Consider the following 144,179-nt stretch of genomic DNA (forward strand, 5'->3'; position numbering starts at 1 on the left):
AGGAATGTAGAAGTGCATGAGAAACACTACAAATAAATAAATATTCCAAAAATACCACCCAAATGGTCCTAATGTTGTTGGACAAAATAAATCACTGTGGGTATTTTCAGTGGGATGAACCAACACTTGGGAACATATTCCTAATAGGAGCTAATTCAGCATTGGCTGTGACCAACTTCGTTATTTGAAGTCAATGAAAATACATTTGCAAGTAAGGATTACTCATAGACGAATGATGTTCAGTGCTGGAACTTGAACTGGCAGCCCACAGAATGAGACAAAAACTCGGCATAGTTGTGTTAAAGGTTGAGGTTTTTATTTGCTTGGGGAAAGATGGAAACTTATTTATGTCTAACAATGTTGACCTAAAAGTGCAGGTTTTGGTAAGGAGAAGTTCTTTAAAGAAATTTTGTAAAATCTCTAGTTTTAGTATGGTTTGCATTTTTTTAAATAGTTTCTTCTCCTATTGCTATGTTTGAGTTCAAGGCTTCAAAATTTTGTAAGAAGCACTCATTCTTCACATGATTAACAGACAAAAGGAAAAGACAGGCAAAATGACATCCTCTTTTCCTTTAGTATTTTTAAACATTTAGTCCATTTAATCTTTATATAAAATAGACTTTCTTAATTTTATTGTAAGAACATGATATATTCATGAAAGTGCCCTAAGTACAGCTTTTTTCCTTAAATCAAACCACCTATTTTTTTTTTTTCTCTTATTTATTGGAGTGTTTCTTTACCCTATACTAATGAGCAAGAATTATGCTGAAAGCTACATTTCGCTACATTAACCCTTTATTTTCCATCAATTACAGGGGCAGATCCTCAGCTGCTGTGAGATGATCATCAAAGAGGTTAGTAGACTTGTCTCTAAGTAGAATCCTGAAGATCAAGTCCTGCTTTTTCAAGGCTGTATAACTGAGGTTTTTCATGATATAATTCATGGATTGTCTATCAATTTGTTGCTAATTCTGCCACTTAACTGTTGCTGTCTTCTCTCCTGTAGATACCAATTTTCTAAATTGCTGGTTTACTTTTTTTTTTCCAAGGTTTGTTTATTTGTGTGTGTGTGTGTGTGTTTGTTTGTTTGTTTTCTGGGTTGATCTCACTTCTTATTGTATGCCAAAATCATGGACACACTGTGATACTTGCTTCTCAAATAGGTCCTGTAAATCTTGTGGCCACAAATCCATATTTCCTAGCAGTGAAGGCTTTGCCTCATTTCCATAAACAGTTTTTTGCATACAGATTGGGTAATTGGGAAACATTGGTACCACCTAACTAAAGAAATTCCTAAGATACCAAAGCTGCTTTTTAGTAAGCCATTATCATGGTTTCACTTACAGGTAGGAGTAGGATTCAGTCACCCCAAATCCAGTGTCACTGTAAAATCAATGCAGACAGTTTCAGTCAAAAGCCAGTAATATGTTGCACGTACTGATCCTGCTGTGTTTATATGAAGCATAACTGTGATTTTCCATGTTGGTATGAGATATAGCAATCAGTCTGTGCAATAGGCTGGGAAACCAAGACAGGAAGCCAAAATACAAAGCCAGCATGTGGTGCCAAGAGAGCATGCACTCCAAGGCTCTACTGACAGACACAGATATGCAAGTGGATCTATTTCCTTATGAAATGGGCTAGAATCTGTAGCCTGTCAGCTGGATACAGAGGAGTAAAGAGCAATCTGTTAAATTTATCCTCAGTGCAAACAGATTAAATGCAGCTTGCTCTTATTTCTGTTGTCTATGTCTATGTAACCTATATGTTTGCAGTTGTTTTTTTTTTATTATTTTGTAAGTGTAAGTAATCTGCTTTTAACTCTCACTTCAATTAAGAATTATTACAAGGTCACTATCTAGCAAAAAAAGTTCTGTGGCTGCAGCTGTCCTTGCAGCCAGAGCTCTGTACCACCCCTACAAGTGTCTAGCAGTTCCCTACTTTTCTCTGTAGTTCTCAAAGGCAAGAGGATATATGCCCATGTTAGATGCGATAGTCTGTGTTGATAGTTGATAACACAGTGATCTAAGGAGAAAAAAAAAAGAGTTTGTCTGTGACCAGGAAAACTTTGACATGTAACAATTAATGGAGAGCATGACTGAACCTGCAGAATCCCAGCAGATTTGGTAGCCATGACTCAGGATGTGTTAATAATACAGCAGCAGTTCACATTGATCAGGGAGCAAATCACTAGCAGAAGAAGGAAAGTCTGCATGCTCGCTATTATCAGCTCAGTCTGGAAATAAGTAAATGTGGAGAAACAGTAAAATTATTTTTCATCATATTAGTTGTATTTTATAAACATAAGACTTGGAAACAAAACCAGCCTATAGAATCCTTTATCATTATTATTTCCTTCCCATTTCCATTCCAGCCCTGCTAGTGCATTTGGAGGCAGGTGAGGTCTTTGAAATGATCCTCCCACATGAGACGCTATGGGAGCTATGAAATATTACTGCAGTCCAGTTATCTCTGAAATGCTGATCTGCTTGGCTAACATGGAGACGAAATGCAGTTATTCCCTTTGACATGAAGTCAGTTCTGAATTTACCAGATGAACTTCCTTGACAAATGGCTCCCACCCACTCAATCCATCACTTCAGGGAAGCTGGGCTGCCTCATGCTTTTTCTTTCCTGTGCTTTTATCTTTTGTTCTGCTTCTCAAAAAGATCAAGGGGTAAAATCCAACCCAATATTCAAGTATGTGATTTAGAGCACTAAACAAGGAACAAAGGTCTTTTGAAATTGCATATTATACAATAATCATGTACTTTAGAATTTCCTCCTTTTTAATATAGAAAAATCAGCTAGAATTCTTCATTAATATTTTAATTGGTGTGAGTGTTGAGTTCCCAACTATCCACATGGTAATTCACACTTACACTGTAGCTGGTGGGAGTTGGTTTATTTTTCTTTGTGCTAATCCAAGGATCTCACTTCCTGTGACAAGAAAGTTGCACTACAGGGGTGAAAGGCAGAAAAGGAAAGGTAAAATAAATATGGAATAATTTTCTTAAAAATTAGAAGTCTATGTATTAATCTGTTACCTATTGTATCAGACAAATTAAAATAAGCATTTTGTGTTGATGAACAACTCTCAGCTGTGTCTTATCTTAGCAGCTGATGGAGGAAAGATGCATTTTTAGAGGATTAATATGTAAAAACCAATTTTTCTGTCCAGAACCTAGTCAGAGAGGAAGAAGGGAATGCTCAGCAGATATGCATTGTCTTGGATAATCAGGTGGCAGAGCAACCTATAGATTTCCTAACTCTTTGCATGTGCTACTTTCACATATGCTCTGGGGATACCCGTGACAGCCACCCACCCCAGTGTCTTCTCCTGCAGGGCACTGATACAGCACAGAGCTGTGGATGAAGGAGAACTACAAAGGAGCTGTGGAGGGAGAACCTAGCCCAGCAGAAAACCTCTCCTTGCAGGCCTGGGTGTGTGGGGAGAGTGGGGTGCCCTTGGTAAGGCTCAGTGGATGGCAGGGCCAGGACTCTGAGGGAGAGAGAGCCCAGACCTACAGCTGGCGTGAGCCTGGAAAGGAGCTGCCAGAGGAGAGGGCAAGCTTCCAAGATTGCTCTCCTTGTCTGAAGCAGGGTGTTCTCCAAAGCCCAGAGCTGCCAGGACTGCTGTCACATGTCTCCCCTCCTCTGCATTTCTCAGACTGAGCACCTTGTTACCTTGTACCTGAGGTTTTCATTGCCAGCAGTTCCTGCTGATGGGATGGGTAGGAGGCATCACTCCTCACGCAGCTTCCCCACTGTTTCTTCAAGAATCCTGTGGAATGCTTTAGAAAGTGTGTGATCTTTGTCATTGCATAGCTTTGTTGTTGTTGTTGTTGGTTTTTGATTTGTTTCTTAAGGGAATAAGGCTTATAGGGGCATGGGGTTTGCCTGGGTGTCTGTCTCTTTTCTCTCTTTCTTTTTATTTATTTATTTATTATTTTTTTTTTTTTTAGCCCAGCGGCAGATTTCAGCCAAATGTGGCAGAGGGCTAAAGCTATCCCAGATAATTAAGTAACAAATGTCAGGAAAATTGACAAATGGGTAGAGGAGACACATGCTATAAGTGCCCTTACTGTGGGAAAAGCTGCAGAGTGGTATCTCACATCATTAGGCACTAGAACAGCCACATGGGAAAAAGGCCTCTGTAAATGCCCCAAACAGAGTTAGCTTCAGCTGGGTTTGTGTTTCATGCATGCCAGAACCCACCACTTAGAAGACAAAGCTCCACAGAAAGTAGGATTAATTCCTTCTGTGCCCGAACAGCTATTGGTTTTCTTATTGGACCCCCCTCAAAATGTTCCTTGGATTCAACCATTTACATTTTTATGAAATATATTATCTACCTGTAGACAGGTACACTGAGGTGTGTATGATTTAAACAGAAAAAACCACCAGTTCCCTTATTCTGCTCACAACCACTTTACCTGTGCTAAGATCTGCCCTTCAGAAACTTAGAAAAATGGGCACAGCTAAGGCTACATTGTATTACACCAAGAAAACTGTACTTGCCAGGACCATGGTATAGCAATGCCCTAGCTGTGATGGAGATGTAACCATTCCCCCAGCCCAAATGGCTGAAGCTAGCAAGACCAAGAGCTTCTTACATTTCAAGTTAACCACATTGTTAAATGTTGAACTGTTGTGGCATCCTGGAATAACACTGAATGTGAGATATGTGGGGACAAACAAGGCAAGCAAGTACTACCAAATATTCCAGCTGTGTGTGGCTGCAGCAAGTCTCACTTGGTTCTGGTCAGTTTTAGGAACACAGTGAAGTCCAGCTTTGGACAAGTTACCTGAAAATTCAGAAGATGCCAGGAAGGTCATTTGCAAACTTATTCCTAGGATTCTGGAGCTGATCACCCTTGCTCCTAGCTTTCTCCTACATTGAAAACTCATGATGGGTTTCGTGGGACTTTAGCCACAATCCAGAAGAGTAGAGGTTAGAAAATAGACACCTCTTGGCTTTATAGCCTGTAATTTGGGGAGTTGTTTAGATCTGTGGCTCAGCCCAAAGTTCAAGGGAGGGAGTAGGGTCAAACTTCTTTCTGTAGTCCAGCTCTATTTAAAGATAGATTTTAAGATAAAAGCCTTTTCTTGATAGCCTGTGCAGAATTTATTACTAAGCAGATGCTCAGTTATCTTTATAGTATCAACCACTTCTTTAATATTCCTTGCTATTTCTTATATTTCTGCTACCATTGAAAGAGAAAGAAAGAGAACAGTCTTCTCCTTTAAGTCTATTTTAACTTGATGCTGCTTGTGAACTCCTTTGGGTGATTTCAGGTTACCTGCCATCTGTGGCATGACATGGAGACTGACTATGGGTAAAGCACCATAGTATTTTAGCACATGTTCAGTACCAACAAGACACCATAAGCGAGTGGAGAAAACAGAAGCCTAATCATTACTCCATGTTCCTGGTGCATGAAGAGAGATACTGTCCACCCACACAGTCTGTGATCAATGCCAAGTCTTTTGCAAACTTAGGGCTTTAGTTCAGCCTCTCTTATTTACACTTGTGCGTTCTGCCTGGCTCCCACATTTGCAGGGACTTAATGAACTGACTGCCCAGAAGCTATTCTGCCACGATGCACAAAAAAAGGATGCTGGGGACATAAAGCTGAGTTATAAATGCTGAGGAAAGTCCTCTCATTCAGAGGCCAAGAATAAAGCCTCTTTGTATCTTCGGGGGATTTGTGAGATAACAGGGTGGCTTAGGCATGATAGGATTTCACCAGTGTACAGAGTCACACACAGCTACTCACCTGAGACCTCCTTCCTCCTGTTCGCCTGACTTACCCACTCCTGCTAATGTTTTAAGAGCTGCTGAATGTCTGTCCTCTCTCTGTGGGTGCTCTGTAATCTCCTGAGCAGGGAATGAGTCCCTTTTGAATGAGCTCTGAAATACGACTGTGATGACATCATTTCAGTAAAAAGGTGGCAGTAGGAGATGCTCAGGAAATTCAAGAACATTTATCTACTGCCCTTGTTAAAAATAGATCACTTAAAATATTGTATTGGGTTCTAATCAAGAGTAGACATGTCTCAGCCATGGGCAGATAGTGGAGAAGTTTCATAGGAAGATAATTTAACCATCGCAGACACATCAATTAAGAAAATGTTTTTCACATTACAAAAACAGACGAAACATAAAACACTGGGAGGTGGGCATCTTGACATGAAAATAATGAATCTTACATGAAAGTTACTTAATGACATATAGCGTGGTTAGGAACTGTTTATTTCAAGGGTCACATCCCCTAGTAATATGAATAAAGGAATATTGTCAAGGAAATCTCTGTAAAACAGTGTGTATGAGCTAAAACTGTTTGAATGCTATCCTTGCTTTCCTCTTGGACAATTCTTGTAAGTCTGGTTAAATTATAAATTAGAACATCATAGATTCTTCCAAAAGCTCAAAATGAGTTCAGAATTTGTGTTGCAATGAGAACTTACTTAGGAGTCATAGACTCTAATTCAGACTCACCTTTTGGTGCAACAACTATAGAATCTGTAGTGTTTAAACAAATGTAGATAGTCTTTAAAAGAACCAGTTATTAGTAAGGCTTTGCCTGTTCATCCTATTTTGTCTATGGAAAAAAAATGAAGATGGGCTTTTTACACTGGAAGTTATCATCAGGAAACAAAAAAAGTTATAATCAGAAAAGAAAATGTTGAATTAAAACAGCCTTACTGAAGGCTACCTTCTGGTGTGTTAGGGGACTAAAGAACCTAATCTACTTGTTTATGAATATACAACAGCAATAATGGTTATCAGCAAGAGCAAAGGAGAGGGATTTTTAAATGGAAATAGCTATTATTCACAGCTTGGCTGCCTTCTGCAGGCTTGTGTGTATGTGCACTTGTGTGCATTTGCTTTAATTTAGAAATCTCACTGATGTTTTACACGTGAGAGTAAAGTAGTTTCCTAGTAAGAAGATGGGGTCAGCCATGCAGGATTTTTCTTTAATGTTTTCCTACTTTCTCCCTCCCTAGTTTCCTATGGGAAGAATACTTTCGTTCCTCTGTGGCTTCTCCTAATCTCAGTCATATTTGTCCCTAGACATTATGGGCCCATATCAATACCAGGGTAAATTTTGCCATTAATGTACTGATGACAGGATTAGGCCTTCATATATATTAGATATCTAGAAAGATAAAACCAGAAAAACAACATAAAAAATCAAAATACCTGTATTATTTTATAAATACTTATAATAACAATACATCTAGTTATTTTTTAAAAATTCCTAAATTTGGGGGGAAAAGTGCCAAGACACTGGTTAAGGAATATGCATAATTATTTCATACACAGTGATAGAGATTATGAAGTCAAATAAAAATTAAGAGGCTTTGAGTTTACAGGGTTGGGTTGATGACAAAGCAACAGTCCAATATACTATTAATTGGCTTTAATGAGTACTCAGAGAGTTTGCTTTACCACAGGGCCTGATCCTCCTATGCACTACAACATATGGAGTCTTTTATATGCAAACTAAGTAGGTGTACATTGTGACAGAAGCAGGAAAATTATAACTCTACTTATTGCTTAGCATCGTAGTGAAGACTACACTAATGACTGTACATTGCACAAGACTGTAAAGAATTGTTTTGATGAAATATTAAAATTTAAATTTCTTGTAAATATAGTCATAAGCATCCTTTTAAAACTGTCTGCTTTGTTATATTCAATTAACTCCAGTGTACAAGATTCTTGACACAGATTTTCTTTAAATTATATTAATATTATGTATTTTGCCTTTTCAGATCTATTATGAATAGAGTACTTTTGACTATTATAAATTCATTAGCATGATGCAGTTTGTATTTAGAGTGTACAAATTATTTTTGGCCTCTGCAGAGCTGAATGAGAACAGCACCATGTCCCTCTCAAGGCTATGCTGGAAAGCAATATTTTTCTGCAACTAAGATTCCAATTCAAGTAGGAGACAGGGCTTCTCTCCACAAGGAGCTGTATACAAATGAAAGTAATTGTCTAGTTATATTTTCTTTCTCAGGATGTTACATTTCTCATCATTGAAGGTTAAACTCAAACCTAACAAGGAGTCTGATCTGTGGACACTCATTGCAGCAGGGCTGTCTTCATGCATGGGGAAAATGTGCTGGAGAAAGCAGTATGGAGGGAGATGCTGAATTTGCGATGAATAGTGAATATAAAGGTGCTAATTTACAAACTGTTGCCTTCTGTAATTAATGCTACCTGGAGACTGATTGTACTCCACATTGAATGGGTGCTACCCTGAAAAACCTGGAGACACTCAGGTGCTGTGTGCTTCACTTTGGGACCTGTGTGCTGCAGGGACAGTGCAAAGCCGAGTGGACCTTCAGGGCAGCCAAGAGTCCCAGTCCGAAGAAACGCCACAAAAGGGTGGTGTGAAGCCCGGCTAGCTCACCCTGCCCTTGCCCTGAGGGGTACCTGGAGGGACCCCAAGTGCTCCAAGGCTGGTGCCTGGGGTGCGGCTGGCCAGCAGTGCTGAGTAGGGCCCTCACAGCCCCTTGGCTCCACCACCAGCTACACAAGTTACATCCTGAAGTATTTTAAGACAACTCTGAACTATGCCAGAGCCTGTTCTGGCCTGTGGCCAGGCAAAAGCTGGAGTAGTCAGAGTGGGAAAATGGCTCACAGTGACATTTCCCTCAGCTGCTCCAGGCAAGACCATGGTGCAGACCCAGGCAGAAGACTGGAAAGGTGGCGGTCATTGCAAAAAAAAGTGCTGGGCTGCTCTGGGACTGCAACTTCAGGATTGGAAGAAAAAAAAAAAAAAAAGGATTAGCAAATATTTGATTCAAGGCTGCTCAGCTGGGATTGATCATGAAGGTTTAGTTGTCTGTCTTGCCCATGAGTTTACTTCCATGAGTGGAAAATTGTTTTTAATCTTGTATGGTTGTTTTTGCCCTGATGATTGGGTGTGAAACATGAGCACTTCCATAAGCCTGATCTGACAGTACTTCGTACCAGCCGTGCTCAGGGTAGGCGGCCACGCAGGAGACAAGAAAGAGGAAAATTGAGCCACTGATAGCTGTTCTTTTTTTTTAAAATGAAAGCTCAAGCAACTTTATAACTGATCAGTGCTCCAGTCAGAAGTGCTCTTTCCTGACAGCAGAAGTTAACAGGGAAATCAAAATGTTATTTAGATCCTGCCTTCTGGAGCCTGAGATGCAATTGCCTCATGTTAGTATTCATAACTAGAAAAACTACTCATTATCATAGTGTTGGTTCATCTGAACAGGGCTTGGTTGGTTTTGTTTTTTTTTGCTTAAAGGAAAGCTTGGTAATGTTTGGGCAGGACAATTTGATCAGTGGGTACCTCATGCAACATAAAACATCAGTGGTGATGCTAGTTAGGATAGAATTTGAGGTCAGAAATGGGCCAGGTTTGGCCACATTATGTAATATAAAAAGAGGACCTACCGAGGGAAGTTTAGCTTGCACTGTCCAGGCTAGTACACCTTGTTTATTTAAAGGCAAGTGATCTCCAGGGATGACTTCAAAGCACTATAGAAAACACTATCCTTCAGCATTACTAGTTCCTTCACTGTTTGCTGTCTGTGAAGACACCCACTGATACTCACTAAGATGTACTATAGATAAGGGAAGACAATGAGAAGGAGAAAGAAAAAGAAGATAACTTTCACTCTGGCTTTCCTGCATCAAGGAAGGGTATCTAACAGAGAGTGCAAATGTGTGCTGCAGCCTGAACCCAAGCAATCATTATGGTCTGATACATGAAATGGCCGCTCAAGGAAGATGAACTTGGTAAGTATCCCACATGCTTCTAGAAATAGACTCTATGAAATATAACTTTTGCTGTGGGATGAGTTTGGGTTTTTTGGTTGTGGTTTTTTGTTTGTTTGTTTGTTTTCTACTTGACAGGAGAGAGTAGACTTAAACATAAAACACTAGTTAATAAAATATACTTTTTACCAAAGGAATGAGATGAAGCAGGAGGATCTTGGGCTGAATTCTTCATCTTTTGGAGTATTAGAAGTAAGTGTTTATTCATTATGATGAACAGCTTCTCTTACTGCTCCAAGGAGCATGAGTCCATTCTGTTCTTTCTTGTTCTTTGATCAGTGTGGAGCCAATGTTGAATCTATGCTAATATTTAAGTACAATTAAGAGGTAGGTTTTAAGATCACAGAACAGGTCTAAGCCATATTCGAGAGCAGAGGTCCGTTCAGAGCCCACTTAAACCTCTAAGTTGTGCAACCAAGGAACCAACAAAACAGTTGTGGTTGACAGGGCTGCCAAGAGAGAGTTCTTGAAAGGAAGGGAGGCAAAGAGGACACTGATCTTCTCACCCAAAGAGTTGCTGCAAAATGTGTTGAGTGGATGTAAAAGATGAAAACCCTAGCAGGAGACATTCCTTTTGAACTTTTTTGGCTAAGCTGCTAACAGTGAAACCTGAAGTTGTCATTCAGCCCTTGTCAGCTGTAACATGCAAGGCAGCTCTGTACAGTTGAATGGAGTACTGCTAGATAGCAGGGTTGAATTTTGTAGCCTACTGTCAGGACAGCCAAACATGCATTGCTGAGATGTGAATTATGAAAGTTAGTTTCCAAATGACCAAGGGGCAATAAACATTAATATAAACTAGACATGGGCCCACGACAAATAAGCCCAACTCTCAGGGTGTTTGGATTGCAAACATTTGATCAGGATCCAAGCTTTGCAGCTGGCCTTATCTCTACAGTGGCCAAGCCAAAACTCCAGGGTTTGTGGCCACCTGGCACATTCTGTGGTCCAAGGATGCAGTGCCTGATTACCTGCTCTTTTGCCACCTCCAGCTAACAGTCCTTTTTATCAAAATTCCATGTTTCCTGTCTTGCTCTGGTGTTCTTTCTCTGGCTTCATGGTTTTTTTTCTCTCTCTTATTTATATTGGAAGTTCTCTGAGTAACAGACACACTTTAAATGTTTTGTGAGCAACTCTGGGTAGAATTTTGCAATATTGTGGAAAATCAGCAATGGAAAGTGTGGAATCTGAGCAGGAACTTTGTACCTTCCATGTAAGGCTGACAAAGGACACAAGGCTGCTGTGCTTGTGAAAGAGAGTTGGGTAAGAAATACATTTATTAAACATACCCAATTCAACTCAGAAGACCTTCTTATGTTTTAAAATACATAGTAGGGCTGTTTAGCAGTAGGTGTCTGTGGGATCTGAGCCAGAAATCTCCAACCATTCCTGGGGTCGAAGACTGGACTCTGTAACCCTCTGTGTTTATTCTTTCCACCTCAAATCCCACTGACTAAGTTTCAGATGGAGACTGGCAGTCTAATTGTCTGTGTTTTTATTGACCAGGATGTAATGCACAGAGAACCGCTTGAACTTGCCAAAATACACACTTGATCCCCTTGTTTCACCTCCAGCAGCAACAGCCACAAAGGGAGTTGTATGATCGCCCCGTTTCTCTGTGGACTCTCCTTTTCTCCCTGGACCTTTGTAAGGTGCAGGAAGAAAACACTGTGCTGTGCCCTAAATCTTAGAACCAGACCAGCACTGTGATGCTACAGTTTCTGGGATTTTCCCCATCTTCTGTAAAAGAAATAGTCAGACATTATGTAAATATCAAAGAATGCTGACTTCTGTTGAATTCTAAGAGGTTAATTGGCATGTTAATTGTCAGTAATTAATATATGCATATACAGACAGGACAAGTAGAGATTTTATTGGTATGAAATTAGTCCATTTGCTACACTTCACACTCATCAAATCCACTGTTTATGAAGCAGTAAGATATTGATCTACATTATGTATTCTGGTCAGGTAACTGTGATGTGTATTTAAGACTCTCATCTTAAAACAGAACAAGGGAATGCTGAGCTTGCATCTTGAGTTGCCTCGATTTCCTCTTCTCACTCAGAGGCTGAAAAACACATGGAATTTTATGGTCATTTCATCCCTGGTTATAACTGTCTCTGTTTTTAGCTGAACAAGTTTTCTGAGTCTACATTTCTGGCTATAGTAATTATATTGTTGATGCACGGTTGTGTGAGGAAAACTTTGTAGATTCCAAACTGATAAAATATATCTAGGTATCTTATCTGAAATTCTGCAAAACCAAAGGTTAATAATGTTGTCTGTGATAGTCAAGTAAAATCTTCAGTTTCCAACTTTTTGAGAAATAGCTCTAGTCACTGATATTCGAGCCTTGTTCTGAGGCAAGTGTTGATGGATTTATATATCTAAACAGTTTATATATTCTTCCTCTGTTTTTCATCATTATGGGAACATACTAGACCAAGTTTTCTATACAGACCTCCTGGATCAGAAGTATAGCTTTCTTTAGAATTGAAGATCTTTTGAAACAGTCTGGATCTAGGACATACCTGGGTCTCTAGACTTCCTGGGTATAGTCTGGAAAGAAGACCCAGCTCTGCTCTGTTCAAGCCCTACAAGCATCAAGGGCCTGCCAACATCATCAAAACAGAGTTCCTTAAAGCGTGGGTGTAGGTATGAAAATTAGTCTATGAATACCACCCAGCTTTGTGTCCCGACTCACGTGGGAGTGCAGAGTATGTCTGACAATGTCTTCAGCTGTTCAGGGATGAGCACTAAGGCGCTTGTGTTTTCTGCTTGGCTGGGGGGTTGGAGGGGGTGGCAAGGGTTCTGTTTCTTTTTCAGCTCACATCTAACAGATCTGCCAATATGTTGTCATCATCTTCTCCACCCAGACTGCTGCAGGAACTGCAGTTTCATTGCCTGTTCTCATTGCTGACTTTTTTCTTTTTTTTTTTTTTAATTAACTATTTTTTGCAGGTGCAATATTCAGAGGGGATGGGCTTCACAAGGGCTGTCCTGGCACACATGGCTCTTGACAGTCTCACTGAGACTATGGGACAATCCATAATACTTATGGGTAATAGCAAGTAGGGAAAGTACAGCACAAATCTACTGTAATGCAGTTCCAGCCAGAAACAGAGAGCTCTAGGTTTTGCAGTATCACCTACTGAGACCTCAGGAAAGGTTGGAAGGTCAAATTGTGAGATGTTTCCCTTTCATCTATTTGTGAAGGCCGTGAAACTCTTTGTAGACATTTTAACAAATAATGCTTCAGAAATATATTTTTTCCTAACACCCTGCTCCTTTTTACTTCCCAAGTACAAAAGCCAACAACAACTCAGCACGCATGTTTTAAGTTGAATAAAAGGAGCTGTTAAGAACGCATGTATCACCCTTCCAGAGGGGTCATTATAAAAGAAGTAAGGTTAAAAATAATGTTAACATGATCTGCAAAAAATGAACTCTTCATTTTTCTGCATCTTTTAAGACATTCTGAAATGTCTCTGCATGAACTCTCATCTTCCTTCTTTTCCCTTTTACCTCACACCCAGTCTCTCCATCTCAGAAAAGGAAAGTTTTTGGTACCTCTGGCTATAACTAAATCAGAGGACCCTTAGTGCTCTACCAGCTCCATCTTAGGATGAAGTCAACATGAATATTTTCCCTCCTTAATTTTCCCTTTGCCTCTGGCACTATGTCACCATGGGAAGAAAATCAGGCACCCAATTGCAATGGTAGGAGGGATGTTGAAGGATGCACCTCTCTGCTGCTCTGGTCTCCATTAACCTATATCAATACAGCTCTTCAGTGAATCCCAGAGAATTTACAGGAAATGTGAAATGATACTGCTAGTGCTTTAGCCTTAAAGAAAAAGAACCAAACATAAAACCAAATGTTACTGAGTGTTTAACAACATACATTTTTCCTTTTCTTTTGTCTTTTTATTTCATTTTCTTTTTTTTTTTTTTTACCAAACTGTTAACAGATTGAAGGCTATCTTTGTCAAAAATGTATAACACATCCCGAAATATTTGAAAACATGTCCGTCTTGAGCTGCTGCTGTTGTTGGCCTCCATGGACTGTGGAGCTCATGATAGGCTGCTGCCACAGGGAGCTGCCTGCTGAAGAGCCTTCTTTTAGGAGGGTGTTCAACATCATCTTAGAACTAAGTTCCCTTCAGGTATCTCAGACAGCAAGAACCACGATTCTGCCCATTCAGGCACTTTTGTAAGTATTCTGCAAGCCTAAAGTTCTTTTAGCATCTTATTTTTAAATGCTGGACCCTAAATATCAGGACAACTTGAAATTAAAAAATCCCTACCCTGAAATTTCAGTGTGTGGTACAAATCAGTTTAGCAGCAGAGTTGTGTTTTCTAGATTCACCACACAGGCTTAATCTCGGTGATAAATTTGTACTTGCTGGCCCTGCAGGGAAGCAGAGACACACTGGTGGTTTAGTGGTTATCTCCTGCACAGTACAAGAACGTCAGAGCTCAGGACTCTAGAGCATCTGTAATACTAATAGACTTGTTAACATAATTATTAGCAGTATGTCAATAATTATCTTATCACAATAATTATGATAATAATTATTAATATAATAATGAAGATAATTAACAGTGATAATTATTAACAACACAGTTATGACCTGTTTGTATATTCTGTGAGGAGGTATGCTCTGGTATACACAGCAAATTCTTATTTTGTCCTCCTAGATTTTCTCAGTCATCTTCTGCTTTTTCCCTGCCTTGTAGCTTTCTTTCCTGTCTCATATTTAATCCTTCCTCTGTGTTGTCTCAAACATCACTCTTGTCCCTGACTCTTCCACTACTCCAGAGAATCATCAGTCTCCAATTCTACAAGATCTGTTCCCAGAGTGTCATGAATGTTGGAGTTGTGTAACCAGGGCTGGATGCACAGCGCATGTGGGACATTCACCTTCACCCCCAGAATCAGGGTAGGATACCCCAGCTTGTGGTGACATAAGATTGATGTTTACTCGTGATCTCTTTCTCTAGAAGTCTCCTGTGCAGAAGAATATAAAACACTACAGAATAAAGCAGAGTAGTACTACTGAATATAATTAAAATATTAGTATAAGAAACATCACCTTATAATAATATTAAGAAAACAACTCTTATGAAATCTAAGCATCTTCCTGAAGTGAAAAGTCAAGTTCAATGTGATTACTACCTTGGCTGCTTAACATTTTTGGCCATTCTGTTCTGTGCACTAGCTGGACTTTGAAACTACTAATGGTATATTACAGCAGCTTATAAAGCTCAGTGTGAGAGGGGCAATGTTTCTGCTGTTTTAGTGTTTACAGTTTCTGTTCTGGGATGGACTTCATATAAAATGTGGGAGGAGTACAGCATCTTCAAACAGACTGAGGCATATCCCTTCTTTTTTAACCCCCAGACTTGATAGCAAGAAGCCTGTACCTGCAGAAATACCAGCCTGGAGCTTCTGAGATGGAGGCATACAAATATATTTATGTATGGAGAGAGAGAGAGACACACACACACAATAATATATATATATAAGTACACAAACATTGCCTAATAAAATAAGTCCCTGACGGTGCCACTAGATGTTAGCAACTATGAAATTAGCCAAAGATAATAATATATAAACATTTATTTTCCAGGTAGGGTTGTTTGTTCTTATGCATGGTCCAAAAAAAAAGAAAACAATGAATCCTAAAATTTATTTACAACAGCACCATCAGCAGCATCTTTGTTGCACTTCCTAGGGGGTTAGAGTTCAGAGGCCCTGTCAAACCTGGTTGGTGTCTGGATAATCCCAAAAGGGGAAGGCACGAAACTCCACTTTTCCCAGTGGAAGTTTTGCAGGGGCTGTTGTGGCTGAGTCCTACCATAGTCAAAAATGACAGGGAAGAAACAAGGCATGTAACGGCAGTGGATGGCTGCAGCAACTGTGGAAACGTGCCATGTATTCTGTGTACCGTTTTCATAGCCCTGATTATGACATATGATAGACACCAGAGAATAGTCTCTTATCATCATTCTTTCAGTATGTGCCCTGGGTATGATTGTGCTTGTTTCACTGGCACAGATATGGAAGGAAGTATTTGCTCTTTTCTGTAACCTATTTACAGGGATTTCTTCTGAACTTCCAGAGTTCCCCTGGAGTAGGACAACCCCATGCTGTTCTCAGTTAGTGTTATGAACATTTTCCAACAACAACAAAAAAATGCTGCTGTGCTCAGCCCAAAAGATTCCTGTCACAAAACAGTTGCTAAATCCAGAACAGGATTTAAGCTGTAATTTTGACTTTTTGGGCAGACTGCTCCTACACTGTAGACTTTGAAAGTCCAAGGTCATCAGCCCAGCATAAGTGAGTTCTTCCGTGCTTGGCACAGGGAGCAGAAAATCCCAGGAAGCCTTGGTTATAAAGCAGACAACAAACCTTGGAGTTTCAGGCAACTGTTTGGCAGAACTGACTTGCCTTGTATCAATGAAAACGAGGAAAATGACAATTTTATTGAGCAGATGTAGGTTCTGGGGAAAATATTTGATCTGGGAAGTATCGTATGTCTCAGATTTGGTAAAAAACAGTTTTTGGAATTTCTAGTTCATAGGAAATTGTGAAATATTTTAGGTTTTGGTTGAATATTGATTTAAGTAAAATTTGGAAAAGGTTGTTTTTCACACACCAAAAAAGCCACTTTGCTACCAGTTCTCCTCCTGCTGCAAGCTAGAGGTGGCCAAATAAAACAAATAGCTGTGCTACTGATCTCTCTCACATCCGTGAATCTCGAGGAAAGTTCACAGAATCATTGATGTTGTTGTAAATAGGGTTTGAATGTAGGATAGGAAATAAATGTCATAGCCTTTTCAAAGAGATGTTAGACTTACACAAGCTCTCCAGACAGTAGGAAAGTACTGGAAGGAAGGATGGAAAAAATAGAAGCACTTGAAAAATATAATGGAAATATAATGGAAAAGTAAGGCAAATAACCAAAAATTTATCGTAGTTCTAGCTAAAAAATTTGATTTGTTTTTACCCTACTGAGTCTTGAAATACCAGGGTAAACTTTGCAGGGGTGTTTAGGAAGACATCTCAGGAACCTCACTATCTCTCAGCTCCATAGCTCTCAGATAAAGAGAACAAGGCAGTGTCATGTAATGTCCTCTTCGTGCTGCAAATGCACTTCAGGATCACAAGTGGGCAGAAGACACCAGCAAGGCTGATGCTGACCAGGGAGGTACAGGAAATGATGCCATAGCCCGAGATGTTCAGATTTTGCCACTGAAGGGTTTCTGAGCATTAGAAAGCTGTAGCACCTGGTTTGGGGCTTCCTCTCTGTGCAAGTTTAGATTACCAGAATCTCTGTCTTGTACAAGGAAAATAGGTTTACCTAGCCACAAAAAATGAAATAAGTGACCCATCTGCCAGTGGATTGGCAGATTCTAAATACGCAGACCCTTGTGTGCTCACTTATAGCAGTTTGGTGCAGTCCTCTTGCCTGCACAAAATGGGTAATAATGCCCTTACAAGCCAAAGGAAAACAAAGTGTCTTGAGGGAAGCTTTTTGTTCTAAATAAAATGAACCTGATCAGCAGGTGCTTTTAAATAAGTTCCTTCTATATGGAAATGGAACGCAAGTGGGAAATGAAGACACAATACTTTATGCAAAATTAATTTTAAAAAGAGGCAGTTAACAAGGGGATATGGGACCTAGTGTTTTCCTTTGCATAATGTAATTGCAAAATGTAATTCCGTTTTTGCTTTGTGGAATGAGGACCAGCAGGTCAGTTTCACAAGATGTTTGCTGCTCCCATTTTTCCATTGCTCATACCTTTGGCTTGGATAAATTCCTCTGAAAACCAGCTTTACAGAGCATCAAGTCAGGCAAGCTTGCCAGTGACACTCTATAGCCCGGCTAGTCAACGGGCTGCAGCAGTTGGCCCACGATGGTGAACCACCTCCCCTTAAAATGAATGTCTTGAATTACTAAATAAATTCATTGGTTTCTAAAGATAGATGTCACAGGGTAACAGCTCTCAGGCTGGGCAGGCCAATTACTCCATTTTATAAGGAACTCGCCTTCTGTGCAATGTCAAAATTTGCCTGCAATATGTTTGGCCAAAGATCAACACTAAAGTGAAACTGTGATTGCCTCACTTTGGCCTCCTCATGGTTTTCCCTAGTATGTGCCAGTCTAATCTGGTCGAGAGCTTCATTTTACTTGCATTTTAGATTTTATCATAATTTTAAAATTAGTGTCCCTGCAAGAAGGCTGATATAATTTCAGAAAGAGGACCAATCAAAGAGGAAGGAGAAAGGTACCAAAATCTGTAGCCTGAAATCATTGTTTTAAATGAAACTCCTTGTGCAAATATTGATCTTCCCTGGTGAAGAAGACAGAAGAGAGCTGTGAAAACACATCCCACCTGCCTCGCTCAGAACTGCAACTGGTAAGATGAGCATTAGCTGTGGTTGCACACGTGCCATGTGAGAGCAATCAGGCCCATGAGGCTTTCGAGTTGTAAGTACAAAGATCTGAATTCCAGCCAAGAGGGGAGATCTTTATAAAGAGATCAACAAGAACCGTGCTGCTGAGATCTCTCTGCTGCTCCATACTTGCATTCTGGCACATGGGCTTCTCAGAACAATGACCAATTTAGCACTTAGCCTGAAGACTTCATCAGTTTAAAAACTCATGGTTTTCTCCGAACGCTTTGTACATTACATTACATTACTAAAGAAGTACTAATGAAATGGTTAAAGAAATGCTTCTATTTTTTTCCTCTGTAAATCTGATGGCATTTTACAGGTAGTTTTGCTTATAGATTTTGGAGCTCTGGGCTCTGATTTACATGTTTTCGATACAGGAACAGAGAAAAACATTTTTTAATCTAAACAAAAAAATTTATCTTTTTGTCCCCCAAAATGGTCTGGGTGACCTAGTACACAATCTACTGCTATCTAAAGCTCACTTCTTAGAAGTAGGTTACAGAAGTCTTCCTGTATCTTTAAAAAATAGAATGGCAAAATATTTATTAACAGCAATCCTTTCACACTTCATCCAGAGATCATGAAAATGGTCTTCTTCCATTATGCTTTTAATAACAAAAAAAATAAACACATTTACCTTTGAACTGTGACATACAACTATGGAGAAATCCAGCTGCTTCAAGTTTAGAAGTCACAAACAAAACTCTTCGAAATCAAAAAGCAAAACCCATCTTCAAACAAAATCACAGTGCAATGACCTTGGTCTGACTCCAACTTTAGTTCTGGATATATTTGGAACCAAATCCCAGGCTAACAAAGAATGAACTTGTTACCTTGTAAATGGTCAGCAGAAAGCCTTTTCCTCAGTTCTGTCTTGCTGAAATCTTTCAAGTGAGCAGAGCAGCCTTTGTGAATCAGCCTTGTGCCTGACTTATGCACAGAAGTCCATGCTATCCTGAAATAGGGGAGGAAAAAAAAAAGTGATTCAGACTGAGTCTTGCAAGAAGTAAATAACAGTTTTAAATTTTCAGAAGTCAGCCCACAGCTGATTAAATCTGCAGCTGTCTAGGTGAAAGCAAGTGACTGGTGGATCTCTGAAGATTTGGGTCCAGATTCACCCATATTGTTTGAGTCATTCTGAGAAAAGAAAACAGCTGTAGAACTGTTTCCCTGGCCAGAAAAATTTGGGTTTATGGTTGCTGTGCAACTTCTCAAAACATCTGATGAATATGGTCCTTTGTCTCAAGAAGCATCTGAAAACCCAGATGCTTATCTGCATTTCTCAGCTAAATAAATTGTGATAGTAATTTTGTGCTGATAGCCCTTCATGAGATTTTTCAGTAATTTTTGGTATTGAGTAATTGGTAAAAGAATATTTGAATACAAATTCTCTCTGTGCCAAGAAGAGGTTTTATCTTTCATGGACTCCATTTATTAAAAGGAAGACCCTGCTCTGGGAAACTCAGTCTAGGTATAAAACTGTAGAAAGACAATTATCAATCAATCTACATAGGCAGAATGAGACAAACAGTGTGGGAAGAAAGCTTAAAAAGGAAGAGTAACTTTAGCACTTGCATTCAGCTCATTTTCATGTCTTAGTAGGGCTGCAGGGGGCTGTTTGTTTTTTATTTCGGTTTCTTTGATGGGCTCGATGGGAGGACTGGGGCTTAGAGGTTTTATGAGACAAGAGTATTTTGAGAAGAGACTTTAAAGAATAAAGGGTGGAGGCACAGTGGATTGGGTCAGGAAGGGAATTTCAGACAGGGGGGCTCCATTGAAGAAGACACCAGAGAAAGAGCTGGCGACACAGATGTGTGCGACTGGAGCCAAGCAAATGAGACAGGGGTGAAAGGATGAGAGCAGAGCTCTTCCAACAGACTTTCCATACTTCTACTCCCACTCCCACTTCAAGCCTGAGATGTGTAGAAATAAGAGTGGCGAGATGTTGATGGAGAAAGGATAGCAGTGGCAAAAACTAACTCAACATCCTCAACCTTCAAAAAAACCACTCTTACTGTTCTTAATTGAGAGTTTAGATCAGAAATTTTGTCTGTTTCCACTTCCTAGCATTGGCAGGTAACAACATTTTCTAATTCTTTTTATAGATTCATTTGCAAGAAGTCTGCTGTGTTTTCCTGTTCACTTGAGACCACTTGCACATTTGGATTGTCCGAATGCAGAGACTCTAGAGACTGAGGTGCTTTATTGTTTGCTCTCTTGCTCTGTCTCTCTCTTTCTTCCCCTCACACAAGTGCTCTTTCTCTTTTTTCTCTCTCCTCTATATCTGAAGGAATTATTTCTAAATGTGCACTTTCTCAGTCTTGTCTGAATGCTCTTTAGATTGAAGGTCAAAAATACAATTCTTGTCATTGTGAAGATACCAAAGAAAACAGTAAAGATGGAACACTATGAGTTCTGTGGACTACATTAAAAATGACCAAAAGCAACATCTTTAGGACTGATTTTAAAAGTCAAGCAAATGTGTAAAATCTAGTAGTCTTAGGACATAGTTTAACACTTTGGAATATATTGCATATTTTCATAAAGATCCTTTAAAATTTGGCGGGAGATAAATCACCTCTTCCAATTATTTTGAAATTATGCAAGATAGGCAATACTACAACTTTTGATCACAAGTACTTACTGAACTGCATATTCTGCAAGTACCCCCTCTCAAGGTCACACTCAGGTCTAGACCATAATGGCTTTCAGTCTAGTGCTGGTTTGAGGGCTCTCTGCCCTTCCACAGGCAGCAGTGGGAGTTAAACAAGTACAACAACATGGGAAACCGTGATCACTTTGGTGCCAGTAAGACTCTGCGCCCATTCTAAATAACTTTGCATCAGTAAAATGGCGATGCAGTGATAAAAGAGGCAAAATCAGTGTTTGACGGGTCTTGAATTCAGGTATGCCTATTTCTCTATTCCTTGTGAGTACAGGATCACTATAAAATTTCATCAATTTAACTAAAGCTATAGCTATTGAATGGAATGGAGAAGGTAAAAAAATAAAATCACAGGATCACAAGAAAAGCCCATGTAATAAATATCAATTGCAGGATATTGTTCAGATGTTCCTATTGACACTATGAGCAGTATTAAGTGCTTTGCAAGTATGGGATACATATTTATTGACCATGGGAGCAAAAATCAGCCATTTAGTTTAAGAAATTCAACAGACAATGACATGCTAGCAGTAAAGGGAAAAACTTCAGTGTCCTTTTAGAAACAAGCATTGCATTTACCTACACAGAGAGTAATTTATACTCCCGCTGCTGAGAGTTAGTGTAAAATCAACATTCTCTGACTGATAGGGATACTTGTGAAAGGGTTATTCAGTGATTAAGAGACTATTTGTAATTTGCGTAATTTTAATAGAATTAGCAGACAGTTTGATGGGATTACTTCTTCTCATGATAATCCATTTTCTTTGTAATACTGGGAACTTTTGGTGACAAATGTGACTACTGGCTTAAATAGATTTTTTTTAATCTCATTTTTAAAAGTCATTGAGCTTTGTTATTATTATATACGGACACTTGCCAAAACCCAGAGCTGAGCGGTCCCAAATCATGAGAAATCTGAAAGTGCACAACTTTCCATTTGAAACTACCCCTCATTAATTATAATTCATTATTACGATTTCTTTTTTATTGTTAAATGCAGGTTCAAGCAAGAAGTATAGACAATAAAAACATCCTGAAATGTTTATAAATAGAGATGACATTGGAAGTAGAGATTAAAGGATGGGCAAGGAGAAAGCAGGTTAACTTCACAGTAAAGAAAAGCTGGGATAATAGGGGAAAGTATGTTGTGAACAACTTTTACCTGGCAGTGCAATAAAACGTTTGACCAAGCTGAGTACTTTGGAAGATTCCTGCCTTCCCAGGAGTCTTACGAGTAAGGGCTGAAGAAAGCATTTGGTAGGGAATAGGAAAAAAAAGCCTAGATTGTTTTCTAGGATCTATCTGAGGCTTAATTTGTAAGATTCCGTGCAACCAGATGGTGAGGAAATGCCTTCTTTGCTAACCATGGAAAAAGACCACCATGGTACAAAATTAGAACCAGTGCAACTTCTCCTACAACATGTCTTCTGCTGCTGATTTAGAGTCGGTATCTGAAGTAGAGAGGGGAAGGAAAAGACCTGTTTCTGCCTCCCTCTTTTCCATCTGCTATTTCGGCTCATGGAAGTTTTTGTGAGCAGGATTAGAGTCACCTCCAGTGTTCATGATGCACAGCTGAGCCAGGACAGAGAAGGATGAAAGTGACTCTCATGCTGGGCAGTTGTGATTGAGACTCTGACAAATCATTTGTAGGGATGCAGTGTAACAACTGGTACAGAAGTAGGAGTCCTAGAGGGGCATGAAATTATAAGACAAAGGGTGAAATGGACCCCAGTCATGTCAATGAGGAGATAACAGAGCTTTGTGTTACTCGGGAGTAATGTTTCCATTGCTACCTCCCTATGGGAATACGGCATGCTCCAGATCTAATATCACTGCTAAACTGGAGAGTTTAAAGTAGTAAAGTTCCTTTTGAGGACTTCCCCATTGCTAACTTATTTGGCAGTCCTCGTCCTTATGTCGTTTGAGGTTTAGATATAATCTTCCCTCTCAGCTGAGATTGTTAAGACCTTTCAGGGATCTCATTTCATCTGAAATAAAAAAGGAATATCAACCTGGGATTTCAGGGCTGAGCTGAGTCAGAGGCAGTACCTAACAACAAACAAAGAGACCATTTAAAACTGTCTCAAAATATGAACATAAGAATCTTTCCAGAGTATCTTTTCTGATTAATTGGAAATAGTTGTAATAACACACCTGAAATTTCAGATGTAAAAACTCTGACATTGGTGAAAATCATATTTATTATGGAATGTTACATTAATTTGTACCTGATTTCTGCGTGAGCTTGTATGTGTACACACAGAAATGAGATTGTTCCTAGATCTGGGGCAAATATATGTAGTCTAAGAAAGGGTAAGTAAGAAAAATGGTGTGAAAATACATAAGTAGTATAGTACCTCCAGGGCATAGAAAAAAGTCTCAATTTTTGCAGCACTCTTTAAATGTGCTGTCCCAAGAAAGCAGAAAAATGTCCCTCATCACAGAGATAGAATACGTCTTACACTTATTAGATATTCCTTAATATGATCTCCTTTTCTACAGAAGCAGTCAAAATGTGCAAAGAGAAAAATATATATATCCTGGATGCTGAAGACTGTGACAGGTGAGATTCTGCTGAAAGTGTAGTGAAAAATGAAGAGATCAAGGATGTTGAAGGATTTCAGTTTTTATTATCTTGCTTGGACTAACGTGCATTTCAGTTGCATGTAGTGCATAGCATATAAATGAGGTGTGTTTGCAACAGAGCAAAATGTAAGAAAAGCAGTAGTACTCTTCTAACAGAGGAAATATGGGGCAGGCTGATCTGTACAGCATCCTCACTGCAATGTTTCTAAAGGAAGGAATCCATGCAATTAGAAATCAACTTTGGTGAAACGAAACACAAATTCCCCAGGAGACCTGATGGAAATCTGGGCAGTTTGAAGGTCTGTAGAGCACTTGGGGCATTTTTATATGGGGTTTTTCTCTGGATGCTCTGGAGTGTGACATCCTGGATCCCTAGGAGAATCCAGGCTGGCAGACCCAGGGGGCTAAGGCAGACTTAGTAGAGAGTGAGCTCCTGGTGCCATCAGGATCACAGAAAGCTCCTCTCCATGTGGCTCTACTCACAAGCCTCTGGACGAGGTGCTGTGAGACTCTGGGTGTAGCAGTACGAAAAATTTGAAAACCAAACAAAACAGGAATTTAAAAAATTAAGAAAGGAGCAATAAATTGGCAAGTGATCCCATGCGATACAGAGTAGGAGCAAATGATTCAATGAATGGGAGTGGGACAGGGCTGGTTTGACAAGTTCCTATCACAGAAAATACAAACAATGCTTATGGTTTATGTCTCTTTGTAGCTCTCATTGTTTCTGAATCTCTACAGATCACCAGTAGGCAATTTTATGGATTGTGTATAGGGAAAAGGCAGCCTGAAATGAGAGTTCAGCAGCTGCAGAAATTCACGCCAATGATCTTCCTAAGAGCATCAGCTGTTTGGCATCTTGACCCTGTAGACAGGAGGAGTGCTTCTGAGTGACTTATCTGCAAGATGAAGGGCATTTGTATCTTAAAAGTTGATGTTTCAAACTGGGAAGAAGTTATATCATTTAAATTCAATAACTTTGATTTTCTGTTTGTCCATAAGTATTTGAGTCAAAGAAGGGCCCTGTGGATGGGGGTCAGCACGTTCTCCCCTCTGCTTACCAGTTAATAGAATTTAATTTATTTGCAATCCTGTTTTCAATTAGTTTGGGAAAGAACACAAACCATATGGGTTTTTTAGTATGTTTAAGTTCTTGCTGAGTTTGGTTCACAATGTAGTATTTTTGTTGCATTGTTGGAGCACAATCTTCTTCAGGGCTTGACTCCTCTTTCCAAAGTCTGCGGTGTGAAAGAGTCTGCAAGGTTAACTCACAGATTCTAAGACATTCTACTTTGTCCTTCAGCTACTTTTGAAACTTTATTTTACATATGAATGACTTGATTTTTGAATATATTCTCTCTGCAATAGTTGTGTGTTGTTGTAACTGCAACAACAAACATCAGTGAACACTGTAGCTGTCCTTCAACAGGGGATGAAGTCTTTGAAGCAGAGCATTGTTCATGTTTGTTCCTAAAACTTTTAAAATGGTATTTTATTTGAATTTGCATTTGTTTGAACTTGATTTGATATTGAAAAGATCCAGATATTTAACTATAATTAAATATTTATCCAAGATATTTAGCTGTTGCTTATTTTACTATTAGGTTATAGATAACTGGAGATGAACATTTCTTTTCTAGTTTACAGTATTTAGTACATGAGTAATTATTCCAACATACATGCATAAGAGAGTAAATTAATATAGGAACAATCTTTCCTGTGGTTAAATTTTTGTGTGGTAAATGTATCCTCATGTTAAGGACTTGATAAAATACATACGACACAGAACATGGTATGTATTACTTGATCTTGGGTGGTCTAGCAGATCAATTCTACAGCTCAAAGCCCCTTGCCATTAAGTGAGGATACAATACAGTATTCTTCCATGACTATTTACATTCTCTTTTTGCAGCAACTTCAAATGCATACATCAGGCTTTCTTCCCTCTTCTCTTGTTTGATCTCCTTGAAAACAAATTTTACTGTGGTGTCAAAATATAATACAGTCCACTCATTCATTAGACACAGATCTTATTTACAGAAGTCTTATTTATTGTAGTGAGAAAGAGAGCATATTCCTGAAGACTGGTCATGGAAGAAAAATAAAAAGCACAAATAGCAAGCTTTAAAAATATATAATTGGCTCTTTTACCTCACCACATCTTTAAACAGCTGTAGAAATTATTAAGGAGATACTGTAGATCAGAAAGTCTGAGAAGTCCTGCAAAATTCAATTTTATTATGTTAGAGCTTTCTGAGCAGGCAAGTTCTGCAGTCCTTTTGAAACTCAATTATAATTCAGCAGCAAGAGGCAAAGGAGAAAGATTTTAAATCCTCATTGGAAATGGGAGCTACAGAGGGACTGGATGTAGAGTGAAGATAATGAGACCTTTTTGCCACTGATCTGGCCAGGGAAGATGCTGCATGCAATTCTTAAATTCAACCATATTTTGGATAAAGTGCCCCCTCCCGAGTTTCTAATTTGTAAAACCAGTCTGGATTTTCATAGGAGAAAAAAAAAAAAACAGTTATTAAAATGAAATTAAAATAATCTAAGAAACTGTAGCACTCCCTGCACTGATGCCTATATACTTCCACTTGCAAAGTGACTGTCCTTTGAGGATCTCAGAGCGCTGTAGCCACAAATCAAACTTCACAAAGACTATGCAAAATACTTTATTTATAGCACAATCAGAATGTTTTGCAGTCAAAAAACATTGATTTGTCAAAATAAGGACAGGCTTTGTAAAGATTTGTCTTGATAAGGTTGAGTGTGTTGCGTTGATAAGGTTGAAGAGCATGTTTTGACTTTTGCAGCTGTCAGATCATATTATATGCCCGTATGGGAAGGATGGAAGTCCAGCTGAAGGTCTTGAAATTATTTTGACCCCAATGAAAGCGGATGCTTTTTTTTTTTTTAAAGTTTGTTTTAGGGTTTTAATAATGAAAATCCTCAGAAATTTAGTTTTGCAGGAACATAGAGCTATCAAACTTCTTGTGACATTTCAAGATGAATAGGAAGTGCATTTATTTTTTAACTTTCAGGTACTGAAAGATATGAAGTTTTAGTGAAGGCAATTATGACATCTGTTTTTCAGAACTTTGACCCTGATTCTGTACATGCTATTTCATATGTTAAAATTCAAATACATATGTATCCAATATACAATAGATATAGTAATGATCTTAATTATATACTTGTTAGCAGAAATGGGGTTTTACAGAAATTTAACCTATCAATCTGAAACCAAATCAGTATTTTCTGCCATGATTTTGCAGTTGTGTATAAACCATACATGCACCATGTCAACCATTGCCCATAGGCATAGGGACACAGAAACCTGAACACAGACACTGTGATTTAAGCAGATACACATTCACTATTCCCTTTGAAAGTAGCTATTTTAGATATGTTGAACAGATTTTAAATATTCAGGAAAATATTTTGTATAATTACTGAAAACTGGACAGTATGAATATTAGTGTATTTAATACCAAGCAGTGCTGAACTGTAAAAAAAAAGGGGAGAGAAAATATTTGTAAATAGTAAATACCATTTAAAAACTATCTGGGAACTAGCAATACTAGCAATATACTTTTTAAAATATATATTTAAAAGCAGCAAGATATGGTCCTTTACTTCAAAAAGAGCCCTTGCATATTTAAAATTAAACAAAGATTTGTAGCTGGATCAAGGTTTAAGAACAGAGTGAGCAGTAACTAAAGGGCACTTACAGTAGTAAAGATGGTTCCATATAAAGCAGGAATCAGCTCTGATCAGACACTTGAGAACGTATTAAAAAGGGATGTTAGTGGAAGAGGTATGCATAAGGGGAGAAGAAATGGCAGGTAAAGTCAAAAAGAGAGAGGAAGCCATCATCACAATTTACATGGACAGCTTGATAGACAAGGTAGCTTGATAGACAGCATGAAGTGGAAAAAATGCTAATTTACAAGGTCAGCAAGTATGGGTGAAAAGGGTAAGGTATTTTCACAGATACAAAATAGGCTTAAACATGGAAGACAGAGGGTAATTTTGAACTTCAGAAAGAAGAATGCAACTAATGGACCTCTACAAGGATAATCATTAAGGATGGGCCTGTTCGGTTTTTATGTCAGTGACCTGGAAGTGGTAATGCAACTCACTCACAGAGTAGGAGCCCCAGTGAAAGACCAGTTATCAAGTGAAAATTGACTTGGATGAGAAACTATATGGTTTAGGGTAGAGCTGAGACTATTAGTGACAGAAATTAAATCCACGCATCAAGCAGATGTGCAATAGAAAACACTAATAAAGAGGAAGATCTCAATGAAGTAATTTAGAATAGAAATCTTGTTTATTAGATTCTGAAGTTAAACAACTGAGAAAATTACCATAAATATAAGTTAGAATAATATTTGCCAGAAGACAAATATTACTGAATATTCAAACAAATCTTGAATGCATGTTACAAATATATTTATGTAAATATATCCACACTAGAGAAGCACTCCAACTGTAAAGGTAACTATCAGCCAGCCCAAAACTTAAAGGAGAGAGAAGCTGCTTTCATTTCCTTATTAATAGGGTAGAGATGGGATGTGGTACTGTGTACATTCAAGGCAGATGCAAGGACTCAGAAAAAGGAAATGCCAGACTTTTTTCCTATGCAAATGCACTGGGTTATCATTATAACGTGTGAATTAATAAATTAGATGAATGCATAGTTGCTGTGCTTTTTTTTTTTTTTTGCTAGTTCTTGTCAATGTTTTCTTGTTCTACATTTTGTGAAACAGTTTTCATGCAAAATTTTTAACAAATTTTCAAAAACTGAAGGTGCAATTCTACTATCCATGCTTTATCTTTTAGATAATTTGTTACACCAGAATATTTTGATGTTGATAATACATCTTAAATAATTAATACTGTCTCTTATTAATCTGAATTTATACACACCAATGTAGCATATATAATCAATATTATATAATTACTGCATAAGATATTATAAATTTTCTTATCCTGGAAGCTTCTAAACCGTGATAAAATTTTCTGTACTGCAAAACACTCTTAGCTAAAATCTTTTCTTTTCAAATACATAAGCTGAATTTTTTTTCACTCTTTGATCTGTGAGTCAAGTTCACCAAAGCCTGACGCAAATTAAAATGACTGCGTTATAACTATCTCTGCAAGTCAGTTTATAATGGAAATACAACCAAATCCTTCACTACAGCAGTACTCATGGGGGCTGTTAAGGCAGTTTATAGAGCTATCAGCACCAAACTGTAAGTTAATGAGGAGAAGAAATTGCCTGTAATAAAGCACCCCTAAACAAGAGGAGAGCATTAAAAAATGTAGGTGCTGAAAAATTCTGTTGGTTTTTCCATTAGCTACGTCCCTGTCTACAGCTTCTTTGTTCCTCATTCTGCTTCAGGAAAACATTGCCTTAGCTTCTTAGATTTTCATGTGCTGAATTCAGTAAGTGGACATTCACAGGGCTGAGGAAGGGATGTGTCTGAAACCTAAAATTAGAAGCCAGTTGTCAAAAAACAATTTAGTATTCGCATCTAATCTCAGACTTCCCTCTATTCTTATTATTACATGACTGGGAATGCACCATATGATGACAGCAAGATAAAATTAGAAATGGCTCCATTTGACTTGTGTGCCTTTTCACATCATTCTACTCCTGCAAGTTTTATTGTTAACGTTTGAACATGACACAGGATTCAGGTGTCTGTGGCAGACAATCAGTGCTTGAGAAAAGAATGCATAAACATATGGCTTAGTTAAGGATAGAGTAGATGGGCAGTGTGGACAAGGGAGACAATTGCCGTTATTCTGGTCATACAAATGTATCACTAAGTAAATTTAATGCATGCGATGACTGTTGTTATAAAGCCGGCATTCACTGTAGAAGAGATAACAGACATGTTCTTCTCAGTTGAGAGGTGATTTGGGAGAGCTCAGAATGATCAGGTGGTTTTTTTTTCTTTTCTAACCAGAAGTCCTTGCACTCCATTTTGGAAAAGATATTTGAAAGATTGATATTGAGTGAAACTCATTGGTAAATAATGGTGCTGAAGGTAGATGTGTGCACATTTGAACTCACCTTGATTATTTTACACTGGGACGTATGTGCTGCAGGAAGTGTTGAATACATCCTATGTCTTGGCTTGAGACACATTTATCAAGAACAAAGCAAATGATGAAGTAATCCTCCTGATATATTTTTTTCCCCTCCTTGGTGACTATGTGCATTTTTTTTTCTGAACTGCATATATATATATACATACTTAGAGTAATAAAGAGAGAATTTGGACAAGATGCATGCTTCATAAAAAGATGCATATAGTTTCTGTGTGTCTGGCTTAAATTAGTGAGTGGTTTAAGAATGTAAAATAATTCATTGTTTATAATGAACCCTCTTAAAATCAAACCTCCCTTTGGGATCCCTAAGCCTGTGCTTTCTACCTGTCACCTTCACTTGCAGAATTGCTGCCACCTTGGTTTTCTGTCTCTGCTTGGCCTTCTATGATGGAAAACTGTGACACGCAAAGGGTAAAGCCAATATGAGGGTGGCTATGCTACTTCACAGTTTTGTTCTAGACTGCAGCAAAATCACAAACCTTCAGAGTGCAGGAACTGAAATCCCCTTTGACAAAATGGGGTGTGCTGAAATCTGTTTTCTACTGTCTGGGCCGCAAAAAGGTAAGTTACAGCCTCCTTTCCTCTGTGCATGGAATGAAAAGGGATAATTAAGAAATTAAGCAGTTTGCATTTCTCTTTTTTTTTTTTATCACATTCCACTCTGGTCCTCAGCTAAGAATGCAACAACAGTTTTTAACCATAAAAATACAGACAACAGGTTAGCATTAGCAGTGCTTCCAAGTTCCGTACCTGCTATATGCCTGCACAGCGCAGCATTTATTACACTAGCAACAAAAGTGCTTAAATGCCACTGATACATAAAGTGCTGTATGGGATACAGCACGCAGACCTCTTCAAGATAAGTAATCTGACTTAATTCAAGCATCGTTTTTATCCTGCTGTGGCTATAGGAAGTCTAACAGATCAAGACGCAAGACCCTTAGATGTCATTACAGATTCTTTTGATTTTTAATCCTACAATTATTTGTATATGGTAAGGAGAGAGAAAAATAATCCTTCAGCATGTCTGCTGGGCTCTTCAGACACAGCCTGTTCATAGACTTACTATATATACTTCATATGCTGCATAATTGCAGTGGAGGAATAAAAGAAAAAATCGCACATTTAAACTAAATTGAATTCAGAACCTCTAATATGTTGGGTCATAGAAGGCATGTACACATTTAAATTGGATTGCTGCTTTGGAAACTGCGTAGCTCTGAAGTATATCTACATGTTGGCTTTCGACTCCATGCAGCGCCATTAGGTAATGTTTTAAATATAAAGTCACTTCATGATGAACATCCATAAATGAACAATGCACATTCCACATAAAATGCTTGTCAAACAGCACTACCCACCTATTATTAGAACACCAGAAAAAAAAATCACATTAATCTATATTGTTGTGAAACTCTTGATCTGCCCTTGAGAGTCATTTCAAGGATTTTAAATAATCAGTCTTACAAGGCAGCCTTCTTATTTTATGAGTTCCTCATTTTTTACGGATAGCTAACAAAGTAGAGGAGCAACAAACGCAGAACGGCTTCAGTTTGAGGTGTTTAATACCAGCACAAAGTTTCTTCATCTGGACTTGCATGACTAACTGCTAAGAATTCTTAATTCCCTTAAGAAAACTGTAGTGTTGAATTGACAAAGATATGCTGATTACAGAGCCAAAATTTCTACAGTGACAGACCAGGCAGACGGTATTCTCAGTAAGGGACCACTGTTATTAAATACACTGTCATAGAAAATTAGGCCAAAAGCAGATCACACGTAAGGAGACTGCACAGCAAGACACACCCTTTTAAATTAGACTGTCCTCCTGCACTCCACAGAGTTTGTTCTTTGCTGGAGTTTAATTAAATTCAACATAACTCTTGCTGTAGTCAACCTTTTGGCTTCCACCATCTTTTCTCCCATGTTTTGCATCTTATGGAGACTATTTTTAAAGATAATTAGCTTATCCAAATAAAGCCGAGAAAGAAGCAAATCCCAAACTAACATTTAAAAGCACTATAGTACGAAATCAACTATACAGTAGTAGCTGTTAATTTTCTTCTGTAGTAACCGCTTTTTCCAGAAAAATGAAAAAATTTGCAAGGAAATTATTTTGAAGTCTTTATTTATATAAGTCCCTTAAATCAACTTTTTTTCTCTTTAAAATGAAGTAGTAAGTATGGAAATAAAACATTAGAGAATGGGAAAGGAAGCAACTAGAAGGTAGTGGAAACATGAATGCAAAGCAGAATGATTTTACAAAGACCAAATCTTGACCAACAATCGAGTATCCACTGTCAGGCTTTTGCTTGGCCCCGATTCTGTAAGCTGCCTGCTCCACAGGAACAAACTTTGTGCTCATTAAATATAAAGGAAATCTTCTATATGAGGAGACCTGGTTACTTAAGAAACATCTTAAGGAAAGCTATGGATAGCATGATATGTGATGCACTTAGTAAGATCTGGTGAAACATTAGAAAACACACAGTATGCTTGATTATTATCAATTAATTATTTGAGGAGTACTTCCTCACCTTAGCCAGGACTGGTGACTGGCGTGGTAGGTACCACACAACAGCCCTGAAGCAGCCAGTTCTTGTTGCCAGAGATTTCTAATCCCAACTAATAAAATAGGGCTAGAACAAGAGAAAAAAGGAAAAAACAAACAAACAACCCCATTAACCACAGACGAAGACCTAACTAACGGCAGCTCAAAAGGAAAATGAAACATCTCAAACCCCATCAAAAGACATTAGTTACACCCTCTTCGGAATTGTGTTTCTGTGTATCTACCTTTCCTGTGGGTATAACGCAAACAAACCCTTTGCAAAATGCAGACTTCCTGCCATTTCCATGCCAAACACGAAAGCCGTAGAGTTAGTTCAGATATCGTGTATGTAAGCAGAAGAGAAACCTAGTAGGAGAATCTGCAGGGTCAAGGGGAGCCACACAGAAAATGATTCCAGAATACCATAATGATCATTTATTTCTGGTGTTAGAATCTCTGCCCCATCAGGTTGCCTCCTATAGCCACTGTAACTTACCTGTCAATAGAGGAAACATATGGCAATGTTCTTCTTAAGAAAGGTGGAAATAAATGATCTAGTTGAAATTGCTGTGAAATAAAAGCAACAATTTGAAAATTTAGTCAATGAGAAGTTGTCTGTGGTTTGTCATGAAACATGTATCAAGTCAGTTTCTATATAGACCTGTCCTGCACCTGATACTGAAGAATATCTTCATTTTCTGCTCATATAACAAAATACATTATTAAACTTTCAGATAAAACAAAAGGGAGCAAAAACATCAGAGTATAGGATTAGGAAACAAAGTTTTGTTAAATTATGTAAGTAGTCTGAAATACAGTAAGAAGCATTTCAGTAAAGATGAGCGATAAGTATTCCACTTAAATAGGCATGACCAACTGCAGGCAACTGCAGGGGGAATACTGAAGTGGTAGGCAGTAACACTGCAAAAAAAGAACCTGATGGATTGCAAACTCAATGTAAGTAAAATAACCAATAGTTACAGTTGGAATAAAAACAAGTTTCATGCTGAAGTGTGTCAGTAGGAGTACCACATATATGAAGCAATCCTTCCACTTTACTCTTCACTGATAAAATTCATGTCCAGTTCGGGACATTGTTTCCTATATTGAACTAATACAGAGAGCATAGAAGAAATCATCAGGGACCTAGAAACATGGTCTATATGGAAATATGGGCTTGGCTTTTCTTAGAGAGGACTGAGAGACACCTGATGGTTGTCTTCAAGTATACATAAGGCTACTGCAGGAATGTAGAAAATAATGTCTTTTTCATGCCCTTGATCAACAGAACAAAAAATAACAAGATTACACTGGGTAAAGGATTGTAAGGTCAGACAACAGGAAAAAGCTTCCTTACACTAGAGACTGCACCATTTATTTTACAACCAAGTAGATGTTACAAGCCTGAATTTAGGGCTGGCTCTAGTTTGTTTGAGCACAGGGAAGATGCTGACGCTTTGCAGCACAGGTTGCTTCTACTGCCCAGGGATACATCCCCAGCACCAGCCTTGCACCCGCTGCCCACCAGCAAAAGCAAAGCAAAATGTGGTGCTGCATGTAGGCAGGGAAGTGCCTTGAAAGCCTCCCATCTCCTGCAGGGTTGGGTAAAATTATCCTCCATTTCATCTGTGACCTTGGTAACTGTAGGTGACATTCTTTATTGCTCCTTAATGTGCAGTGTTTATAGTCTTCCGTGTCACTGAACAGGCTTAATATTGGCCTTTGCAAGTCAGACCAGGTAAAATCCCCATCGGTTGCATTGCTCTGTGCAACTTCTGTGCCTGAGACTTGTTGTACTGCAATGTGCCTTCACCTTTGTCTATGCTGTATACTGCGGGGCTGCTTCAGATCAACATTTGTTTTTTTTAATAACTCAAGACTGGATTTGGGAGGCTGAAAATGTCCAGGGAATACAGTTTACTTGCATTCACAGGCAGTCTGTTTGTATATGTTTATTAGACAGTTTAAATAACACAAAACCAACAACAACAAAACACTTCTGTATCTTGTCAGCTTCACCTGGCATTTAGAGAAAACCCTAGATGTGCTAAGAAATATCTGGCCAAGTGGCAAACTTGTATATCTTATTAAGCAACAAATATGCAAGTTTCTTCAAATGCTTATGGTTTTTTTCATTGATTTTCTGGCAAATATCTGTACTATTCTCATTTCAAAACACCAAATGTCTCACACCAGGAAAAGTATAGATTAGCTAAAAATGTCTTCAATCTTTGAAAAATATATCCTTTTAGATCAACTATTTGATTAAAAAAGAAACCAAATATGAAGGTGTAACCTTTTTTTGTGCTTTATGTAAATCTAACCCAAGAAATATAATTTAAGTTTGTTTGGGTTTAGTGTGTTTTGTTGCTGTTGTTTGTTTTGGGTTTTGTTGTTGTCTGGTTTTGTTTGTTTGTGGTTTGTTTTTGTTCTTAAATAGAAAATGAAGAACAATTTCACAGTCAGCAGTTGACTTCGGGACACTGAGGACCTGAATTCTAAAAAGGATCTTTCAAATATTTTTTCATATTTGTATAAATTAAGAGAGCAAGTAACTTCTGCCTATGCTTGGAGAAAAAGAAATAGGCACTCCAAAAAAAGAAAATGGAGTTCTGATCTTTAGCACACACAAATCCAAATTCAGTGTAGCACACCTGGAATAGTTGCTCTGTATACAGTAAAGACATGATTCACCTCCCTTAAATTTGTACATTTGCAAGCTTCATGTCTGCATCTAAGGTGGTCTTTTTCCAGACTCTAGTCATTAGAAGGAATAGACACATCTGGAGAGAAATTAATCTGTCCTATGTTAGCCACCTACCTTCAAAATGAACACTTTTTTTTTCATTGTGTTTGCTGGCTGTGGAAAGAAATAACATCTGTTTCTTCCACTGACTGTAAAAGGAGTCTAGACAACAACATGGGTATCTGCACTGCAGAAATTCCAAGTGTGGAAGATGAAACGCAGCCAGAACAACAGAAGTGATCAAATCCATAGGAATGCTGATGGCACAAGATAAGAGCTTTATTCTACTCTAGGTAGATGATCTGACAAATTATACATTTCTCCCCACCAGCAGGTTAGTTACGCAATTAAATGATGGTGACTACATCCAAGTGATGAGAGCTGAATTTTATTTATACCCACAGCTGCGAAGTTGAAACAGCCCACTGGAAAAGAAACTTGTGCTGGACTCACTCTGAGCCGCACGCTATAAAATGAACACTTAGTATCAGATAGCACTTGATGAGCCCCCTGTGCAATAGAAACTCCTCAGGACAAGCAGTTTCAGAATTTAGAGTCAACCAGGTAAATATTCCTCTTACTCGGTGTCTGCTAACATAGAGATAATTGCCAGTAGTTGCAATTAGTTGGGAAGTTACAGTAGATAATTCAATGTGCTATACAAATATATGTGTTCTTCTATTATTCATGCCATGACATTTCTTGGTTGTCTCTGGAGTAACAAGTGAGGCTCCTATGGTTCATGAATTACTTAAATTATGCATGGTTATGGGTAGGCATTCACCATGTACAAACTGAGTTTGAATCATGCATTTCCTGGGGGCAATATTTCTCATGGTTAACTAGCAAACTTTTTAGGTCTTTCCGAGCCTGCTGCGTATTAGTAATTACTCCTGTGGCTGTGATCCTGGCATGCGTGCTTGCTGGTAAATGTGGGAAATAATGACTGTGTACATGTTGATAGATGGGAATCAGCATTTGTATTTATTCACATACAAATAGCTATCTACCTCACTTGGAATATAAATTATGACATCAAACTGCTAAACAGCTCTCTGCTGTCCAATTGTCACTATAAATAGAAGTCCACAAGAGGGAGGTGGCAGTAGATCATATTTTTTACGTTTGGAACTGTACAATCATTTCCTAGCTAACAACCCTGCTTTGTGAAGATAACCTATATTCTCAGCTTTAGGCTTTTGTTTCTAGGTGCCTCTTTAATATGTTTTTAGTTGTTCATTTTTATGAACAATACTGCCCATCTGTCAGGGAAATGTACATGAAAACCCATTAATACACTATTTGCTGCATAAATACAGCAAAATGGTTTTACCAAAGGACAAGTCTTTCCTAAAAACACTAACAAAGCCTTTTTTTTCTTTATTAACACCCTCCCTCCCACTTTTTTTCCCTCAGAATCTATTTTTATAAAAGTAAAAGCAGAAAGAAAACTCAAATGTTGCATAGTCTGTTGTTCATGGAACATTTAACATCACTGAGCTGTCTAATTGTAAGTTTTCTTTAATGTTTTTAGTAAAAATGTTCACAGAATCCTGACGCAGGCAGGCTGCAGTAAATGGAGTTTCTGCTTTACCCTGGCTTGGACAGGGGAGTAGCCACACCAGGAGCCTCAGCAAGTCTGGTCATGGAGCAGGCTGGTAGGTACTTGATGATCTTAAACATCTTTTCCAGACTAAATGATTCTGTGATTCTAAACATGCTACTGAAGAAGCTGGGGGTTGGTAAAATGCATTAAGTCTGTTTATTTTTCTTCCTGTGAAGACAGAGTTGCTTATTACATTCTATTTTCAAGTGTTTTGTCTAAGTGCAGCCTGAAATTTTGAAATATTTTGCCTTCTGCTTTGGAAAATAAACTGAATAAACCTTGTAGTCAGGATATGTCTCCTGAAGTTCAGCTTGAATTTATCCTGTTTTCAGTTTCACACCTTATTACCACACAAAATAATGTATAGCGCTCTCATGAACTAATTTAGCCTTTGCTTGCCCAACTCACAATGGATATGGTGAGAGAATAGTAGTCCTGGAAGGAAGAAGGCATTGTTAGGATTTTTCTGTCGTGTTGGGTCTTAAGACACAGAACTGTTTTAAAAATCCTTTGTTATTTTTTCTTAGGGTAGATATTTAAAGCACATATTGATAAAAGAACATACCACAACTTGTTGGCAATAAGTACAGAAACTTGCTTTATTTGATAGTCATTGTGATAGGAGGGAAATTAATATCTGCTGTAAGACACTTCTCTAATCTGTGTAAAAGCAAATAAATACTGAAGCCATCTCAGGAAAAAAAAAAAAAGTCATTCAAGCTCAGTTTGTAGACTTTCTGCATGTTTCATTTGCAGGCTCTCGATTTTATGACCATAAACTGAAAGCACTTTGAACACACTGCATTTGTATTTCCTGTTCCTAGTCTCAACAGTTGCACTCTGCAAGTCTTTCCTTACTGATGTTCTGACAACATACCAACAACAAAGGGCTCATACTGCTCAATGGGCCAAACATGTCTCCAGAGTGGTGATCTTCATCAATTCCAGTGCCCTACTGTCGTCCTGTTAGTGACTACCTATTTTTCTCATTTTGATTGTAGACTCTACATGCCTAATTGTACCTTGCTGATCACAAAATCACAGAATGGTTGAGGGTGGACTGAACCTCAGAAAATCATTTGGCCCAGGCCCCTGCTCAAGCAGGGCCACCTAGAGCCGGTTGCCCAGGACTGTGTACAGATGGCTTTCAAATATCTCTAAGGATGGAGATTGCAAAATCTTTTTGGGCAACTTGTGCCTATGCTCGGCCACCCTCACAGTAAAAAATACACTTCCTGATGTTCAGGCAGCGCCTACTGTGTTCAGTGTGTGCCCACTGCCTCTCGTCCTGGTGCTGGGCTCTGCTGAGAAGAGCCTGTCTCTGCCTGCTTTATACCCCCCTGCAGCTCAGGGCAGCAGAGCTGCACCCCAAGCATGTGGCTTGTAAAAGGAAAGGGAACCAGGCCAGCTGGACACTTCTGCAGGAGGTGAACCCACACATCCATCCCTTCTACACACAGCAGAATGCTGCTCCAATATGACCATCCTCTGCTGTAGCTTGCTTTAAATCTGTGCAAAGGTCTTTTAATTAGATACAAAACTAGGTAGTAGGTGCACTAAGTAAGGCCTGAAGTGATAAGCAGGAGGCTGTTTGTCATCATGTTACATTTCTAAGACCTGTGAAAAAATCCAGCTCATTTTTATAGCTTAATTTAATGGCTCTGTGTTACAGCAGACAAATGGGAGAGTTCCTGTTTGATGCTATTTTGAAAGTATGGGCGCACATGACTGACACATACCTAAGTAGTCAACGTGGTCTTCTTCAGTAGTGAAGACATTTGTAGTGAGCAAGTTACACTTATAAACCCTGTATTTGGTGGTATTCCTATCAAATTCACTGTTGAATGGCACTTATCCCTGAAACAATTCAGCAGTCACTACTCCTAAGAAGGTGGGGTTTAGTGAGATTAAGCATGGTCAATAATATCCTCAAGATCAACATTTTAGGATGTTTTAAGTCTGTGTTTGTGTAATTCCCAAGAGACAGGAGTAGCTGCTCACTCTGCTGTGATTGTGATGGGTGGTGATGGAGCTTCAGACTGTGCCAACACCAACCCATTCACCCTTCAAAAGCAAAGAGGAATGCACTGGTAGTATTCTGCAAAATTGTAACGTAGTAAACTAAAAGAAATGAGAAACATGGAACTGTTAGCATCTTCTACAATCTTCACCCCTTGCACGTTTTCATTGTTTATGTGTATCTGGAAGGAAGAAAAGTATCTCAGAGCCAGTATCTTTGTACACTGAAGTTGTATAATCTTGTTTTCTTTATCTAAAATTTTGCTAGCTTGGTGATATAATAAGAGAAGCTGTTTGTCCATGAAAAGGCATTTTAAGCAGTAAATTTATTTAAATTTCCTTGTGTTTGCATTCCTTTCTCTTGAATATTGTGGGGCTCATCTATTTAGTTTTCAAAGGTATCTCTCTAAGTTTATGTTACCTAGTCAAACTGAGCTCTGTAGATACTATGGGAACAAAAATGTTCAGTAACAAATAATTGTGTATTTCAGTGGGATGTATTTCTGTTGGTTGGTTACCAGGGATTTTTTAAAACTGTTTGTCATTATTTATTACTTCAGAATTGTATCTCCTTTTATTTTTCTTTATTTTTTTTTATTTTTCTTTACTTTTGATAACCTTTTAAGAACAAGGAAAGAAGTTATTGTCACTGCTTTTAAGTGTATTGGAGAAGTTTTTTTTCAAATTCACTATAAGCAAATGCAAACTTGATTGCAAAATGTATTTCAAATTACAGGAAAAAAAAATGTAGATGCAAGACATGCATGCATTTAGAACAGGGCTTTAAAAAAGCAATGCCTAATAACAAGTGAAAATCAGACAGCTCTACTCCTGAAGGACCTTACTCAGCTGAATGTCACTTCCACAGTTTCTACCTGCAAGTTGGAAAGACTTTTTGCAGGAAAATAAGGAAAATGTCTTCCAAAAGTGAAATTTAAATGCTTCTCTGTTATAGTTAGCAGCAAATCATATTAATCCCTCTACTATTTGTTGCAATAATGGTATTAATCAAGCTGCTTCGTGGGTACTTTTGTGATGTAATATGTAATATGGATACTCCATTGTAATTCAGCATGAATTAATGTTCATTTACTGCAAAGTATTACAGGAAAGAATTATTTGTGGACTTTATGTAGGATCATATTCTTCTACCGTGAAAGAGGCTGTGTAGATAAAGCTTGTGCCGGAATAGAATTCAGGTGTAATCATTATATGCAGTTGTATGTAGAGTGCACTTGACAGTCTCATGGTGTAAAAACTTAAGGCACTCAGAGCTGTTAGATTTTCAATGGCATAATCAAGAAAGTGTTGAGAGACACTGATACTGCTGTTAGCATTAATGGAATCCCTCAGCATCCCCATTAAATTTAGTATACCTGTTTAAAAGAAATAATAATAACACTTCACATGCATATTGCATTACTCCTTTTATCAAAGATCTCCAAGCCTGTTAGGTGCGTTCATGAATGGAGCATCACTGTCCACCTCTCTGGGCTGAGTTTCTTCCTGCTGCAGACGGTACCTTCACCTGGGAAACCCTTGGGAGAGGGTCCTGCAGGAGCACACATGGCTCTAGGCAGATGCTTGTGTGTTCCTGCTGCCTGCAGCTCTGCTGGAAGTTGTAGTAGGCTTTACTTATTTGCTCTTATTTCTTGAGACATTTTATGCAGTAATTTCCTAAGGTCTTAGTGCTATGGATTAGTCCTCTTTTTTACCATTCCATTTTTATTTTTAAAAAATTATCACAATATCTGTCTACACCTTGTAAGTCTGCACTCCTCTAGGTTTTAGCAGTACCTTTATCCTGATTTTTATTCCGTATTTTAAACTGTATTACAGTCAGATTTGTGCTGTTCAAGCTCTGCTTTGCTTCATTGGGACAGTTTGTTGAAGACGCTATGCAGCCTACAGTCCTGGAATGCTCATTTCAGAAAAAGATTGCTATCCTTATTTTTGCTGGATTTTCAGCAACACAGAGACTTTGTTGACCTGTGACCTGTCCCGTAAGATCAACTGATTAACAGCTCCTCAGAGTTTTTGAAAGTTTCTTCAGTTTTTCTGCAGCAATAGCATTGCTACTCTTGCATAAAACCTGAACCATCCAGAGCTATAGGATTTTACTTTATCTGGTGAAAAATGACCACTAATTTTTCACACAAATTTCAGTTTCTCAACTATTGTGCTACTTTAAAAGTCCCTCCTCATTTATTAAGAGTCCAGCTCTCTTCTGCTGTATTCACTTTTGCCTAAAATGTGGAAGGTGTTAAGCTGTTCCCTTCTATGCTCAGGAGAATGACTGGGCACTTCTTTTCAACAGAAGGCTTTGCACGGTCAGGGAACTGCAGATCTGCTGGGAGCTAATTAATCCATCATTTTGCTCTCTGCACACTGTGTATGGTCCTTTGCTTGATGCTGAAAAAGTTGTAGAAAATGAATAGTAGGGAGAGGACTTAAGGATTTTCACTTTTCTTCCCAGAGCTGTAGATTTTGTACTTTGCATTGTCTGCTGGGGACTAGTTAGAGTTACGTCCAAACTCTTATTTAGAAGAAAGAAAGACAAACCATGTTTACTATTATATTAAAGAGGAAAGGATTTTTTCTGAGGTGCTGTGGACAAAGAATGTTACAAAATCCACTTTGACGTGCAACACTCTTCTCAGCATCTTTTCAAGGCTGCCACATTTCCCCTTAGTTCTTTTATGAACATAAACCTGTTCTGCTCCTTTTCTGCCTCTAGCTTTCATTCTTGCTGACCTGATTCTTTATTCTTGCTTGACACCTTCTGTCTTTCAGACTACCACTCAAATGCACATTCCTGCTCTTTTTACCTCACACAAACAAGTTTTTACTATTAATTAACTTTGTCTCTAAGCTCTGCTATTCGCAATTCAGTAAACAGAGATGCATCTAACAAAGACAACAGGAAGGGGAAGGAAGCTGGAAGGTCCCTCTCCAGGTTTTGCTCCTAGGTCAAATATCTTCCCTTATTTAATTATGCTCTGTAAAATTCTTTGAAATCATTGGATTAAAGAAGCTGTGCAAGTATATGGTGCAGTTAATTATATTGCATTTGTAATCAGGCCATAAAAGAGAAACCCTTGAACCACAGCTATATTGTTCCAGGCACTGCAGTCTGTGGACGTTTTCCTTTGAATTTTGTTCCATGCCAGCCAGTGGTAATAGGTTCTCACTGTATCCAAAACTCCTGCAGTCTTTTTCAGCCTGCCCTGGCCAGCAGCCCATCAGCCATTCCACAAACAAACATATATTTCTCTCTCTATTTCTTTCTTCCTTCTTTTCATTCCACTGTGCAAGCAATTAGCTATTGAATCCTTAATAAGCCCATCTAGTCCAGCCCACATGACTATTTTGCTCCTAATCAATTTATTCAGCTCACATAGAGGGATTTATCATATTTACAATATCACAGCTATTTGTGTAGGAGTTCTAAAAGGTAAGGAGTAATTTTAGGGAAAGGAAATCCAGTTGTAGATTTTTGCTGCTTTTGTTGAGCCCCAGTATGTGGGGATTCATTTCATCACTTGGAAGGGGAAATTTTGGATTTCAGTGGGCAGAATTGAGATCCATCAAGGGAGGACAGAACAGAAATTAAACAAAAAGCAAATAATTTGGAAAAAATGTGGCCAGACTTTTGCAAACTATCTTTTTCCAGAAGTATTTTCTTTTGTTTTACCACTCTTTGCTAAACCTTGTAGATGGACTTCACCCTGCTCTGTTATCACTTCAAAGTTAGTTTATTATCACAAGGGAGAAAAACATGAAAGACTCAGTGACTCAGGTCAGACAGGTACCTGTGCAGACTGAGTATTTGTGGAAGGTGACTTTTAAACATCTCCTCTGCTATAGCCTGATATCCCCACTGGGTAAGCACACAATTGGGTCTCAACATTTCCTGCGCCCCATGTCCCTTGCTGTATGTGCTTGGCGAATGCTTTTGAGTCCAGGCAACCATCCAGCTCTACTCGAGATTTAACTGCAAATCAAACTAATAACTTCCTTGGCCTGCAGTGAAAAAGAATAAAAATGCTTTCCCAAGTGGTTGATTTTTGCTATTATTAGGATTTATTGACGTAACAGTAGTATTAAGAGGCCCAGCTAGGACTCCTGGATTGAATCCCTCTCCCAGCTTCCCCAAAACCCTCACCATTGTCCCTGATATTTCTGTTTCATAAATTATATGGCTCAGTTGGGCACATTGTACATGGTATTATCCCAATACATGACTGTCATATTCTCACCTTGCCATAGAAATAATACATAGACTATGCAGAAACAGCACAGGGGTCACAGAAGCAAATAATGCATATGATTCTGTTCCATAAGACATTATGAACTATCTTTTTTGTATGAAAGGGTTAATTTGAGATTGGCTCATGAGAAAGGTATGAGCTTCTAAGACTTGTACATTAAGAAGCCTGATTTCTGCCATAGCTGCCACATGCAAGCTGCAGCACATGCTTTCTTTAATTTCTGAGAGAAAAACTCTCCTCTTAGAGATTCAAGAGCAAAATGCTTTCCTCACAGATACTTTCCCTCTAATTCAAGTCTTCTTCTCCAGAGATACAAGCATATTTCAAGTTTCCATAAAGACAGTCTTCACTAGTGCCAGCGTTAATGCACACATACCTGGAAGTTTTCAGTTCTTATACTGATTTCAGTGTTTTTTATTCTTCATCAAAATACTAGGCTCTCCAGAGTGGTAGAATGGATCAGTTCCAGCAAAACAACACAGATGAAAGCTGTTATCCAGTATTTGCAAGGGTTGAAATAAAATATGAATACAGTAATAATACGCTAAATCCAATCTTGCAAATGCAAAAATGACTGAATTTGTGTCTTTCAGAGTGAATACTGAAAAACTGCATGGCCTGTCATTACAAAGTTCTTCATTGTCACATTATGTATTTATGTCACGGTAGTTGCATTGGACAATGCTTATTGTTAGTTCCTCTCTTAGGAATAAAGCTCATTCAATCAAGTTTAGTGCCTTCTGGTACTGTGAGTGAAACCCTGTTGGTGTTGCCATATTTGATGATTCCTTTTCATCTGGAGATGCAGACTAATGCCTACAGTGCCCAGACTGAGCTTCTGAGTAGTGGCTGAGGTTGCACTTCTTCTTCTGCTGGGGGAAATGGGCAGAAGTTCCAGGGCACTGGCCATCTATCTCCGCTCGTATTTCCCAACTGTTTCAGTATGCAACATTACAGTTTCTCAGTGCTGTCACTCATAAGACATGTTCTTCTGTAATTTAGTAGTTCACAATCACAGCAGATTTCTGAGCTTTATTTTTAAAGAAGTCAGGTTCAAAGGGAGATCCATGTTGTATGAAGAGATACCCATAAATGGCATCTGTTTCTCTGTGTCTGTATGTATCCCCTGTATCAATTTAGAAAAAACATTCTGTATTATAAAGTTTTCTTTCAACCTTTTTTCCACACTTGTCCTCATACAGCTTGAGGCCACAGCCCTACTTAATACAGAGAGCTTTGGGAAGATAGGACAAAATCTGAGAATAAAAGAGGTGAGCATGAAACTAAGGAAGAGAGACTTGCAAACAAACAAACAAACAAACCAACAAAAAAACAAACAAACAAACAAAACACCAAAAAAAACCAAAAAAACCCAACAAACAGAAGAGAGAGAGAAGCATAGTGTTAATGTGAGGGAGAAAGAAAGGAGGGTTGGGAAGGACACGGCTTCCAATAAGCCAAGTTTTCTTGGCTGAGGAGGTGCTCTTCTTCACCTTAAACTATGCTCAGCTTGTATTTAACGACCTAATTCTTCTTGCTTAACAGTTACAGTGCTCTTGCCCAGCCCTGAGCGCGTGCTGACTGCAGTTCCCTGCTCGCTCTCCAGGTTTCTTTGCTGCAGCCCTGGGCTTTCCATTTTGTTGATGTGCCAATGAGCCCCTTGACCTTCCTGGCCCCATCACAGATGCTCAGACAAGGGCTGTTCCGTGCAAAAGAGGGCTGGGAGACGTGAAGAGGTGAGAGGTATACATGCTGGGGAGTCTCCAAAAAGGTCTAGGTAAATTGAGCCCTGCAGGGTGCAGGTACCTACCACCGTGAGGCTGAGTCACCAACGGAGGCTTCTGAAATCCATAGTTTTAGCTTGAAGAGCCGAGTATATTGAAAAGAAATTATAAGTCTTAATGAATGGCTTCTTTGAGTATGGATTATACATTGCTAGCAATATGCCACTGTTTATAGCACATCATTAGCCTGTAAGAGCTGTAGTGATTGAACTTTTGTGTTGGTTTCAAAAGTGCCACAGTACAACATTTTAGTTTTTCTGCTGCAGTAACCACTGGTTGTTACAAACCCCTTCATGAATGCATTATGGAAAACTGGGGCAGAGTTCTTCACTAGCTAGCCAAAGTGCATGCCTGCTGGGGCTTTGTGCTAGGAAACAGTGAATAACGTTTTTAAAGTCAAAGTACAGTAGAAACCCATTTTACACACATAAGCATGTTGCACAAGACTAATATTCATTGAAGTTCCTTGCTGGTATATGAAATTTATATCAGTTTGTAATGTAGAATTTATTTTCCAGTTGCTTCTTGAAGTGAGTTCATTCTTGTATCATTTCACTTGCTGGTATCCTCAAAATAACTTAAACATTGGTAAGTCTATTATTTTATTGAGTATTCATGTAAAAAGGCCTGTTGTACTTCCCTCTGTGGTCTGGTGCATAGAAAACGTAGTCTCTAAGGAGATACAGCATGTGTTTAGTCCTGCTCTGCTTTACTTAGTGATGTTATTGCAGGCAGAAAATCATCTTGTTTGACACACTGTGACACCCTCCATGGCAATTAGTTGCACCACCTTCCACAACATTGTGACCTCTCTAAAGGGGTTATGATCTATGCATGTAAAGCAAAAATAGTGAAACCTAATAGGTTTGGGGTGCATTCCTGTAAGTGGGACCAAATATATCCACTGACTCCAGACACTTCTGCAGAGACACAATGGATATGCTTGTGCCTCTACCTTTTGCTTCATTAAGGAGACAGCAGGTATTAATGATAGCAATTACATATTCCCAGTTAATTTAACATATGACAATAAGACACCGTAAGTAATTCTCAGAGAAGTTTGCTGATTTTACTCAGTACTTACGAATGTAAGGTACAGTTTAGAAAACTGATCATATAATGAGTAGCAGAATGTTCTGTTATTGAAGCAGTAGCTTAGTCAAAACCCTTAGAAAATTAGTTGACAAAGTTGTATGTTTGGTCATTTAAGAACAAGGATAAAACAGCAATATTTTAACACTATTTGCTATAAAACACATAGGTAGCTGCATAATAGAAAAGTGAGGAATTTGGCGCTTTCTGACTTCTTCTCATTCTTGGACCAGCCTAAAATTGAGTTGAATGAGGATTCCTTGCTAGCAACTTCCTCAAGGGATGTTGTTGCCCTCCTCTTTCACCACTCCATGTGCCTTTTCTCCTGCTGTCTATCTAAAAAGAAAAGGACAATGGCAAAATAAATTATTTTTTTTAAGAGGGAAAGGAATAAATAAATAAAGGTAAGGCATTATCTTTCAGAAGAGTAAGGGCAGCAAAGCAAAGGGAATGAAAAAGCAGGAAAAAGATTAAAGAAAAAGGATACATATTTAACAAAGAAAAGGGGAGTAAAACCAAGAAGACTGAAATCAAATAACCCCATAATCTAGCTATTAGTATTTAAATAAATAACCTAATTCTTTTACCATTGCAGTGTATGAATCTTACAAAGAGCTACCCATCTACATTACATATACTTATCCTCTTCCTTTTATAGGAAACTATGATTTAAGCCCTGATGACTGATGTAAGTTTCATATTTTAAGCCTATGTTCTTGGCCACTAAATAAATTAAAAAAAAAAAAATAAAATTAAGAGGATGAGTACAGAAAAGCAACTATGGGGGCTACAGGTGAGGGAGGAGCTAAGTATCACTCCATTATCTTTTAAATCATAACACAGAATTTAGCTATTTCCTCCTTTTTTTTATTTATAAACCACCCCTCCATACCCACAATAAGAAGCAAAATGCGTAACACAAAATTTAAAAACTTTGCCACCCACCTAGGATAGACAGTTAGGATAAGTAATGTGTAATATTAATGGAAATTATTTTCTAGGTAAAGGCGTGAGTTGGAGAAACACTATTTAAGGCAATGCACCCCAAAAGAAATGTAGTCTAAAAAGCAGCGTAAGTTTTCCAGCCACTGGAGCAGCAATCCTGTGCCAGATTCTAGAGCATCACCCCAACAGCTGCAGTTAGGGCAGGAAGCCGTTCCACCTTTGAGATGGAGCCGATATTTTAGAGCATGGTTGCCCAAGACAGTAGGCTGGACTTGACGACCAGGAGATGCCTCTGAGATCTAATCCATTTAAGCACCTTAAACATTTATCTGTTTTGCATCAAGCTGAAATCATCTCACTGTGCAGCTAGCTGAGGTCACCATGACAGCAATTACAGTGCAGCAAAGAACTATATGCTTTATTTGTTTAGACAAAAGCAACTGGGTATAAAAAAAATTATATTGCCATCAGTAATTAGGCCTGGAGCTGCAAACTTCATTTCAACAACAACAAAAAATCATATATACCAAGTCAGTAAGTGATTTAGCATAACCAAACAAACTTCCTGATCGTAAAGAAGGCAGTTATAAATGAGAGAATGAAATGCGTATACACTACTCTCTAGTAATCTTTTACATTTCTGTAGATAGTTTGTAAGATAGGTTTAGCTATACTTATTGGTTTGGGGTTGGTTGGTTGTTTTTATAAAAAGATATTTTAAGTTAGTTGCTTTTGGAAGGTGCCACTTTTTACATTTTCTTAACAAGCTCTGGATTAGTTGAAATAACTTTTTTAAGCCAAACCACTGAGGTAGCAAAATTCTCATTATTTTTTCAATACAGGTATCATGGATATATGAATATAATATTTTACACTTTAAAATGTGGATCTTTACTTTTTTCATTACAATATTTGCTTTACAATTATTATGATTGGAGGAAATTAGGAGGAATTGGAAAACTACATTTTTCGCTGGGAAAGAGGGGAGATAGAGAAATTGAGACATTGCCTTGAGGACAGGCAAGGACAACTTGGTTTTGACTGAAAACTCTGGATCCTAAAAGATGCTGTAACACAGTGTTTGGCTTGAGTCATTTCAAACTTCTGTCTGAGCTGAAAAGCCAGATGTGTTCATTCAGGAGCACACAGTGCAGTTCTCTGCTGTGTAAAATCTATGTTCTCCAGGTGCAATAAGATGCATTAGTAGCAAAGCAGGGGTAGATGCCTATAACTTTTGCAATTTCCCAAAATTCCCCCATCTTTGCCACTGACCAGAAGCGGGCATTTGGGACTCTTCTTCTATCACTCCTGCTAAAGGCAGATTTGAGTCAGGATTGCAAAGAAAACTGGTTGCTGATTAACCTATTTGACCTGTCACATAAGAGACTTGTGATATAAATATAAAATATAAATATAAATATATATAGATATAAATATAAAATATTACATGAATTTTTAAACAAATAACTGTAATTTCCATTTAATTGATTTTTCACCTTGCACTGCAATTGTTCAATGGTAATTTATCTCAAAATACAAGGACAGCAACTGCATATAAACTGGTAAGAAAGATGCTGTAAAAAACTATGTGCACAGGAGAAAGACTGCATTTATTATGACAGCTTACATTTGCACAGTAGCCAGATAAAATACTGCTTCCTTTTCCTGCAATGTAATTACCAAAGGCAGCTAAATTCACAAGGAATACTTTGAGAAACTCATGGAAGTCAGTGCTATGCAAAGCACAACAATCTTTGTTTGAAAGCAGTTCTCTTGCTCTGGTTTTAGGACTGGTTTTTATTATCTGTTACAGGACCCAGAAGCATGCTTGGGATTTTACAGAGCAAAGAGAAATAGCAGGTCCCTTCCCTGAGCAGTACACAGCCAGGAGAATGAAGAAAAAAATAATGTACAGGAGGTCAAATTTTGTTCTTTGCCTAAAACAACAACAGTTTAAGAACAAGGTAGTTCAAAGTCTGTCCTGGATATTCAATCCATGATTTTGGAATTGAGAACCGCTTCCTATTGATCATTTATCACCATTATCATTATCATTGAGATTGTCTCATTGATCTGAATATGTCTCTATTATGTTTATGTATATTAATCACAACTACCACAACAGTTACTTTTATCCAGGGTATGACAATCTATATTGCAGTGTTGCACAGGGACTCACATAGGAGAAATATTTTTTTTTACCATTGAAGCCAAACTATTGTAAAATGTAGGGAACAACCATTTTCTTAATTAAGGTGCAGAGCTTGGTTTCTGCAGACTAAACAGGAAAAGAAAGAGAAGATGAGCAGTGAAAGTCTTGCGTTTTTGCTCCTCCAAGTGCAGATGAGCAGTCAGTGCTACTTAAGAAAAATATTATTTACCTATTGGATAAATTGTAAATCACCCCTCCAGAGTTTGAACTGTCCTGACTTTATTATTACATGAAATGTCATAATTCAGGACTATCCTTTTTTTTTTTTTTTGAGAATTTCTTCTTTAGGATCTTAAAAAAGCAAATAGAAGCTTCGTTGCAAAAGGGTGAAACCTAAATTTGACTATATAAAATGTGGCTCTGACTTGAAATAACCTTTTAAATTAACTGATAAAGGATTCAGTGCTACCCTTGAAATCAACTGTCTGTCACAACTTCATAATCTCTTTGCAGAGGGATAGAATTTGGAGAATGAGAATTACAGGAGCAGTTGAGAATTGATCTTGATATTCAGGCACTGCCAATGTCCTGGTTTTAGATTTACTATCATGACGACAACTACTGTGATGTGTGTACTGGTGAGTAGAAGGGCTGTATGCAAGGTTCTTTATTCATCTTGCCCTTTCAACTCTCCTCAGGGGACTGGCAACATGGAAGGTGCCCATATCTTATATTGCCACTGACTGTGGTAGCAGAATACAGCAAAAGTCCTCGCAATTTGCCTCCAATATTTAATCAAGAGGCCAGGGTCAGTTTTACCCACATTGGCCAATAATACACTGTTTCACTGCACCTTTTCTGCCTGTATACGGATGCGATTCCCTGAATTAATGATCAAGACATCACATTTGAGGTATCTTGGTTTAGTTTAGGAAGTTCCTGGCACCATACGAAGCATGAATTGCCAGAGTAAAGGCAGCAAATAAAGGCAGGAGCATTCTAGTAGTGTAAGGAGAAACATGAGCTTGTGAGAAATATTATTGCTACCTACATTGTCTACAGCCTGCCTGAATGAAGTTTCCCATTAGGGGTTCATAAGCATGACAATGGTCAAGCACTTGACATTTACAGCTCCTGCTACATTTATATCCAAGGAGAAAATGATGGGAGGTTCATGTTTGTGGTAAGGGAACTGCTGCAAGGAAATCAAAGTCCGAGCTTGAAGCAAACATGGAGAATATAGGTACATTCATTGGAAATTCTGGGTTCTGTAGAATAAGAAACTTCAGCAAAACCAGAAGTAAGTGTAATACAGGTGTTCAGAGCACAAGTCCTGTGAAAAGGGGAATCAGAGAACAAGGCTGGGTTGTAGCATCTCATAAATTTTGTAACTTTCTGAAGAATTGGCTCATTTATCTCTTCAAGTATTTAAAAAATGCATTCTGCTAACAATGATGTGTAGTGCAGAAATAAAAAGTCTTTACAGAATGTGGTTTTTTTAGCACAGAGAAGTATTTAAGTTGTTGAATATTTCAGGGCAAGTCAGTAAGATCAATGAATGAGTTTATAACAAACATCCATCTAGGAAATTATTAATCAGTGATACATGGAGATGTAATTGCAACTAAGAAGGGCAGCTAGCTCAAAAACACGACATGCAGTGGACAAAATTAAGTCACAGAATAGCAGTTGTGTATGTGGAAGAGAAATGAAGGTTGCCAAGAGATGGCAAATGGATGTGATCACAGCATTTATGCGGACGAGACAGATGAGCAAAGTACAAGGCAGAGAAAAATGGCATTAGCTCTCTTACTCTCAGTCACCTTGTATCAGCAGCTGCTACTGCTAATAAGATGCTATCTGTGTTATCCATAATCAAAGGTTTGTATTTTCAGTTGATTTGCAATATCAGATAGAGCTCCTGTGTAAAAGAGGAATGTGCACTCATTAGTACTGCTGAGATTAGGTTGTGGCAGAGCTTTGCAAAGAGAATTGCTGCTGGGATTCTAGTGTAGCTGCTACTAATGAATTAATTCCTGTTTTGAAATATTCTCCATGGGATCACTCATAAAACACAGACCTTGTTTGCACAAGGAAAAGAAATAGGTAACAGTTGTCTGCTCTTAATCTCTACATACTTCACAAAACTGCATATATACAGTTCTTTCTGTGCCATTGTTCACTAGATGAATAATTATATTTGGCTGGTATAAACACAGGTATGATTCCTGAGAAATTTACAGAGAAAAGCACAGGAAGAAGTGTCAACTTGAGGAAATATTGAATGAGCTTCAGTGACTCAAGAAGTGTCAGTTTTCTGACTATATCAGCTGATCAAATAAGGTGTATTATCCTCCTGGACAAAACTTGGTCAACTTGTCTATCTATGAGGAATAAAGGAAAAGAATGACAGTTCTTATTCAGACACAATTATGTAGATGTACATATGCATGTGCATATGCGCATACAATCATAGTATATTCCATCCCCAGAGTCTCAATCAGTCTGGTCCCAGGTGTGCTGGCTAGGAAGCTAATGCAGATTTAGACGCAGCCACTAAAAGAGAAATCCTCTGGTCACATTAATATGCTCAAATTACGAGCACAGGAGGCATTCACAAAACATGACCCTTTTGTTAGTTTCCTTCAAAGAGATAAAAATAAAGCAACTTGTAGTTTATGAATATCAGAGAAATATAACTGCAAAAGAGAGTTTAGGGGAGTAATTCTATATGAATCGAATTTCTCTTGAGATAATGCTGCTGCTGCTGCTTAAGGTTAGCAGTAACGAACGAGTGCAAGTGAACAGGTCAGGAAATATGACTGGAAGTAAGTGTGGAAGTAAATATGCCTGGCTACCCACCTAGATGTGATGTGAGGTGACTGAGTGACTGATTCAATATGGCTGAGCATGAGGAAAAGAGTATACTGATTAAATATGACTGCAAGGAGAAAAGATCATGTGTGTAAATTATTATCTCACTGGCTGTAGAAGATGAGGTGAAATGACAGGAATAAATGAAGGAAAATTGGAGCATCTGAAATGGTGAAAAAGCAGTGACAATGAAAAGTCCCAGATGGTCCATTTCTGATAATCAATGGAAAATCCATGTTAACAACTAACAGGTAGGATGGAAGTGCACTACTGAGTGCATGAATTTAACAACCCCTGCAGCTGACTTATCCTCAAAATCTAACATGTTAAATTGTGACTTGAAGAGTAATTGCAAAGAGTTCTTACTATTAATTTAATTTTGAGAGGACTTTCTTAAGTGGAGACTCTTCTGACTTCTCTAGAGTGACTTTATAAACAGTCGTGCAGGACATATGCAAAGGGACAACTCTGCCAGGCATCTTTGCAATATGTCTTGTTAGTATAATAGGAACACTTTTTGAAGGGGAGTGGGGATAGGACACCTCTTTCTGGTAGAGAATTGCTTAATTTACAAGATCATTGATTCATTCATATATATTTAGTTTGAAATTATCTAGCTCATGTAAATGACCTTATTAATTTTTGCTCGCTCTTGAACAGCTTCCTGTGCATGTGGGTGGAGGGCATTAAATATGGTTATAAAAAAGCACTTATTCATTTTCATCAACCATTTTGTTCTCTGTTGTGAAAAAGAGAATTACGACACAAGACATAGCAGTGGCAGATAAAATCCTCCAGCACAGATGTCTACCTGATGAAAAGTGCAAAGTATGGTTCACAAGATGACTTGTCTACCTGACAGATTTAACGAAACCAGAATAGCTGAAATACCACAATTCTTAGCATGCAGTTAGTCCAAATAAAAGTAGAATCATGCTCCATATGTGAATATAATTGCCTTCAGACTGATCTACCATTCCTCCATAGGTATTTTAACACTAAAACTGCAATAAAATAAACACACGTATGCTTGTGTGTCTGTCCATCTTTCCACCTCAATATAACAACAGAATTAGTAAACAAATAACTGAGATATTCCTGCTCTTTGCATTTTGTAACACTCTCATAGAGACTTTATCCTCTGCAATTTCTTTAACATGGAAGTTGATGGTAACTCTTATCTTCCAAGTTTAAATCCGGTTTATTTTAATCTAGTTTTGTCTGACAGCAGCAATTTTCAATATTTTGTAAAATATTAACTCTTTCGGGATGTTAAAAATGCAATACTCCTATCTCAGTCCTGAAAGACTAAAAATTAACTTCTTATGCGATTGCATTTAGATGACATTAAGATGGTCAGAAATTACAGAGATTCACACGTATTTGGGAAACCATCTAGTTCTCTTCCACTGTCAGCTGAAAGGGTGGATGGAGGAGGCTGCACACATAATTTGGGTGCTACGTCAGATGGTTGCTTTGCTGAGGAACTGAACTGAAAGAAGAAAATCCTGCCTAACATGGCATGATCTCAAAATAAAAAATAGCAAGAGCGGTAGAAGTTATGCACAACAGACCTTCTGCTACTGTCAGAAATTGACAATCGTCATTTGAGATTGAAATATTATCCCTGTCTCTGGTGTATGAACTGTATGATGATGTGATTATGAAATTTGAAAAAGATAAGCAATAATATATTTAAAATTCTAATACTGTTTGTGAAATTAAGCAAGAGGCAGGTACTCTCTGAGTAGCTTTGCAGACCTGATAAGATGTTAGAAATAGCAACAGTAACAATGACCCAGGAATAAATTTCAGAATCACTTTATATAACTTTTTTTCCCTTGGACTAACTTCCATGCAACATACCAGCATAAAATAATAATACAAAAGGACCTACTTCTCTTGCCTTGAGACTGTAGGAAAAATATAAATGAGTATTTCCAGCATTTTTGCAAGATCATTGGCTGAGCTTTTGGTGGATATATTGCATCATAATATGTACCTGTTTCTATATTCTTTTTTCTTTTCAGGTAAAAAAAGTTTTAGTGGATAATAGTAATTTTTGCCTTTGTCAAAATCGCGGCAGGAGAGTTTTCTCCCCCCTCTGCCAGGCAGGGGAGTTTCCCACCTGTCTGAGGGAAGCATACAATGGCACGTTTGTTGCAGCCCAAGCATCTGAGAAACCTTGGGCATAGCCCTGGATTGCTGTGTAATTAAATCCATGTGAAGAAGCAGTTTGAAAGCAGTTGGGCTGCAAGGCTCTGAGTTAAACTTGCACCGTTTCCATCCCAAAGATGCAGGTGCAGTAGCCAGAAGCGCCCGCCACAATGAACAATCAAAAAGTAATAATTCATAATTAGGTCATCGGGTCTAGTTTGAAAACTTACATCAACTCCATTATCAATGAGGACTGCTTTAGGAATGAAAATTATCCAGTTGGATCAGTGAAGGAGACAGAAACACAGGAACAATAAAATATAAGGGGTCTTGTGATTTCATGATTAGGTTTTATATTATGATTGTGGCAAGTTACTGTTGAATGACCAGGTTTTCCTTCCACTTAAGTCAATGGGTCTTTTTTGCTGATTTCAGTGTTATAGATTCTCGACTTGTTCTTGTTGATTATTTTGGATTTTATATAATGTCTGTCAATTGGTGTTTCAGCAAGTTCTTGGTGATCCATCAAAAAGGCCAATAGGCTTTTACCATCTTGTCAGCTATTTTATTCGCTTCCGTTATTTTAGAATATTGAAGTTCACGAATAATATTTTTTCCTCTCCCATTGTTGACAGTGGGGACTCTTGTAACAAATTTTAAATAATATCTGTGACTGCAACTCTATTAGAGCTTGGTCTGCAGAGAAAGCAATTATGTCACCTTATCTGGGAGTTTTCTCTCTGTCTCTTACTGTCTCTGATGATCTTACAGGGAAAATAATTTATGAAGCATTAAGAATCAAAACAGATCCTCAGAGGTGCAAAGGAGGACTGGGACCAGCAATTAGACACTACATTATGTGAGTATAACTAATCACAGAGGTAGCTTTCCTTCACTGGCAGCAAAACATGACCAGAATTGTTGAGACTGTGGGTCTATTTTATTAAATCCTGACAAGATCAGTTCTGACTACCAGTACTAGCCTTATGGATAGTCAGTGGCCTCTCCAATAGTTGCTAATTTAAGAGCAAGCAGACTTTTATTCTATGACTACAGTGTGTGTGATGTCTCGTCTTTGGATGCTAGCAACATCTGTAAAGAGGCTGTGAAACCAGCTGTTGGACATCCAGATATACGAGGACAGCAAGAGAAAAATCCAGAAAGCATTCCAACATTTTGAATTATGCTTTGTAGAAGTAGTTGAGTGCAAATGATGTTGAAATGCCATTCAGCTCCCTCTCTGCTGTGACTTACCGTTGCTTTGACAAAATGAGACTTTTTGAAGGCTTCTTATTATTTGTGGAAGTCCTGTGACCGAGATGACACTTAGTGGTGTTTTTCCGAAAAAGCATAGTGAGGGCTAATGCTGTGCTTGTTTTGTTGTTAATAGCTATTTCTGGACTGTGAAGCTAGAAGGAGAGATAGAGTGAGGAATGTGTCCAGGCTGAAATCTACCTTAGTGATCAGGAGACTTATTAGAGTGCAGAACTGGATAACTCAGTATGACCTATTTTTCTAATAATTTAATGAATTATGTAAAATAACTTAATGAAACTTTTTGCTCTTTTCCATACTGGGATAAGAAAACAAATATTAAATTGGGCTGTATCTTTAGCCAATCTCTCTATACATCTATTTATCTTCATATATCTATAGCCGATACTTAAGCAAATCATAGTGGAGATTGAAGAATCCATGCATATGAAATTGCACACTAGACAACTAGACAGACTAGACTTTCAGCTGAAAAAAGCTGCAGCAAAGGACTACACTTCCCAGGTGACCACAGACTTCCTGGAGGCTTTGCTGGAAGGTGCTGTGGGATGAACCCTTCACAGACTTCCCTCAGTAAAGCCAGTCTGTTTTTCTCTGCTTTGTTTTCACTCTTCATAATAGTCTGTAGGTTAGTGAGGGGCTTCTCAAATTCTTTGAACCTTAAAAGAATGTATTGAGCTGAAACATGCAATTTGAATATTAATAAATTCTTGTTAGTGTCATTTCTGAAGTAGGTTATTGGAACTTTTCTCCAAGCCTTCTGAGTCTTGTGGAGTAGTCACTTAGAAATAGAGAAGATAAATGGTACGGGTAGCTGTCCTTCACTGCGGGAATAATTAGTAATGTTTAGATTCAAAAAATGGAACTTGCTGCTTCCACCCCTGCCAAGAGCCAGAGACTGGACAAGGAGTCTGAAGAAAATGCCTCCCAGTGAAAATATGAAAATATTGCTTGTGAGCAGGACACTTCATGAAAGGGGAAGACCTCTCTTGGGAATATCTGCATTCTGCAGTTATTGGTGTTTCTCAGGGTGATATTCAAACATTCGTATGACGCAGGGAAATCCCACTGGTGATGAAAGATTTATTCAATCATTTTTCCAGATGGTACGAGACTCTTCCTCAGTGAAGAGGAAGAGCCCTGTCATTCACTGTGGCAGCTGGTGCCAAAGCACTTTGGTAAATCTGGCAAAGCACAAACCAACCTGTGCAGCGAACAAGGCAGCTCCTGAGCTTTAGCACTCCTATAATATAACACCCATTTTGTCTTTTGGAGGTACAGCTATAGCAGGACCTTCCCCAGTGCTGCTGCAGCCTGAGACAGGTGCAGCCGCAGTGCTGCTGCCCCTAGCATCACCTGGCTTGGGAACTGCCACTTTCCACAGGAGAAAAATCCCCAAATTGGTCAGGAGGGTAGACAGCACCTTACATAACAGGCACTGCGGGGATGGGCCAGGTGACTCCCTCTGTCACATCATCACTGTGATACAGCCTAATGCCAACTGACACTGCTCTACCAAGGTTAAAATGGTTCATGGGTCTCCATCAGGATTCCTCTCAAATGTCTTTCCAAACTGTAACTTTTTTTTTTTTAAAAAAACCCCACACCTAACATTTCATCTACTGCCAATGTATATGGTGTTCCCTATCACAGGTGCCCTATTGGGTATGTAAATTTATCTTCTGTGTGCTTATCTCAACTGTAATATTTTTACCTTAAATAGGAGAGTCACAAAAATTATTTTGAAATGTAACAAATGAGACTGGGATGCATTTTGCAAAGAAGATACTATTTATCTCAGTTGTGTATGTATAGGATACCCTCTAGTCAGAGGCAGTGATGAGCCACCCCAGGATGGGATCCTGCCCTGATGGTGCTCCACTCTGCTTAGCGGCATTTCCCCACTGTTCTGAGGCTGGAAGAAGCTTCCCAATCTATGTTGAGCGAATTTAACTGTAAAACTAGAAGTAAATCACATGTAGCATCTCTCCCTCGGGATGTGTGCTACATACATATAACAATACTTCCAGCTGAGAAAGCCATTCCCAGTGTGCCTCTTTAATGGGAGGAAACTAGTGCTTTATACAAATACTTTAGTAGCGTGCACATCCCCATTCTGCTTAATCTTAGTAAAGTTTGTTTTTCCTGTTTTAAATTCAAAGCTTCGGTTCCCTTGATCCAAGAGGTTAAATACTTCAAATCACATCAGTGCCCTAAGATTGTGAAGGGCCAGCTCAATGATGGTGACTGCAAGTTGAAACATTAAGAATGCAAATTATCAGCCAAGTGACAACTGTTAAGCTGTATTAAAAAGTTCAAAAAAGCGCATGTTGCTTCTTCTTAGCAAACAGATAGAATGATGCTACTGTGAAATTTTTTGGGAGTAACAGAGTTCAAAGTACAGGGAAAGCATTTGTTCTCTTGTCTGTTCCACTTGCTGTTTTGAAAACAAGCGACAGTATCACCTCAAGAAATCTGCAGCTGAGATCTGTCACCAGGCAATGTCCTCACTAATAAATACAGGATGTTGATGAATAAAGAAAAATATTAAAAGAACCTTTTGGTTCAACAGTCAATTAATTGCATAATATCCTATTAGACCAGTTTAATTAATTCTGTGAGTCATAGGTGGCATAAAACAGTATTTAAAGGCAAAAGCCTCTGGCTCCTGACTGCTTGCTAATGCCATATAAATTCCAAAAGCTGGTAGAGCTTGTCCAAATAGGTCTGTATATCACATTGATTTCATCTTTTCCTTCCATCAGGATACAATCCTAAACTGTATAGCAATTCATTTGCTTTAAATTTGCAAAAGAGATTTCTTTAAAAAGTCAACAGCCAGCATGCAAGGAACAGTACTTTGCACATGTCCTTTTACTTGTTTCTAAATGGATGCACATTCTGGTTTTAAGTCTTCTGCCACAAATATGGAAACAGGATGATGACCTCAGATTGAAATGTACCAATTAAAATATGTCCATTTTCTCCTACCTCTGCAATCTATCACTGCTGGAGGTCAGAGAGTTAAATTCTATCCCTAGATTTGAAAAAAAAAAAAATAGCTGGATGATTTTATGACACTGCTGACATCCCACTCTGGCATCGTGCAGTTCACAGGGTGAATTAGAGTTTAGCTGTCACATGGCTTTTCACCTTTGAGTCCAATAAAAGCCGAATCCAACCTCATCTTCTTCAAATCATGAGGGTGATATTGTGTCTCCACCAGAGTGCTCACCATGCATTTGGTGAATCACTGAGTGTTAAGGAAGTTTATTTTACCTAACACTGAGCTGGTCTGCTGTGGCAAATCCCACATTCCTACTGCATTGGTATGTTTTTTGTATCAGTCTAAAAGCTGATGGAGGAGTTAGTGCCAGCCAGCATGACTGTATCATCTTACTGAAACCAGTGATGTTACTTTCATCATACAATTTCTGACACTTTAGTGGCCTTTATATTACTTACTGATGGACATTGTAACTGCACACAGTCTTCATACAGAAACCTAAATGAAGGTAAATAGAACTGTAAATATAGATGTAACTGAGTTTATAGAAAAATTATTGGTTTGAAAGGTGCAGATCTAAGTACCCACCTTACAGTAAGGAAATGAGACACAGCACACAGAAAGGTTTTGTTAATGCCCAGGACTTTTAAATTATTGTTTCTGAACATCATGAGAGGATACTTTGCACATTGGTATGGAAATATAGTGATATATAACTACTGCTTATACTGCATTACTATGCATACGGCAACTTATGTTCATTCCTGGTGTAACATCTGCATTCCTAAAAAGAAGATTCTTTGGTCAATTATCTTCCAATGCACAAATGACCTTGCAACATTGAACATTTTTTATCTGGTTATCATTGCTGCTTCTAATGACTACTCTTCCAGACAAAAATGGCTTGGCGGTCTGGTGCAGCCCATTACTTTTCGAGGAACTTCCTTTGAAATTGGTCTGTGTAGACTCCCAGTAGCCAACAAATACCTTTATCTGCTTGGCCCTTGGTGCTTGGAAGACATTTTTCTGTGGCACCAGGTTCTGTGAGATAAAGCACAATGTAGCTCTTTTGGAGAAGCGTCTGGAATTTGTTTGTGTAGAGTGAGCATAGACTTGTAGAAGATAGTGTTTGTAAAATGGTTACCTGCCTTCTTGATTTAATAAAGTTTTGTAGAACTCCAGATTCGAGTTAATGTAGCTCTGAAACAACCTGTTGTGTTTATAACTTAAAGTAACGACTAATCACAGTCTCTTGTATTTGCTGCTTTTCATTTGCTGCACCTCAAAGTACTTTACAAAGGAGGTAAATATAATTATCCCTAATTTATGAATGGCACAACTGGCAGACAGAGAAGACCAACGACCTTCCAACTTTTTCATGAACCTTTTGTAGACTTTCCAAAATAGAGATGCCAAATACCAACTAAGAACTAACATCAAACACAGCCCAATGAGAGGATGACAGATATCTGTAATATGCAACCATCTCAGATTTCTAAAGCAGTTAATAAAGTACCATATGTGACATGGGTTTTCTGTACTGCATTACCCACGGGAGAAGTCACCAGAAAGAGAGAGACCTCTGATACTGTGGAAAATATTTCCCTGTTCTGATCTGGAGCAGGATGCTGAGGTGGGCCGGCTATTCTGCCATGAAAAATACATCTGAAGAGGACTACATCTGCTGAAGGCTGTAAAAGTGCAGAATAGCTTTTCTTAAAGAGGCTGAAGTGACCGTGACCCTTTTGGAGTTGTAAATAGTTTGTTCAGGTAATAATCAGCATATAATTGGCAGTTCCTCTAAGGAGCGATCATCTTTGTGAATTGAAGCTCCACCTAACAGCTCAGGTGTTTATAGGAATGTGTTGTTATGCAATTCCTGACATTCAGGTAATGTGACCTCAACAGTATCGAACACAACCATAATTTGGAGGAAGTCTGATAGGATTAAGGAAGTGTCTTTGCTATCACCAGCCCATGACTTAGCACAAAAACAATGCAATAACTGCATTTCCTGAAATAAAATAATATAGAAATCGGAATTATAACACCACTGTTTCCTACTGCAAAACCATTATGATGAGCTAGTCTTACATTTATTATACAGAAAGCCTAATATTAAATATGCTTTTAAATTTCAGTTGGCTAATACAGAAGTCTTTAACATTGCTGTGCAACAATTTCAATTTATGAGTATGAACAACTATTTTTATCACATCCTCTGGGTATATGTGTGTGATAAGCTGTTTAAACTGCCTGAAGCTCTTTTGCCGATGCACCTTCACCCTGATTTGGAGTTTCCTTAGTATTCCTGTCTTAGGCTTTTCTTGATGAGAAACGACAAGTTGTACCAAATTTGCATAGCAGTCTCTGCATCAGTAAGAGCACTGTAAGAAAAAAAGCATCAGTAAGAGCACCTTAAAAGTTCGGTTGCAGCAAATAATATAATTAAAAAAAAAAAAAAAAAAAATTGAGGCTGCATTTCATTTCCAGAATGAGTTTGGGCACGGTCACAACACAGCACCACTGTCTGGTGCAAGAAAGCTGCCAGGTTGAGTCAACATTTGAACCTACATTCCTTCAACATGGTTATGAATAGAAGTGCAGCCCTGGACTGGAAAAGAAGGCCCTGAAAAACACACATGTGAAAGAGTAATTGTTGTTATTGCTGTGAAGAACACAGGCCTGGAAAAGGCATCCTGCGTCATTGTGTCCAGTCCCCCGCTGTCTTAGGCAACCACAACATATAATCCTTTTCATAAATTTATCAAGTTCCATCTTAAACCCAAATAGGTTTCCTGCCCCCAATGGGAAGGCTGTTCCCAAGCTTCACTGTGCTGAGGGTTGGAAATATTCTTCTAATTTCCAGCTTACATTTATTCATGGCCAATTCAGACCCATTTGTTCTTGTGCCAACATTGTTCTGTAGCGTAAATAGCTTCTCTCCCTCTCTTCTCTTGTGTTTACCACCCCAATGAACTTATAGAGAGCAGGCTGTCCCTTTGGCCTCTTACTGTCATGTCATCTTGTTTGTACATGAGCTGCAATCCCCCCAAACAATGCACGGGCTTTTGGTTTAGGAAGGATAGCTGCAAATAAAAGCAGCACTCTGCCTTGCTGCCTGGGATGGGCAAAATCTGTCACTGGGTGTCAGGCGATCAGCAGAGCCCTCTGGAGCAAAAACTCACAGCTAAGAGCGCCCCAGAGAAAACAGAAGCATGAAGACCAGTCATAATAGTTCAACACATTTCTCCAATTATCCCTTACTATTTCTGAGTATGAAAGAACAACTGTTAATTACAAAACAGATATAGAGGTCCACAGTGACTAGGCAGGGAAAATTTATCATAAGCAACTGGGCTAAACAAATATTTTCAGCAATGTCAGTGTGCCTGTGGAGGAAGAAAATGTGGCCGCACTTTTAGGTATAATGGGAGTAACTGGCTGGAGAGCCTATCTGAGCCAAACATTTCTCTGGCTAAGGCTCATCTGTGCATTTACCTTAGCTGCTTTGCAGCTGTTGACTTCCAGAAGGCAGGTTCTAAGTTTTTGGGGTTTTTTTTTGACAGACCCTGGTTTCAATATTGAAAGACTAACCATATTCCTTAACATGTGCCAGAGCAACTGAAAAAGGTTCTGGACCTCTTGTGTTTCTAGTTTGTGTGTTTTTTCACATGCTTCCGTGAGTAGGGTAGGAAGTCTCAGACTATCATAAATGTAATTTTCTCAAGGAGCAAAATTCAAATGGTGGTGTGCCTTTTAAAGGATGCAGTTTTATCCAAATTTATATTATGTTATGTTATGTTATGTTATGTTATGTTATGTTATGTTATGTTATGTTATGTTATGTTATGTTATGTTATGTTATGTTATGTTATGTTATGTTATGTTATATTATATTATATATTAGTGGTAGAATAGTTAGGAATGGTAGAATCTTCTGGAAGGGCTTCATAGCTTGAAGACTGATGACCTTATAATTTAATTCTTGCTAGTATGACTACAGTTGCTGTTATATTAATAGGTGTTTAGCTCTCTTTCAGCTTCAGTAAAATATCAGTTTGTTAAGAGGGCTTTCTGCTTTCCAATATACTCATAAAGGTCAGAAAATTCATCCATGTGTTTTTTTAAAAGCTATCTTTGAGCTAGACACAGATACTTACATGCTGCTTGGGGTGGGGAGTGTGGAAAAGGAAAGAAAGAAAATGAAAGAAGAAGAAAAAAAGGAAAGGAGGAGAGGAGAGGAGAGGAGAGGAGAGGAGAGGAGAGGAGAGGAGAGGAGAGGAGAGGAGAGGAGAGGAGAGGAGAGGAGAGGAGAGGAGAGGAGAGGAGAGGAGAGGAGAGGAGAGGAGAGGAGAGGAGAGGAGAGGAGAGGAGAGGAGAGGAGAGGAGAGGAGAGGAGAGGAGAGGAGAGGGAAAAGGAGAGGGAAAAGGAAAGGGAAAAGAAAAGGGAAAGGGAAAAGAAAAGGAATAGAAAAGAGGCTTAGTTTCCCAAAATCCTAAAGACTGAGACCCAAATGCAAGATAAAAGGACAGGTTCAAACACAATCTTCATTAAAATGAAGAGAATTACAGCACAAAGCAGTTCCTGCCCTACTACCTAAAAGTACCATTTTGTCCTGTTGCAAAAAGCTTGGTTTCATACACAAAAGAGAAGGGCTTCTAGCATGTCATTTCCTGGAAATCCCTAATTTGTAAATCTGCGTAGCAATGCTAGGGCCAAAATGGAGAAGTGGATTCCTTGGGTAACATCTATCCATAATGTTGTCTTTCCGTGTGTAACACTGCCACATGTGTTTGAAGAGCTGATGGGCTGCACAGTTGTGCAGCATCCATCTCAGTGATGTCATGGAGATCCTACACCCACACCAGGCACCCTCACCCATCGCCAGGGCACCCAGCACCAGCGCAGTCCCTGCAGACAGAGCTGGAAGAATAGAAGATTTGGTTATCTTCTCCCAAGTTGTAGCCATCACCTGCTCATGTTTTGGAGGCAAATGGATCTACAGAGTTTCTCTTTCCCAAGGTAACGTTTGGCATAGGTATCATACCTGCCACAAAGGCTGAAATGAAGGGACCTATCTTGGTGTGAGTGCAGAGGGAGAAGGAAGATGGACCTAACTCCACCCCCAGCAAACTCCTGATGTTTCATGGTTTTAGCTGAAAAAGATCTGCTATTGTCCTTGACACGTGATAAGACTAGACTTCAGCTCATGTGTATCTCAACAAGACAGATTTGGCAGTGAGAGCTAGTATTGGGCTTCTTAACAAAATTAAGCAGTCCGGGTGCAGCGGATGAGACTGCTCCCTTGAATCATCTCACTGTGACTCTGACTTCCTCTCACAGCAGGCTGGAGGGAGGCCAGTGGTTCATCAAGGTGCCTTGGGACAGGAAGAACATTAGGAGAGACAGAGGGGATTTATCCACCCTGTTGGAAATTAGTCCCTCAGTGATCAATGCTGATTTGCTTCTTCTCTGGATAGTCTTTCCCGGCTTCATGGATAGATGCTGGTAGTGTGGGGAATAACAAAAGCATTCACTAGCTGCATCTGGTGCAGGGAAAGCTTTCCAGAGATGATTAGTTTAAACATCCTAGAGAGACATAATAAAAGGGGAATCATTATTACAGTGTGTGTGGTTTAGGAGATCCATTACTGTAGTGTCTTGGCATTATTACATAATTTAAAATAATAGAAACAATTATCTTTCAAGATAAAGGAGTCTTTGAAGATGCTGAGTTATATGTCACTGCCTATGTATTTGTTAGGCCAGAAGCACCCTGGCACGGCCATTAGAAGCTGAGTAAAATACAAGTTCAAGAGGTAAATCTTGTGCAGCAATAGGAAAGCTGCAAGATTCAGGTTCCACATTATCCACAGCAGAAGTGACTCCTACATCTCAGAGATCACAACCAGTGTCACCATGCTGCTATACAGTTCAGACTTAGCCTGTTCTTCCTCAGCTTTGCATTTCTGTGTAGAGCAGGGAAGTTAAGAATAGCAGGGGTGGGTTTTGTCCACAACAGATGTCGTTTTCTTGCACAGCCACCCCATTAAGGATGTATCTGTGGATGCACTGGGACACAAAGAACAAATGGAGATTCTCAAAGTTGTTACTATGTCCCAAAAATCTGAAGCTGGAAAATTTCTTCCACAAACTACTTGAATGGTTTAGAACTCATTTTTTGTGACCCTTGTAGCAGATCTCAGATGGCAGCAGGGAAGTCTGAAAGGAAACCGGTGGGTTCTGTGAGGTATCTTGAATTGTAATTATTGTGGCACAAGATAATTGACTGATGGATATTTATGTGAGTGACTTGGATCTGAGTACGGGGACTTTTTCCACTCCCACCTTTCTTTTTTCCTATATCATTGAGTTGCTGTATGACTAGCATAATACTGTAGGTATTGGAGGCTGCAGGATTTCTGAATACAGAATGCTCTTTCTGAGGCTTCGATACAGATTTAGTCGTCTAACTTCAACCCTCTGACTTTGTAAATGTCAGCTTTCACTTACTTGTCTCAAAAAATACTTGGGAAACCCAGACAATTTAAGTCTGTAATATGCCTACCAGACACTGCGTAAAAAGTGTTGCTTACATGCAAATTATTAGTGATTATGCACTATTTTGTCTATATTAAGCTGTAACAACACTGAAAATATTGTCATAGCTACGGGAGGATGTGAGAAGGCTACAAAGGCAAGTTGCCTTTATAAAATCCCATGTGTTTGGTGTAACAGTTAGTGAGGCAAATGTCCTGTTTCAGTAGAGTCACAGCACCACCAGCGTATGGAAACGACCCTCTCCCACACTCACGCAGCCTTGAAGGACAAGCATTATGGAAAGCATCCCAGTTTCAAAATGCTGGACCACTTGCATCTCTCTTGCACGCTGCAAATGCTCCTGAAGTCAATTAGTGGTTTGGTCTAAAATAAATGCTGGGTAGAGCTGTGTTTTTCATAGATAAAAGTTACACAGAGGTCTTGCTCCCTCTGTCTCTTTCTCTGTTTTCCCCAAGTATCAACATCAGCAACTATTTGTATTTGCCACACCATTATTTTAAACAGAAGTGGCCGACTTGCTCACAACCCACACACAATCAAAATCAGCACGTAGCATAAAGCTGATGTCACCTCTTACTGCTACTCATATAATGGATTTTGCACTCAGTTTGTGCACCAGTACAATTTTTGCTAGGCTAAGTTGTTCCAAAGGAAAGAAATTATTGAATCAAGGCAGTCTGAAAGATTACCAAAATTCAAAATTAAATGAAAAATACAAAGATGTCACATGAATGTTCTTATTAAAAATCTGTATCAGCTTGATTTTCAAAATCCATTTTTCTTTTCAATCTGTGGAACATCCCCCTCCAAGAGTTAAATGTTGACAAGTTCCAGGCTTCTTTTCATTTTTTCCCAAAACAATCACTTTGTCACCAAGATACATATGAGAAATTTATGCCTGTCTCTGCTTGGCATCACTGCCACCTCATGGATTAATGAATTCTGTGTCCTCTAATTCCCCCACATTATGCACCTCTGTTTTATATGAGTAGCCAAATGTATCAAGATTCATTTTAATGAATGTGAGTCATTCCCCTTATTCAGAAGGCAGGGCTGTTATGTTGTAAGTAAGCACACCATTAGCTGTGCTAAAAATAAACAGGCAATACCTGCAGGAAACCTATATAGTAAAAGTACACACTGCTAAATAACAAAAAAACAAGTGGGGAAAGAAAAAAGAGAAAAGACAAAAAAAGAAAGGGCATGGCTTGGAATGGTGTTTTTGCTGTAAGCAAAGGAAACAGGATGGATTGCACAGGGTTATCTACTGTACATTTTCTCCAGTGGACCTGAAGGTTACCATGAAATTTAAATTCCAAACATTCAATGTCAGCGAAGGTTTTGTCAATGCTGTACTATGATTAAGTTAATTTAATTGTTAGTGCTGAAAGAAAAATGAATGGATGGTTCTTTTTAACACCGGTTTTCTTCTGTGTCTTGGTTGGTGTAGAGCAACTATTTCCTGTGTGGTCTGCCGGAGGTTTCAGTGTTTGGAGATTTGAACATTTCAAGGTCAGCCTGACATTGCTTAAACAGAAAGCATGCATGGCTTAGCCATGTGGTATTTCTGTTCCATTATTTCCATGACTCTTAGTGCAATGGGAAAGGCTCTGGTTGAGTCTCAGAAACCAAGCTCATAAATCAGTAAGTCAATCAACAAGTCTGGGGAACAATATGTTCTTCTATTTTAATTTCTTTGTGGGAAATGTGTAAATAGATACTGGCAATGAAGCTGGAATATAATGGGTACTTATAAATTAAGGCATCCAATGATTTATCTTCTCTACGTGTGATGTAAAAAGAGGTTACACTTTCTGATCTGTTAAAAGACTATTTTTAAAATAATAAAACATTTTTAGTTTTCAAGGATGAGAATTACTGTCTTCTGACCCATTTAAAAAAAAAAAAACAAAACCATGGAAATTTAACACATTGAGAAGAAAATTTAAAGACTCTGAGCAGAAAATTTCTACATGACCGTATGTTATCAACTGGGAGCATTTCAAGCACCATGCGAGAGCGTGGCAGCCTGACCTTGGCCTGATCCTGTAGGCTCAACCTGTCCCTGCAGCTCCCCCACTGTAGGACCTCTGTGTGTCTCCATCCAGGTGTTTCCCCACTATAGAAGTGGATGACAAACACCAGGTTTACCGGTTTCACAGCAGTCTTCAGAGGTTAATTAGTTAATATTTGTTTGGAACTGATAAAATTAGTAATTAACCATAAAAAATGAAATCTTGAGCAAAAGAAAGGCAAAAGGTTTAAAATAATTTTGTCCCTGTCCCTTTGCTAATTGATTGTTACTAGCATTTGAATGACGAAAGTGTTCTCTGTACAACTGATCCCAAACAGCTAATTTAAGCCTCACCTACTGAAACCTTTTTAAACAAAACAAACCAGATGTATTATATGATGAAAATTCATTATGGAAACAGAATTCATTTATAAAGTTACATCATCCATTTCAGGAAAATAATGCAGAACTTGTGATTCAGGAAGCCAAACACCAACCTTACATCAAAGAGTCAACTAAATACTTACTACAAACAGCTGTCAAATGACAATTCGTAACTCAAAAATGTCCACAAAACTGCTTGCCAACCATTTTAAATACTTTTATTACTTTTTTGCTGTTGTTAAAAAGGGACATATTTCTGGATAACTTGCAAATGGGAGGAAAAAATTAACATTTGACAAAACAATTATGTGCAAACAGTAGTCTGTCCTGCCCTAAGGACCTGATTTTAGGGTGTATTTGACTAGGTAGACCATAAGTAGACTTTTCAAAAGCTTCTAAATATCTAAATGAGGTACCTATGAATTTTTTAAATCTCATTTCTCCCCGTCCAAATCTTGGCATACTTAAATGTCTTTAAATTCTGACCCCATGTTTTTGCAATGTGAAAGGCATTATCTGAAGGCTCATCTCCACCACATGAGGCAGCTGCTATTATTGTACCACAGCCACATCCCCCAGATGAGGCCAATGAGGGTAACCTGTCATGACAACATAGAGATTTGCCCATTTCAGACTGCTCCTATCTTGATCACCAGAAGACCATTAGCTTGAGAATTACCTCCCATCTTCAAATTTTTCTTTCAAACTGCAGGCTATCAGGAACAAAGATTGGAGAGAAATGACAAGGTAGGATCTCAGGTTGGAGTAAGGAAGCTTGAAGTGACAAGTATTAATCAGCTGCAACTTCAGGTATGATTTAGTACTTGAGTTTCAGTTTAAAACATGGAGCTTGTCCTTATACTTCCATAAAGATATATGATATTTCTAAAAATATGATTCTTGATGAAGCTAACTGAAGAGTAGGCCTGGTGTTCAGTCACTGATGTAAAGGCTCAATATTGGATTTTTAACTGAAGGGACGCCTTTGCAAAAATATAGAAGCCAGATGTGTTGGTGGTCACTCAAAACCTAGTTATGGAAGTGCATAATTCAATCCTACTCTAAACTGCAGCAGGTAAATGTTTGTCTGAAAATGAAGTTATGAAACAACAAGTATACTGGTAGTTTAGAAGCTGCCCACTTGTACCTGTAAAGTAAACAACAGCAAAAATAATTTGGAGTGGGATATGAGAACTGGGCTGTAACTGTTGGTGAAGAAGTGTTGCCCAAATAACCGAACAGTTCTCAGCTTCTCTTGGGAATGCAGTGATTAATTGAAACTCAGAATGAAGGGACATGAAGAAAAACACTTAACAAAATGTAAACAAAAAATATCATAAACAGCACATTGCAGAAAAATCTGGCTGGCTCTGAACCCTGCTGATAATACAAAAACTGAAACTATTGATTTAAAACAAACATTGTTCATGAGTTTCTGTATTTTTCTTAATTTGTAAGTTTTCCAGGTATTTTTCTTGAACATACATACTATGTAAAAAGCTATTAGGCTTGGAATGAACTTGATATACAAATATATGTATATATTTGTATATAAAGAGCTTTATATATATAAGCTTTATAAAATTTCACAGCACCCACCACATTGCTGGTGTTAATATGATATAAATAGGTAGGTTTCCTGGCCAAAAACAGTCCTTTCTCTGTCTTTATTGCAATGCCTTAAAAACTTAGAATGAAAATCCCAGCAAAAAATAGCATACCCGAATTTAAAAATGAACTTTTCACCTATATTTTCAGTAGCCTGGCAAATATTTCTTCCAGTGAATTAATTTGCTGCAATATTCCTGTAACACAAACACAGAGTCAGATGTAAAACCAGATGATGTAGGTTATGTTAAAAACATAGCTGAATTATTGACATCACAGCACTTGGTCAGCTACTCCATCACGTCAGAACAACAAAGGCTGGCCTCAGAGCTGCAAAAACAAGTATCTGCACAAGGTGTCTCCTTGCACTGAAATTACTTTCCTGCTGCTTTGTCAACAAAGTGGCTCACCCTAGGCAAGTCTCGCTTGCCTTTGACAGAGTTGCAAGACTCGTTCTGTACCATGAATATGATCATCGGATAGTGGGATGGATTTACGGGTTCTCAATCCTGTTCTAATCTCTTCCTACTATATCATCAACACCCTTGGTTGCAAAAATTCCCTAGTGCAACAGTGTGAGGCTGGAATTGCTTGCCAAGGAGCGTCCCCTTGCTCTCCAGCAACTTTGAGGGTGGCTTCTGGGTACCCTTCTGGAGGTAAACTGGGGTATAAGTACCATGGGTACGAGTGGCATGAGGGTCTCCACATGGCTAATTGGAAGGATGCCCTGAGCATCCCGAGCTGTCACTGTGACTTTGCCAAGGCTTTCGGACAAGACAGCAACATTGTAGATGTCTCAGATTCAACAGAGGGAGAACTGTGCAGCGTACAAATCAAAGTGCAGTTGTATAGCTGCATGCCACCAGTGGAGGACTTGAAAGGTAGAGAGAAAAAAACAATCACAGAATTTCAGTTGCCTTTCCTTATCCTGTTCTTTCTGGATTAACTTCACTACTGTCACTTCTGAAATTCGTATTTGCCAGTGGGCTTCTTGATTCTCATTCGCAGCAGGAGCTGTTGCACTGTCTGGAATCTATTAGCATAAAAGTGCTGTTTTTATTAATGCCGTTACCTTGTTGCAGTTTCTTCTGTGATTGAAGGCTTTCAAAGGTCAGCCCAAGCATATCAATGGGAGGGCGTATCAGGTGCTGTTGAAATGCGTTGAGAAGGCGTTTAACAGCTGCTCTTTAAGCTGGTCAAACAGTGAAAGAAATCCAGTATGAAACGGCTTGAAATAGAACATGAGCAGGATGCTGAATTCCGAATTATCCAGCAAAACTCCAGCTGCCTAAACAGAGCTCAAACCTCAAAGATTTCCACATTAGGAATTACACTTGAAGCCATCATGTTGGATTAAATTACAAGCTTTCACAGATCAAGCCTTTTCTACTTTTTTTTTTCTTTTTTTTTTTTTTTTTAATTTCTTGGACTGTGCCAGAGGGTCTTTAGATTCCAAATGAAATTAATTGAAGTAGGTACTCACTAATGAAAACAAACAACTTCTGGTGGCATTTTTCACAGATTTGTTTCCTCACATCCACCTACCCATATTCCTTCTGCAGATGCTCCCTGCTGAGAAGGACAAGCTGACCGCTAGTTGGAAAGCAAACCAAGACCTCTGATGCTGAAAGAGATCTGTTTTGGCTATTCTCTGTGGTATATGTTGTACTGCAAGCAAAACCAAAAGTTTGTGTTAAGTGCTTCTTCATACAAGAAGTACACCAGTGCCTCTTACGTATAGTATAAAAAGTCCATCCTAATGTCTGCACTGAAGTCAGACAGCAGTCCTTCAAAGAAAACAAGAAAAAAACACCAAAAAACAAAAAACAAACCTAAAACGTTGGCATCCTTTCTGAACTCAGGTCATGAAATAATTATAGACTTAAAATGAAACTATTCATCTTCCAGCAGTAAATCAAAGCAGGTAGGTAGATATTTTCCCAGACAAATGTACAAGAAGACTAATGAAGTCTGACAGGATGAGTAGTAGCTGTAGCTCTCTGTTTGGCAGCCCTGTGTTTGGGTTTACCAGGTCAGTAGCTGAGACAGGAGCATTTCTGAAATGGGATAGCCAGAAACACAGGCATGTAAAACCTTGAGAGGCTTAAGCTAATAAACGAAAACAGAAACTTAAGAAACTATACAACTTCCTTCTGCAGGCTATGTCATATCTATCCTGAAGTGCAATATGAATTTATGTTTATTTTTTGTCTTATATATGCAGTGCTGTTTATAGGTCAATTCTAATAAATTAATAGAAATTAATTTATTTAATTAATTAAAGTATTTCAGAAGACAATTTGAAGGCTAATCTTTAGCGGTCAGCTGCTGTGCCTATTTTTCAATGCTTAGACCTTATATAAAGTGAAGCCTCTTTAACCTGTATCAGACTATGTCCCCAAAACAATGGTCACATCTCAGAAAGTGCCAAGTTCCTGACTGGTCACCTTATACTGTTTTGTCTCCAAGTACAAGTCTGACTTTTACTAATAAAACACATAGGAAAAACAGAATAGTTGGGTTCTGTTCAGTAAGGAAGCACAAGTTTTCCCATATGTTTGGGTTTATTTTATATAAAAGTGTGTGTATATTAAACTGTTATTTTAGGATATTCGCTCTGAACTCGTTTTTGATGGTCTTAACAATGAATTGACCAACCTGATGATAAACAATTTCCTCATTACGTTTTATGTCTTAGTAGCAATAATAACAATGATAACAATCATAGTAGCACAATTGTCATATAAATTGTTAATTTGTGAATTAATCTCTTGGTAAACCTTGCTGTTCTGATTGTCCATTAGTTGACAACTAATGGCCTTGAAGTTGTAACTGTATATTTGTTCTTAATTATTAACATCTGATCTCACTAGTTATAATGATTTTATTGACAGTATCTGAATCACAAAATCAATTTACTTTTCTCAGGTAAAGATCTCATTTAATTAAAGTCAGCATTTAATAAGGGGGAAAATTAACACATTATATAGCATTTATCTGTTTCATAATTACATTAAACAGTATGCCTTCATCTCTACACATCCCTGTGGTTAGAAAAAAAATAGTAAAAAAATTGCTTTAAAAGGCTTATATTTTTGATTGCTTCACTTCATCATTTGAATAGTTGCATATATTAACAGAAAATAGCATTAGCATGAAGAGCAAGCGTAGATGTAAATCACCAAGAGAAGGCATCTCTGCAAATATGAGTAACAAGGGCCCAGCAAAGCATGGTTTTCTAATTGCTTCCTTTACATAGACACCAATGTTCACAACAAAGCATCAGTTGTTGTACTAGAAATGTCTCAGTACAGTTGGATTTCAATGAAGGTGGGCTGAAGCATATTCTGGAAGCAGTTATCAAATGAAAACATGCCAAGTAGTTGTTTTTAAATTGACTGAAGGACCTAAAAGAAATAGTAGTCCAGACAAACCAAGAAAAAGAAAAGACAGAGTGTGAATGAACCACAGTCTGCAAGACTCTCGTTAAAAGCAAAATACCATTGAAGAATATTGAAAGGAGGCTCAATAAAAGATAGGGACTGGGAAAAGAGTATAATAATAACAATAATTTCCTATGAGATAACAAGAGGACAAAAAGCAGAAGCCTGGGTGTATCTCCTTAAGTGTTGCTGGGAGTTGTTGACAGTAGCTGCTAATGAAAACTTTTAAAAAGAGGCTTGTGTTGATAAATTTGCATTTTATCCATCCTAGGAACAGTAAGCTATTGTGCACCTTGTCCTCCATGCTCTATTTAAGGAGAGAGCAAAGCAGGCATTATACATAGTGTTTCGGAATTCCTGTTGAGTAAGAGATTTAATGCCCCCGGAAGATGACAGGTACCTGATGTTACATTACCTATCATTTCTCTCCTAACCTAGCCGGATAGCCTGCTTCAAGGTAAGGATAATCCCATTTTTTACCCTTCTTCTGAGATGACGTGCCATCTCCACATGCTGCCCAGTGTTAGGGAGGAAAAAGAAGGGAGCAAATAATTTTCCCTCTGTGAAAAACATAGATGGACAAAATAAGATGATTTGCATTCATATTTTTTGCTCTAAAAGTAAAAGAATCTGGATAATAATAAAACTTGGCTGACTCATCTGATGCTTATCTTTAAAACATTTGCAATGGCATGGTGATTCCATTGGCATCCACAAACTCTGGTAATCACCAGAGATTTCAGTCTGAGATGGTGATATTTCAGAACATACCGTGCATTTCCAGCTCAGGAAATTTCCAGCATGGCCAATCTCTCTGATAAGAGATGGGAAATGTGACTACAGAAACAATAGACAGCCTAAAAATCTGATCTCACATAATATCATTGACTAGACTGCTCTGGGCTGCTCATGATCGTGTGACAGAGAGCACTGCCTAAATTTGTTGTGGGTGAGGTAAGAGCACAAAGGCGCTGAATATGGCTACATTATTTTCATACCTCCATCTTGTGATCCTAAGTAAGACCCCCAGACTTCCTTATTTGCTGGTAGACCGGACTGTAGCTTGAGATCAAACATAAACTCTGTTAAGCATATGATGTTTTTAAATGCTAATTTTCCAGTTCTAGAAGTACCCATCAGGAAAAAAAATAGTACTAAATAAAGAAAGCAAGCATGAGGCAGAGGACTAGTATATGAATATATAAGTAATACAGAGATAAATACTGCATAATGATATAATAAAGCTCCATAGTGGCTGCCTCTGAGTAACAGCAACACAGGTATATATAAAAAATACCTTTCTCCATCAGGAATTCTGGCAGTATGGTTTGTTACTAACATATTCTGCCATGAATAGGCTATACACATAATTATTTTTAGTAGCACTTGGCTTAATAATAGTGGTATACAAAGATTTTGTGCATAACATTTTATGATAAGATGCCATATAATTTAAAAGTAATGTGATGCCTTCTGCTCTTGTGTAATGAGCCTTGCTTTGAGAACAGTTGGGAAAATTGTTTCAGCATACAATATTTTACTATAAGTCTCCTACAGCTTATGAAGTCAACATGTGGTTTTGCGTGTAACATCATCCTAGCTGCAGGACTGACCAGAACAAAAGGTACCTTATTTAAGTGATAATCTTGTAGGCATTCCAGGCCTCAGTGGACAACAACAACAGAGACTTTGTGGAGAGCTTTAGGCACTGGCCCCAGAGTGGCAATTAACTTAAAGGCGGCAAAGAAAGGGAGGAAGATGAAGTCATGCCAAGGAAATAAGGTGTGGATTTTGAATCCTACATCTAAATTGCAAAGTCTAGATTCCATCATCTCATGAAAAGACTCAATCTGGATCATTTTTGTTCCCCCTGAAATATTCTGTGAGTTTCCTCTAAATAATATACAGTCCTTGCCACCTGAAAACAATTGCACACAGTTTCCCCCAAATACAATTACCTCACATGCAAGTGATTAAGGGAGACATAAGGTGCTTTATTGCCTCTCACACTAAAACAGTTCCATTTAAAGTAAATAGAAAGGTTCCTGGGTGCCTTCAGTCGCATCCAGTCTGATCACAGGGGAACACTTTCTCCTGCTGCTGCTTCTGGTGCCCAACGATAGGATGAGGGGCAATGGGCCCAGGCTGAAGCATAGGCAGTTCCATCTGAATATGAGGAAAAACTTCTTTACTTTGAGGGTGCCAGAGCACTGGAACAGGCTGCCCAGAGAAGTTGTGGAGTCTCCTTCTCTGGAGACATTCAAAACCTGCCTGGACATGATTCTGTGTGATCTGCTCTGGTGACCCTGCTTTAGCTGGTGGGTTGGACTAGGTGGTCTCCAGAGGTCCCTTCCAACCACAGCTGCTCTGCAATTCTGTGATTCCAGTGGCTCGTGCTTGTTGCTGCTACTATGCCTCAAATAAGGGAGAATAACTGAGCATTTCCCACCACTTTGTCAGTTACAAAATGCAAAGCAACAGCAGAACCTGTGAAATACAGTCTCAGGAGAACACAGGGAAAATGTGACCCTTTAAATTATATTTATTGTCCTGAGTGACATAATGATAGTTTCGTATATGCGCATTACAGCAGCAAAGGATGCTTAAATGGTTTCTTGAAGAAGCCTGCCCACATTTCACTGTCAGCAAAACACAAGGCAGCTTAAATTCAGTCACAGTCATTTGAACTTAACATTTTAAGATCAGTAAATAAAAAGCAAAAGTTGACCTGCTGCACTGGGATGTGCTACGTTCCTTAAATACCATTTGCCACATCGTGTGTACCTAAACCTTTTAGTATGTGCCCCAGCACAAACTGCCTAGTTTGCACCCCTTCCCTGGCCAAACTGTCATGACTTCTTCCCACTGGCTGGTTTCCCTCCTCCTCAATAAACAACGAACTAAAGAAGGGAGAAGTGTCTGTATCCAAAGCTGACCCCCCAAAATGAAGGTGGCACCAGGATACACAACTTGGTCTGTGATCTTGGAAGTACTTCCAGGTGCTGCATACTAAACGTACGCAGATAGTGCTCTGGCAGAAAGCCTAGATCTTGTGGTATGGAAAAACTGTAATAAGCTGTTGATAATGCATATATGGAGATTGCATATAGAAAATTTTCAAAAACTTCTGTAACTCAGCTTATTCCAGAGCATTGGACACCCCAAATGTTTTTTCTTAATTGTTCCTTCAAAACAAATCATTGTTAAATCCATACATATTTTGCATGCATCCTCAGAAGAGGAGTAGAACAAGCCCATACACAGCATTTTCAGGTTGAAAGCATCTGACAAGCATCAACTAATTATGCTATTTAGAATAAAACTAAGTGGGGCTCATCTACATAGCTATAGACAAGCTAGTTACTCTTGTCTCCCTTTCAGTCAAATGGCATCTGGGCAATATAGACACAAGAGTCTAGGGCACTGTTCATCTCACCCTAAAGCAGCCACCTAAAATAGGTCAGATGTCTATAACCCAAAAACTTCTTTTTCTCTCTACGGACTGTGAGTCTACTCTTAGCTGTAACCATAGGAAAATTTAGATATACAAACCTGACAGAATAATTCTGTGTCCTGTATCAATTATATTCAGGTCAGTTATATCCAGTTAAGAAAGCAGCAGTTTCAAGAATTTAAATGGCCTGGAGAAGGAATAAGAAATTTCAGATGTACAACAGAATATAGCCCAACAAGTATTCCTGAGCAATATGCTTCTCCTGTTAAATTCAGCAAATGGATTGAATATTTCCTGTTCTTATCATGATTATTAGTTTCTAACAGGCCTGTTTGCTCAACTCCTCAGGGGTTTTGTTTCACGTTACAAATGATGATCCAAGTCTCTTCACACCAAAATACTGATAACATTAGCTGTTTTAACTGTCCATGAAATGTGATCTGATGGTCAAAACTGATAGTCCCTATACTCTTCCAGACTAAATCATTGTCATTGTTGTATTTTGTGCCATTCGAATATCCTGTGTATCTGCTTCTTCTACAAGAAATCATGTTCATTTTTTTGGGGAAAAAAAATCTACTTACAAAGAGGAGTCATGAAGAAGCAGCTGACACGTAAGTTAGTCATACTTCCTTGTGGCTTGTCTCCTAAAGACATACATGGCCAATCTGTTCATAAAATCTACAGGCACACTGTTAACAAGGAGAGACACAAAGCCTATAGTTGTTCAACTTTTGGCCAATCTTCTCTAAGTTTCCAGGTAACAAATACAATAGGCAAAGTACTCACAGTTCAGCAATAAAGAAAAAGAACCAACCAAGAAGAGAAAGCCAGTGTCACATAACAATTTGGCAGCAGATGAGTCAGTGCACCCTGTTGGAGCTAAGGCTGCAGCCAATGCCACAACCAGCAGGAATATCAGCCATATGGGAGTCTGAGACTGGAAAGGATGGTTGCAAGTACAAACCCACCCCCACATCTCCTGAGGGAAAAGGGCAGCAAAGCATCTCACAGTTTCAAATCTCACCCGGTTTTGTGGAATATATAATTTTTTTTCAGTCTTTGTGTATGAGTGTAAAGCATTCACACAGTGTGCCCTCTATTCCCCAGGAGCATGGGAGAAAAGAATGACTGTTGAATCAGGGTGAGGGTGATGATACCTTGGCAGTGGTAGAAGCTCCTACAGCAAAGCTTAGAAGTGCTCCGTGGTCCTTTCATGCAACTTAGGGCAACCACCAGCTGTCTTAAATTACACAAAGAAGGAGGCATATGAACTAGCAGTGAGCTACTTCATTGAGCAAGAGTGATGAGCTCTCTATACTGAAAGCCTGGAGAGTTTTAAGTCTTACAGTTCTAGGCTATCACGAAATCCCCCCACAAGGAGACAATTAGTGGGCATAGCTCACTGTTTTGTTATTGTTTACATTTGGCCATAGATCAATTGATAAACAGTGTAGCACATATCTTCTATCACAATATAATTGTCCTTATGTGACAGTTTACTTCTATGCCTTTTCCTAATAGGATTACAAATGCAGAAAAAAAGTGTGATCTTGAAGGAGAAACAAGTTTGGCAGCAAGAAAAGAAGGAGATGAGTAATACTTCTGTTTCTGCTTTTCAAAAGCTTTTATTTGAAAGCTCTGTTGTGCCCAAAGTGTTGACTCACCCATGATGCTTTTCAGTATCCACATTTACCCTGAAGCACAGCAAACTTATCCACAGGAAAATGAAAGAGTTGCATTGAGGGGAAGTGAAGGGTTTATATAGTCTGTATATAGGAGTGTAGTTTGAGAAGCTTCATAGTAAATTGGCTCATTTTACAAGCAAATAATTAAAAAAGGAAAAGAAAGTGCAAATTTGCTTTCAACTCTCAGCCTGGCAAACTCAAGTTAAAACACAGAAGTCAAACTAGGTTTATTCATTCCTGCTCATGATTGCTGTTACCAAGGAGTCCTAGAGACAGATTATTTTCTCAGTTATCACTGAGCAGCTCCACTGTCTTCAGTGTGCACCTCAGGTGGTCTCTGAGCACCCCAGTTGCCACCTGTGGGTGTGCAGAGGTGTGACTAGCTCTGCTTCAGCCCCTTGGTCCCTGTTGCTCATCAGGGTTAGTAAGTTTAAAGATCAGTAAAAACTATTTTTGTCACTAAGGCCAGCAGATATAACTCTGAATGCACATGGGCAGCAAAACTGGGTAGGAACATGTCGTTTTACATCATCACTTTTCAAAGCAGAGCTACACCTTCTGAGGTCCCTTTTTTCTTAAACATATGAATAGGCTTCTGCCTTCTCCCACTCCTGCTCTGCATAATAAATCTCGATCTTCACTATGGACTGTGAGTGAAATGGCTGTTTCCACTGGGACAAAGTTATTGGAACAGTTCAGAAAATGGACAGCTATTTCTAGGAACTGTTCTGAAAATTTACTTTCAATAATTTTGGTATACTATGCATCAGTTTTGTTTCCACTGTTATTTGTTCTTAAAAATACTTTGTTGTTCGCTGTAATTAACTCACTGAAATGAATTAAGTGTTGAGATGTTTTCAAGTGTTTCAAATAAAATAGAAATAAATGTGATTAGAAGTCATTCTCAATGAGACAAATACAGAGTCCTATACTGTGGCTACAGGAGCATATAAGTGATTTGACAGAATATTTGGAAATATTTTGAAAGATCTGAATATTTTTGAAAAAATAGATCTTATTAAGCATAAAATATCACAGTGGAAATGTTAGTAAATAATGTAAAGGTCAGAAATGTGATTACTTCTGTGTCTATTTTATTTGTCCTATCAGGATTAGAGAACCCTATGACTTCAGTGATCATTCACACAGCACAAATAATGAATAATCAGAACAATCATATTATGACTAGTAAATACTCATTGACTACTTAGTAAAAAATTACTGTATCTGCAGAAAACAAAAATAACTGTGATAACAATTCACCAACCAAAAGAGGAACTGAAATTGCAAACTATGATATGAGAAATGAGTATCAATATGAGAACAAATGTTGAGACAGCATATATGAAAAAAAGGAATGGGAAAATAAGAGACCCAGATTCAGGCTACCAGGATCATGTATGTAGCAGCTACACCTGAGTCATGTCAGATGGATCTGACAACAGTTCAAATGATCCAGACAGAGTTAATAATCACAAACCTGAATTTGTTATCCATATCTGAAAGAGAATATCTAACCACTTAGACAGCAACATAACCACATTTTATCATTCATTCTGAAAGCAAAATTATAATTAATTCGCAAAAGGCAGATTTAAAGGTGGTGAAATACCCATATATAGGTCTATAGATACATGAAGGGCACTCAGAAAAGAAAATATATTCGTGCAGTACAACTAACCACTAGCAATAAAAGTCTCTCAGGAGCCGTGTGTAAATCTCCTCCTTACTGGAAGTCTAAAATAAGAGGAGAGAGGGGGGAAGCAAGTTACCTCTTTTTTCACAGCCTTTCCCAGAACACCGGATGGGACTTGAAGCTGAGGAGATAGCTGGGCCAGGAGGTGAGAATCCACACAAGGTTCAGCCTCAACTCTGAACGGTGTTGCTCAGCACTATGGAAGATACCAGGATAGCAGTGCATAGGATAGTCCTTAGCATCAACATTATTTAAGTTATTTCTAGGGAAGTGACCATCTTCTTAGGTCTTCCTAGGGAGCTTGATCCTTGAGTGTATATCTACACCACAGATCATAATCTTTCTAATCTGCTTGAGATCAAGTGTGCTTTTCAGGAGTAGCTTTCACTGTACTGTAAACTAGTCTGTATTTAGAGGTGAAACTAGGGAAAATACATGTTTTCTTTCAGTTCTGTTTCCCATGCCTATATTGGTCCTTCAATGAAGATATTGGTGAACAGCATGCAGGCATTACCCTCTTCTGGTAGACTAATACCCAGGCAAGTGAGTCTAGCCAGACAGTTGAAGACAGACTTAATAATAAAATTATTTCTATTTACATCAGCCTCTCCCACAAAAAATCAGATGACAAGCCTCAGTTTTGACAAAAAGAATAAATGTCACTCATGCACAAGAAATAATACTGTGTATTACAGTACCCTCTAGTGACTCCTGCCATAGCTGGATTTCAGCAGGTGTTTACTATATCCCAGTATAGATCCCACCATGGCAAAAGCACAACCCCCAGAGTTCTCCATGGTCACTCTTGAATGAATGGAGATCAGTCTCAAGCTTTTTTTCTTAGGTAAAGTAGCACCAAGTGTTGAGTGTTCATTCATTTCTTGTTTGCTCCAGGGTTTGACTTTCTTAAATCCAAATATCCAGCTTTTAAAATCTATATGAGCTAGCAGCTAGACACTCACTATTCTTTGATCTCATGGTGTGAGCTTCCTACAGAGCAGGAAGACGATACTTTTTCATGTCAAAATCCAGCCATATCTCAGAAGGAAACAAAAATAAGCTTTTTCTTCTCTGCCCCAGTTTTCATCACAAAACCTTTGGCCCCTGTTGCTTTCATAAGATCTTTCCTCCCTGTCTGACACATGAACTGTGTGAAATCTTTCCCAAGTGTGATTAAGCCCTTCCCATCAACCCATTCCAAAAGCCACTTTGGATTTAGTGTCCCTCAATTCAAACACTCCCTTCCCCTCCCATGGGGCTTAACTCAGGATCTGGCAAGAATTATTAATATCATCTGAATGCCTTGGCCTTGAGAGGTCATATTCAAAGGTACTGTAGCTCCCTTCTTGACCAATGTCCTACACAGCAGACTGGAAAGAAAAGGAAACTTCAGCTAGCTTTATATAATACCTGATTCCCTTACTTTTAAATACATTCCTTTGTTGTTCCAGTTTCTTGAAAGTCGTCAAAGAAATTTTCTGACTTAGATCACAGGTAACACAAAGAGATTGGTATTAACAAAGCGAAAGAGTATAATATCTGTAGGGTTCCATATGTGTTCTATATTTTCAATAGTTGCAAACTCTACCTGTAACAAGATCTAACTGCTTTGCTCTTCAAAGCTACAGACCTAACACTTTGAAATAGTTGCCTTTTAGCTAATCCAGCATAAAGCCAGCCTCAGTTTGAGCAAGGGATGTTTTGAGGGGCGAGGGTGAAGAGGAGCTTTTGGGAGGGAGTTTCAGGCTTCCTTCAGAAACTTTGTGGCTCATGGCTGAACAGTTGTTTGCACAGGCGTAGTTGGAAAAATCTGCCAAACAGGCTGTAGGAGAAGCATAAATGCTGCTTGAATGGATTTATGGATGGATACCTGAGGGGTCAGCATTACATGATGTGGTACTGAGTTATTTTAATCATTTGCTCTGTCCATTTATGCTTTTGGTCCCATTCCCAGAATGGCTGAGTCACCTTCATGAACTTACAGCAGAGAAGGACAGTGGCTGCGAAGGGAACAGGATGCTAAGATTTGAGCTAGGTCTGATGGTGGTGTGTCCCCACCATTCCCAGAACCAGTGGGAATAATTGTGACTGACCTGGTTTATTTAACACTGCAAGCTGCCCTGCAAACAGGTCTGCAGATCACAAGTCCATCATCTCCAAATTCTCCAGAGCCCCAAAGTTCAGCTGCATAAGCTGTTCTGAATTTGGGCTTAGGGATGAGCAAATGGCAGCATGACAAGCAGGTATCGTGCCTCCACCTTGATACTAAGCAAATTGAGTAGTGAAATAATTCACTGTAATTCAGCCTAGCAATTCAAAATACCACACACTCTTGATTCTCTGGCAAGCTACTTCATGTAGGGTATGATATATTTTTTCAGTAGTTTCAAACTGCCAAAAATGTGGTATTATTTCTCAAACAGGAAACAAATTAATGAAGGATATGAGAGGTAAATGAAAACATGTCACAGAATGAAAACATAGTTCAAAAGCTCTTAATAAATTAAAAGTTACAAAAAGCAATTTACAGAGTGTTTTATGTATGTCACTACGATGAGGTTTTATTGGTGTGATATCATAATTTGGCTGTCTCTGATCCCTTTCTCTTGGCAGCTCTAGCTCCAAAGACATTATGCACCGATCATGCCAGCTCAGAAAGCTGAACACCAGAGGTCTGCTTTATTTGGGCAGTAATCAACAGGACTTGTAGGCTTACCTCAGGGCTTCCACATCAATTCTCCAAGCGCCAGATCTTGGGGTCTTTTTTACTTGACTTCAGTAATCATTTTTGTGCAGAAAAACTGAGTGAAGTCATCAGGATTCACTGTCCAAATTGCATGGCTTTTAGTTGTTTTCCCAATTTCACATATAATTATCTGTGTTTACAAATGTATTCAGATTTTACTTTGAACTTTCTCTCTTTCTCCTGGCCTTAAAGAGAAACAAATTCCTAAACATGTTTGTACTTGCAAATTCATAGATTTACAAACTTCATGCCACTTTAATCCCTATTAAACTAATCTGAAGTCATGTCAGGCCAACTATTCACAGTAAAATGGATTAGACAAGCTAGTTGATCAGATATAGAAATGACTCTTGGTGCTTTTCCTGTCTATCCTCCATGCATTTAGAGTGCTATTTTCATACAAATAATTTTGTTCTCTTTAATTCCTTTGTGATTAAGCTAATTCACAAATAACATTGGTTCTTAGAGAATCATTAGTGTAAAGCAGAGCAGACAATGCTTTTAATTAGGGCTTTTCATACCTCCTCTATCCATTTGGTAACAAAATTACTACTGTATTAATTGATGAGTTATTTTAATTTACACAGCAATAAGTGCTGTTACACAGTGGCCATAAAACATCTTTGTTAAATATTTTTTAAAGTACAACTGATATTTATTTCCTGGAGAAGTGGAAGATGTTTTGTTTAAAGCTTTGTGATATATGTGCTGTAGCTCCTGGCAGTCCTTCTCACCAGAACATGAGAGACCTCCAAGTGAATTTTAAGGAACTTAACACATATTTCAACTTTATTTTTATTTCTGCTACAGACTTTTGTATTACTAAGGGAATACATAGGTTCTTTGGATGTCTGAAAATTATGTATAAGACCTTGTTGTACAAAGGGAGTCTCAGGCTGCAAAAGAATGGTTATCTATGGAAAACTAAAATAAGTTCTGTCTTCCTAATTTTATTTACACTTCTGTTAGTTTTTGGCACAAAGAAACAAATTAAAATAGAACAAATAAATGTTAAGAATAATGGACTAACATTATTAGAACACACAAAATCTCTGTTCAAAGTGACTATATCAATGTGAATATATGATAAAGACATTTCTAAAGCCTTGCTTTCCACATTTAATTTTGAAAAAAATGGCCTGACTTCTCAGCTATGCTAAGTTCTTATTGAAGGACAGAAGAGGAAAGGGGGTCTAGATTGATTAATTATAAATCACCTCACTCAAATGGCCCCCTGTATTTCTTGGTGGACATAACACACTTTTGGTGAAAATACAAATCAGGAACTACTTCCTCTGCCTTTCCTCCGCAGAACAGTTGCTAGCCACCTTGCCACATTCACGTGCCTTTGCAGGAAGGCGACTGACTCACCCAGTGCACTCTGTGTCCACCCCCAACCACCTACCCCTGTCCCCAGAGATGCTCTTTCCCTCCAGCAGGATCAAGGCTTTCACACTCAGCTCACTCCCACCCTAACGTCACGCCATGGCTGGAAAATCAGTGGACGATGTTTTGTAATTCTCCTCATCAGTTAAAAGGTTTGCCACACCATCCTGGCAAGCATAAAATTGTCGGATCCTCTCTCCATAAAATTGTCAGATCCTCTCTTGCATTTGTGAGTAAGAGTGGGAAGTGAAAGAATTCAGGAGTTTTCTTCTCAGATTGCTGATACAGCCTTCATTGCCATGTCTTCAGGCTGTGCCTTGGGCCAAGAAGAGAAGGACTGAGTGAAAGCCATATGCAGGGACAGGAGTTGGACTCGATGATCCTTGTGGGTCCCTTCCAACTCAGGATATTCTATGATTCTACGAAAGTGAAAATGAGAATGAAATGTCCCAGCACAAGTTTAGAGCAAAGTGTCTAATACAAAAAAAAAAAAAAAAAAAAAAGACCAACTTTGAGCTTAAACTTGCGGCCTGCATTAAGCAAGTTTACCACACTTGATTATACCTGTTCATATCAGCAGTCTTTTCTGAATGATTCTGCAGCAACACACAAGCACAAACGAATAAGAAAACGCAAGGATTAGCGACATAATCTCCAATGGCATCTTCCATCCCATGGTAAAGCATATGGAAAAAAGAAAAGTGGTTAACATTTAGGGGAAAGAATGACATTTACTGCTGTACTATTCCATTTTCTCATTCTTCTCGATTGCTGAAGCATCAATCATTTAGAAATTCCTGAAGCCAGATATGTTTTTCCAGTTGAATGTATTTGGTTCCTTTCTCAAAAAGAGGCCAGAAGAAAAAAATATAATTTTGCCCTAAATAAAACCAACTTCACTGAGGCATTTACTTCTACAACTTACAACACTTTCACACAGAAATATCATTAAGTGAATGTCACCCATTCTGCTCATTGAACAAGTCCAACATCCCCTGGGAAGAAAAAGGGAAAATAACATGCAATCATGTGGACACAGTCTGCATCTTTGGGGGAATTTTTCAACTCTGGAATATTTGAATTTTGAAGACTTACTAATCCATTAAGATTTTGCATGTATAGCTCTGCTTTGTTTATCCTCTTCCTTTCTTTCCCATACCTTTTGTCTCTCTTAGGTGTTGCTTTATGTCTGCCACAGCATTGAAATCTTTCAGGCAGGAAATATATACATCTGAAAGTCTGGATGACAAACAGCATACAAACAGCATCACAACAGGTAAAATTGTGACAACCTGATTTACCATTTCAAGACATGAAAGGGCATTATTTTATGAGAAAGTAGACATAGGAAGGTACACTTTTAAGGAAAATGTTATTATGGTATTCAAAGTCTTAGCATTCATTAAAAAGAAAAATGTTTCCAAAAAGCTGAGTACTTGCTAACCATTTTACAGATTTTGTGTATTTGCCAAGAGAAAATTAAAAATGTAATCCCTTCCATTTCACTTGGTATTACTGGTGTAACTTGTCCTAAAGACACGAGCAAGGTGTTGGAAACATATTATCAAAAATAAGGAAGAGTCAGATTTAACTGTTCTCAAGTATATAAATGGCAATACTACCCAGCATCTCCAATTCATTGCATTTGGCAAGACTTTATTAGACTTATACCAAGTATAGAATGTGCCATGAATATGTCTTGTTATTGTCAAGGTGAGCTCTGCACTGAGCCTTCATGAAAGTTTTAACCCAAACAATGGTAATCAACAGAGATAGTGACAAATGGGAAGGAAGTGGGGAAGAATAGTGACATTTGGTACTGAACCATATGTGCGTGGTTTGAAAGACATGACTGAATTGTTTTTGGTGCTCTATTATTCTGACATTTAGAATGAGGCAAGTTTCCATTTCCATTAATGTACTGCCAACTCAAAGGGGAACTGTCGCAAATTTGAGACTAAAGAAAGCTGTTCCTCAAACTTCTCTTGAGCATAATCAATGCCCTCGCTAAGCAACAGAGTAGAATTGAAATTATTATTATGCTTTCTGCTTGCTGAATACAAGAACAGGTTTCATACCTTATGATGATATGGCATAAGCTGCTTTGACAAAAGATCATGAATTTATATGTGTATGGAGAGCAACCAGTGCAAAGGAACTCTGTTGATCAATATATTCTGATGGCTGATCTGGCAAATACAGACGCTGCCAAAGTGATCCAGCCTCAGATGAAAGATATTCAGGTGAAAGAACCTCAAAGCCTGAAATATTTTCAAATTGTAGTTAAAATCAAAAACTGTTTGGAGGAAAAGTACAATGATCACCAGTTTCCTTTTTTTCTTTCTTTTTTTTCTTTTTAAAGTCACTGCTTATCTTTACCAAAATATTAAAAACAAAGAGGGAGAGAGAAGAGAGAGGAGAAAGGCTGAAGGTAGCACAAGGTGATTCAGGACCTGACAAAGAAGCTCTGAACTCACAGATTTGTCCCTCTTTGAAACAGCTCCAGGATGCTGAAATTTCCAGCAGAAAGCAGCTATTTAGCTGCTTTACGAACTTGAATTCAAAGGACTCTCCTGTCTTTGTGTGATGACAGATGAGCACAGTGCTATGGACATCACTCACAGATCGAAACTGAAGGGATGTTTTTTCTCAAAATCATTGATGCAAGTTTTCCTTACTAATGAACATTTCCCTCTTGTGACCACTTAATCTCTGAAGCTGTGGTGGTAGTGTCTCAATTTTGTTCTCTCTAGGAGGCAGTGATTGTTATTCAGCAATGGAAAAAATCAGGCCATGTATCAGCTCATTGCTGTAGTGATTGCATGTAAAGTTATTCTTATTTGTTTGGGGTTTTTTGGTGGGGTTTTGTTGTTTTGTTGTTGGATGTGGGTTTTTTGGTCTTTTTTTTTTTTTTTTCCTTTTAATGTGGCAGCAGTTTAAGAAAATCTCCAGGTAATGAGTCCCCATTTTTATGTAATTCTCTTTCTGCAGCAGACATGGGGCTCAGTGTTTACCATTTCACCTGGGACTAGCAGAAGAGCAGAAGCCTGCACCCTGTCATCCCCCTGCAGAATGCTGAATCACAACCCTGGGCTGATCCCTCTTCCCAGCTCCACTTGCCGCTCATTCCTGGAACACTCCTCAGACCCCACGGAAATTCATTTCCTTGCATGATTCACAAATTCCTTTATAACCATATAGGGCCTTGGTGCCATTATATGCATTTTTTCCTTTTTAATTTGGGCCAACTTCCTCATTTTTTATCAACTTGAATCTTGCAGTCCCTGTTGTGGTATTTTTCCATTTTACTAGCATTGAAAAGATAAGGAAATATATATGAGTGAACACATTATGTATGTAGCTTGATTTTATAGAAATGAATTTATTGCTAGAAAAGGTGCCAGAACTGGCAATCATGCCATCTGAAGCCCTTCATTCCCCCTCAGAGTAAGCAATATAAAGATTAAATGCTCTGTAATAATGAAGTGCAAGCTCCCTCTAAACACCTCTCAATTTGGTCTCAATATTAGGCCTTTGATGAAGAAAGAGATCACACCATGAGTAAGAGCTAAGAATAACTGGTAGGAATGCCAAGGGAGAAAGGCACATTTTGAGTACAAATCACAGAATTTGCCTTACAAAGAATACAAGCCCAAGCCCTAGAAGTGCTGGAGATCTGTGAACTGAAGGTTGAATTCATCTTTCTTCAAACATTGGGTAAAATACACATAATGACTAAAACAATCTCACGTGAGATGGGGAAATAAACAAAATGTAAAAAGCTGAAAGAAAAAATGGACGGTCTACTGGTCTGTCTGCGATGTTTGCTGACGAAAGTGCTACCTCAGATAATGATGCCTTCTGAAGAAAAAGGCTGAAACTCCCATGCCATTTGACATTAAAGGTCAACAAACCATCTTTCTTGTACTCATCATTCTGCTTTGCATTTCACTTGCTGCCATTTGGTCCCCAGAAACCACCCACTGAACATTTGCCTTTGAAGCACTCCACCTTCTCCTGTGTGGCATGAGTGACTTCTTGGGTCTCTCTCAATTCTCCACAGACAGCTTCTGAAATCTGCAAGTTCTTTTTTTTTGGTGTCTGTGTGTCTGTGTGTCTGTGTGTCTGTGTGTCTGTGTGTCTGTGTGTGTAGAACTGCTGCAACATTTTATGTTCAAGCCAGCAACCTTGGAGGGAAAGGACTGCAGTTCTAATAGCAAACACAACAATGATGGACAAATGCTCAGAGTACGGCAAATCTGCATTCAACCCATTTCACACTCAGAGGAGATACTTTATACCCTGTAGACACTCATTACCTCAGACTTTCTTTAGGTAGGCTTTTTTTCTTTTTTTAATATATTTGATTCACAATGTACAAAACACTGGAGAATTATGCAGGATTACAGTTTATTGCAGCTCACAGCACAGTCTTGGACTCTCTGGAAAGTTTTCTCAGTCACCTAAGATCAGTCACTGCTTTTTGTGAAGGTCACTGTATTTTATATTCAGTGTTTCTATTAGACTCCCAGTCAAACAGTTTTCTTGCATCTGGCTGGCAGTTAGGATTGCATTATTTGATAAATCACTCATAAATCCTTTCTGTTATGTTTGTGGTCCCTTTCAAGCAAGAGAACATTCATCGCTGAATTCAGGGTTATAAAGATCAGAAATTCCACAAGAAAAAAATAACATGAACGTTATACTGCCATTCTTAGGGATATAGCTGCTAAACATTTCTTTAATGGATTCTAGTGGAAATCATTTTTTATTTTTTAAAAGAAAGTCCATTCTGCCTACTGTGCCTACTGTCTGGGTTATCATTTGAGATAGTTTGTAGACCATGATAACTTCAATATAGTTTGGATGAATTCATGGCACTGAATATTCATATGGCATATGATACAGACACTGAACCCAATTTAGTAAATGAATACTTGTAATTTCACCAAAGCCCCTCTGAGAGATTATTATGCAGATTTATGAAGGAATATTGCTGAAGCAATTCTTGGCTGTGTTTTCAGTCACTGAGGACTTAAAGTATGTAAACCTAAAATAATTTCAAGCTTATTTACTGTCACTGCTTTAATCTTCTGAACTTTTCTGACATTATTTCTCTCACTGATTTGTATTAAGTATCCCCTCCCCGTCCTTGGCCTTGAGCAAAGAGCCAGCGTCACAACACCTACAAGTGTTGCCAAGTTACTCCCAACAATATCCTTGCTGCCATAATGCCAGAAATCTGTTCTAATCCTGCTGCGGCAAAATTTCATTACAGGCAGGGGGATGTATGGACATGGGCATGTGGGTAGTATCACTGACCTGGAAATACAGAGACCAATACACAATCAGATTGCGAGCAGACTCCCGCAGCTCTTCTGTGTGATGAAGATTACCTCACTATTTTGGGACCATCCACCTCGTAAAAGAAAGAATGATCAGGCATGAATGAACAATGGAGATACTTGACCCAATAGTATATTACAGTCCTTTAAAATTCAGTAGGTGTGCTGTAAGTTGTTCTCCAAGTTGCCAATTTTACAAGAAGCATCTTTTTTTCAAGTGTCACAAACACACGTATTTCTGCAGCACCCTCCAAGACCCACTGTATCACCTTCAACTTTATTCCTTTGGGTGTCAGAAAGAAAACGTATAGCTACCTGCTAAATGTCTCTTAAAATAACATCTGGCATTAAAATAACATTCTCCATCATTGCTACCAAAAATAATAATTAAGGAAATAGATCAGTATCCCTCCCTGTAGCCAGTGCTACCTCTCCTGCCCCACTCATTAAGGGAATTACTCACTGCTGGACTACCTCAGTTTGCAAATGGGCATAGAGCCAGATCCTGAATCCTTATTCATCATTCATCATTCATCATGCATCATTCATTCCGCAGCCACAGGAATCCTAGCTTACATGAGATGATATGGGTAAAGTCTTTATGATGTGGCCCACAGTCTTCAGGAGGCGACAGCAATAGTTAGTGTGCTGTAAATATCATGCTTCTTCTCAGTTACATTTCTTGGTATACAATATAGTAACATATGCTACATGGAAGTGAATCGTAAAGGCCAACTTCTGCTCTTGGATTCAGATCTCCTTGACTTGCAGAGCAAGGGAGCCTGGTGACACCTGCAAGCAGTAAGTAACCATGGCAAAGACTCCATGGGGGAGCTGAGGGAAAGATCGGCAGAGAGTTTCTGGAGGTTTCTTGTGCTTCATGTAAATTGTCACACTGTGGCTTCTTTTAGCCATGTTTTGTGTGGTGAGCATGCACATGGACATCTTGAAGTCCTTTTATAAATCATTATAGAGTAGAATAAGGCAAGTGAAGCCTTCAAATCAAGAGGCTAGAAAATCTGTGTGCCAGAAAGACATAGCAATAAAACAAAAGAGATGGAGATAGATGATGATGGGAAAGACCAATAGAGGTAGTGCAAAGCACTTATATTTATTTCTTAAAAAAAAAAAAAAAAACAAAACAAAACACAACAACAACAGTTTATGAATTTATTTCAAAATGTTATCTTGTTTCATTCTTCTCCATTTTTCTTTGCATTTCTTATTTTTTCCTGGATTCCTTTTCTGTCTTCATTCCCTGATCCTCTGTCTTTTTCTTCCTGTTACACTGTTCTTGATCGCCTGTCAAGTTAGATTTGGGAAGAAGGAACTATCTTCGAAAATGTCAAAGAGTAACTGTGAAAAGACACATATTTGCACACTCTACAGGAAATGTGTTCAACTCTACACAGATAGAATCTAAGATACTGAGGTACAAAAAAGTAATTAAAAAAATCCTCCTCCTTTCTGCTCTGCAATCACTGAACTATCACTACCACAAGTAAAGCATGAGATGGTTGAAATTTAAGGATGGATCCAACTGCTCAGCATTGTATGAATGAAAATAATGAAAGCCAAGTCACAATTTTTGGAGAGTGAGTCATGGCTGCAATGGACTTTACTAGACCAATAAATTTCACATTTTCTCACTGTCAGGAAATTCCACTTCACTTGCTGCAACCCTTCAATAGGACCAATAAGCATTGCAAGGGTTGAAAGGTTAGAGAGGAGCTTTCCTCAGGTGCTGCTGGGCCTTTATCATCTTCTAGACAGAATCAGTCAAAGTCCTGTGAACTGCAAACAAGCGACACTACGGTTAACATCTCATTGCAAGGAGCTGATGATTTTGTTCTGTAAAACACCACCCCAATCTTCTCTCGGGAGCCCATTCCAATACCCATCTTTGATAAAAATACAAGGTTTGCAACATCTGAAGGTAGAGCTGACTGTGTCTCACTCACAACCCGCCTGGCTTGAGGATCACATGATTTGTGGGTGCTAATAAGCAGGAGTTTGAGGTGATTCTCTCAGTAAGTTCATTGCCTTGACTCCAGCTGCTAGCTATGAGGACAGACACCATTTTGGAACATTTAGAAAGCTGGGCATGGTGGGCAGAGTCTGGGAAGACAGAGGTTTTTCAAAAGCATGTGAAGAATTTCAGAACTCCGATATAATTCCTCTACATTTGTAATGCAGCACTTTCATGAAGTGTGGTCAAACATTTAAAATATAGCAATCCCAAGCAACAATGAGAAGATTGCATTTATTTACAGTAAAGCTCATGCCTTAGGGATGCCAGCCTTCTAACTCCTGCTACAACCTGTTTTCCAGCTGCTCTTCAAATGGACCATGGATATTTTTGTCAATGTCTTCTCCTCTAGAAATTTACAGAAGGAATTATTAAGCTTATACACTGGCTGAATTTGTGGGAGATATTCATTTCACAGGACGTTATTCTTGGCTCACAACACCAAGCTACGTTGGAGTTGCAACAGTCCACACAGTTGTAAGCCAATGCTCAGCTCCATCCATCATCTTACAGCAAGTCAAATAGCTTCCCTGTGTGTGGTTTCCGACCTGAGCCAGCTCTGAACTAGGGGAGAGGCCTGGTGGATGCTGTCTATAGCCAACCACCCATGCCAGCCATGTGTCCCAGCTAACGTGCTTAGAACACAAGGCCTAGCCAAAGTTCTTCTGATTACTAGGCAGACCGGTGAACTCCAGCTCTGGAGCTGGTTCTTGCTTTAGCAAAGACTAAAGGAAAAGTGTTGGTAATGTTCTGAAAGTGAAAGCTCCATTTTTGTTTGAATATGCACACAATAGGAGGCGATGAAGGAGGAAATTCCAGCTACAGTACATTTACAGTAAGTACGAAATTGGTCTGCCCCCAGTAACTCATCCAGCTCATTAAATTAAACCCCGCAAGCTGTCATGCACAGGGAGTGAAGAAATTAGAGAAAAAGAAAACACAAGAGCATCCAAAGTCTACTTTCCTTCCACCATTCATTTCTATACAGTGATCATTTTATGATCTCCTTAATTTCCGAGTTCGTTTTTCTACCAATACAGAACAAACCTTTTGCTCTTCATTGAGGTCAATCTTAAAGCTCTACTGTATTGTCTGGCATGAAGCGTGTATACCCAAAGTATGTATTGTTTCAGGTAGTTTCAGTAATGACAAACCATAGAATATTAGCTGTACTTTTAATTTGAACAGGGTGCTTCTGTAATGAAGACAGAAGCTTCAATATACCACAGCAGTTTTGTATCTAACAAGTAGCTTCTTTCTAAAAACAAACAAACAAACAAAAACAACAACAACAAAAAACTCTTTGAGAATTGAAAAACAAGTCTTACATACGTAAAATCTGTTACTATGGATTTCTTGGCAGTGTTTGTAATAAAAATGTAGTTTTCCTTTTGCCCAAAGGACAAAAAAAGGAAAAAATTGCATGCAAACATACTTCTAGATAGAAAAGGTGCAGTCACAGCCTTGCCTGGGTCATACAATACCCACTGAGATCTGTTGTAACTGAGGTTTTTACAGACCCTCTCCTTCTGTTTGTAAAAAATCTTTCTCAGACAAATAATGTGCTTTCTAGCGGAAACTCTCAAGGCTCTAGAACATGCAAGCCTAACGCTCACTCCTCTCCATGAAAACTTTAGTGTGGAAAAAAAATCAGTTAATTAAAAATTTATGAAAAGTGGAAATAGTAATGTGAATACAGCTGCAGGAAATTCATTTTATAATCTGAATAGCTTCTCAAGATTTTTTTAATAATAACCACCTAGTTTTAATGGGGACATTTTCATATTGCTCATTCTATATTCCTGAATAACCATCTGATACTTTGTTCGAAGTACTTGCGATATCATTTAAATGAAGCAAACCCCTTCATTTTCTTTATTTTCCATCTCAACAAGATTTGCCTTTTTTGACTCTGAAAAGCCTGTACACTTCTGCTAGTCAATCCTCTCAAAATGCTGTGTGAAGATGTTCAGTAAATCCCAAATACACCTTACTATCCCACTAACGCCATCCATCATTGGTTGCTCTCCAATATCAATCTTCTCCTGTCTCTATTTGCACTTGGTACCAGAAGGAGCTTCGAGAAGGTGACCCGCACGACTCCTATCTTAAGCTATCTGCTGTGGTCTCTGAAGTGATTCATGATCATATCAAATCTATCTCCCCAGTGCTGTTTTGTCCTTAAGGCTTCGGCAATTGCAGAGACTGACTAGAGACTCCAATCAACCATCTGCTGTCTGCCAACTGTGGTGTCTAGTCAGGTTATGCTGAATGCAAAGAGAAATGTGTTTTGTATTTGGATGGTTAATATGCTCATCTCTTCCCATAGTCCAAACAGAATATTAAGCAGTTGCAACTCTAAATGACTGGGATGGTAGCAGAAGAAAACCTTAGTTTTAGAAAGAATATTTAAAGTCAGCTTTAATGCTTGTCTGAATGGGAGTGCTAGTACTAATATAGTGTACACAGCAGCTTTCTACTGGCAAAGAAGGGATTTAATCAGTGACAGGACTTTTTCCATCAGTTCTTTCTAGCATTTTATTTCTAGCTGGTTTCCTTCTACCATGACAAGTTTTATCAAAGGCTTGCACAATCACAGCAGCCAAGTGCCTGAAGTGGCCATTTCAGGAATTATTTTTCAAAGGTGGCAACTCTATCTGCCTTGGTTCTGTGTGCTTGTAGACAGAAGGCACTAAGGGCACGTCCTTCATGGTATTTTGGCACCTCAGTGTCCCATCCTTGAACACCAGAAGCAGTCACTGTGTCCTTGAGCTGCAATTCTAATAATAGCACTTGCTTCTGAGTTATGTGCATCAGCTGTTCACTGGCTGATTTGATTGGTAATATTGCCCGTGGGCTTGAAACTGGCCAGGAGAGTGCTGTGGGATTTTCATCATTTTCACTGATTGCAATACAAACTGTAAACTGGTATTATAGTCATTCTTTTGTTTTTACAAACTACAAGAGCAGACACAGGGCAGCTACCTTGCAGGAGACAGCAGGTTAGCCATGGCCTCAGTTGATTGAAGCCAGAGGGAAAGCCAGGCTGGCCACAGCAGTGCTGAGCGGCCTGTGTGGGATGATGATGTCAGTGGAGATGCATCATCACCCATGCCCCCAACCATCCCTTTTCCCTGGGGACAACAGAGTGGCATGGGACCTGCTGGCTCTGGAGGGATTTCGTAGAATCACAGAATCATAGAATTATTTTGATTGGAAACAACCTTCAAGACCAAGTCCAAGTGTTAACCTAACACTGTCAAGTCCACTGCTAAACTATGTCCCTAAGAACCTCATTTATGTGTCTTTAAAACACCTCCAGGTATGGTGACGCCACCAGTTCCCTGGGCAGCCTGTTCCAATGTCTGACAACCTTTTCTGTAAATAATTTTTTTTCCTAATATCCAATACAAACTTTCCCTGGAGCAATTTGAGGCCATTTCCTCTTGCCCTACCACTTGCCCAAGCAGTGAGAAGAGACCAACACCCTCCATTTTACAACCTCCTTTCAGGTAGTTGTAGACACTGATAAGGTCTCCCCTCAGCCTCCTTTTCTCCAGGCTAAACAGCCCCAGTTCCCTCAGCCGCTCCTTATGAGACTTGTGCTCCAGACAGCCCAGCCTTAAAATACTGACTCAAATTGCTACAGAGCAAGACATTGAGTTTGCAGCTCCCAAGCCCCAGGGAAGCACCTCCTGTACTTGCCTGCTCTCCCCTCTGCCTCCCTCTCTGCCCCTGGCTGAGATCTGAAATTTCATCCAACACCTGACAAGCCTTCCCAATCAGAGTGCTCTTGAAGCTGTGAGCTGCTGGCCTGAGATTTGCTCTGAAAAATGTGCTTTCCCTGGATTACTATACAATTACCTGGCCAGTCCTACCCAGCTTTAAGTCCACAATTAAAGCTTAGAATTCTGCTTATATCTGTCCTTCAGAATGTATTATCTAGTTTTACCTTCTACATCAGGGTAAATCAAGAGTACTTCTGCCTGTCAGAAGAAATGTAGACCAGTGGAGGCATAAATGGAACAACAATAAAGAATTTATCATCAAAATACAGAGAGAAAACAAAAAGAAGTTTGCTGTTCCATTTGGTATCATACAAATTCTCCTTTAGGGTAAATGGATATGGACAGAGGCTGAAGTTTTGGTTTGATTGTTATTTTGCTGCTCAGTTTGCCTGCCTTTTTTAAAGAAAAATGCCCTCAGTGAAGTCTAGCTAGAAAACAAAAGTGAACTATGATTTTTAAGCTAGGACAGAAAATCATAAGAAAACAAGCTCTTCGCTTCCGAGAGCAAGCTCCTCAACACAGGCATGTTGAGACCAGCTTATCAGACCTCTTCATTTGATATATTTTAACCAAGGCTATCCATGTGTCGCACACTTCCAGAGCACAGATTTGTCCAAAAGTAAACCCACAAACAACTACAACAGTAATAATAAATCCTAGGGAGGCAGTTCAGACTATATTTACTATATAACATCTGCACCAAGCCCTGAGAAACATTATGTTCCACATTCCCTGTCTGTATTAAGGAGAGCTTTTCTGATGTGTAAACCATCATTTATCTTGTCTTTGATTCCCTCCATATGACCTTTTTCAGAGTATGGCAGTATAACATCCTCACTATGGCAAGCTCTGAGACCATCTGAGGACAGGCCTCATAAAGCCTGCCTTTAACATTAATCGATCACTTTATTATGGAAGTAAATCAAAGCAGTTAAACTCGGGTCTTCTGAGAGTTGAAGGTCAAAGAGAGAAAAACAAACTTTATTCTGGGAGGAACATCATAGACAAACTTTTTCTGCACCATCCCTTTGTTCTTTGCCTTAGAGACATGACAAAGGCACGTACCACATACTGTTTAGGGAAGTAGGGAAGCAAATAGACGTTAATATACACAAAGTGTTTGTCGATGTCTCATCACCTCCTAATCTCTCTATTCAAGCACTTTTGCAAAGTCCTTCTTTCATTTCCTGGAAAGCAGAGGCTGGAGAGAGGGGGTGATGGACAGGAGAATACAGACTCACCTTCACAGCAGCTGGGCTGGAAAGGCAGAGGAACGGAGGAACAGAGTAAGGCTCTAGCAGATCAGATCTTTATTCATCATTGCTCCACATCTTCATCTTCACTGAAGTATTTGGAGAAGTACAGAAGGACCTCCACATCTGCCTGTACAGTCTGTCTGCAGGAGCATGGGTACAGCTGTAGGTGCACAGGAACACACAAATGTTTTCAGAGAGGAAATTCAGCTTAAAGAAATCTTACAAATAACAAAATCTGCAACTTCAGTCTTCCTTCGTTCTGCAGGACTGGATAAACTGACAACCAGCTCTTCTTTGTCCAATGTTATAGCTAGCCCAGAGAGATATCCCTCTCCACTGCAGCCGAGCTGCTTTGTGGTGCCTCAGACATGAGTGGCCTGAGAGCTTTGTTCATGTAAACCTCTGTATCTTGAACTAAACTCATGAGGCTTGAAAAAGCACCACACAGCTGACTGATGGGGCTGTGTGAGGAGGACAGCTGCGCAGAAAGCTGCAGCTTTGCTGCATGTCCAGCTCAAGGCGATGCTGCTGCCCAGGATTCACCCCTGCCCTGTGTCCTCCCAGCTGTCGGGAAACACCACATCTGCTCGGCAAGCACACCTGGAACTTTGAAATTCCGCCTCTTCCCACACTGGCAGTAGGACAGAAGAGCAAGAGCAGTTGCACAGGTGAGGATTCCCTCTGAGGGTGACAGCGAAGCTATCTGTCAACCAAGGGCACACGAGCAGAGACTTTAACACCACCTTGGACCAGTCTCTGATTTCTGTGCCTCATTTTCCCTTTGCTGAAATGAGGAACATCAAATATTTTTTTTTTTTCCTCTTTTTCCTGTTTCATTTGTATTATTTGTTTTAAAGAAAACAGTTCTCAGCACTGATTTGCTTTTAGCCATGCACTCTTCAAGCCCCGTGATCCGTAACTGAAGTGCTTCCTTGAACTGTTTTGCTTTCGAACTTACCTTGGATTTTTTAAGCCTTTACAAAGACACAGGCACACCCAAATGACATCGGAGGGTGTTGGTCAGTAACGAGCTTTCTAGTCAGGGGAACCTGCCAGTTTAATTTGTTTCTTTGTAAGACACAGACATTTTTTAAACACAGAAATTTGCTGACACAGTAAAATGAGTGCAAGCACCAATGAGCTATGACTTATGGTGTTCAGCATACTGAAAAGTCTGCCAGTCACTTTAAAGAACATATGTGAAGGTATTTTTCCCATCCTGAAGTGTCCAAAATTTAAATATAGGCATGTGGTGACACAGAAGGGTCAAGCATCGCAGGTAGGGTTAGGAGAGGCAAAGGTTACAAAATCAGATGATGCCACTGATCAGTTATGGAATGTTCTTATCTTGTCATCTCCATAAAGAACATAATAAATAAGCTTATTTTAACAGGATTAGAGCAATTGTGGACTCACAGACAAGGTAACCACTCAGAAAAAATGTAAATGTGAAGGAAGTGATTCCCAGTCCCAGGAAGCAAGACACAGGTGTTTATGGTGAAAATGACAAATAGACTATTGTAAGCAAAGCTGGGAATGGAGTGGGAAAGATGGGTAAACTTATGATAGATCACAGAGACAGAAAAGCAGGCAGAGTTATATAGAATATACATATCTATTGTATCTATTAATGGAAGGCTGAGGAAGGAAAAAGAGCACTGTCAGCTTGAAATATAATATGTTTCAGGGAGTTAAGTTTTCCTACTTTTAAGTGATTTAATCTCTTTTTCTTTTATGCAGTGAATCATCTGAAAAGAACAGGGAGAGCTGACTGCACTATTAGTTAGAAGAAAATTGAAATATAAAGTGCTATCAAGTACACAGCACTAAAAACCTAGAGTAAGTATACATATTTCCACATCTCTGTCAATTACAGTAGTATTAAAAGTATTACCCGTAGATAAGAAAAAATCAGGAAAAATATGTTTTCAGCATCACAGTGACCCTTTAGGCCTGAAGTGCTGGGAAAGGGAGTTGATTCAAAGATGGTGTGATGCTGCCAGTCAGTGCAGGAAAGGCTATTTTTCTGAAGAACTCTCTGAAATTTAGCCAGGTTGATTGAACAGCACTGTGCGGATCATCAGGTTCAAGAAGAAGACTACGTGAGCTGTTACAAAGTGGTAACTGTTGCTCTAACCACAGACACAAAAAAAAACCTGAGGCAACCCTAGAAATTATGAGTTCTTAGTTGTGGTCATTTCTGCATCCCTGTCATGAGAGATGGGCTCCTATCCTAAGCTGAGTATGGTAAATGCTTATCTCTGAAAAGGGTTACTAGTTTGGACTGGCATCCAAATCCCAAATGATCTGAACCTCTTAAGTTAGAAATATTTATAGCAGGACTTCCTGAGAAATATTGGTTCTTTCTAATTTGTAGTAGGCAAAGGGAACAGAGGAATGGATATTCAATACTTGCATCCCACTGACAACCACAAAGTCAAGGGTCCAAGTAAAAGACAAAAAATATGGAAGATTGTGTCTGAGTTGTCTGAAATTTCAGCAAAACATTCTGCCATGTTTTGCTTTGAGGATCTGAGTGCGAACTAGACATCTTATTTCATCCCAACAGACTCGTATGCAATGTTAACAAGCAGTCAGTGTTGGAGCACTTCCCTCTGTATTCACATGTGCGTGTAAATAATTCCAATAATTTCCCTGGACACAATTTCCAGCTAATGGTTTGTTTCTAACTGTAATGTTTGTTTCTGTGCATATTCCCTCCCAAATATGCCGTTTCAGCAATATAAGATTATTATTATTATTATTTTTATTATTATTATTATTATTCCAAATGGACAATGAAAATACATTCCCAGGTTAAAAAAGAAAATGCCCAAATTTTTCCATCTGTCAGGTTGATCTGAAACCAACTCAGCATTCAGTGCATGTTTTGTTACTGACGTGGCTGTTCCACAAAGAACTACACAATTATTCTGTCTAACTACTCACAGTCCTGACTTCTCAATGTTCCCCAGGCTGCTGGAAGCCAAAACCTGAACTTACTGATAAATCTTTTAAAATATCATTTCCCCCATATTTGCACTTAGGTATTTGACTGGACCAGTGGCCACTACTCCTAAGAATATTTATGATCTCTATATAGCAAATGTGTGACAAAACATCCTCTTTTTGTGCTGATTTTCTACATTTGCTAAAGTGTTCCAATTTGCTGGATGAAACTTAATGAAGAGAATTCATTCACTTTAGAATGTTAACTTCTTATAAAAGAAGAGAAATTTATAAAAATGTTAGCACTCTAGACAGGAAAACTAAGCCTGAATGTTGACTTTCAGATTGGCAGTCCAAAATGCCAACACTTGCAAATGGACCTGCTCGTATACCTATGTAGACTAGCTCCCCTGGAATAAAATATGGCTAGGAGGGCTATTTTCATGATATACTGCATTCATAATCAATTTTTATATAATCTGTTCCTCTACTTAAAAAATAGAACCTTTCAGAAAATGTAAAATGCCATTGTTTAATGAAAAAAATATAATAACTAGCTTGGCAAATGTTGTATGTGAAATTTCAACAGAAACCATAAATTATATTAAATGCCCAATAAAAATGTTCAATCAAAAGCTCATTTTAAGAGACATCGTTAATGAACTGTATGAAATGATGCTTAATCAAACCCCGACACCTTGCAGGGTAGAGAGATTCCACAAGACCTCAAGAGCACCATTGTTCTGAACGAAAGATAACAATAGAACACGGTAATTAATAGTCTGCACTCCCGTGGCATTCTCCAGGGAATTCCAGTTTCTAAATGGGCTCCATTGTTTTTCAAGAAAGCAGAAATTATGCTGCATGATACTGTTAATACCTTGAACTTGCTCTAACATTAAGACATCATTTGTCAGGCAGGTTTTGTTTGCTCCAGAGTTTTGATCATTTCCCCATTTAAAGTTATTGTGTGAAAAGAGAAGAAACTTCTCCTGTAACAGCTCATTTTGCAAAAGCAGCACAGCACCCTTATCTTCTCTGTCTGTAATCTTGTAATTCACAAATTACATAAAACAAGTTAAAGAAACCTCTAGGAAGAGTTCTTCACCATAGCAGTATTCATAAGAGTATATCAACATGCACAGTAGATTTTCTTATTTGGTTCCCTTTCATTTGGCACCCTATAATGAGCATGTCGTATTCACCATATATAAATTTCTAAATTTTCCTAGCCAAAGATAGAAAACACTACTTTTTCTAGCAGAGCAGAAGAGAAGGGGAGAGTACTGCAAGAACATCTTACTGAAATATTCAAGTCACCCTAATTACTGTCAGTATTTACAGTTGTGAACAGTTTCAAAATCAGTTCTGTGTACATTTTTTGCCCTCTTAAATCTTCCTTCCTTGGAGCAACTTGGAAACATTCATTTTCTAGCAATGCAATTTTTCCAAACAGTCATAAGCTGCTATTATTATTAATCACGATATTCATGTTGGTACAAAGATGGATTTACTGAAGAGCAGAGGAAGATGTATCCCCCTCCCCTGCTCTTCATTACTGCCTTCCACTCCACGCTGTGTTCCTACTTGCACAGCCTGCCACGCTTAGCATTAGAAAAAACACAAACATACCATCACCAACAACATCTGAGAAGTATTAATGCCTTGAAAGTTATGTTTCCTAACAGGAAAGTCAAGTTTTTACACCGGACTTGTGCTTCCCCGAGGCCACCTGCAGCTGTCCAAGTTCCAGGGACGAGCTGGGGCGTGGATCTACAGCATGTTGGTGGTGCTGTGGCTGCTCCTCATGCGCACTCGCACCCCATGAATGGCTCTTACTTTCCCTTGGGGTCCCAGCACCACCATCGTCACTGACCAGAGACTGATCAACACGCCATAAAATCAAACTCCTGCTTCTTTATCCCTTGCAATTCGTCTGCAACCTTAAATGTTTTTAAGAAGCCAAACAACATCGTAACATAACGAAAGCAACTCCATTTGATGGGGTGGGAAGTGAGAATCATGTCTTCTGAAAAAAATACATTTTTTTCTTTACTTTTGCTGCTAGTAAATGAACATACATACAAAAAGAACTGAGAAGAGCTTAGATACGCAGCCAAAATAAGATGCAAAAAAACCCCACCTGGTGTGGCAAGGGAGAACACCAGACGTCTCATAACTCAAAGCTGTCCTTTAACCACAAGGCCACATTTCTGCTCTATCCAGTTATCAGTTTGTCAGCTCTTTCTCTCAAATTTCTACAGAGTAAATTTGGTCCTATTGCTTTCTTTATTCCTTAAATGTCTAATATAATCGCTCTTTATATTTTCTAGGCAATGTTCTTCCCAACTAATAATTTAAATGGATTTTCCATTTTTTTTTCCCAGTAATGCATGCTACTATACTTTTTCTTATTTTCAATTTCAGATATGATCCACCATCCTCTTCCATTTTTTAAACTTTACTTATGATTTCCTTTTCATACCTTGCAGCATCTTATAAAATATAAAATAAAAAAAATGTAATGAAACATTCAGAGGTTTCTACTCCTCGTGGGTTTTAGGAGATGCAACATCGTGCTGAAGTTCCAGCCTGCATTTTATTACTTCCAAGAAGGTGCAAAGAATAACAATAAACACCTGCCTGCACTTGTAAGCTGACAAATAGAACATGTTCAAAGGCCCTTTCACCTCGAATTTTGAGTCACAACTGGATGCCTCCAAGGCAAGGATGTGGACATTATGATACACCTTTGCATATGACGGTTCCTCAGTTGTTAATTTAAATACACAGTGCTCATACAGTCCTGACTGATTATGAAAGTGGACAAAAAGCTCTTGTATTCTCACTGAAACAATTCACCACTGCCACCGCAGCCCCAACTAGCCATGCCCACTTTGCTTTTTTGTTTTTTTTAAAGGAAAAACATACTGTGTTTTAGTGTCTGTGGTTGCCTGGTCCTCTGTGGTGATTTCACAGCATACTTTCCCACCTGTCTCATTCCACTCCCTTTTTCCTGCCCATCAAGATCTTCATGACAACATTCTTTCTCTTAGTCACATGCATTTCTTATATGTTACATGAGCTACTTACAGCAACCAGGAAACTAAATGAGATACCATCAGAAAACTCTGGTTCTCAGCAGTTCTCTCCCTCTTCCTCAATTATTGAGAATGGCAGCTTAGGATTAGTTGCTGCTTATAAATATGTCTGTGCAGACAAAGCAAAACCTGGCAGCTAGCACAACGGTACATGACGCTGGGAGTACCACTAGAGCACCACTCTCCACAGAAGAGTGCAAATGAAGGACTCTGGGAATTAATTCTGGGAATACAGCACATCCCTGGGAAAAGGAGAGCTTCTGGATGTTTGAAGAGTGATGCTCTAAGAGCTTCTTGAAATCAAGAGCATAAACAGGAAAAAATAGTGGCTAGCCTTTAATGAAGCAAAGAAAGATATTTAGATGTGTATATTAGCTGAAGAGAAAAAATAGCTGTTGACTTACTATTAACAGGCTTTTTAGTGATGGTATACTATTAATAGGCTTAATATTCTTGTTGTCCCAAGGGTAATCTTAGTGTTCAAAAGCAAAAGAGTCTGTAAGAGTGTAACATTTGAATACCCCTACAAAATATTTTGGGAGAGAATTAATGTTCCTAGGTAAGGTTTGTGTTTTTACTGATACATATGAAATGTTGATCACAGGGGACGAGTCCCTTGAAAGGTCATGAGTCAGTCATGAACTGCATTCTTTTTGAAATAAATCAAGGTTCAAATGCAATGGATTTAAATATGCAACTGTTAAAACACATAGAACGGCACCCAGTTCCACTGAAAATCCAAGCCTAAACAGAAGACAATGCTTCACTGGTTTTATGCAGGTTAAAAAAAAAAACCAAAAAACAAAAAACAAACTAATGCCAAAAGCTAGCAGACAATGAAGCTGTAAACAAAGAGAAGCAGCAGTGGGAAGTATGTGAAACAACAAAACACAGATGAATGTCTAAAAAAAGACCAGTAAATTGGAAATGTGCAGATCTCAGAAAGCCAATGCAGTGGACTCTGGGTCACAGTACAAAGGGAATGATGCAGTGGATGTACAATGCTGCATGAACAGAAATAATAGTAGGTTCAGCTATAATAGCACAGGGTATTCACAAAGGTTACCAGCACAGAGAAATGACACCAGGATAAACATTAATTTATATTTAGTGCACATATTATTTTAATATCCATAAAGATATTTGAACAGGTAAAACTATTCAAGCTTACCACAGACATTGTCTAAAACCTGGCCTCATTCTGCAGATTAGTCATGAATGTGCAAGATGTGTGCATGCATTAAAGAAGATAAAATATTTACAATTCTAAATTGCAGATACATTGTCCCGCTAGTGCTTGCTTTCAAACCATGCCTGAATTTGAAAATGATCGTGTAGATATTAAAACTGGGAACCATCTGACTTCCAGTGCTACCAGCATGCATTAAGCCAGAAGATGTAATGGAAGAATACAGATTCATTTCATAAAGCCCAGCAGTTTCCTGGGGAATACAAGATTAAAGTGAATCCTCCACTATGAGCACCATGAAATATCCCTCTTGCACTAAGACAGATTGGCTAGCAAGACTGTTTGAGACTGAAAAACACACAAAAGCTCCACGCCAAAAATAGAAAATGGCATGCGTGAGAGAGTTGTAACTGCATCTAAGTCCATGATATCTGAAAATGGAATCGAGAATATTATTGAATGACTGTATCACATTGTATATACATTTATATATGCAGTTTAGGCTATGCTAAATATTTCAGATGAAGGATGTAAATACAGCTCTAGTTTATTGCCCTGTGTATTATATGTTCTTAAATCTTATTACTTGTCTGCACTGAGCCTATGAATTTCCTTTGACTGCAGCACACTTTCCAGAGCATGCCACATCTTGGAGACTTTCTTTCCACTCCCACACAATGGCTTCTTTGAAAGCACCCTCAGTACCCCCACTTTCCTCAAGGGCATACATATACGCAGTCATCATTTTCCTTTATGATAATTTAACCAGGCTGAGCTTTTTAAATCTCTTGTATTATTTACAAGGCCAAGCTGAGCCATACCATACAGCACTTGTCACCGTCACTAAATGAAATGCCTGCAGCAGAATCTTATCCTTATATAAGTGAAAGCAGAAACCACAAGTTCAGACTCATTCTATCATAAAAGCATGGATAAACAGTAAACTTATTTATACAGGGGCTTGGGACTAAGTGGGTCCAAGAGGGCAGTCAGTAATTGATACAAACAAATCTCTAGTTCTCAGGAAAACATGACGTGAAACAAAGAGGTATGCCCTGTACCTTTCAGCTGTTCTTCCATCTGCAAAATTATGCCTGCATTTCGACTAAAACCTCATTAAGTTTGGCAAGGCCATGTCCAATCTCCAGAGAATAATGTTATGACTACAGAAATACAGCAATGGAGATATAGCAATGGAGAGAAACTCAAATTCAGAGACAGATATGCCAGCTGCTGGCACCTGAAACAGACTCTGGCAGAGCATAATAATACAGAAAAGACACTTGAGGCAGGTGTTGAATGTAATGTAACTAAGGGTTTCATATAAGCCACATCATCAGGTAATCCTTTCACACCCCCCTCCCAGATATTTTCTTTGGGTGTTAATCAAAATAAATTCAGGGAACATTATATTCCCAAACAGAAAACCTTCCTCAAATTCATGCTAGTTCCAAACATACCAGTGATATATAGCAAATTGATCTATATACATGAAAGACTGGTTAGTCCACAAACACTGAAAGATCATGTAGTCATCCGTATTGTATGCAAAATATTAGGGTAGTTCCAAAATGTATTCTTCTTACTTGTATACAAATGCATGAATATATTACTTGAAAATACCAACACTAAACTGCATCTACTGAGAATTTGCTTTGGACTGGGAATAGAAGAATATAAGTTTAAATTATAAATTTATTTTAATCCACATACTTCAGACTATCTTTCATGAATCTTTATCGTCAGATTAGATGAGATTTGCTTCACTCCACATTTCTCTGCTTCAGTCCATAGAGAAATGAAAAGACACAGGAAATCTCTGTTACCATTTTGTGTTGCGTGTATTCTGAAACCACCTGAAGGCTTGAATATATGAATATTTGCTCTGAAGTTGACATTAAATGTTCCTGTTGAAAGATAAAATGTACTGCATTGAAATAATAGAGCACTGTCTAAAACCTCTCTTAATTGTACATTCAAAGGGATTTTCCCTCTGAAGAACACCCTGAGCTCCTGAAGCAATGATAATTTGGCTCCACCATGGAAGTGGGGAGAACAGGGGTTGTGGGTAGCCAGGGGGTGTGGTGTTTTGGGGAATCACTAGGTGGTGTTATGGCTGACACTGATATACCACTACTCTATTCTGCTTAACCAAATGCAGGGTGAAAATCTTCATTCCCCACTGTGAGACCTCTCCTTTCAGAAGATGTATATACTATTGGTAAAACCTTCCTATCACAGCTTTTCTGAATAGCAAGGTTTTCTTCACTATCGTTATTGCCCTGGGCTAGATCTACGTTTTAAAGCCTAAGTCTAGGCTCAAGGTCTGTACCAGCAGACAGGAAGGTGCCACCTGCTCCACCTCAAGGCTTCTCATCCTCAGAGATCCCAAATTCCCATGAGACTCTAATCCAAAAGGTCTCCTCATTTCCAGCCATTTGCAAGTCTGGACAGACGCTGCTCCAGAAAGCAGAGGGGGACAAAAATGACGTTACAACCCATGGGGTCTTCCTTGACTCCTCTTCACCAGGACCTAGCGAAGAGGTTGTGCATGTGGGAGTTGCACGGTCTGCTCCAGAGAAGACAACACGGGTTATCAGATGCCAGCAGTTTAAACCTGGAGCAATGACAGAGGAGGAGGTGATAGCTCTGGTGAGGGAGGTGGTGGGGAGCTGCAACAATGGAAAACTCCAGCAGAGGCTCTGGATTCAATGTCTGGCTGCTGCCCCAAGGGCACAAGGCCTGGAGCAGCTCCTCGCTGGGCTCCTGCACCATACCTTGTCTTACACAAGCTTCACCTTGTGCACAGTTCCTGCTGCTGCAAACAGATGTGACAGATGTCCACCTGTGCATGCACAGTGCTGTGGGGATTGATTCTTTCCTCATCTGTTTTCATTAATGTTTTGCTTCCTAGGAACACCAATCATCTCGCTTAGTAGAAGGCAGTCGCTTTGTTTGAAAAAGTTTGCCAAAGCCATTGCACTTGCAGGAGTCAAGGGGACTGATTGCACCAAAGACTTCATTGTTTGAAGATGGCTGTTGCTTCCTTGTTTCTGCTTGTCAGGACTGTCCTTCTGGACTGGCACAGAAAATGTACTGATTTTTTAAAACACAGTTACAATGTCTTTCAATATACTTTAATAAAAGTATATATATATATATATAAATTTTTTTTTTTTAATATATATTTAGTGATACTAAATCAGAAGACCATGGTTTGCTTTTCATTCCTTTTACAAGACTGAGAACTTGCTGCACTCTTTGCAATAAAGGCACTGATTAGTCTTCCTGCTTCTGCTGCAATAATTCCAAAGTAATTCTGGGTTGGTTTTATTCCTTGATCAACAGGCAGGGTATGAAATATCCTTTGAGGAAACAAGATTCCTCACAATATATATAAAAATACATTAAATACATTTTTAGAATGTGTTTTTTTCCAGTTCTTTACTATTGTTACAAAATGTGTCTCCTTCGATGTTACCACAGAAATGCATGTGCTTACCTTGAATATCTCACTGTGATATTTCATACAAAGACCTTCAGGAGTTTAAAAGGAAAAAACAACTCTCTTATTCAAAATAATCTCATCTCAGGAGACCATTTTCCTGTAGCCAGTCTGGGTGCAGTGTGAATCTTTTGCAGGTGCATTCTTGCTGACCTTGAATATAGCAAATAGGTGTAAATGACATTGAGGCCCCTCTGCTGCTGTCATTATGGGTTTTTTGTTATACTGCAGGATTCACATTAGCATTACACTGAGAGTACAGTATTGCAGGTGAAAAAGAAAACTGAACCTCATGGATATTACAGTATAACAGCTTTGGCTCAGACTCCTGAGGCATTGAGCCAAGCGATAACAAAATGTATGTTAAATTAAATACAAAAAGCCCTCCTACATTAGCATTAAGGATTTGACTTACACTCCTAAAGAAAAAATGTTCTGACCTAAGTTGGCTTCTGTCTGACTTTGGAATTAAAGCAACACAGGAAATTTAAATTTTCAAAAACTGGACAGTTGCTTTGCTTAGTTTTGCCTTTTTTTTTTTTTTTTTTAATTTTGTGTGTGTGTGTTGTGTGTGTTTTTTCAAATTCTGCTTTGGTCAGTTTGTAAACAATATGTACTAGATTTTGGGTTGAAACCTTTATTTGTTTGGTCATAATATTTTTTTTTCAGACTAGAAAAATTAAGGGTCCAACCTATGGTTGTTGTAATCAAATGCAGTAGACTTTGAAGGAGATCCTGACAACACAGGAATATAAGTGAAACAAAATTTTGCCAAATGCATAAAAAGAGGACATGCTAGGATATTATTTCCAAAAAGCCTTTCCACAGAGTTGTTAAAGTTGCACTAATGCCCAGCATTGCATGCATCCATTGTACATTCACTTTTTTACAGTAAGAAATCCAATTTTCCAATTTTTAGTGTCTTGTTCTACCAACTAATTAATTAGTAAACCTTAAAAAATGAGCTTACATATTAAAAGCCAGAGAGTGCAAATTATTAAGCATAAAAAAGCTCCCCTGAAAAGAAGGAAAGGACTTACGTGAACAAACCATGTAGGAACTGGCTTGTTGCAAAACTGAACTGTTCATTTGACCTGCTATTCCTTTTTAACCATAGACACAGGCACACAGCACAAGTAATCTAGATAGCAAGGTTTGACTTGGAATATAAAACAGGGGCAGCTAAGAATTCTCTCCTCTCCTTCAGAACACGAAGAAAATACCAAAAGCTGCATAGTAATCGATTCTCCTGGTGGCAGGGAAGGAGCGGGACATTAAGTCATTCTTCATCCACAGGCTTGAAAAAAACCCACACAAACAAACAGAAAACAACAAATAAACAAAAAACCAACAAAACACACCAAAAAAAACCCCAAAGGAACAGAATGTGATCAAATTACAATTCTAAACCTGATTTTTAGAAAGTATTCTTAGCTTTTTTTTTTCTTAACTACAAGATCTTGTGAACCGCTACATATGTCACAGAAACAAGTCAGACGAGATGCTTGCTTATAATTAAACTGATAGAGAAACATTGAAATAACATCCCAGTTCAATAAAAATGAATAAAAATAAAAACAGAATACATGTACTGACAACAAAAAGGGTGAACATGTTTGAAAGATATGGGGCAGGGGTCACAAAGGACGCTGAAAAACTTGCAGCCTAATGATAGCCTGAATGTTCCTGCACATAGCGAAATGGTTACCTATCTACCTCTCTTATGGAAATTTATGTTCATGAAACTTACAGGAAACAGCTTAAATTGAAATTATTGTATCAAGCAGGAGACGAAAGTGTTCATGAAGTTTCCTTTGTTTATTTCTTATTAATTGAATTTCAAGTAGAAATGAAAAAGAATTTTAAAAGCAGATAGGAGTTAGCACAAAGACAGATGAATTTCAAAACAAAACCAGTTTCTTATTGACATTGATTAACATAATTCATCACAACATTGTATACATCTTCAAGTTACTGAAATAAAAAAAAAATGAAGCTTTCTCTCTCAATATTTTTACTATTTAATTTGTTTTTGCTGATTGTCACAAACTCTCAAAGGTGAAAGAAAATAGTTCTTCCTAAACCAACACTCTTTTTCCCTAATTGATCTTTACTCTCTCCTTTTTTTTTTTTTTAATTGGGGCCAACTAGCAGACAATAAAATGAAAGTCGATAAACAAGTCAGCTTCTGTCCATCCATGTGGACATTCCTGGCTTTGTCTGAAAAAAAATAGACCTCCAGTCCTAAAACAAATGCTCTGCCAAAAAAATAATGATGACAAGTTATGAAAAAGGATTGAAGAAGTGGTAAGAGAGTTTGAACAGCGCCCTTTCTCCTTGCAATTGAAAATTTCCGATTGGTCATGTTGAAATGAAAAGGCAGCAGGTCTTTTTCATGTACTATGCATAATGAGAGACAGATCTAAGCGCCCGACCTTGAATCCACCCTGATGCTACTTTGGGCTCATTGTCCTTGGTCACACTTCCATACAGGGGAGAGTTCATGAGCAATCATGGGGTTTTGTCTATTTTTATCAGTTTCAGCCTTTTAATCTCCAGGTGTGTCAGAGGATCACTCTGGCATAAACACCCCAGAAGCCTGTGGTCCAAATACACCTTGTAGGCAAAGTTGCATCAACATTTCACAATAATCAACAAAATCTTCTGTCTCCAGGAAAGTGATGGTGTGCTTAGGTGAGCTCATGTTCCTAGACTAACCTGGCTCAAGGTCCTCTGACATGTTCTAGGGCATGTTTTAGATGTTTTTCTGCATTTACTGTCTTTGTAGCACAGCGACTTCTGTTCTCGTTCATGCTGATTGGTGTGTGGGACAAGTCCATCCACTGCGCCTGAGTCACTGCATCAATCAGAGGTTTTCTGCCTCTTTTCTCCTCCTAGCAAGGAGGCTGGAAACACACTTGGTATCCTTGAAGCTGGGATCCAAGATGTGAACAGAATGTCGTGCTACTCGTACTCTTATACCCCGATGCACAAGTCTCTTCATAGCATCTGCTGCATATGAAGATCACTTTTCACCCACTTGGTTACAGTAAAACAGGATTGATGTCTCACTGATGTCATTTTTCTAGAGCTAGATGAGATGCATTGCTTGGCTGAAGAAAGCGTCTTGGTTGCCAGCTGATTGACAGGCAGGTAGCAGTGACCTACAGAGTCCTGAACAGGCCTTTCCTGTGCTCATGTCCTCTCTTCTACCTCTACGAGTCCATGGGGATGAATTAGTTTAGGCAGACAGTTAAGGAAAGCTTCTGGTCTTGAGTAGAATTTTTTTTGTAGGTTTCCAGAGTTCTTTTATATAGTGATTGTTTAATCTTTTATCCAAAATAAGTAAGTGACAGACATTTCTGAAACTAAACCAAAGGCATCCTTGGGTTTATACTGCAGCATACACAGACTCTTGCTCTGGAACAGTAGAGTAGGATGCAAGCTCACTCCAAAAAGTGCAGGTTTTGGGTAGCTGCAGCCCCTGAGGAGCAGCTGGGCGGTTCGGTTTGAGGTCCCTGTCAGTCATTGTACATGAGCTGCACAGGGGAGCTCCTCATAAAAATGTGTCTTTGCACAGACAGAACGACATTTGAGTGAAGCCTCTCATTCCTCCTCCTGCCTGCTCAGGTGCTTCCCCAACCAATACATCCTTTATTAAAGAACAGACTTCGAATAGCTTCAACTACAAGCTTTGAGCTGGCCCAAGGGGCCATTCAGCTGAGTCATGGTTTCCTCATCATGCTCAGCAGTTGCTCTTGTAGGGTGTCACACGCCAAACACAATCAGTTAAACTGGCCACAAGTCTTACGAGCAATAATCAGGCTCCTTCCACATTTTCTTTAAGCAGTAACAGCAGTGTGAACAATCCTGCCAAGAGGAGGTGAAACAGCTGCAGGACTTCAAATTGCTGCTGGTGAATTGTTAATACTCCAAGAGGCTTCTGGGAGCTGAAAGGTGGAGAGGAGGTGTAGCCTCCAGACATCTAGGAATTGTTGAAGGAGGATTTATTCCCAATAGGGACAACAGGAGACACAAGATTAGGAGAGAAGTGCTGACTGTGGGGCAAATTGAGCACATTTTGCTTTCCTAGAATGCTCTGAATTTGCCAGAATTGTGTTCACCATAAAAAAAAAAAAGGGGGGGGGGGGGGCGCTACAGACTTTGGCCAGAAATGATGAGAAACCAAATACTTATATAATTCTCTTAAAAGACCACTGCCTAATTGCTTGTTTCCTCCTCCACTTAACAGTTTCCCAGTAGTCCCCCAGGTGAGCACACTCAGAAGCCCACTCCTGCCACTCCTGTGAAAGCTGTTTATGAAGGCAGGCTGGCTCAGATCCAACACCCTTGAGTCCTGCATTCATTTGCAACAGGGAAGAACAAGGTTTAGCCAAACAAGGCTGACTGCAGCAGCTCTGGTAATCCTGCCCTAAGCAATGTTAAAATAAAAGCCTGCATGAGAATGCCAGCCCTCACAGGCAGAGGCCAGAGTGCTAAGACTTAATGCTTGGTGAACACTAGAGTGAAGAAATTCAAACTTTTAAAGGCTGGAAAATCTCTACTATCATCATAATTGTGCACGGGCGGGTGAGGGGTCCAAGCTGATCACTTTCTACCGCAGCAACCCCAGGTTCAGGTTGTCTGAAGCTCTCATTAAGACAATGGGTCTGATGAACTGCAGGATGGGTCTGATGAATTAAAGAATCAGTACCTTCCAATGGAGATTTCATGGCAACTAGGTACATTAGCAAATTAATTTTGTACACTATTTGTGCCAGATCCTGTATATTTCTATCAGTCCATGAGAAATTCAGCTCAAGACTTTTTGAAGGCAGGTATGTTACTTTCGCATGTTGATTCATCATTAAAAGTTGATGCAGAAGAATGGAGTACAACCTGTGTAACATGGCCAAAGACAACGGAGTTAAGGCAAAAAGTACAGATTTTCCGCTAGTATAAGTGATCATAGCTTCATTTGAGCCCTCTAAAACAAAGGCAGCTTTAAAAATCCATATCAGAAAGCCACACCCAGCATTAGCTTTCATCCTCGAAATAATGAGCCTCTGTTATCCTCTCATCATATCCAAAGGAGAAGAGAGGAAAAGGGAGGTCTGGTTGTAGAACCACCCTTACATTTTCTTACATACCTCCCATCTGGAGAGAGACGGTGGTTTTCTATACATCAACATGTTCATTTCTTTACCTTTCAAGACGCCCCAAAAATAGAAAGGTCCATGTACTGGTTTGTATGGGCACTGTCTCAATCCTATCATCAAGATTATAGGACTAGCTAAACAATAAGTATAAGGCTTTGAAATTCGAAGCTAGAGGATATAGGTACTAAAAGGAACATTCAAAATGCATTTGAAGGATGGTACAAACCAGTTGTACAGGTGAAAGCTGGTAAAGCATAAACAGTTTTTCCCTTAGAGGATTCATGGCTAATAGCTGAATCAATATTCTAGTCACAAACAATTAATTTGGCCAGGCCAAGTCAAGTCGTACGTCTGACCTGTGGCTCAAGAACTGAGCAGTAATAAAACAAAGAGGAGCAATGATTGCTGTGTGAGAGAATTCATGGTCCCGGTCTGTTCAGACTTTCACCCTCTGTAATGGAAATCACTCCTATGTTTCTTTCCTATCAGGACAAATTAAAAATTCTGCACATCTGCAGAGCAACTGAAGCCTCATGTGCAGCAGCGGTAATCAAGCTGGGTTGTAACCCAGCTGCAGAATAACAGCAGATTCTCACTACAGCCTCAGGTAGTTGTCAAGGGCTCCCAGTGAGCTGCAGCACCTCAGCTCAATCTCTTCTGCCATACCCTTACCAGATTGTCTGCCTTGTCTGTCAAAGCATGCTAGAGCACACAGGCATATCCCCCCTTCAGTCAGGCTGTTATAGCTTGCCATACAGCTACATGCCATTCCATGGCCAGCAAAATGCTGCAGCTCATGAATCAGCAGCTTCTTTTATAACATATACCTGCTGGCTGTGCGCAGCTCCTCTGAGCCTCCCAGCCATGGCTGGTTGGACTGGTCAGCCAGGGACGTCCCCACTCTGCACCGTGTGACGCCCAACAGTGCTGAAGAAATGTCAGCTCTGCAGAATGACCTGATTGGACAAAAATCACTCACTTTTTGGCACAGACAGAGTTTGGGGTGAATGCCTGACTGATTTGCTTTGCACAAATCCAAGCAGAGTCTAGTATCTTTATAAATCCCCAGTGTGTTTTTAGATCTGATGAAAGTTAGACTGGAAATTCAGTAAAACTGAAATTCATTCACGTGCAGGGGAATCGTATGTGGCTCTGCGCCTTACATGCCAGAATACGGCTTCAGTGAGACTCAGAAGTATGCTGGTCTTTTCCAAGCACTCTGCCGAGGGAGGAATTCCTCCCCAAATGAACAACAGCTCTCCAGTAAGTAAAACCTTCCAGAAATAGCTTGCATGACTGATGTATCACATGGTACATCATGTACTGTATTTCGCCCCCAGGTAACTTGCCTGAACAAAGGCTCACATCTGTCCTTGAGTCCTTTTGCCTCCTTGTGTGACTTGTATCGCTCATTCTTCAGCAACGCCCGCCATGCTGGAGAGACGCCGTGAAGCCTCGCTAAATTGTGCAACGTTGTCAAAGAAATTTATGGTACAATATTTTGTTTTCAGAAAGCTGCTCCTCCCATTTCTGCTTTAGCAAACAATTTACTCTGGCCAAGGTTGTGTGAGTTTCAGCAGTGGGGATACCTGACTGACAGTGTACCTCAGTGTGCCCCAGAGATATATTGCTTTTCAAAATGCATGACAACAATATATTAAACCCATACTCAGTCTACAGCTTTTTGATTCCAGGTTTGCCCACTATATAGTTGCTCTAGGAAAAAAAAAAAAAAAAAGGAAGATCAGTCAGAATAAAAGCATGAATCCATATCAATAATTTGCACAGGTTTATACACAGATAGGTGTTTGGGAAAACTGGAAGAACTCAGTTAAAATTGATGTGGAGAAGAAATGACTGGCTATATTGACAACGGGGGATAATCACTATAGAGATTCATGCCAGGAAGACTTACAAAAGGAAGCCTCAGAATTAGTGACATGATTTGAATGAGAAATGTCTCAGGAAAACTTAAATGTCATTGCTGCTCAGGTTGTCAACAGTAATTCTGTCATTTAGGTAAATGCTCCATTACTTTATTACAAGCCTTTAATTACTGTTCTTGCATTCTGAATATGTTTTGCTCTTTGAAGCTCAATGGTAAAGTGACCCATTATTTATTAAAGGTACAGCAGTAGCATAATAGCATGCTAGCCCAAAATGCTGTAATATTGAGATACATTCATGGAACTAGTACTGGACAGCCATGCACAGTACTTCATTAATATGTCAGGCCCGTCTTTCGGTTTGTCTGTTTGTGTTTGTCACATCTTCGAACAAGAATGAAGTTCAGTCTCACTCTATACATCAGGGGTATGACAGTATTTCTAAAGATTATGGAAAACTGACTAAAAAAAATGAGCATTTGGCCCAGCAATCTACCAAGATGGACTATTATAGGACTCCTACCCCTTCAAGAAGATAGATTTTATGGAGGGATTTTAATCAATATGCTTTTCAAAAGGAGGTTCCGTATCTTGACAAGTACACCTTAACGAGACATCACATCAGCTAGCTTTTTGACTTGGGTTTCCTTAAAGACATTAATTCAGGAGCTTATTTTATAACTGACAGCTGAACTGTGAACTTTGGTGGGGGTTTTTTTTGCACAGATTGTGCTCCCAAACCGTGAGATGATGCAGTGGGAAAAAAAAAAAATGGAAAGTGCAGTCATACCTCAGTCCCACCACATGACGTGCCTGTTCTTGACCCTAAGTTCACATTCAACTTAACTAAGAAAATGAAACAGGTATATAACAAGGGAAATGGGACTGAGGGAGGGGAGTAATAACGGCCACATGCTGCAATACAAAGAAGAACTGGAGCAAAGTATCAACACATGAAAATCACAATTCAAGGCAGGAATAAATCAAATGGTCTGCAAAGACTGCAGTGTATTCAAGGCACTTTCTGTGAGCTAGAGAAGAAGAGGCCATCCAGGGATTTGCAGAAGGGATAGGTGTCAGCCCTTAAAAATGTTCCTATTGAACAAGTAGCAAATATCACCCTCTGGTCTAATTTTCTTACTTTGTAGGTTTTTTCTTGACCTGCTATAATTTTGCAATGTACCCTACAACTTTGTGGCTGGTCTGTTGCTTGAAACAAACTGACTCATCAAATGATGCACTTTTACTGCTCTATTTACAATACTGTAACAGCCATATTTACAGTACAATAGTTCACTGCAATACCTGAATATATAAAAAAAAAAAAAAAAAAAAAGACAGGCCAAGCTACCAAAGAGAGAAGCATATTCTCATCTTAGAGGTCCATAAAAGAACTTGCATGGTGCACTACGTTCTTAATAGACTTGGTGTGCATTTTCCATCCAAAGTACTAAGTATTCAATCTTGGTCAGATTTACATATATGCAGAATTGCATGCAAGACTGCTTCTGTCTTCAAGAAGCCTCTGTGTGACACACAGAATTCAGATGCAAAAGAGGAAGGATGTCAGGGAGAAAATAATCTGAATTTGGTAATAAAACTACATTTGCATATACCATACACTGAGGAAGTGGTAAAACAGTAAGAGGAACTGCACAGAAAATATAGGAAGAGTTGACACAAGCTCATTTAAATAACATACTTAAGCCCCTCCAAAATTTGATCCCCAGCCCTTAACTTGCCTTCTTCCTTCACCTTCAACAAAGTTCTTTATCCATCGTAAATGCTTAAAACTTCCTTTAAGTTGATGTTTTACAAAGGAAGAGGTTAACACCATCATCAGGAGTCAAGGAGTAGTTGTGGGCAGGTCTGTGCAAGCTTTGAATACACAGATCTCCCACAGCACCTCTACCTTACCTATAATACCCCACTTGCAAAGTTTATGGGGTTGAAACTGTAAAGCCAAGTAGAAGGAAGTTAAACCAAAAGATGCATTTGTGATGCAAAGAAATCTTCCTTGGAGACTATATTTCAATGACAACTCAAATGCTATATAAGACTATTTGAGCATAATTCCCGAATGCAGCTCTACCTATGTATCATCTCAGGCTGTTTTTGTTCAATGCTCAGTAGCAGGCATCCATTTCAAATGTGCATGAGCAAGAATAGGAACAGAATTAAGTAGTTAATGGGAAGCATTTGTTATTGCCTAATTGCATCAAATATATCAGTATTTAAGAAAGCAAATTATAACTGACAGTCATCAAATTGTTCAAGGTTGAACATAGTCCTGAAGTCAAAGATTAAATACCCTCTGCCCACCATGATTCATCATCATGAACTTATGTGTATAATGGCAGCCAAGGAGTTTTTGGCCAAGGAGAGAATTCATAACATATGACAACTCAGTGGATTTCCAGTTATTTTAAATGTCTTTTTTCTTTAAATATAGACCATCTATATGAGTATCTACTCATTGTTCCATAAGGGTCAATTATTACCCTTCTGCAATTATTCTTCTAGCCCCTAGGGCACAATGATGCCTTTTTTCTTCCACATTTTGAGCATAGTTCTCAAGTGTTCAAGTACAGAGAAACCTTCTGTAGTGAACAACTGCATGACTTGATTTTGCATCCAGAGCTGACATAGCTGCATGATGAAAGCAGGCTAACAAATGCAGGTTTAGCACATAATGATAATAATGGCCCACATAAATGGGACACAGTATTACTTGTAATGTGACCAGTAGGTTTTTAGCAGGAAGTCAAAATCCCTATTGATATAAACAATAGACTTGACTCTATTTGTTCTTGAGAGAAATAGGTGACTCTTAAGACCACTGGCTCCTGAAAGGAACAGTACCGTTGCTGACTTGAAAAGCAATTGCTCCCTGAAAGGTGGCTGTCTTCCACGCTATGAGTAGCTACACCACTTGTTCATTTCAATGGACTCCTCTTAAAATGGCAAGATACATAAACAAAAGTAACAAAAATTACACAGGAGAGGAAAAAGAAATAAGATTTAAGCTTGGTCTAAAATACCTCAAAGATGAAACTCAGCAGAGGTCACAAAAATAATACATTACATAACAGTAAGTAACTTCCATTAGTAAGAATGAAACTCCACCTAGCACTCTTGGGCTGATATTGGTAAAAACAGTTTAAAAGGGGTACACAGAAGGTATACTGGAATAAGAGTATTAGGACAAGAATTAAAAGATCAAACCCGTTCTGAGTGTGAAAGTATGACTGCAGTCTTTAGTTTCAGTTCACTACTTTGCAGTTTAACATTATTGGTTGTCAAATTGTTATGTGTCACTTTCATAAAAAAGGGCTCATAAAACAAGACCAAACTGCCAAGCCTAGAGCATTACTGCTACAACTGCTGTGGAAGAAGGAGTTTCTAGTAGTCCCTTAAAACTGTCATTAGAGCACTCAAATTCAACACAACCACCACAAACAGCAGAATGCAGCTGGGGTCTCTTTCCATCTCCTTCTACAAGCTGAAGAGTTGATGAGCCATGTGTGTTTTAAATGCCACTAAGGCTATCAGATCATACTCTTAGGCCAAAAAAAAAAAAGTCAGAGCAAAGATGAATCTGAGTCACTGGCAAAGAATGATGCAGGGAAGGAGGGAGGGAAATGAGATAACTTTTGCCTTGCAATTCTCTACCACCACAGTGCGTGAGCTCAGCTTTCACAAACTCTGCATGGGCATGATAATCTGCTCAGATGTTCATGTTGACTTTCAGAGGGGGTGTTTTCCTCCTCCTCCCTCCCATGGCATCCTGAAAATATTGGTCTATATAGAACAAATAGACCATTATATTGTGTATTAAACAAATCCAGCACTGTTCTGGTAGACTTGATCATTGCATACTTTTATGTCATTTATAGAAGTTATGTCCTAAATTCTCATTTTCCTGCCACCCCAGGCAGTGTTTCCTCCATTTATACATTGAGTCACTTCAAAGAAAACTACTGTGTAAAAGCCTAACGAAAGCAGAAAAACTCATTTTGGTACCCTCTTGATGTGCAGTGGGCTCTAACATAAATTCTCACCATCATTCCAGGAAAAAAGAAAAAATCAGTCCTGTGTCTGCTTTTTTATTACATATTAAAACTGAACAACCAAAAACATAATCAGAAATAGAAGCAATTCTGGTCTCTGTCCCTGACACTAATGGAAAAACAGAGGACACAGATAGATTCATTTGGAAAGAAGAAAACAGTAATGTTCTTCTCAGTCATTCAGGTAAAAATCACCTTCTGCAATATCGTAAAAAATGATGTTTAGATGCCATTGGGCAGACTGGAAAAAAATTCACTGGATGCTAGGAGTGAAATCCACACTGACATTACTGTTTAATTACTCACAGTGAATTAAAAGCTCGAAGTCTTGAGGAAGTGACAATAACCTCTCTTTCACTTTAAAATCATGGATTTTACTAAACCAGGCTGAAATACTCAACTTCACTCCTTTTGTAAGTCAACAAACAAGACAGGGGTCAAAGCTCCCTCTCACAGACGTTTGTTCTCTGATATGAAATTAGTTTTCATTTGCCTTAATTTGTTCTGTTTGCTAAGAATTACTGGAGCTATTAAAGCTCAGACTTGAATTTTAAGATCAAATTACTTTCTCATGAATTTGTCAGTACATTAATCTCCCACACCAATGACATCTTCCTTTCCCAATATCTCCATATCTTCTTTTCATCTCTGGAGTGTCAAACTACATATATTGTCTGTAAATATACACATTTCTCAGTAACCTGAAGAGTTCATAAAAACTTTCTGGCGGCTGGGCCACCAGAAGCCTTGGTCTCAACTTTCAAGTTCAGAAAGTAAATGGGGAAGTAAACTATTCCTATGTATTTTTTGATTCAAACACTAAAGAGGAAGTTTGTGTATGTCTTTGGACTCCTTGACAGCTGCAGACCTTGGGAGAGCAGTTTTTAGTGTCCCCCATCACCATGAGACTGACTGCTCCCAGCTCCCTCAGAAGAGCTTTTCCCAGTGTTTGTATCCTCACCTTCAGTTCACTAGGACTTCTCTAGTTGCATGTGTATCAATAAACAAGCGAACACACTCCATACAGTCCTGAATTGCTGAGGAATATCTACCAAAAATAAGTGAGCAATTTTAGATATGGTACAGGTCATATTTCTTGACTCACTGATGCCTCAAAACAAAATTTAACATTGAAGAGATGAAGAGGGTAGGGATGGGGAGGGAAAAGAGAGGAGAGGGAAAGGGAGAAGGAAAGGGAGAAGGAAAGGGAGAGGAGAGGGAGAGGAGAGGGAGAGGAGAGGGAGAATGAAAGGGAGAAGGAGAGGGAGAGGAGAGGGAGAGGAGAGGGAGAGGAGAGGGAGAGGAGAGGAGAGGAGAGGAGAGGAGAGGAGAGGAGAGGAGAGGAGAGGAGAGGAGAGGAGAGGAGAGGAGAGGAGAGGAGAGGAGAGGAGAGGAGAGGAGAGGAGAGGAGAGGAGAGGAGAGGAGAGGAGAGGAGAGGAGAGGAGAGGAGAGGAGAGGAGAGGAGAAAGAAGAGAAGAGAGAAGAGAAGAGAAGAGAAGAGAAGAGAAGAGAAGAGAAGAGAAGAGAAGAGAAGAGAAGAGAAGAGAAGAGAAGAGAAGAGAAGAGAAGAGAAGAGAAGAGAAGAGAAGAGAAGAGAAGAGAAGAGAAGAGAAGAGAAGAGAAGAGAAGAGAAGAGAAGAGAACCCTCAGGTAAACATAAAATGTTGCAGTATTATTTTCCTCAGGGCAATTCACTTACATAAAGTCAGCTTCCAGATTTAGTGATGATAAAAAATATTAGAAACATTTTTTCAAAAGCAACAGAATGCAAGACTGAGTCTTCTCCTGAAATGGAAATTTAGACATCCTAAAATCAGGGGCATTTGAAAGTTATATTGAAAGAGAGTAGCTGCTAATGACTTCAGCTAATTAGTTTTCACTAATTCATTTTGGATAAAACTTTTACTGTCACAGAGAAGACATCACCTGTACTTGCTCAAGAAGCTGACAGAGCTGGTCAAGGACTACTTATGAATCTGACATCAGAACCAGGACACAGGAGTTGGTGGTGGGTCCCCACTTGAGCACAAGGTGAGCAGGGAAGCCCTGGACAGGTTCAGTTTGCAAGAGACTATCAGATAATAATTGGAATGAAAGCCCCACAAATAGACAGCCAATTAATTCAAAGCATCTTTAAACAATATGATATAAAACAAGTGTCATTACCACATATGCATGAACATCAAACCACCATCACAGAGGGAGATGACAGAAATGTGAAGTTAAGTTCCTGAATTTCCAGAGAAGAAAAACTAGAGAGTATGGTAAAAACGTTACAGACAAGAAGGCACAAATCTGATCTCAAAATGAACATGAGTAAAACCAGCATCACAAACAACTAGTATGTCAAATCAAAGGATTTTATTATTGCACTATGCCACTGGAGAAAACAGATGACTTTGCAATACCTTTGGGAACAGATAAGCATTAATGACAGCATGGGAAAGATGAAAGAGATTAACTAACTATTCTGGCAATGTATCCTTCCTGCCTTGACCTATAGTGCAATGCAATACAACTTATTTTTTTATATAAAATACTTAATATGTCTCATAAAATGCTTTATAGGGAGAGGCAGCCAATGTAGAGGAAGGCTACTGAGAAATGCAATCCCCAGAGAGAGTCATAAGTAATTGCAATAGAAGTCTTGCACAGTTTCCTTGTTCTCCCTTCTCTGTCCACACCTCTCGTAATACCTGCAGATTTTTCTTCATTTCCCACCCCTGCTTTCATAGTTTCATACCACAAGCCAATATGAGGTGCCATGTATTTATCGCTGTAATTTAGTTATTACACAGAACCTAGTCTTCTGGTTGCTGCTGAGTTGAGTTTACAGAAGAAAGAAAATCACATCCCCTGCACCTGGCAACCTCCCATTTTTTGTGTGATGAGCCCAACAAATTCAGTGTTTAAAGATTCTTAAAGCAAAGGGAGATTTATCTGCTATTGTGCACGCGGAAGTCTCACAACCAGATTTCCTTGGTATCTCTTCTTAAATCAAGACACAGCAAATAGAATACCTGGTTACTCCTGAGAAGTATTACCTGGGCGTTCCCTGTAAACCATCCAGCACTGAAAGACTTGAATATGTCTGGATTTCAAATGCATAAAGTTGCACCCAGAGTCCTTCTAGGTGACAGCAGCAATTCCTTGTAGTATTTTGTTTCAATTTTCCTGTGAATTCAAAATGAATACAAAATTGTTTGGGTATCTTTTCAGTTAGAGGAACAGTTTACTATTACCAGAGACTCTACTATGTTATTAAAAACAAACAAACAAACAGCAAAAACAACATCAACAAAATACACATTAAAACAAAACCCAAAAAAACCAAACACAGTGAGTCCCAAGAATACATGGGATTTCTACTTCTGCTGATTCCTAAGACTGAAGGAAGAATGGGAGATATTGCTTGGGAGAGTGGGAGTAAGAAGAGTTCAGAGTCTTTTATTGCTGAGGGGAAAGATGGTGCAGATAAATAACACAGCACAGGTCAACCTGCCTCACCTCCCCAAGTCCCCATAGTGACATTGTGGAGGATGGGACCCAAGGGAGGCAGACAGCACCAGGAGGAGTAGAAATATGAAGCCAGGCTGGCAGCGGAGCCACGCTGAACAAACTGCAGGAAGTTTTCACGTTCATAAGAACTAAGCACAATTTTATGGTTGAGCTTAGTGGCAGCAGTTGTATGTGAAACTAATAAAGGAGATAACAAAGTCACGGTTTTGTGTTCAGACATGCACTGCATCCACAGGGCCAAGTCCATCTTGTTATTAGTGGCCCTGGCTCTTATGTCAGTTGAGTTCTGCTTTCAGGTGCCAAGGTTGAGTTGGGCCCACTTACACTTATCAAACATGCCAAGCTACATTAGGTAAAACAGAAAAATAAGAAGTAAGCAATGACAGGAATAACAATGAGCTACCATAAAATAAATAGCTGAGCAAGGAGCTAAAGCCACAAATCAACCAGTGTATTGAAATGAGTAAGAGGGTAATGGGCCGGGGCAGGGTATGCAGCTATTCTTTTCTCACGGCCTCTGGACCAGTTCATTGACCACATATATATTTTTAACGAGCAAAGAATTGGGATAATTGGCCTTCAGTAAGGCCTTTGACACCATATCCCACAGCATTCTCCTGAAGAAGCTGGCAGCCCATGGCCTGGATGGGTATACTCTGCAATGGATAAAGAACTGGCTGGAGGGCCGGGCCCAAAGAATTGTGGTGAATGGTGCCAAATTCAGTTGGCGACCAGTCACAAGTTGTGTCCCCAGAGCTCACTAGTGGGGCCAGTTATGTTTAATCTCTTTATCAATGATCTGGGTGAAGGGATTGAGTACACCCTTAGTGAGTTTGCAGATTACACCAAATAGGGTGTGAGGACTAGTGTGGCCAGCAGGACTGGAGAAGTCATTGTGTCACTCTATTTGCGAGGCCCATCATAAGAAGAACATTGAAATACTAGAGAGAGTTCAGAGGAGGGCAACAAAGCTGGTGAGGGGCCTGAAGCACAAGTCTGATGAGGAGCAGCTGAGGGAACTGGGGCTGTTTAGCCTGAAGAAAAGGAGGCTGAAGGGAGACCTTATCGCTGTCTACAACTACCTGAAAGGAGGTTGTAACATGGAGGGTGTTGGTCTCTTCTTGCAACTAACAAGTGATAGAATGAGAGCAAATGGCCTCAAGTTGCACCAGGGGATGTTTCGATCGGATATTTGAAAAAAATTATTCACAGAAATGGTTGTCAGGCATTGGAACAGGCTGCCCAGGGAAGTGGTTGGAGTCATCCCTGGAGGTGTTTAAAAGGAGTTTAGACTTAAAAATCAAACACAGAGAGCAGAAGCTGCCACAATTTGAAGTTTCTGCTCATATGATAACACTGTACTTTGTCTTGCCACAGAAGAAACTTATACTGCTTGACTTACAGAGGAGTTGGAAGTTTTGTTCACTCCAACCTCTGAAGTTAGAACATACTGGTGCTGGGGGATGTTTTGTCTCTCAGTACAGGTCAGATCAGTGGTAATTAACGATATTCCCTTTAGCTCATCCCAAGCACTGCTTCCAAGATCTCTGGAAATAAAAGCAGGATTTGCAACTACCCCAACTGAATGCTTCAACTGAATCTCTAAATTTCTGTCTATGAGAACCTGAAGGTCAGGCTCATTGTTATTCAACAACAACATTTTTTTTTGCTTGTACAGTGAATCTTAACTATGGTGGCTGTCAGCAGACAGCCTAACCCTGTTTTTCCCCATGTGAGAGCTTTCACCAGTTCTCTGGCCCACCAAACCCTCAGTCTGACAGCTTTTCCCCCCACTCATCGCTTCCTTCAGCAGATAGGTAAGTGCCAAGCAAATGAGATGTGTCACCAGTCCACAGAAAAGGTGCTGCTGGAAGAGACTCATGTAGTATGTTTATGTTCACGTCAATTAAGACTTAGGTCTTGATACTATGTTAAACCACAGTAAATTATAAGGAAAAAAAAAAAAAACCTTCAATAAGCATTTCAGATGTTTCTCACATTAATTGGATGTTGGTATCACGCAGACAGAAATTTAAAGGCAGGGAGCAGTGCATCACACTGACAGGGATTGGAGACATGGTGGCAGAAAGCAGGGAGGAAGCACCTGCACATGGAACATCTGTTTCTGTTGGGTTTTTTTCAGACTTTTCCAGCAGAGGCATATTCCAGCCTGTTCCAAGATGCAGTGAAGGAGAGGTCTTCATCAAAGCTTTGGCCAGATCATCACTGATACTGTCACTGTTGCTCACTTTCTTGCTGTAGCCTGTTGAGCAGCCCTTCAGCAGCCCTGAAATTTCACATATGAACCCTGGCAATGGGCTCTGCATCCTTCAGGAAGATCTGAAAGGTCTCAGTTCCTTCCCATCAAGGAGTTGCCTAGGGAGGTACTCAAAACTGTACTAAAGAAAAGGAAATAAATGTAGACAGAGTTTCACTTGGGGACAGCTAAGATTACCCAGGGCAATCTCCCCATCACACCTTCTAGGGATGGTGACCAAAGATCTCAGACTTCTTGTCTCTTAAACATTTGGTAACTTTTGTCTCACTGAACTGAAAGGGCCTCAACACCAGCTGTATCAAGCACAGCAAAAAAAGACAATCTCTCATTCTGTATTTAGATCTACATTGTTCTGAGACAGTCCATGAACTTATTTTTGTGATTCTACCATGTTGAAGTAAACTTGCCCACTGAGCAAAGTTTTTGATTAATTATAACAATGAATTTGACTCTGCTTGCAACTGAAGAGAGATCTATTTATTTTGGCACAAATTCTGCTTGCATATGATAAAGTCCTCATTTTTCATTTAAAGCTCAGGATTTAATATCTAACCTTTCAAAGTTGTGACCACAGTTTTATACTAAGCGAATTTCATGCATTTCAAAATTATCATATAATTCTTATGAGAAATACTTATTATATTCACGTGAATGCCAATATGGTTAATAATGACTAAAGTTTTGCAGTGAAGAATGATGAGTTGTTTAAGATTTACCATTAAGGATGGAATACTGTCATCTGGAGCTGACACAAATATGACTAAAAGAGAGAGAAGAATTGCCGTTTGTACTTGACATTAGGAGCTGTGATAAGTACATGAGGAAGTTGTTACATCGTTAGAAATTAAAGCATTGCTCTTTTCTCAATTTTCTTGTATTATGTCTTACACACTTTGTCACATTATTTCAACAAGGAGGTTTTAAAGAAATTGTAAAATACAGTACAATGCTTGTATCTGCTTGTCCATAATTCACTTCTATACTAGTCTTGTTTGGTTTTGGTTGTGGGTTTTCTGTTTGTTTTTGTTTGGTTGTTTGTTTTGTCCAGGGAAGCATCATTCAGTTGTTTGTGTTGATAACAAAGAAACTCAGAACAGAGCATGAGCAGAAAATAATTTCCCTATCCCGTATTAGGTATATCAGATGGATTCCCAGCTCTTACATGTTAAACCTGAACTCAGCTAGGGTCTTATTTTCCATTACCTCAAAACATTTCCTCTTCCACTTTAGGGTGATGGGAAGCCCATTTCATCAAAGTGTTTCCGCCACTTCACCAGTTAGCTTTAGAGCTCTGCCCCATGCCTTATTGCATGGAACAGACATGCCTCAGCAAGTCAGTGTTTCTAATAACATGTCCTCTGAATACTGATTTTCCTAAGTAGGGGCACAAAGGCCAAGATATTAAAATCAAAAATTAGGTTGAAAAATATTCATCACAGTATTTCAAGGTTTTAAACTTTAGTGTCTCAGAGTTATGGCGGCACTTTCAACAGATTTATGTTTCATCATGTGTGTGTAAATTGCAAGTATAAATACTTACGGAAAGACATGGCATTCTGAATAGCTTGGGTATGTAACTCATTGACCTGCAAGGAAGAACTGTGCAGTAGCTACGGAAGGAAAAGGCAGAAGCTTTATAAATTTAGTGAGGAGAGGTCAGAATAAATCCCTAAAGAATCTAAATTGGTTTAATTTCAGCTTTCTTCTTCCTCTTAGAATGTAAATTATAGTTTCTTGCAATTCATCTGGGAGCAGACCTGTCATTTCTGTTCGAAATGAAGAAAGAATAAGCCTTCAATAAAAATAATTTACTTTTTTGAGCCATACTGGCAGGAAGGGAAGTGTTAGTTCTAATAGCTCCTACTGGTCCATCACCTCAGTGAGAAGGTAGAAAGGGAAGGGCTTTTTGCACCTGAAGCAGTTGCGCTTGGATGCAGCATCCCTGGAAGCAGATCATTCTCCAAGCAGCTGTGGACACCAGGCTTTGGAAAAACGGGGATATTCAGCCCACATGTGGTTTTCCAGCTACCTGCTCTCATGTGCCACAGCCCTGCCCAGCTCTGGTGTGGTTGCCCAGCCCTGACATACCCAGGAAAGCTCTTGAGGATCACGAGCTTGTCTTTAATCTGCTAAACAGACCCGCATGTTTTTGTATTAGATTTGAAATGCACTTTTCAGTAGGAACCTGCCATGGTCAAGGGGAGCTGTTCCAGTTCTGTGGACATTTCCTACTACTAAATAGTTCATCACCACCATGGTGGGCAGACAGGGTCATGTATTTACACCAGGTAGCTTTGCACCTACAGTGCCTCCAGAAGTCTGTGTAGTTGTAGGAGAGAAACACATACATGTACTTGAGTGTTAAATTCTTTATCTGTGAAAGGGAAGGAAGTTCACTGTAAGTCCATAAACTCATAAATTTCTCTTTAGCTTCTATTTGTAGGACAAATGAGGTTCCATGACATGCATATCTCTTGAATCAGTTTGGTTTAGAATTTCTAGAAGTTGAGTTTCATTAGAAAAGGAATCAAAACATCCCAGAGCATGAGCAGGGATTACCCTAGAAACAGCATGGTCCTCAAGCAGCTGCCCATTACTAACCAGCAATAAGAAGGGTTTGCCTGAAATCCCACCCTGGCCAGGTACCAAACACGTACATCCCTCTGCAACAAGATCTCTCCACCTGCTTGTCACCCTTTTGGGACACAGGTGGCCTGCAACCCACAGCAGTGAGCTCTTCTCAAATAGGATGGCAGCTCCTTCTTAAATAATTCCCAGCAGCTGAAGGCAGGGAGAGGGGAAAGTTTTGTACCTTTGCATTCTCTCCATCTTAACAGGACTTTGCAGCAAAACAAATGCAGAAGCCTGACCAGGAACCAAAGGTACTCCTCGACTTCACGGGTGTGTATTTTGCTAATCCTATCTGCTTACCTTCCTTGTATTGAGCGGGGCAGGATAGCCTTATGGGTGGGACAGGATGTGTCCAAGAATTATAAACTTGGGCTAGTTGTTTAATTAGTCAGGTCATCAGTCATCTGACAGCATTGATTGAGAGAACTGAGTCACAGCCAAACTTCCACACTGGGTTGCAGAGCACTGATTATTATACTGTAAACAAGAACTGAGCACCACGTGTGTGATGAATACCAGAGTATTAACTGCATTCCTCCACTTAGGGCTCACAGTTCTTACAAGGATTGTTTTCTAAAAAAAAAAAAAAAAAAAAACCAAAAAAAACCCAACACACACAACACACACAACAAAATGCCAAATTTAAGACTTGTGATGTCTACTAGAGATAAGAATACTGCATAATTTTGAGATTTTGTGACTGCTGGGTTGTTTTATTGGAAAATAAAACCTTCCTTCAGCCACTAATAAGAATGAAGTATTTATATTTAATAAAGTTTAATTGGTAGTGAAGAAAAACTGTGTCTTAAATTGAGACTTCAGCTCCTAATGGGCCTTCTCAAACTATATGAGACCATTTATATGCTGAAGAAAGTCGCTGCAGTACCTACCCCTCTGTATAACCCTCCATCTCTATTTTGTTTGTGTGAATTATAATGGAGATTTACAGGAATCTGTGGTCTGCAGAATATCTTTGTTTAATATATAATTGCCATGTATCAGCAGGAGTTCTACACTGAAGAGGCCTGAACAACCTGTACAGATAAATATTCTGGATGGCATTTTCTTTTCTGCCTGACAAATTATTTTCCTGCTTTGGTTCATGAAGAGCAAGGAAGACCAGGAGGTCTTTTGTGAGGTAGCAGAAAGTAGCTAGCCAATTTAGTTCTCTGTCATACAGCTGCTTTAAAACACAAGTGTTAAACCTTTTTTTTGGCGAGGACATATATGTAAAACAAGTTTTATACTGACAACAGTACAATGTTTTACAAGACTGCTGGGAAAATAAATCAAAAGATGGGAAAAGGAGGTTTGATACAGGTGGCTTACTGTAGCAGCCACTTTTATTTTATTTCTCAGGTAGCCTCTGAGGACTTGTTTAATCAATAACAGTATTGTATTTGATCACCATATTCCATCCTTTTTAATACTGAAATAATAAGAGCTCCCCTAAAAGTGCCTCAACAGGTGTTGAACAGATAAGCTTTGAGTTCTGCTGCACTTTCTGAATATAAGCTTCCTTCCTAGTGCTTCTCAAATGGTACTCATCTGATAAGGAGTTATATGTGACTGTAAGAAACAAACATGTTTGTATACAACATGTAGATGTGTATATACATGTATATGTGTATGTATGTATATGTATATATGTGTATACATATGTGTAAGTAGTAAAATAACATTATTTTTTCTTTACCTTCTGAATTCTGATATATTACATTTTCAGGTGGGCTCCATGGAAGTGAACAGTTCTGGCACAGATTTTCCTATAACCTTGTTCTTAATGAGCTTTCTTGTTTTCATAGAGGTCTGTTTGAAGGATCTCATTTTACTAAGAAATTACTTCAGGGATGGAAGGTCACATTGTTGTTGTTTTTTTTTTTTTTCTTTTTTACTAGCTAGTTATATGCTACTTTACTGTAGTAACAAGGTTAAGGCACTGACATAAAATATAATTGCAGAATGTTCTCTGTTTTGGGAAAAATAAAGATTTTTTCGGATTGCTATACTCCCTGTCAGGGCCTGCGCACCAACATTTTTTCCATGACATCTGATCCTAGAGTATAAATTCATGTATTTGTCAGTGCTGCTCTGCAAAAGACACATTCATCTTGAACACTAAAATGTACTGGAGACTGCTGAAGAGTAGATTGATTTAGAGTCCCAAGACAGCTTCCATATGATGCATAACTCCTACAAACCAGCAAGGTCGTAGGTCTTTTAAGCCCATACTAAATCACATGCAAATACAAGATGATGAACACACTAAGGAGGTTAGTCTTCACTTTTTACATACCCTTGAGCATATGGTAGCAAAGTGTTTCACTAACCTGAGAAAAACATGGTGGTCAAGTTGTGATTCACTAAGGGAGTAACTGATTTGGAGTGTAAAACCATGAATTTGTGACTAAAGAATAGTTCAGGCATACTTAAACAAATTTACAACAAAATTATATTTTTTTTGCCTAGAGTTTTCTGACTATCTTTATAATTTTGCCAGGGGTTATGAATATTTTGTGACCCTAATAAGTAAAGATGTTAATATTTTCTCCAATTGAACATTATCGCTATTACAAAAATGTTCTTAGAGAGTTAAAACACAGATCTGGGCTGGGATGTAAATGCCTAAGCGCATCTGTTTAATGCTATTTTTCAACGCCCATCAAGATGCTGTATTGAGTGAGTCAGTTATAGGTCTTTTGTCACATCTGCTAGGTCTACATAGGCACTTCAGACACAGAGACTGTATAAAACGACAATAGGTGACTACGCTAGGCTCCCGAATAGTCCTCTGGGATTATTCTCTCCTTGAAAGAAAAGTGGCAGAAGTAATGAACAGACTAAAACTAAAAACAAATTGCAAAGTTTGGACACTGAAAAAAATGTAGTGCATGGCAAGCTTACCCCATGTCAATCCCACCACTCCAATGCACAAAATATGATGATGATGATGTAATTTGGATGAAAATCACCACACCTTTTCATTTCAGATAAATTCTTAAATGGAATAGTATTGTGGAAGCAAAAACCTGGCTAAACAAAGTGCTTGGGTACTTAAGTAATCCCACTACAGAGAAACAGGACTGCTTGTGTGCTCCAAGATACACGTATTCTTAAATGCTACATTAAGCTGAAGCCAAAAAAAATAGGTATCAAACAGAGAGAAGAAAGACGAGTTAGTGGAAATGTAGAGTAAGAGGGGAAACCAGTGCAAGAAAGTGAAAGCACGAAAGTGGGGCCAATCAGCAGGGGTGAGGACAGGGGAAAGAACCTGAAACTATTTTCTGAGAAAGAAAAATTGAGGTCTTTTTAGTTAATTCTCAGCATTTATTGTTATGGGTATATGTTCAAGTGGAGCGAGTTTTAAGCAAACAGAAGGCAGCATTTGCTGAATGTTAATATTGCAGTAAGCATTATTAGGTTTTCTTTGAGGTAGTTCATCATATGGGTTACATTTACTCCATTAATGAGCTGCAATACCATAGGATCTGTGGAGTCCAAACAAAATAAGGTATCTCAAATCAATTAAGAAACTGAGATGCCCTGCCAGTGAAGAAGAAGAAGAAAAAAATAAAAGCTTAACTAACAAGGCAAACTATACATTTTATAGTAAATACACTTATGAATTGCAAGCTGCTATGTTCACTCTAGAAAAAAAAATGTTATGAATTTATCAAGTATGACTTCACATCGAACACTTCCTTCAGCTTGTAGTTACTGCTACTAATGTACTTTGTTCTGAGTATCACAGTAGAACCTGCATGTTCCCACTGTCTCGGTCCTTGTCTTTACAATCAGGGAGTTGAACCATGCAAAGGCATGGTGTACTTACATGTACCTTAGTGGTAAAGCTGTGTTCAGAAATTCCTGCCTTCTTTTCCAGCTGACTTACCCTCCACCCCTCCTGTTACCCACCTATCAATTGTTCCTTACAAGAAAACTCCTTGTAAGGCTGTTTTCTAAACCAAATACACTAAATGATGCCTTCAGCATTCACAAACTTGCTAGAGGACAGGTAGCAAAGCAATACAAAGAACGTTGCACAGAGAAGAAAATTCAGATTAAAATGCACCATATAGTCATGGTGTATCATTCAACCAGTTGGGCTAAATGTCAAAGTGACTGACACTTAACTCATGCAAAACTCCCACAGATTGGAAGAAGAGTGATGCATAAATAGTGACTTCAGGATCAAGTCTGTTCCAGGGAGATACTGAACACTCTTCTACACTTATCAGCATCCAAGAATCTGCCCCAAATCCTGTGTTCTGCACAGCACCAAAAACTGTAAAATTCTCATATTGTCCCATTACTGAAACAAAATCTTTGTTTTGCTATAAGAATATATGTATGTTTTTCATGGTTTTAAGGATAATTTAACTGCTAGAGAACAACGAATACAAATCCCTGGAGGTTTTGCGTAATGAAGAAAAAAAATATTCCAATGAGATGATCACCTTATTAATGTTTATAAATATATAAAGGGTGAGTGCCACGAGGATGGAGCCAGGCTCTTCTTGGTGACAACCAATGATAGGACAAGGGGTAATGGGATCAAGCTGGAACACAAGAGGTTCCACTTAATTTTGAGAAAAAACTTCTCAGTGAGGGTAACAGAGCGCTGGAACAGGCTGCCCAGGGGGGTTGTGGAGTCTCCTTCCCTGGAGACATTCAAAACCCGCCTGGACATGTTCCTGTGCGACCTCACCTAGGCGTTCCTGCTCCAGCAGGGGGATTGGACTGGATGATCTTTTGAGGTCCCTTCCAATCCCAAACATACTGTGATACTGTGATACAAAGAGGCTGAAATGCTGTTGGCCAGAGATTAAATGGCCACAAACAGTGCAAACAAGATCCTTAAATCTGTATTTCTTCTGACTTATAAACGGTGTAAATAAAAGAGGAATTCGATACAGGTTTTCATCGTGGACTAGTCTTACCACAACTCATTCAGAATCAATGTCTTCTGTACTGACAAAAAGGCTCTGTCATTAAAGTAAACTAACTTTAATAATTAGACACACTAAACACATTAAAGAGGGTGCAATATTTGGGCGTACAGCTATGCAGTCCACATGAAGGCCACACTTAGCTGTTTGTCTCAAGTAACACTCCTTAACCTAATGCAACTCAGTAATTTGAAACCTTTCCATGCTGTTTCTAGGAGGACCTTTAAAGTTTTTCATTCCTGCAAAAGTAGAAGAGACTTTTGCACAATTTTTTACATTGTCAGACAGAAACATGAATAAAATGAAATATTTTTATTCTACTATATTTAAAGTTAAAGCAGCTTCTTGTATTTCAGGGATAGACACTAACCGATTTCAACGCTCTCTGAAGTTGATTCCATCGCCTGCAATCTGAATCATCACATTGTGCCGTGGAAAGTGAGGAAATATGAAGACAAAAAAAGGGAAACTTTTGCCTTCCACCATTATCCATGCTTGATGTGACATGTACCTCTGCCACTTTATTTAGACCCATCTACTTCACCACAAAATCAAGTGAACTGCTACATATGATTTAGAGCAGGAGGCAATAGTTTTAGTAAAACCCTTTCTCCTTAGCTTCTGCGAAAGACAGAGTTGAGTTTCTTGTGTAAGCTGAAGAGTTACACAGTTTTAGGATCTTGCCAGTGCAACAGTGTGTTCATCACTGTGAGCTTCAACGGAGCGCACAGACTCACTGGAGCAAAGCATGGGGCTGTGTTTAACAAGTAGCTGTAATTCCCTGGTCCGCTGGTTCAACAAATTAAGGCATGCTCATTGGAAGAAAAACCATCTAGATTTGTCAGAAATATCTATAGTCTTTGTTCTGCAAAACCTGCACCATTATCACATAACTCTGAGCTTTTCTCTTTGAATAGATTAATCTTTTTCTGTAACTTTTTTGGATAACATTTCCCTGCATATGTGGTGTCAGCCAACTGTGCTTTTTTTTTTTAGAATCTCAAAGTGTAAGCAAACACTTCAGTTCTCATATGAACCTGGGTTCTTACTTTCTTCATAAGGGGTGCAGCCTACAAAAGATTTTCTGTTGTTTTTCATAATTACTCCTTACTGTCGGTGCTCTTTGTAAACACTTTGACAGCAGCTCTCACTTCACACCTGGATGTCTCAGGAGCAGCAACCTGCCAGCTCTGTCTCCAGCAGAATCAAAATGTATAGTCAGTTTTCATGAACTCACACAGCATTCATGCATAACTCCCTTAAAGGACTTCATCTGCTTTTGAGTTTCACCCCAGCTTACACTGCTTCAAAAGAATTTCACCTCTCATGCCCCTTAGGGGTTGCAGTCATATTCACAAACTCCAACTTGCCCCAGTCCCATAAGAGTGCTGGCGGGCAGAGTGGCAGCCAGAGTGGTAGCCAGTGAGTGCTGATGGTGCCTCAAATCCTTTGCTTTTCTCATCTCTTGCATCTACCATCTCTTTGCTAAGACTTATCATCACAGCACTGCCAGCAGGCACCTTCTATGCTTCAAGGTTTTTGTCTGTTGTTGCCGTTTCTCAGTGTACCCACCTTGTTCTGCTTACTTTGGGGTACTGTGAGGTCTTTTGCCTCTGCATTGCCCACTTCCACATGACAGGTAGGATTTCTAGAGGAGGCTGGGCACACTAGAAGGTTGGCGGTCTGCGCTGTCTGCCTGTTTGTCCAGCAGTTTTGGGAGGGGCCACATCTGGCTGTAATCATGGTTGTAATCAAAATATGCAGCCCTCAGTTTTCAGAGATTTGCTGAACATTTGTGGAGAAATATTTGATCTCCAGTCTGTAACAGAATAGCTGCTCACCATAGCGTAGCACTTCCTCTGCTAGCCCTTATAGCAGTGACATTACATGTGACATTAATTGCGAGGAAGAAAAAAAAATGGTCTTGTGGTCGAGATACAGGGCAAGAAGGAGCAGAGTGCCTCAGTCCTATTCTTGGCCTCACCGCAGGTTTCCTGTGCAGTCTGAGGTGACATAACCTCTCTGTGGCTCCATCTCTACTTCAGTAACATCTGTCTGGGTAACTACAGACACCTTTACCTCTGCAACTGGGGAGGACCTGCTCGGAGCAAGGCAAACAAAACCTCGGCTGCTTTAGGTTTGAAGCCCCCACTTCTATTTCTTTTGGCACTTGGAGGCACAGTGCAAACCATCCTGCAAACCCCCTAGCAACGGGAAGCTGAAAGCTGGATCAGCAGCCCGGGAAGATAAGGACGGCTGATATTTTGCAACTGATTCTTCTCTCAAATAAAGATGGAAAGCTGAAGGCTTAAAAATATCATTGAGGTGCAAATCTGACCAATTAAATACATTTGTAGGTTAGTATTTAAATATTTTATATATTTAAAATTTATTATTTTTAAGTGGAAAAAAGTCTCAGCATGCTCTTGAAAATCCCAGAAACTGAGACTATGGTATATGCAGAAATACAGTGTAACTTGCACATTACAAGTTATCAAAAGCCTAAAATTTCTCTTTCCTAACCTTCTGAACTCAAATAAAGGAACACCTATAGAAGGAATCGAACTAAAATGTCAAAATACAGCTGTCTTTAGAAAAAATCTCATTTGAAGTAAATGAAGTACAGAAAAATCACAGGAGTAGCCTGTCCTAATATTTGCTGTTGTTATCAGGCTGATTTTGAAATTAGAAGGAATTCTGATATTACACATAATCATTCAGCTATAGCTGAATTAAACTCTAAGTGTTGTTTGGTGATGGGTATCATTACTTCCCAGATCCTTGGTTATCCTGAAATAACCTGAAAAAGCAGCATCACAAAAATACATTGTAGATTTTATGAGGTCAGTTTCAATTATATCCAGTACGTTACTTCTAACACACTTTCCTCTGAGCACTGTATCTATTATATGAAAATGTTACTTTGTGTTTGCTGTGATATTCTCTAGATTTTTAATAAAATTTCTTTGAAAATGCCTATTTATCAGTAGCAGGCGTAAGCCTGACTTTTTGCCTTGGGAAACAGTGATCTTCCCGGAAAAATTACTTTGGGTTGCTAGAAAGATTAAAAACATAATTTAGTCTTATAAAAACATGAAGTATGACTTTAAAAACCTGCCCTTCTAGATGTATGGTTTGTTCTTTGATAAAAATTCAAACAAAGAATGAAAATACTTAGCTAAAAGGTGTACTTTTCATTTTCTACTTGCTCTTTATAGCAAAAATCCAGTTATCTCGGCTTTCTATGTAAGGTATTTTACATCATCTAGAATTATGGTCGGGTGCGTATAAAGGTTGTGTCAGCATTTCCATTATAAAACCATATTTTAGGGGGTTTATAACTCAGCCGTAAAAACTCACTCCACACTGAAACTTGGCATACAAAATCCCAACCTGGAATACTTTTTTATCACCATCATTTTAGAAAAAGAAAAGAAAAAAATTGCTGTTTTTCAATTTTCTGAGTGATACATAAAATGGGAAGGATTTCGGGTGGGGGTGAGGGGCAGAGGCTGCCTGGTGAAGATGCTGCTGACCAATGCTGAAGGAACGGGGAATGACATGGCTTCAACCCAATCTGGGTCACTGATGGATGCTCCCTCCAGGCAGGGGTCAACCCTGTGGGCACAGGAGGTTTGGACTGTCCCCATGCCAGGCTGGCAAGGCTCCCCAGGTGTTTCCCCTACACAACACAGTGAGGCAACCACCATGTCCTCAGATCCACAGCTGCATGGGGGAAAAGGTAGGTCAGGAGAAGCCACCTGCAGAGATGCCACCTCGACCAGCAAGAGGACCAGTCATGCCAGGTAGCAGCCGAATCACGGGCACTGTTTTGCACAGAAGGGAATGAAGGCAGATATCCAGTGTCCATGCAACTCTCAGACACCCTGTATTGCTGATTTTTAGAGATACTTGTCAGATATCTCTTGATGGGATCTGCCTTTCTTAATTAACACCTTGGGTAGTGCGCAGGATAATGTTGAAGGTGTAACTGCTCACAAGTCACACTCCAATATACACAATAATGACCACACTGTATTCAGATTCAGAACTGTCATGGGAGGTGAGAAACACTCCCAAATCCAATATTTGAACATGATATAAAACAAAGGTGGTGATAAAAGGTCAGTGAAAGGATGAGGAAAAAAAAGAGTAAAATCAGGAGACAAGTTTAATGACACCAGACGAGACACTCAGAAGGTATACCTGGCATAAAAGTCTACCACTGGCAAGAAGGCTGAGAAGAGAGCTCAGGAAGCAGAGGAAAAGTGGCTACAGGTAAACAGATACCCTTCTGAAACGACAAATCACATCCAGAAAAGGAGAACTGCATAAATCATGACAAGTTAAATGTTAAACGCCAGGAAGGCATGCCAATTCATTGAGGAGCAACTTATTAAAGGAACTTATCAAAGGAATAAAAGTTAATAATAAAACCTTTTTCAAATATTTCAGGATCAGGAAGTCTGTCAAAAAGTCAGTGGGGTGAATCCCAGATCTGTGAGAAGTTCTCGGTGACAATAAAACTCTCAGAAATGCCATATGAATTATTTTCAACTTCTCTCTGCGGTGGCAGCCACACGGGTTCACAATCCAAAGCTGAACTCTGGGAGAAATGAATGAAAGGACCTACCTCAAACTGGGACTGTAGAAGTTGTTTTTTAGAAATCTTGAAAAACTGAAAATTGTTTTTTTAAGGAAAATGGTGCTCATCCAAAAAAAAGCTGAAGGGGTCAGTTCAACCAAATTGCAAACCATGGCGTAGCAATTACTACTTAAACCAGCCTATGCATGCACCAACATCCCTATAAGACTGGAGGTTAGACTGACCTTTGCTTTGAGCCAGTATGGAGCATCTTATGGTTTACATACTTTTAAGTAATTTTTTTCTTAAAATTATACACTTGTATCTAAAGTTTTGTTCCTCTTATGGAAGCTCAGCTTCTGGTGACCTAGATATTCCAGCTACAGAAGACTAGAGGTGTTAATATAAACTAAAAAACTAAAATATTCTTCCTTTAGTCTCCTTGCTAGAGTTTCTATACAGCGCTTACTGGACTGATCATTTTCATCAGGAAGTGGCAAAAGAAGCTGTTTGTTCAGGGCAGTGTCCAGGAGATCAGTATTACAGATTTCTGCTCCCTTTGCACCACTGAGTCCTGTATCCCAAGGAGCACAACCACCATGCTGAGAGTCATGTTGTTGAAAGGAGAAAGCATACGAATGTTGCATCAAAGTCCACCACTGAGCAAAGAGACCACTTTCATAACCACCTTTCTGGAGCAGTCTGGATACAAGGCTGTCTGTGTTAAAAGGGATAATTCCATTCATTAACATCCTTAATTCACAGATGCTTTTAAAGAGGACTCCCCTAGTAGCAGAGGAGATGTGCTACGCCATCACATCCCCCAGCCACTGGGCTGCAGGCAGCACCATTGACTTGCTGGGCCACCTCACCAGCTCTCAGTCCAAGCAGCAAGTTCTCCTGCCCTGCTACCACATCTTTACCCTAATAGATTTTCACCTTGGAAAGGTCGTTAGTCGCAGAAACAAACAGTTCAAAGTCCTGATGCTAGGTGACTAGTTATAAAAACTTATTTTTCTTTTTTAAAAAAACAACAAGCTAGTGATCTTTGATCTTGTTATTTAGCTTTCTTCAGTGTTAGACACTTAATCGCTCTCTGTTCCTACACGCAACTGTTTGAAAGGCGGGAGCGTCCTCCTCCACAGCATTACAGCCCAGTGTCCCCTGTATAGACCATGTACTCCTCACTAATTGCAGTTATTGTCACTCAGCAAAAACATTGGGACATCACACAGCTCTGTCATTTCTGCCGCATCCTGCAAAGGAGAGCAAACCTTGCCTGTTTTCTAGTAGCGTCACAAAATACTTCTGTTTCAAAGCAATTTATTATGAGATTCAGTATCCAAGTGCAAAACATGCACATGTGAAGGAAGATAAGAAGTTAAAGAAAGAGATATCCTAAATGCTGCAAACCTCTGAAAGCTTTAGCGATGCATGTTCTCTCGTGCAATGCTGCACATCACACTGCTGGTTTAGTGTTAGCTGTGTCTTCTGTTGTCCTTCATAAATTTTGGTAAATACTAACACTGCACAGGTATCACTGAGGTCAGCTCTAACCTGTGTTTATCCCATCGCTGATGCTGCTTTCTTAATGACCAAAGTATGTAGGGTGAGTTTGTGCTCAGGTATATCGAGAGTCTCTTCTCTTCGACAGAGACTATAGGGTTGCCTTGCCTGTAAGAGGATACTGCCCTAAGAAAGCTCTACCCCTCCTTTCCCTGTACTCCCAGAGTACTCAGTGATGGCTAACAGCATTGGGTAATTTTGGGGTGATTTTTTTTGGTGTTCCTCACACACACATACACAAAATCACTCCTGTTCATATTCACACAGAGAGCTCGTTACCAAGTACTGCTCAGCTGATAGTTATTAAAACCTGAGAACACGTTCTGTAATTTTGCTGCAGCTTCTGGGCTTCCTCTTAAACTCAGATTAAGCTGCATGATCTCATTGCTGTCATAGCTCTTGAGCTTCTCACAGGTTTTGAGGAAAACTTCCTACCTCTTATTCTACAGCCTGTTGGAGGTATATGGCAACAGTTCCACAAGGCAGCATGAGGGACTCACTAGACCTCAAGTCCTTCCCTGAAGTCATCCTGGAATCATTGTGCACCCAGATAACAAATCTTAAGGAATGACAGAGGAATTTGTGGTTGCCCTGGAAACTGAGATCAGAGTCCAGACTGTGTTAGAGATGGGGCTAGAGTTGGAGAGGTGAAGACTAGAGAGCTGCCACGAACTGGGAATTGTCTGTGGATGTCCTAGAGCAAGTAAAAGAACAGATGTATGGATGGCAAAATAATGGTGATAGTAATAGGTCACCATAGCTGCTTACCACATCCTGTGGAGCTTTTCACTTGAAAATCAATCAAGTGAGGAGAGGATGATTGAACTCTCAAAAAGCAGCCTGTAAGCAGATGGGAGAGGCTTTCTACCTTCACACGGTGCAGAGCTCAGGGGTCCTGGCCTACAGCAAGAGCTCCTGAGCACAATGACCCTGCACCTGAGAAGGCAAATATCTTCGAATTCTCATGTATTCAGGAAATATCTTACAGATGGTCTGTGTTCAAGGAAGTTTCTCTTGGTTTATACTACTTGAAATGTAGTCCTCACTGTAGCATAGGGAATGAAAACATTCCATTTTTTCATGACATTCAATACTGAAATGTATAAAGGGAGTCCCATTTGGTTTAAAGAAGAACTAACCAACATTGTAAATTCTGTTGATTTCTCCTAATAATGGGTTTGCTTTCAAGGACAGAACCCTTCAATGCAGTACCATTTTGAGCATAACGTCAGAAGAAAGTCAGTCTGCATTTGCTTTTTTCCCACCCAGTTTGCTGCTTTCTGTGCTTTGGCAGGGAGCAATCTGCACAGCTTCCAGATCATAAAGCAGAAGTAGCACTCCAACAAAAGAAAAAAAGTTGGCCTGCTCATAGTGTTAAGTAGTTTCAAGTCACAAATTATATTTTGAGAAAAATATGAAATAAGGATTACTTCTAATAGCTGCTCACTTTATTTTTTCCATGGTGTCACAAAACCTACTTCTAAACTTCTGATCTGCTTTCATTTCCCTAAGGCCAGGTGTAGAATGTGAGAATTTAGGTTCATATTACTGTATGATACCAGGTCGACACTGCTTGCAGGAACAGTTTCTTACCACCCATCCTGAACAATAAAATTGCTAACATCTGAAATTAAGTTTTTCTGTAACAAATACGGCAGCAGTAGGGCTTCTGTAGACACAGGTACATCAGTTCACCACTCATAGGCATAGGCTGTCACAGCTCAGGTACTGTAGACCTGGTTAGACTGTAATTTGTCCTTAATTTATGTCCTATCAATCACAACAGTGTTCAGCACAAAAATCTTACAAAACTGGGGGGCAAACAGCCAAAGAGCTTCATTTTAATTACAGAAAGGAAAGAATAGTTTTAATTCTGCCTCAATATGTGGTAGAAATACAGCAAATGAAAGATCAGAAACAAGACTGTTGATGTGCTTGTTAAGCTGCAGCTCCAAACGCATGTAACAGGGGGTTTTCCACAGGAAGAGAGCAGTCCTGTGGGTTCTGTCAATCTCAGTTATTCTAGGGTACCCAGCTACGGAAATCCAAGTCAGATACAAAGTCAGATAGGAACACACATGTCAGATAGGAACACGGTCAGCAAGGAATTGATTAATCCGTATCACAGCTTCCACTGTATAGCAAATGACTAAACAGATTGTTCTGCACATGGAAGGAACTGCAAGTCTTTTGTTTTCTTGTGATAAATGCTTTCTCCATTGTGCTATCCAAGACATTTCCCTGTATATTTCCTTAATGCTACAAAAATCAAGTGATTTTCATTATTGCTTTTGCTATCTGGAAAGTATTAGCAATGTCATTAATGATCAGAACAAGAGTTCTAAAAGTCACACTGATTTGAGTTGAACATTTATAGAAATTTGTTCAATGAGATCAATAACTGAGTATTTAATTCTGGTGTTATTGTAGTTACTTTGAAGGCCATTGTCTTTCTCATAAAATATGTGGTGACATTAATTAAAAGTTATAGCCAAAGTAAAAAAATTAATCAAAAATGATTTATGGGCTAGAATGTTTGTCCAAAGCCTGAATTAGACAACAATAGCAGTTGTTTGCTTTGCAAACAGAAACCAGTACAGCTCAATTGACTGTAAAACTGAATGCCAATCAAATCCTATACAGAATGCTGTGGTGATTTAAAGGAATATATATATATATATATATATATATATATATATATATATACATACACACATATTTTATAAGTATTACATACACCTCAATTTAACTCATTTTATTTTGCTGCGTTACTTTGGATTTCAGGTCAGAAATACATGTAATAGGCACCTCTTGTCTGGTTGCCCTTAGGATGGATGAAAAGTTTTAAACTTGCTGGCCTCTTATTCATGACAAGTAAGCTGGAAAAAGTCCTAGGACCTTCACTAAATAACTAACATACTACTTCTGCATTAATTTATAGCACACATAAAAGTATCTGCAGCTGTTGCACACTTAATTGGAATATATAGTGGTTGTCTCTTACTGGGCCTTACATCAGACTACCAAATGCAAATTACTAGAATAACTAATTAAGATGCAGTCTTCCAGGTCAGCATTTCTCTGTAAATGGATCAAATAACAGGCATATTTCACAAGGATATGATCTAACTTTGATAGTCTTGGTACACTGCATGCAGTCCTCACAATGGGCTTCTGAGAAGGTGCCATCTCTGGTCCTGCCCCAGGAGCAAGTCCAAAGGCTTGTTTTGCAGCCAAGGGTATGTGTGTGCGTGCCAGGTCTTAGCCAAGCCCAGGCAACATCAAAATATACTACAGGGGATAATTGCCTTTAGCAGCATCATGCCGGAAACTAAAACCTAATCACTCTAAGATATGGCAATAAGACACTTAGTGTTTCTAACTCCCATGCAACATTCATCACTCACAGAACTGCTACTGCCCATCTAACTTTAACTTTATCCCCTCAAATTTGCAGAAGTACATGTAAAGGTCAAAATAAACATCCAGGAGATATAAAATCCCATTTCCTTTCCAGCTGAACTACCTCCAAAGTACTAAAACATGAACATATGCTACAGTATTACTCACTACATAAAAATACATATGTTAGTAGATATATGGTATAGTTAAAACATAAAATTATACAATCTACACATACTTAAATAAACCTGCAACAACATCATCTATCAACATATCCAGTCAATCAAATCCTGTATATAAAAATATTTTCTTATTCTCTACCAGACACTAGACAAAGTTACAGAACTTTCAAATGTAGGCATTCCTCTTGAAAATTTAATTACATTCGTGATAGGGGTTTTTAAAATCAAAGTATACAGTGTTGCAACTTCCTGCGATTTCAATGAATTCTCACTATTTGACAGTTTTTAAAGTCGCAGCTCTTGAAACTCCAATTTCAGCTTTTTAAAAACAGGTTTTTTGTTCTCATACTAGGGAGAAGCAGTTGGTGTCAGTTTTAATACCTAAAAATTCACTTACCAGAAACAACGAAAAAAAACCTCAACTCAGTATTTTGAAAATATTGCTCTTTAACAAGAAAGGTTATCACTAATCCAGTGAAAGCTGCTGATTTTTTTTTTCAGACACAGGTCCTTCCAAATGACTGTATTTTAGAACAAAATCTAAAAAATGTCAGGGCATATTGGTTTCTTTATTTTTAATCATTTATTAGAAAGGAAAGTCAGTTTTTTAAGCCTACCTTTTCCTAGCTGAAACTTCCTTTAATTTTTAAAAAGCAGGGGAGACTTGAAGGCTCAAGTTTGGTAGACCATATTGATTTTAAATCCTGAAAATAAATAAAAAATATTTTGTCATTGTCTTGGCCACAGGAAAAAATGTTTTCTTTGTATCTACAGGTCTTGAAACTTACTGATAACAGAGATCAGAGCTTTCTAAGCAATGAAAGCACTTGCAAAGGACCACCACCTTTTATTTATTACTATAAGAAAATATAACAACAACGACAGAGATTTATTCCTTTCAAATCTCAGAGCAGTCTGTAGCCTAAAAAATGGTTCCTTGAAAGCCCTTTAATATGCCTCAATTAGCTGATGATTGCAATTATTCTTACCTGTGCAGGACACAGTGACTGAATACCATGGATTCTCACAATCAAAGTAAAAACCTGGCAAACCCTTGGCAGTGGCAAGGCAGCAGATTACTTGGAGAATTGTGGTGTTTAGTCAAAATATTTTTCTCCATTTCACCAGCTATAATCTTTCCATTACTTCATCTTTTCAGTGAAACATCTCCTGGTAAGAAGCCCAAAAGGAACACCTGCATATAAAAATCAGGTCTTAAGCTCCATAGGAAAATGAGAGATACTGATGTTTAAAATTTGCTGTTAGGTAGTGGAGCAAAACTAATATTCTTTTAGTGTTTTTGAGCTGATTCCGTACAGAGCAGTGAATTTCAGTCAAAGTTACGTGAACATTTTTTGGCAACTGATCGCATGGCAGCTCTGAAGTTGAGCCCCAAGACAAGAAATTGGTTGAAAAATTTTGAGATTATGGCATGCAGAAGTTCTTTTGTATTACTGGTGGCCTACCAGAGGTTTTCTTAAACTGGTTGCCTTACAAGTACCTCAGAGTAACAGTAATCATAGCTCCTGACAAAAGACACTGTAATAAGTAGGGATGTGCAATCAGTAGGGCAAGCTTCAGGGGAGCCTCAAACTTTCAAAAGGATACAGGGATCCAAACTATTTTTAATTCTCCAGTTTAAATTTATGCTTAATGTAAACATTTAGGAAAATGCCTGCTTTCTAACAGGATTTAGCTATATAATGTTATGATCAAAAACCTCAGATCTGTGTGTCTAACATTAAAGCCCTAAATTAATGGTCAACAGGTAAGTAGCCTGAGCACTCACGAATCTCATCTTCACTGTACTGAGACATGTTTGGCACTTGTCTGAAATGACATTTCTTTTTTGTTACTCAGTTTCTGTTGTTGCAGAAGTGTAAGAGAGGCTGTCAGTTTGTAAATGCTACCACTTTGTATCTTCCAGGCTCCTCATTCATTTATTATTTGGTTGCTATTGACTTTCCTGGGCAATTTTTAGACACTTGACAGATTTTCAGAAAACTTAAGAAAGAAACTTGAGGAATCTTCTATAATTCTGTTCCTAGGTGTTTTTAAATAAATAAGTTTCCAGTGTTAACAAAATAAATAAGTAAAAAACGAGAAGAGGGAGAGGGGAATACAGGCAAAACCTTTTTCCTGAAAAGAAATCTTCCAATAGCCATAGCGATTTATTTTTTTTTTTTTAACTAGCTTAGAAGGATTATTCCCTAGTTAGTTCTTGATTACTTTTTTTACACTGGTACATAATTTAATAAGTCAACACTCGCCTTTTTCTGACCTTCTAAAGCCTACAGTTTACTATTTGTTATAAGGATAAATAGCTTGGATATTTGTTGCTGCACAGATCTATATCTTCTTGGACACCACAAACAATGTAAATCTTTTCCATTTATATGCCTGATAATTTTTCCAATGTACTGGACTGTTTGAATTTCCAAGGTCAGAAAATTATAAATCTTATTAAATGTTTGACACAATGAACTAAGCAAAACATCTTTTGATATTATAAAGAGAAGATAAAAGAATGAATTCTTATCTTTGTAATTCTTTAGCTGCATGACTTCGGGGTTCTTAGGCTATCATAATATAATGTTTATTAGAAGCCAAAACAAAGATTTCTCTCTTAAAGAAATATCAGAATGTAATACAGAAGGCAATCTGAGAGATACAACCTATTCAAAAAGAAAGTACTGTGTTTGCAAAATACTAGGAATACTAAGAAAAAAAAAAGTTTAAAAACAGTCAAATGAGAAACTCCATTCTGGGCAGGACACTCATGGTGTCTAACACTCTAACAATAAAGATTTTCAGTGGTATGTATAACAAATCCAGGGGACTTTTATTGAAAAATGGCCATGGGCAGCCATATTTTGGTTTTGGCTAAGCCTCAGACATCATGTTTTGATTTAGAAGGAGAAAACCCAAACCACCTGTGTTTTTCATATTCCTGTCCATGTGTAGAATTTTAAAGTGACTAAAGTGAAAATATACATAAGCCATCATCAGTATTGCCCATGAACACGCAGGAGGGATCTTGCAAAATCCAGACGTCCAACCTGGTTGTCATGGGTTGTCCTTTCTGGATAAAGCACACCTGCTGCGGTGCCAGCACCCTCCAACTTAAGGTTATACATTATTTTTCTTAATGAATAGTGATGGACAAAAGTGGAATAACAGCAGATGTGATGTGAGCAGGACAGAGGCTTCTCCTAGGTAATGCTCATTTTCTATAAGCACATTGAGTGGTTTTGTAGAGGCTATGGACACCAAACCTTCTTTCTCAACAAGGATCCAGGTAGCAAGCTGCAGGATATGGGACAGTACTCTGGAAAAGTACAGAGAAACTACAAAAAAGAAAAGTATACACGTCTACACGATCTCCAGAGGTGGCAGGGTGTGAGATTTCAGGTGAAATGAGACCACGAACAGTTTGAAACCTTGTACCTCAGGTGAGGGACTTTCACTTCACCATTCTGTCTTACGTGGTTACACCTGCAAACATGCAACAAAACAGAAATACAAGCCAAATGCTACTTCTATTTAATTTTAAAGGAAAAAGTTTATTCGATGTGCTAATCTACCACAGAAGACTTTCAAAGCTTCCATCCTTTGTCATGCAATGAAACACTGACATGCATTTCTTTT

At 38.9% G+C, this 144,179-nt stretch overlaps 2 long non-coding RNA genes across 2 annotated transcripts; one reads left to right on the forward strand and one right to left on the reverse strand.

The window, feature by feature from the left end:
- The first annotated feature begins 36,546 nt into the window (after positions 1-36,546).
- On the forward strand, positions 36,547-84,417 carry LOC139827927 (uncharacterized). Its single transcript, XR_011739066.1, has 3 exons — positions 36,547-36,633; positions 54,647-54,734; positions 84,317-84,417. It is a non-coding gene; the product is annotated as an uncharacterized lncRNA (long non-coding RNA).
- A 36,149-nt stretch (positions 84,418-120,566) lies between these two features.
- LOC139827953 (uncharacterized) lies at positions 120,567-141,595 on the reverse strand. Its single transcript, XR_011739096.1, has 3 exons — positions 141,521-141,595; positions 141,149-141,235; positions 120,567-120,593 (listed from the first exon to the last, which is right to left on the reverse strand). It is a non-coding gene; the product is annotated as an uncharacterized lncRNA (long non-coding RNA).
- Between the last annotated feature and the right edge of the window lie 2,584 nt (positions 141,596-144,179).

This window comes from Patagioenas fasciata, chromosome 4 (genome assembly GCF_037038585.1).
Source record: "Patagioenas fasciata isolate bPatFas1 chromosome 4, bPatFas1.hap1, whole genome shotgun sequence".
Classification (NCBI taxonomy): Eukaryota; Metazoa; Chordata; class Aves; order Columbiformes; family Columbidae; genus Patagioenas; species Patagioenas fasciata.